This window comes from Hemibagrus wyckioides, linkage group LG03, assembly GCF_019097595.1.
Source record: "Hemibagrus wyckioides isolate EC202008001 linkage group LG03, SWU_Hwy_1.0, whole genome shotgun sequence".
Classification (NCBI taxonomy): domain Eukaryota; kingdom Metazoa; phylum Chordata; class Actinopteri; order Siluriformes; family Bagridae; genus Hemibagrus; species Hemibagrus wyckioides.
This window is the reverse complement of record NC_080712.1, coordinates 9,252,722-9,396,900: the sequence shown is the minus strand read 5'-3', so window position 1 is coordinate 9,396,900 and position 144,179 is coordinate 9,252,722. Positions and strand designations below refer to the sequence as shown.

Sequence of the window (144,179 nt, the reverse complement as noted above, 5' to 3'; positions counted from 1 at the left end):
ACCAGATAATAACACAAATGAGTAGATGGACAATATTTCACCATTCAACCAGGTTATTTTTGTTCCTATACACTCACTGGCCACTAGTAGGAACACCGTCCACCTGCGCATAAATTTATACCATTAAGCAGTCAGGCGGCAGAATACAGTGCATACTGTGCATACAGTCATAGAGATACAGGTCCGATATTAAGGCCAGTGGACTTGCTATAAGCTGCTTGAAGACGATTTCCGCTCCAGACTAGTGACTTTCATCTGGTTTGTTGAACAGCCGAGGAAGCAGCTTGGTAGTGACGCTGTCTTGTGATGTTTTAGCTCTGATCTACAGTAAAATTGATTCATATTGATATATTAGTAATGAGGTTAAAGCCCTCAAAGCAAAAGAAGGAACAGGACTGACCAGTGAAAACGCACAGGTACAAAGGGTTTAGCTCTGGGTTACAGAATAGTTCATATTTTAATAATTTGGTATGCAGATACACGGTACATATTACATCAAAGCAGACTGTCTGCACTTTAGCCTCATAGTCTGGTCCAGTTTAGATCCAGTCTCCTGAAATACACAACAGAAATGTTAGTGTACAAACCCTTGCAGTGCAGCTGATCTACAGAAAAGACTGATTGGAATATTGTTGGAATATTTATGTCTACATTTCCTTATTTCTACTGCTTGTGTTTTGCATATTTTATCCCTAAATACACCCAAATGACTATTTTTATTGTATGTTGGTAATGTTTTAACAAAAAGACCATCCACTTAAGCACACTTAAATTGAGACAGATCAAAGTAATGTGTTAGCGAATGCGTACACACACTCACACACACACACACACACACACTCAAACACACACACACCACCTGCTGTTTTAATTTCCTCTCTCTTCTGTCTCAGAGAAAACGCTGCTAAAGAGACTCTTAACTGATATTGGACGATGATCACACGTCTCTGTCTTCTGGGGAGAAAAAAAATTGTTCTGTTTTGCCCACCAACACAGCACACACTTACAGAAACGCACAAATAAAATTAGCACACTTCTCCAAGGATCCGTACCATTTCCCTGCATTTATAATATCGTTATTGTTGAAGCTTTTCTCTCACATGACCCCACCTGTTCCTCTTTCCTCTTTTGTGCACTTTAATCTGTAACTGCAGTTGTGGAAGTGTGTACTCGAAGCGTGTGTGCACTGACTCTGTGTGTGTTTGTTTGCAGTTACAGCAGCAGCAACAGCAGCAACAGCAACAGCAGCATCTCCCGAGGCAGATGAGTCAAGCACAGAGAAACCCGTATCCTCTCCAACAGTTTCAGGGTAAGAAACAAAGACACACAGTTACACAACTCCATTCGTTTTATTTCATCCATTGTCACTTAACATGCATATATACTCACTTCAGGGTGTTTAGTAGATTAACTCCACAGAGATAAAGAGCAAGCGTATATTAGAATGCTAAAAATCTTTTAAGATATCCAATTCATTGTAAAATGACTTGAAAACACCTTGAATTTGAATTCCTATCATCATTATATTGTATTATACAAACTACAGAAAGTGAAGACTTTCACTTTCAGTCAGTTTTTCAAAGTAATTCGCAAAGAAACGGTGCCATTTTGTCCTGAATTTGAGTGTTTCAGATTTAGCAACATTATTCATTGATTTCATTGACCTAAATTACGTGCACCGTCTTCACTTCCTCACACAGAAAAGCCCATGCTGAGGACAAACTGGTTATCCATGTACCATACTACATGTGCTCACTACACAGGGCATAACAAACAACCTATTTCATTTACTATAAGACCAACAGAATAGTCTACTATTTGAGAAAAGCAGAGAGACTCATGTTAAGTGCCAATTGGAAATGAACTACTTTCATGTAATGCTACTGTTAGTACAGATACTGTTTTAATATTTGGTTTGAACCAAATGCATTTTACTCTGCACCTTTTCACTATATCAGAGAAGGTCATTTCCTTGTGACATACTTGAGTAACATGACGTTGGAATTGGGAAGTTGGTTCTGTGTGTGGCAGAGTTTGCTTATTTCACTCTTCTCACAGCAGATCATTCACTCTTAGACTCCAAATTACTACTTTGTCAAGTGCACCGACTGCTCCTGCCTCCTCCTGAGCTAATGAGAGAGCTCACACACACACTCGCGCACACACACTGGCACTCCTACTCTCTTAACACATAGACGAGCATTCATGCACGCATTCAAGCACACGAGGATTATGTACAGAAGAAAACACATCGGCAAAACTGTATAAAATAAAGTAAAGCACATCCCCACACACACACACAACTTATATACACAAACACACACGCACACTCTGATGGGAAGTGTGTCTATTGATTGTTCTGTCACGTTGCCATGGAAACCATGTTAGATGTAGATCCGATGGGAAATACCCTCTTAGTCAGAGCCATCAGTGGGAATGGGACCTGGGGAGCGTGTGTCTCACATTAGACATGTTCAGGTTTGTTGAACGTGGCACAATGTTCAAGTCAGCTGCAAATGAGCATTTTTTTGTCCAGTCTTCACCATGTAATAAGGGTAGGCTTTAGAGTAAAGTTACACTGACTGCAGTGTCTAAAATCTGGACTAATGTTATTATACACTGCAGGAATAATCAAACCAGAACACGTAATACAGTTTTGGACCACGTTTACACTAGGAGAGTTTTGGGGTGTGTGTATCTATCCTCCTGAGACAAGATGACTGCAGTGCATCTCTGTATGTGATCAATGATCTGATGTATGAAACCAGACCAATGACTTTTGATTATGGTTTGGTGTGATTATTGTGTAAACAGTTCAAAGTGTCCAGTTTAAGGATTGAGAGGCCATGCCTACTTAGCTAGGACTGACAGGCACAGAGGCCATGCCTCCTTCTCTGGCACTGACTGCTACATTACATTTCATTGTATACATTACAGCACAGTGAAATTCTTTCTTCACATATCCCAGCTTTGGGTCACCCATGATACAGTACCCCTGGTGTAGAGTGGGATGAGGGTCTTGTTCAGGGGCCAAACGGTGGCAGAACATTTAGACGTTCCGATCAACAACCCAGAACCTTATACACCACTGGTATGCCTCAGTCACTGGGACTGTTAAGTAAAGACGCCCATCATCCTTCACTGCAACTAACCACATTGACTGAGACTGAGGTTACAGAGGCCACGCTTCTTTCATTTGGACATTAGCCAGTGTGGTCAGGATTGTAAAAGACTAGCCAGTTTGAAAACCATTCATAATGACAGCCCACTGAATATAGTATTTAATACAAGCAAAATCTTAAGTTTTAAGATGTTTGTCTTGTTGATATCATTTTGTCACTCTCTTGAGCTCAATTCACTTAACTCCTTTTAACCTGCTTAGCTCTCAAGACCTAAGTCCTAACATTCCACACCCATGTGACTACATACCCTGGCTGTTTGTACTGTAGTTCCTGAAAAATACTCTTGAAGACAAATAAGTGAATAATAAGCTGGGATTTAACATCACATCACACCTCCATTTAGTAGAATACATCAATAAAACAAACACAAATACACCCATACCTACTGTCTGTCTCTCTCTCTCTCTCTCTCTCCCTCTCCCTCCCTCTCTCCCTCCCCTACAGTGGTGATAGTGGAGCTATCACTAGGCTCAATTCCAGCCGTGTGCTCAATCCCCTCAGCATCCTCTCTTCAAAACATCAGCTGCCTCTGTTTGCTTGTTTGATTGTTTATTTCTTTATATATTTATTGGCAGCACTGAACTTTCTCCCTCACATTGCCTGTTGTCATGGCAACTTGCCCTCCTCCCAAATTTCCCTGCACAATTTCAGTCTGCACTGGAATGGACTATCAGGATTGATGGAGCCTTTCCAAATGAATAGCGAAGCACCATGCATCGCATTACACGGCTGCGCTGCTGATTTGCCATGCATGTGCCTTTGCGTTTCATGCAGAGTTGAATTACCAGTCTTGGTTTTCTGTTTCTTTACTTATTGAGGAATTTTACACATTGCTAAGCATTTATAGTTTTATACAGTTGAGCTTTAATTGGACCCCAGGAGCTTTCAATTCAGAGTTAGTGATATTTGGTTGAAGTATTAATGTAATATTCTTCTAAACATGATCTAATGTTTTTCTGTGCTTGGGTAGGCACACAGCAAGAGATGGCGGCGAGGAACCAGGCACTTCAGAGCATGAGGAACGCTCGCCTCCTACAGCAGCAGCAGCAGAATCAAGGCATGCTACAGATGGCACCAGTTCAGAACCCTGGTCCCATGCCCACTCAGGGCGAGATGGGCATGGCCTATGGAAGCCAGGCAGGTACGCAGGCAGCCATGTACCAGGGCATGAACTCGGGGATGGGTCCAATGCTCCAGCCACAGCATCACCCCAACCAGGCTGGTATGGCCATGACACAGAGACCTGCGGGCACGGGCGGCCAGGGAATGGTGGGAGGCGGAGCAGGAAGCGGATATGGGCAGGGCATGATGATGAACCCTGCCCTCTCTCAACAGCAGATGAAGCAGGCTGGGCAGCCAATGGCCAAAGCCCAAGCTCAGAGACTGCAAAGCATGATGGGAGCCGGAGGTCAGGGATGGCCCCAGCAGCAGCAGCAGAATATGCAGGCCATGAGTGGAAGGACTACAAACGACATGGTGGCATTTAACAGTAACCCTGCGTATGCCATGCAAGGTGGGCAGCCACCAAGGATGCCCAAGCAGCATTTCAGCCAAGGGATGGGTGGCCAGGGTATGGTAGACCCTCGGGCCATAAACCCAGCAAGCATGGGTGGACCCATGATGCCTCACATGGCAGGCCAACCAAGGACCAATCAGCCACGGGGAATGGCAATGTCGGGTATGGGTCAGGCTGTGCCCAACATGGCTGCTTTCGGACAGGGCTCCACGCAGGCCATGGCAGGGGCAGGACCAGGTGGAGCAGCCTATATGACAAGTGGACAGACACAAGGCTACCAACGGACATCAAGTCAAGACTTGGGTTACGGTTATGCTGGCCAATCGGGAACCGGGACTGGGGTCTCGTTTGGCCTGTCAGACAGTGCGGAGCTGGACTCAACGGACGGTTGGATGGAGGAATTTTTCCCCAGCCAATAGCCAATGTGGATTATTGTGTGGGGGAATGGGGACCTTTGAAATGGACCAGAAAAGTGTTTTTTTGTTTTTTCTTTTCCTAAAAGAAAAATGAAAATCATTTCTAGACGGCGTGTTTGTTTTTGGTTTTGTTTTTTAAAATTTTTTGTTTATTGCTTCCATTTAATATAATGGGAAAATGATTACATGTTGTGTATTGTATGTGTGATGTCACTATATTTAAACCAACAATCTCTAAGATCTGATTCTAGCTAGAAGCCAAGTCTCTTTAGACTTCGTCTCGCGCCCTTCGTCATCTTTTCTTCGTCATCTTTTCCAGACTTTTTCTAGGAACGACCGTGTAAAACCTAAATTAATTGTGAAATAGAAAGATTTTTTTGCCCAGTGTTTAGATCAGATGTTGGTTTTTACTCTCAACTCTGTCTGTTTAGTCAATAATGAAATCTGAAATGTGTGAGAGAGAGTTTGTAAAAAAAAAAAAAAAAAAAAACGGGAAAAAAAAAATAACGAAAAAAAAATAAAACAGCACCGTCACATCACCAACCGTTCCCTTTTGCTCTGATAGTTGATTCAAATAGCCAGCAGTTCCACGTCCACTGCGTTCTCTCCGCAAACATCATCGCTAAACACCTCGGTCTTTACTCTCAGCACATGCATCATCAGTGTTTGTGTGCTTTAACTAATCGAAGAGACTTGGCAGCTACAAATTTGTCTCTCCACCTAAAATCTGAGGGCTGGAGAACATTATGTTTTCTCGAAAGTCATATGGCAGCTAGGAACACAAGCATGGCGTCGTCTCCCACATGGGCCAGAAACACACAGTCCTCTAAAGCAACGTGCAGCCAAACACACATTTTAGATCCAACCTTGGAAAGTAACAGCTTCCACCAGTGACTTGTGGCAGTTAGAAAGGCTTTCACATCGCAGTGGGAAAACAGGAATGATCACTTGTCTTGATGGCTTTCTACGTTCTGGAAGAAAAAAAAACAATACACATCAAATCATTTGAAAGATAACACATGGACTTTCTTTCTTTTATTCATTCACCAGACGCTTTTATCCGAAGCATAAAGCTGAGCGTTAAAGAAATAAAGAGCTTGGGTAGTAGAGCTGATCAGCTTGATAAACTGCAATCTGATCTTAGGTATCAGATTAATACATTTCCACAACCTTTGAATGGAATAGTTCGTGTAAAACAAGCTCTTAACGTGTTTCGTTCTGTCGGGTTATGACGCAGCGTCGCCGCCTGCCTTCATTCAGAGCAGAAAGCCATCGGTTACTTTACTGTCAGTACCTTCTTTATGGCCAACCTGCGAAGGGAGAAAAGACTGTTTGGAGATGACATGGTCCATGAAGGCTATATTCATAAAACTTTATAACTGTGCTTATAATGCTTCGTAAATTTGGTAACGATTGTATTTGTAAGTAACTCTAGTAATGTCTGATAACAGCTGTCTGTCATTGCTCTTTGTTGTAAGTTTAGGTTTTGGGACTACTGTAAACTTAAGAATGTCATGGAAATAAAATTTCAATGTAGTTACAGAGCAGGTTAAAGACCAACTATAGATTAAAAGTTAATAACAGTGCGTCTATCGCAAAGACAAATATTTCGCACTAAATGATGACGAGACAACGACGTAATGATTTAAATCGATCCTGAGCTCGGGTTACTGTCTAGGTGGTGCCTTGCATGCAGGTTCCTTTCTGATTCTCGAATACCTCCATCCTCCCAAAAACATAGATCAGCTACTCTAAATTACCCCTAGTGTTTAGACAGACTGGCGTCCCATCCTTGACCCTGACCAGGATTAAATGGTTACTGAAACATGAATTAATGAATCAATACTAATAACTCATTTTCACAGTAATGCCATTTTAAGCCTCGTGTTTTCGCCTTCCACTGCTTGGATAAATAACATTTAAAGGCTAGTGACAATAATTTGAAAAGGAATTGAAAATAAATTCCCCCTGCTAATAACAATGCCACGTTTTCACTATTACAACAGATTATCTAAGCGATCATCAGCGGTCCTGCTCATCACAGATTCATAATTAATATCAATTTAGTAAAACAGTCATTTATTCAGGAAGTGTTGGAGTTAATAACAACGCTTATAAATATTTATCCAATTCCTACCATCATAAGCACAGTTACGATGATTTATGAATATGAATTCCGAGTGTTTGGTTTTGTTTTTTTTTTCTTTACTGATGTTAAAATGTCAGAAATCAAAACGGAAAAAACAAAACACTTATTCAGTGACCTATATTAAGTCTTTCAATCTCTCCTGATTGTTTTAAGTCTCTGAGGAATGTACTATGACGAGTGCGTCTATTTTCGTTACATGTCATTGTTGTTATCTGAAGGAGGAACCTTTCAGGACGGTGAAAGTGTAACAGTATTGCTCTTACTATTGTAATAACCGTGATCAGGGAGGTATGGCTCACTCTCTCCATCCTCTTCCTCCTCCCCCTCATATCTCAACTTCTCCGGGACCAAGTCACACACGCAACGTATCGTTCGTTCTGTCCGTCATTTCCGTCAGTCATCGATGTTGTTGTCTTTTCAGCTTTTATTTTGTACTGGTGCTGATTATATATATATATGTGATTGGAAAAAAAAAAAAGATTCTATATAAATATTATATATATATATATATAAATATATAAATATATGAGAATGGCTATATGTAAATATGTTTCTACTGCTTTAAATACACCAGAAAAAAAATGTGTCTCTACTTTCTGTAAAGATATAACTGTTTAAGATAGAGTATTTTTATTTCTTTTCTTTCTTTTTGTTTTTTTTTTTTCCTTTCCACTTTTAAACTCATCCCGAGCTATACCATTGCACTTCAGACAATGTCTTACTACTAATGGGTAATGTAAACTTTCTCCGATTTTTATTTCGAAGGGATTTTAATTCTCTAGTTGGAGAATTTCGAGCTGTACCTAATGCAGTGCTTCTACTTTCTTCCCTTGTACATAGTTACGAAAAATGTTAACACCAGAGACTTACAAAAAGGAAGAAGTTTTGTTTTGTTTTTTTTGTTTGTTTGTTTGTTTGTTTTTCAGAAAAATACAATAAAGAGAGAGTTTTCTCGCTGATCCTATTAAATGCAATGTGCTCTCCTTGACTTGTTCCTCCTGCAGCCGAAAAGCTTGGGAATATGAATGGAAGGAAAATAAAAAGAAAATAGGGAAAAATGGCGAATGATAAAGAGAGAGAGAGAGAGACGGAGAAAGAGAGAGAGACAGAGTGCGTGAGTGAAAGAGAGAGACGTCTGGCCTGTTTTAAAATGTAAAAAAGCAGACAGATTAGTTTTAAGGTCAAGTAATCTTGATAAATGCCGTTATATTTTAATTATGTAACGCTGCTGATACCAAGCTATGACATTTTAAAATTTGGAGCCATTTAATAACATTTCAGAAAGTCTGAGAAGTTTGAGCTTTTAATATTACTTCTTACTTTCATCTAAAGAAGACGTACCTATTGGTCCAGCAGCAGGATCCCGCTCTCACCTCAGGTTTGCTTCCTGGGCATAGAACCGACCCAGACGATGAGGGGTTAACTCTCAGTGTCAGTCCCAAGCCTGGATAAAATGGGAGGGTTGCATCGAGAAGGGCTTCCTGCGTAAAACTTGTGCCAAAATCGAACAAGCAGCTCGGATACTCGGCTACGGCGACCCTGAACAGGGAGCAGCCGGAAGAACAACAACTTTGATCTAAGACGACCTTATATCCTTCCAAAGGTTCCAGTGCTACGTGATATAAATGATATGTTTCTGAGCTGAATGAATACTATTCATTAAATAAAAAAAGTATTATTATTGGTCAAAAGGTGTTGATTACGGTCAGAGCTGCTGTTATATAACATTAGTGTTGACTGTAATATAAACCGCATGTTTATGTCGAAGTACTCTACTGATTTAGTTCTGTGGAGCGTCTGACATGGCAGTCTCTCGTTACTATTGAAATGAAAATGTGTCATAATTGATGCTCTGAAGCTTATTTAGGATTTATGGATAAATTCTTCAGGACACAGGAAAGACTTCACTTTGTACACGACTTTGTGCTTGGACTTTCCTTGGTTACTTGAGAAACTTCACTTTTTTTTTTTTTGTCTTATTATCTGCACACTCAGTCATGTTTAATCCGGAATGAATACCACAAGGGTATCGGTTAACTAAGTCACAAACACTTTACCCTTTAACTATAATCTAACACTACAATGGATAGTAATCTTTTGTTCTAAACACTTTCCCATGACTGAAAACATACTGAATGTTACAAAGCACTGACACTGGAGACTCATTGCTTAAACGTTAAGCACAAAGCTCTTCAATTCAATTCTTTTAGTGCTTTACAGATATACATGAATATATACACTACCGCTCAAAAGTTTGGGAACACTCAAAATTTGTATTGTTTTCCAAAGGAAACACACACGAAATTAGTCTGAATAGAAAATATAGCAAAAGAACAGGACATGTCAGAGTTAGACATAATGATTTTGATGGAAATGATGAATGGTTTCTTCAAACTTTGCCTTCATTAAAAAAAAAAAAACACCTTTTGCAGCATTTACAGCCTGGGCATTCTAGCTGTCAAGATAATCTGATGAGATTTCACCCCATGCTTCCTGGAGCATCTCCCACAAGATGGATTGGCTTGATGGAGTCTTCCTTCGTAGCTGAAATCAAGCTGAAATATGCAAGTGATCCCAAACTTTTGAGCGGTAGTGTATTTTTATGTATTCAGGATAGCAGTTTATCCCTAATGATGAAGCCAGGGGTGACAATAGCAAGGAAAGACGACATGAGAAAGAAACCGGAAACAACATCCTCATCTGGGTGACAGACAAAGTGGCAAAAAGTCCAATTATATAGATTAATTTTAGTTATAACAACGTCTATGTGAGTTGGCATACAGCTTCACCACATCAACATTTTTTAAATAACTTCTTTTGATTTCCATTTACAGTGAAACCTCAGCATAAGAATGCCCTCCCTTACGAGTTTTCACCTTAAATTTGCTAGAAATTTGTGTTAGCATATGAAGACTTTTCGGCATACGAATAACCCAAACCGAACACCGGCTAAGTCGCGTGTACGTCCGGACGCCGTTCAGAACTTGTCTGCGTCAATGGAAAGCCAACCGAAGCGAGTTTACGAATTTTACGATTTTTTTCCAGTCAGTGAAAGCTGTTTGGAAAGAGTCAACCCATGATTCCAATGTTGCCTTCAACATGCCTTCAAAAGCTATGTGAATTTTCAGGGCGTTTTTTTTGTTGACAGATCGGTGGCGTGGGTGGTCTGTTCTATTTTTAGCCCAAGCTTGGTGGCACGACTTCCTGTGAGGACCCTTGACATGGAATGCTTGGCTTGGGTCAGTTCTTTGTAAGCAGCTGTACAGTTTACATACGCTTCGTATTGATAATATCGGTAGTATTATTGGTTGGCTGGAACGGATTATCTGTATTTACATTATTTCTTATGGGGAAAATTCGTTTCGCAATACAACTTTTCTCCTCCAAAACTAATTAAATTCATATGCTGAGGTTCCACTGTATTATTAACTTCAAACTAAGGGGCTCTAGGTGTCCATGTGAATGAGCTGAAATGATAACTGATTGAAACAAGTGCATTAATATAAATCTGTGATTTGGATTTAATCAACACTACTGACAGCGTTCTTGTGAGGTCTCAGAGGAATAAAACAGCATTTTTAACACTGAAAATCATCAACAATGGGGTCGTAACAGTCATTCAGCTTCGTGCCAGGATTCATCACATGACCTTGTCACTGATTATTTTACTAACACGTCCTAGTAAATCATTCTCCAGAGCAAACACAGCCACCACACAACACAAAGACAGAAATAGTCGTGCTGTTGACCAAAAAATGTTGATTAAGTGATTATTTTTGTAGAACTGAGCATCAGTGTAAGGAGGAGAAAATGGTGAAAGGAAAACAAAACAATTAACTTGTCAGCACAAATAGGAAGAGGAAAGATATTACAACGTGACACGCTGCACAACCCACCCTGTGCTTTATCTGTCACACAAATACAAAATACTTTTATAAAAAATCAAACAAATAAAACACATTCTGCATTTTCCATACAGTTAACTTCTTTAACTTTCCCCTTCAGTGAACTGGATTTCCTGCCAGAGGAACCTGCTTTATTTGAAAAATTACAAAAATATAAATAAATATTTTCTGGTGTCTCCTCATACTGGCATATCAAGGGTCAAGATATGTTTGATCCAACAGAATTATGTAGAATGATGTAAAAATATAAAATTAACCAAGACGTATTGGAAATGTATTTTGCTAGACGACTTTTCCACCATCTATCACGATGCACAGTCACCTCCATAAATATTTGGACAGCCCCCGTTTCCATACCTTCGTCTCTGTACATCACCATAATGGATTTGCAACGAAGCAATAAAGATGTGAATGAAGTGTAGACTTTCAGCTTTAATTCAGTGGGTTTAATAAAAACATTACAGTAACTATATTGAAATTGCAGCATTTTTTTCCCCACAGTTCCTCTATTATAATTGGACCATTGTCTAATAAGGCAGTTTCATTGCCAGGTGTGACCCGTTTCCTCATTATTTCTTGATCATTTAAAGTGATAAAAGTGTTGAAATAGCATTTTGTAGCTGTTCATGGGAACTTTCAGTATGCAGTCCAAAGGTCTGCTGATGTTAGTGAATGAAGCCATCGTTAGGCTGAAACCAAACCAAACCAAACAAAACAAAACAGACCTCTCAGAGAGATAGCTGAAACCAAATCTTGTGAAAACTGTGTATGTTCTTGAAAAGAAGGACTGCACTGATGAGCCCAGCAACACCAAAAGCCCTGGAAGACACCTAAACTCGTTCCTAGTTCCTAGTGAAAAATTTCCTTGGTCATGACATCTAGCCAAGACAAGAAGACTCTGGAGGAGGAAGGGAGGCGTGTCATTGTCCAAGACAGAAGGTTCACCTCAAGAGGCGAACCACCGCCATTTTATTGAAACATTCACTTTACACATTCACTCTTTCAACATTTTGTCATCATGGTGTGATTTTCAGCTTTCTGTGAGTTCTTTGCCTTTTATGGAGATTGTGGGTGTTACGGATTTACGACTGATCTGCATTTATCAATCGTTTATCAACTACAGAAAAAAATCAGCATTACCAAAACGTTTGTAAATCTTGAGTGATTTGGTCTGGACTGTGAAAACACTTACGATATCGATCTTATATATCTGTATTGCTGCACACTACATCAAGCCCAAATCACAGATCCTTACATGATCTTAGAATGTGGTTGCAGTGTACAGAGCACATGAATTAGCATTCAGGCCCTCATAGTAACTAGCAGAAGACAAAAGCTGTGTCCTAAATGCCAACCGACACATTCATTCTGTTAGGGACTGGCAACCCATCCCAGTTCATATCCAGGGATTGTGGGCTAGACTTCAGTAATGTCCTTAATGAAGACGAAAGTATGCAAATGCTGTACGAATCACTTACCCTATGCACTCTGTACTCTGGCGTCTACTGTATGAATTATAGAACGGTTGTGGCCTCTCAAACAGAACGCTAACATTGTCACTAACCGGAAGTATAAGCTGTTTCCCAGTTGATGACACATAGCATCAAATGCGTGCAACATGACGCCACTAGCTTTAGTGCAATACAGTGAATTTTTCAAATGTTTTCACATTCTGACGTCAGTGCCCGGTAGCCCCGCCTCCCCACCATCTACGTGAGCAAAGCTGTGAGCTATGAGAGCATGAAGGGTCCAACATTCCACTCTTCATTTTCCTAGTTGAATAAGTGACTCATCCTGGTACTTGAAATGGAATTGTCACACTATTTATGCTACAAAATGGCACAGAAGAGTGCACAATTTGGGGTGCTACTAAAGTGATAAGGAAATAAGAAATGCTCATTCTGTGAGGGACTGGCAACTCACCCTAGTTCACACCCAGAGTTCTTGGGCTAGACTTCAGAAACACAGTGAAAATGAAAGAATGCTCGTTCACTGCAAATGTGAGTAAGAGAAGACAACATTTTGTGTGTGTGTGTGTGTGTGTGCGTGTGTGTGTGCGCTGTAAGGAGTTAGAACAAGGAGAAGAGCCACTCTCGGTGAGGAGACGTCTCATTAGCATAATTAAGACCACATGCTAAAGAGCAGCGCTTAATTTCGTTCTGCAATCAATCACCCTTCCTTTCCTTTCCTTCCCTTTGTCTGACTTTCTTTCCACCTCTTCTCTCTCTCTCTCTCTCTCTCTCTCTTGCACACATTTTCTCAGTTTTTCTATTCTCTCTCTCCTGATGATGATGAATGGAAAGGTACCTGTGTGACACCATCATTACTCATCTTCAAGGGTGAGACGTTGCAGCGCACAACAGGAGAAAGAAGAGGATGAAGATTGTTTGGGGTCTGTTTTAGAGGGGGTATATATGCGCACACACACACACACACACACACACACACACACACACAAATTCCCCATGGGGGTCCGTGCTAAATGGGGGTCACGTTGTCTCACGGCACCTTCTCCATTAGTGTAATAAAGACGGTTTTAATCTAATAAAAGCCGTCCGTGTGAATAAGCCATCTGGAACTGGACGCTAATCACGAGCTAATTTTACAAGCCTCGATGTCTGTGAGATTTTTGGTGAAATGATAATAAAAATGCAGCTTTTTTCAAAATGGACAATCCCCTTCTAAAGTATCAGCTAAGCGTCAGCATGTGCGCTAGTATTTTGGCTTTATAAATGATATCATGATCCAGTATATGGTAATAAAGATTAGCCTTCTTTTGGTTTAAATGTGAGAGGGCTTTGTAAAGAAAAGAGGCTGAGCCGAGCAGCTGGATCTTCTAGGTGGGGGTGGAGCTCATTTCGGCGCCATAAAAAAAAAAAAAACCTTTAATGAAGAAATTAGCAAGATCTACTGCACTGCAATACTGCAACTGTCAACCTGCTTTAATGCTGTATCTGAAATGCCATTAAAGATCATGTTAAAAAATGACAATCTGCAGCTTTAAGGGATCCACAGAGAGCACACTTCTTTGACGGAAATGTACGACACAATTAGTTCTCAGCCGTGACAGACAGACAGAGAAGCCACTGGTTGGTCAGAACTTCCTGGCCACTAAGCTAGCTCTCTCTCTCTCTCTCTCTCTCTCTCTCTGTGTGTGTGTGTGTGTGGTGTGGTCTGCTTGATGGATGCTCTTGAAACCCAGAATGCAGCAGAGCCACAGAGGTCTAGCAGATAAAGCAGTGTAATGAGAGGAAGCTCTATTACCTTGTTCAGTTTGTGATAAATAACCCTGACACGCACAAACCTCTGTGTGTCCTCACAGATCACTGAGGAGCAGCGGCTTGAAAAATGTTACAATCTGGCGCCCTCTGGTGGCGGACTAAATGGCAGCATGCGAAGCTCGCAGTAAAAGCAAATACTGTTCACACTCCCTTTTCTTAACGCTGCATAAAACACGTTAAACACGCCTTATACTTAACGCTGCACACGTCACTTTCTTACAAACACGTCACACACGCCTCTTAACACTGCAGATGTCACTTTCTCACAAACACGTCACACACGCCTCTTAACACTGTACACGTCACTTTCTTACAAACACGTCACACGCCTCTTAACACTGTACACGTCACTTTCTTACAAACACGTCACACACGCCTCTTAACATTGCAGACGTCACTTTCTTACAAACACGTCACACACGCCTCTTAACGCTGTACACGTCACTTTCTTACAAACACGTCACACACGCCTCTTAACACTGCAGATGTCACTTTCTCACAAACACGTCACACACGCCTCTTAACACTGTACACGTCACTTTCTTACAAACACGTCACACACGCCTCTTAACACTGCACACGTCACTTTCTTACAAACACGTCACACACGCCTCTTAACACTGCAGATGTCACTTTCTTACAAACACGTCACACACGCCTCTTAACACTGCAGATGTCACTTTCTTACAAACACGTCACACGCCTCTTAACACTGCAGATGTCACTTTCTTACAAACACGTCACACACGCCTCTTAACACTGCAGATGTCACTTTCTTACAAACACGTCACACACGCCTCTTAACACTGTACACGTCACTTTCTTACAAACACGTCACACACGCCTCTTAACACTGCAGATGTCACTTTCTTACAAACATGTCACACACGCCTCTTAACACTGCACACGTCACTTTCTTACAAACACGTCACACACGCCTCTTAACACTGCAGATGTCACTTTCTTACAAACATGTCACACACGCCTCTTAACAATGCACACGTCACTTTCTTACAAACACGTCACACACGCCTCTTAACACTGCAGATGTCACTTTCTTACAAACACGTCACACACGCCTCTTAACACTGCAGATGTCACTTTCTCACAAACACGTCACACACGCCTCTTAACACTGTACACGTCACTTTCTCACAAACACGTCACACACGCCTCTTAACACTGCACACGTCACTTTCTTACAAACACGTCACACACGCCTCTTAACACTGCACACGTCACTTTCTTACAAACACGTCACACACGCCTCTTAACACTGCACACGTCACTTTCTTACAAACACGTCACACACGCCTCTTAACACTGTACACGTCACTTTCTTACAAACACGTCACACACGCCTCTTAACACTGCAGACGTCACTTTCTTACAAACACGTCACACACGCCTCTTAACACTGCAGACGTCACTTTCTCACAAACACGTCACACGCCTCTTAACACTGCACTCGTCACTTTCTTACAAACACGTCACACACGCCTCTTAACACTGCAGACGTCACTTTCTTACAAACATGTCACACACGCCTCTTAACACTGCAGACGTCACTTTCTTACAAACACGTCACACACGCCTCTTAACACTGCACACGTCACTTTCTTACAAACACGTCACACACGCCTCTTAACACTGCACACGTCACTTTCTTACAAACACGTCACACACGCCTCTTAACACTGCACACGTCACTTTCTTACAAACACGTCACACACGCCTCTTAACGCTGTACACGTCACTTTCTTACAAACACGTCACACGCCTCTTAACACTGCACACGTCACTTTCTTACAAACACGTCACACACGCCTCTTAACACTGTACACGTCACTTTCGTACAAACACGTCACACACGCCTCTTAACACTGTACACGTCACTTTCGTACAAACACGTCACACACGCCTCTTAACACTGCAGATGTCACTTTCTTACAAACACGTCACACACGCCTCTTAACACTGCACACGTCACTTTCTTACAAACACGTCACACACGCCTCTTAACGCTGCACACGTCACTTTCTTACAAACACGTCACACACGCCTCTTAACACTGCAGATGTCACTTTCTTACAAACACGTCACACACGCCTCTTAACGCTGTACACGTCACTTTCTTACAAACACGTCACACACGCCTCTTAACACTGCAGACGTCACTTTCTTACAAACACGTCACACACGCCTCTCAACACTGTACACGTCACTTTCTTACAAACATGTCACACACGCCTCTTAACACTGCAGATGTCACTTTCTTACAAACACGTCACACACGCCTCTTAACGCTGTACACGTCACTTTCTTACAAACACGTCACACACGCCTCTTAACGCTGTACACGTCACTTTCTTACAAACACGTCACACACGCCTCTTAACATTGCAGACGTCACTTTCTTACAAACACGTCACACACGCCTCTTAACACTGCAGACGTCACTTTCTTACAAACACGTCACACACGCCTCTTAACGCTGTACACGTCACTTTCTTACAAACACGTCACACGCCTCTTAACACTGCACACGTCACTTTCTTACAAACACGTCACACACGCCTCTTAACACTGTACACGTCACTTTCTTACAAACACGTCACACACGCCTCTTAACAATGTACATGTCACTTTCTTACAAACACGTCACACACGCCTCTTAACACTGTACACGTCACTTTCTTACAAACACGTCACACACGCCTCTTAACAATGTACATGTCACTTTCTTACAAACACGTCACACACGCCTCTTAACACTGTACACGTCACTTTCTTACAAACACGTCACACACGCCTCTTAACACTGCAGATGTCACTTTCGTACAAACACGCCACACACGCCTCTTAACACTGTACACGTCACTTTCGTACAAACACGTCACACACGCCTCTTAACACTGTACACGTCACTTTCGTACAAACACGTCACACGCCTCTTAACACTGCAGATGTCACTTTCTTACAAACACGTCACACACGCCTCTTAACACTGCACACGTCACTTTCTTACAAACACGTCACACACGCCTCTTAACGCTGCACACGTCACTTTCTTACAAACACGTCACACACGCCTCTTAACACTGCAGATGTCACTTTCTTACAAACACGTCACACACGCCTCTTAACGCTGTACACGTCACTTTCTTACAAACACGTCACACACGCCTCTTAACGCTGCAGATGTCACTTTCTTACAAACACGTCACACACGCCTCTTAACGCTGTACACGTCACTTTCTTACAAACACGTCACACACGCCTCTTAACGCTGTACACGTCACTTTCTTACAAACACGTCACACACGCCTCTTAACACTGCAGACGTCACTTTCTTACAAACACGTCACACGCGCCTCTTAACACTGCAGATGTCACTTTCTTACAAACACGTCACACGCGCCTCTTAACACTGCAGACGTCACTTTCTCACAAACACGTCACACACGCCTCTTAACACTGTACACGTCACTTTCTCACAAACACGTCACACACGCCTCTTAACACTGTACTCGTCACTTTCTCACAAACACGTGACATGCCTCTTAACGCTGCACACGTCACTTTCTTACAAACATGTCACACACGCCTCTTAACACTGTACACGTCACTTCCTCACAAACACGTCACACGCCTCTTAACACTGTACACATCACTTTCTCATAAACACGTCACACACGCCTCTTAACGCTGTACACGTCACTTTCTCACAAACACGTCACACACGCCTCTTAACACTGTACACGTCACTTTCTCACAAACATGTCACACACGCCTCTTAACGCTGCACACGTCACTTTCTCACAAACATGTCACACACGCCTCTTAACACTGCAGACGTCACTTTCTTACAAACACGTCACACACGCCTCTCAACACTGCAGATGTCACTTTCTTACAAACACGTCACACACGCCTCTTAACGCTGTACTCGTCACTTTCTTACAAACACGTCACACACGCCTCTTAACACTGCAGACGTCACTTTCTTACAAACATGTCACACACGCCTCTTAACACTGCAGACGTCACTTTCTTACAAACACGTCACACACGCCTCTTAACACTGTACACGTCACTTTCGTACAAACACGTCACACACGCCTCTTAACACTGCAGATGTCACTTTCTTACAAACACGTCACACACGCCTCTTAACACTATACACGTCACTTTCTTACAAACATGTCACACACGCCTCTTAACACTGCAGACGTCACTTTCTCACAAACACGTCACACACGCCTCTTAACACTGTACACGTCACTTTCTCACAAACACGTCACACGCCTCTTAACACTGTACTCGTCACTTTCTTACAAACACGTCACACACGCCTCTTAACACTGCAGATGTCACTTTCTTACAAACACGTCACACACGCCTCTTAACACTATACACGTCACTTTCTTACAAACATGTCACACACGCCTCTTAACACTGCAGACGTCACTTTCTCACAAACACGTCACACACGCCTCTTAACACTGCAGACGTCACTTTCTCACAAACACGTCACACACGCCTCTTAACACTGTACACGTCACTTTCTTACAAACACGTCACACACGCCTCTTAACACTGCAGATGTCACTTTCTTACAAACACGTCACACACGCCTCTTAACACTGCAGATGTCACTTTCTTACAAACACGTCACACACGCCTCTTAACACTGCAGATGTCACTTTCTTACAAACACGTCACACACGCCTCTTAACACTGCAGACGTCACTTTCTCACAAACACGTCACACACGCCTCTTAACACTGTACACGTCACTTTCTCACAAACACGTCACACGCCTCTTAACGCTGCACACGTCACTTTCTCACAAACACGTCACACATGCCTCTTAACACTGCAGACGTCACTTTCTTACAAACACGTCACACACGCCTCTTAACACTGTGCACGTCACTTTCTCACAAACACGTGACACGCCTCTTAACGCTGCACACGTCACTTTCTTACAAACATGTCACACACGCCTCTTAACACTGTACACGTCACTTTCTCACAAACACGTCACACGCCTCTTAACACTGTACTCGTCACTTTCTTACAAACACGTCACACACGCCTCTTAACACTGTACACGTCACTTTCTCATAAACACGTCACACACGCCTCTTAACACTGTACACGTCACTTTCTCACAAACACGTCACACACGCCTCTTAACGCTGTACACGTCACTTTCTCACAAACATGTCACACACGCCTCTTAACACTGCAGACGTCACTTTCTCACAAACATGTCACACACGCCTCTTAACGCTGTACACGTCACTTTCTCACAAACACGTCACACACGCCTCTTAACGCTGTACACGTCACTTTCTCACAAACATGTCACACACGCCTCTTAACACTGCAGATGTCACTTTCTTACAAACACGTCACACACACCTCTTAACACTGCAGACGTCACTTTCTTACAAACACGTCACACACGCCTCTTAACACTGCAGATGTCACTTTCTTACAAACACGTCACACATGCCTCTTAACACTGCACACGTCACTTTCTCACAAACACGTCACATGCCTCTTAACGCTGCACACGTCACTTTCTTACAAACGCGTCACACACGCCTCTTAACACTGTACACGTCACTTTCTCACAAACACGTCACATGCCTCTTAACGCTGCACACGTCACTTTCTTACAAACGCGTCACACACGCCTCTTAACACTGTACACGTCACTTTCTCACAAACACGTCACACACGCCTCTTAACACTGTACTCGTCACTTTCTTACAAACACGTCACACACGCCTCTTAACACTGCAGATGTCACTTTCTTACAAACACGTCACACACGCCTCTTAACACTATACACGTCACTTTCTTACAAACACGTCACACACGCCTCTTAACACTGCAGATGTCACTTTCTTACAAACATGTCACACACGCCTCTTAACACTGCAGACGTCACTTTCTCACAAACACGTCACACACGCCTCTTAACACTGCAGACGTCACTTTCTCACAAACACGTCACACACGCCTCTTAACACTGTACACGTCACTTTCTTACAAACACGTCACACACGCCTCTTAACACTGCAGATGTCACTTTCTTACAAACACGTCACACACGCCTCTTAACGCTGCACACGTCACTTTCTCACAAACACGTCACACGCCTCTTAACACTGCAGACGTCACTTTCTTACAAACACGTCACACACGCCTCTTAACACTGCAGACGTCACTTTCTTACAAACACGTCACACACGCCTCTTAACACTGTGCACGTCACTTTCTCACAAACACGTCACACACGCCTCTTAACACTGTACACGTCACTTTCTCACAAACACGTCACACACGCCTCTTAACACTGTACACGTCACTTTCTCACAAACACGTCACACGCCTCTTAACACTGTACTCGTCACTTTCTTACAAACACGTCACACACGCCTCTTAACACTGTACACGTCACTTTCTCACAAACACGTCACACACGCCTCTTAACGCTGTACACGTCACTTTCTCACAAACACGTCACACACGCCTCTTAACGCTGTACACGTCACTTTCTCACAAACATGTCACACACGCCTCTTAACACTGCACACGTCACTTTCTCGCAAACATGTCACACACGCCTCTTAACACTGCAGATGTCACTTTCTTACAAACACGTCACACACGCCTCTTAACACTGCAGATGTCACTTTCTTACAAACACGTCACACACGCCTCTTAACACTGTACACGTCACTTTCTCACAAACACGTCACACACGCCTCTTAACACTGCAGATGTCACTTTCTTACAAACACGTCACACACGCCTCTTAACACTGTACACGTCACTTTCTCACAAACACGTCACACACGCCTCTTAACACTGCACACGTCACTTTCTTACAAACACGTCACACACGCCTCTTAACACTGCAGACGTCACTTTCTTACAAACACGTCACACACGCCTCTTAACACTGCAGATGTCACTTTCTTACAAACACGTCACACACGCCTCTTAACACTGCACACGTCACTTTCTCACAAACACGTCACACGCCTCTTAACGCTGCACACGTCACTTTCTTACAAACACGTCACACACGCCTCTTAACACTGTACACGTCACTTTCTCACAAACATGTCACACACGCCTCTTAACACTGCACACGTCACTTTCTCGCAAACATGTCACACACGCCTCTTAACACTGCAGACGTCACTTTCTTACAAACACGTCACACACGCCTCTTAACACTGCAGATGTCACTTTCTTACAAACACGTCACACACGCCTCTTAACACTGCACACGTCACTTTCTCACAAACACGTCACACGCCTCTTAACGCTGCACACGTCACTTTCTTACAAACACGTCACACACGCCTCTTAACACTGTACACGTCACTTTCTCACAAACACGTCACACGCCTCTTAACGCTGCACACGTCACTTTCTTACAAACACGTCACACACGCCTCTTAACACTGTACACGTCACTTTCTCACAAACACGTCACACGCCTCTTAACGCTGCACACGTCACTTTCTTACAAACACGTCACACACGCCTCTTAACACTGTACACGTCACTTTCTCACAAACACGTCACACACGCCTCTTAACGCTGCACACGTCACTTTCTTACAAACACGTCACACACGCCTCTTAACACTGTACACGTCACTTTCTTACAAACACGTCACACACGCCTCTTAACACTGTACACGTCACTTTCTCACAAACACGTCACACACGCCTCTTAACACTGTACACGTCACTTTCTCACAAACACGTCACACACGCCTCTTAACACTGTACTCGTCACTTTCTTACAAACACGTCACACACGCCTCTTAACACTGCAGATGTCACTTTCTCACAAACACGTCACACACGCCTCTTAACACTATACACGTCACTTTCTTACAAACATGTCACACACGCCTCTTAACACTGCAGACGTCACTTTCTCACAAACACGTCACACACGCCTCTTAACACTGCAGACGTCACTTTCTCACAAACACGTCACACACGCCTCTTAACACTGTACACGTCACTTTCTCACAAACACGTCACACACGCCTCTTAACACTGTACACGTCACTTTCTCACAAACACGTCACACACGCCTCTTAACACTGCAGATGTCACTTTCTTACAAACACGTCACACACGCCTCTTAACACTGCAGACGTCACTTTCTTACAAACACGTCACACATGCCTCTTAACACTGCACACCTCACTTTCTTACAAACACGTCACACACGCCTCTTAACACTGTACACGTCACTTTCTTACAAACACGTCACACACGCCTCTTAACACTGTACACGTCACTTTCTCACAAACACGTCACACGCCTCTTAACGCTGCACACGTCACTTTCTTACAAACACGTCACACACGCCTCTTAACACTGTACACGTCACTTTCTCACAAACACGTCACACGCCTCTTAACGCTGCACACGTCACTTTCTTACAAACACGTCACACACGCCTCTTAACACTGTACACGTCACTTTCTCACAAACACGTCACACGCCTCTTAACGCTGCACACGTCACTTTCTTACAAACACGTCACACACGCCTCTTAACACTGTACACGTCACTTTCTCACAAACACGTCACACGCCTCTTAACACTGTACACGTCACTTTCTTACAAACACGTCACACACGCCTCTTAACACTGCAGATGTCACTTTCTTACAAACACGTCACACACGCCTCTTAACACTATACACGTCACTTTCTTACAAACACGTCACACACGCCTCTTAACACTGCAGACGTCACTTTCTCACAAACACGTCACACACGCCTCTTAACACTGCACACGTCACTTTCTTACAAACACGTCACACACGCCTCTTAACACTGTACACGTCACTTTCTTACAAACACGTCACACACGCCTCTTAACACTGTACACGTCACTTTCTTACAAACATGTCACACACGCCTCTTAACACTGTACACATCACTTTCTTACAAACACGTCACACACGCCTCTTAACACTGTACACGTCACTTTCTTACAAACACGTCACACACGCCTCTTAACACTGTACACGTCACTTTCTCACAAACACGTCACACACGCCTCTTAACACTGCAGACGTCACTTTCTCACAAACACGTCACACACGCCTCTTAACACTGCACACGTCACTTTCTTACAAACACGTCACACACGCCTCTTAACACTGTACACGTCACTTTCTTTCAAACACGTCACACACGCCTCTTAACACTGTACACGTCACTTTCTTACAAACACGTCACACACGCCTCTTAACACTGTACACGTCACTTTCTTACAAACACGTCACACACGCCTCTTAACACTGTACACGTCACTTTCTTACAAACACGTCACACACGCCTCTTAACACTGTACACATCACTTTCTTACAAACACGTCACACACGCCTCTTAACACTGTACACGTCACTTTCTTACAAACACGTCACACACGCCTCTTAACACTGTACACGTCACTTTCTTACAAACACGTCACACACGCCTCTTAACACTGTACACGTCACTTTCTTACAAACACGTCACACACGCCTCTTAACACTGTACACATCACTTTCTTACAAACACGTCACACACGCCTCTTAACACTGTACACGTCACTTTCTTACAAACACGTCACACACGCCTCTTAACACTGTACACGTCACTTTCTTACAAACACGTCACACACGCCTCTTAACACTGTACACGTCACTTTCTTACAAACACGTCACACATGCCTTTCTTGATGCTACACACATGACCTTTTTACAAAACACGTCACACACGCCTCTTATTTAATGCTCCACACGTCATTCTTACAAACTCTTCACACTCACCACTTTCTTAATGCTGCACACGTCACGTCCTTCATGCTGCACTTCACACTTAATACTTTCTTAACAATCCACCTAGAACATACCACACTCTCAACAAAGCACATTGCAGCATAGCACACAGAAGGAGTCAGTGATTTTTCATTTCATTTAGTCTCACAACCCACCATTTATTATATTTCCATATTTATTATTATACTTAATATCTATATTATTAATATTTTTATTATATGTTCTACTAAGGACATAGTTATTAACCTGCATGCCTGGTCACTTGTATTAAATGGGTTTAATCCAAACCTCAAAAACTCAAAAAACGTGCAGGTCTATAAATAATAAATAAATGCCACTTGATGCCTTTCATCTGGGAAGAATGAGCTCTGCGGAATGTATTTTACAGTTAAATGGGTCCTGGGCTACAAAATATTTGAGAACTCCTGCAAAAAAGTACCTTTTTTCAGCATAGACCTTTAAAATTTTGTTGATGTCACAGTGATAATAAAAAATACTTTCCCACCAATATAACCAGTGAAACTGCCAAAAATGGTTAAAGAATCATATCATAATTAAAGGCAGATATACTCTGACATTGCTGTTAAGAACCCTTTCTGATATCTGTAAATAAACTGAATAATAGTCACACATATTTCAAGGATTTTTGTGTGATAATGTTGTATGTCACCAGCCTCGAGTTCTTCATTACACTATTCTCCAGCAGATGGCATAATAGTGTACAAAAATGACATCATTGACAAGCTTGGGAGCTGAGAGAGATAGATACAAATAGATAGATGGATGAATGGATTTAGGGATGACTAGATGGATGAATAGATAGATGGATGGAAGAAGGAAGTCATAGATGGACAGATGGATAAAGAGTGAGAAAGATGGATGGAAGGAGGGGGGGAAGATAGATAGAAAGATAGATGGAGGGAGGGAGAGAGGAAATTATGGATGGATAAATGAACAGACAGACAGACAGACAGACAGATAGATAGATAGATAGATAGATAGATAGATAGATAGATAGATAGATAGATAGATAGATAGATAGATAGACCTGTTGTAGCTAATTATCGAAAAATTTATAATTATAGCTTCAAATGATATGAAAAATATTTCAGAAACAGTTTATGTCAAGAGAAATGGCATTCATGCAAGAGTGTCACATGAGAGAATTTACATCGCCACCACAACTTCCCCTAATGCCACTATTTCCCAGAATGCCCTTGTGTGGTCTCTTCCAGAACCGTGAGCTTCATTGCATAAGGGCAATTACTTGAAGCTCCAACAAACACACAACTGCTTCATTCTGAGGTCATCATCTGATATTTTGCAATACACCAAAAGTTATGCAAGACTTCTAAGGATGATTTCATCATGCCCACCATTGTATCTGTAAATGGCGACATAATAGAAGCAGGTGCAAGACAGCAAATTTCGCAAACTTTTTTTTGGAGACTATGGGGGCATTTTGAACTGCTATTGTGGCAGTCGGTTTTGCGCTCAGGTGAACATTTAAAGACTCAGAAATTATGCTGACCTATAAGCTGCTCAGGAGCTCTTGGTTGCAAAATTCCAGCTGTAGAAAAGGACACAATTTATAATCTCACTCTCCGGTGTCACCCAAATGAGGATGGGTCCCTTCTGAGTCTGGTTCCTCTCAAGACTTTTTGCTCATATCATCTCAGGGAGTTTTTCCTTGCCACCATTGCCTCAGGCTTCCTTATTATGAATAAATATTCAATTTAATTTTAAACCTTGTCATTTTATTCTATATTGTTTGTATTTCTATAAAGCTGCTTTGAGACAATGTCTATTGTTAAAAGTGCTTTCAAATAAAATTGAATTGAATTTATTTCACACATTGTCACTTTGTCTACAACAGTGCAAAGAAAACGGCTGGAAGCCTGGCTAGTTTGTATTAAAGTGGGATGTATGTAACATCTAGGAAGCATTTCGTGTGATAACTATGCGCATACAGTGTGAAAATTTTTTTTTTTTTTATTTTATACAGAGATCAAGAATGATTACTAGGGACTGACCCGTTATATCCCATCCTAATAGTACTAAGTTTATATGACTGATATCAGTGATGTACATCCTTCCCGTTATCATTCAAACACCAAACAAGCAGAACTGATCGCTTTATTAAAAGGAACTCCAATAGCAATGTCTGATACAATATTTGCACTTCTGATTAACTACTGACAGAAACAGATGGTTACAGACCTGATTGAACAAACAGTATTAACCTCATAATACTCTACATACCTGATTAATATCATCAAACACAACAACGTGTTATTAACACTGACAAATGATCGTACTATTTTGGCATCATTTTTAGTTCATTTAGGAACTAAATTCATTTAGGAATTTTAGTTCAAAAATGCTTTCAAAATCACGCGTCTGAATACAAGTAATGACTTGTCGGCCATGACCAACTACAGAAGCAAGGCAGGTTACTCACTTACTTACAATACATCCAGGCCTCGTTTAAGTGCTGTTTCTGAGATGTTGTTTATTTGTTTCATTATTAATCCTTTTGTAATTAACTATAATTACTTGTAGTAATCCATTAGAGGTTCAATTAAAAAATGTAAATGTGTTGTAATGTGATATAAATTCATTTGGTGTACTTTAAAACATAATGCGTCACTCTAACGAAAATGACGTGCTTGTTAGTCGCCCCGATGGACTGATGATGAGCGGATGCATCACAAGGCCCTGTAAAGTTAAAATATGTTTACGTTTAAAACCACAAGTCACAAGTGAAAAGGGCAGTAAAGAAGATTTTCATAAACTCAAAGAACTCTTTTCATGACAAGTGGCCAAAGGTTCTCACGGCGTTGAGGAGTTAAGGCGTTACGGCCTCAACGCCGTGAGAACTCTTTGGCCAAAGACATAAAGACAAAAGACATAAAGAAGACAACCCTAAGAATAAAACGCCCGTTCTAAAGAACCAACCTGTGTCAGTGTTGTCGTGAAGAGAGCTACACCTCGTTTAATTCAGCACACTTTCCATTCAGCAAATAAGCTAGGGTTAGCTTATGTTTTGTGCAGTTTAATTCTTTATACGGTCAAATGTTATATACATTTATGATCAAAAGGCATGACTTTTACTAGCGTTTTGCTGCACTGCAGGACTGATCAAAAAGGAGGCATCCTAATGAATACAATACATGGCTCTCTGCAATATAGAAACTTTACCTTTCCACATTAATACAACAATAATGCAACATTTTATGAAGAATAAGTGTCTAATGTAAAACTTCAATGCATAAGGTATCATAGAAAAGTAAACTGTAACCATGAAGTAGATTTGTTTGGCTTTCAGTGTTTAAAGCGTTACTGAGTATCTGTTAGATTGTGTCATTATCCTTGTGTATATTGAGATAGATGATTGCATTTAGAACTGTGACACATTTCCGGTTCTAGCTTTTCCAGAAGCATGCTTTACGTTAATCAGTGACAATGAAATAGCATCCTGTCTTTTATGTAACTTTAACTATGATTTGTGTACTGCATTTATATAAAAGCAGACATACATAATGTTCATTTTCTTATCACTGTAGTTGTGTATGTTTAAAGCTTTTCTTCAGCTTGCTAGAAGGGTCTTTATAAAATGTTCTTATTCGAAGCATCTGATGAACTTCACTGACTTTCATCTTTCAGGAGCTCTATCAGGCAAATTGTAAAATACCACCGTTGTCAGTGTAATAAAAACAACGGAAATTCTTAACATAAATGCAGACATGCTTATGCAATGAACCAGTTAGCTACAGAGTGGAGTCATGAGGCTGGTGCAAGCAATTCCACTCCTGCTCTTGTATCAGAAAATCATATTTCGACCGTTCCTTGTGGCTGGGTTAAGACCCTTATATTTCTGTACAATTAAGATGAATTGTTCACCTGTATATGTGAATTTTACTGTATCTTTTGTTTTTTAAAGTAAGGTAATTAGACAGTAATTAGAATTTTAAAGAAAACATCCAATACATGCACTTTTCAAGGTTCTAGATACAAAAGGTGTAGTATGCTTGAAGGTATTACTCTAGGTTCCCAGAAGCATTTCAGAGTATCGAATTAAGTCCTTCAAGAAATACTATAACAGAACCAATAAAGATGTTAAAAAACAAGTTTTGCACTTCCCAAAAACACTTTCGTCTCACTTCAGTGCATAAACTCACCCAGAAATAATAGACGGTAGCTGCTGCTGTAATCTAGGTACCTGCAGTCAGGGGAGGCAGGTGAGGCTGGATCGAGCTTGTATAACTGACACGTGACTGTTGCTATCTCTCTCTGTACGTCACCAATATAATGTATGTAGACACTTTTATTACATGTCCTCACATTCCATATTCTAGGTAAAGTATTTCACATATGTTTATAATATATTAAGTCTTGCTGATCTGACATAAAACTGTACTGAAAAAGCACGAGCTGAGGCAACCAGTACCTCTGCTTCACTGAAGGGGGCGCATGTGAGCCAATGGGTTTATGCTTGTTCTGCTATTCTCCACAACTATGGCAAAAGCTGGAATGCTTATAAAAAAATTAAAAAAAAATTGCTGTCCGCTTATTTGTATTTTTTTTTGCTCTTACAGTAAAAATGGAAAAAAGTAAAATTATTTACAACCTCAGTTTCTCCCAATTTTGATGATCTACACACCTTTACATTTATTATCTATAAAAATATACATCTAAAACATTGTAAAAAGGTTTTAATATGAAGCAAGTTTTCACTCTCATCCACATCAGTCTATCTCCTCTCCCCGAGGTAAAAGTCACTCATGGCAGGTAAACACGAGCACCAACGTCCTCCCTTCTTTCCAGTGACCTCTGTTCATATTATCAATGAGAAAATAACTGCCGATTTATTCAGCAGGCCCAAGGCTCTTATCAGGTCAAGAAATATTGTCTACTTGACACTGATGCAACTCAGCAAAACTGATAGACACCAACAGCCGGACAAAGTGAGGCGTACGATTGTTTTACTGAGGCACCTAACACTTCAGAATCTTGGCTAGCAAAGGTTTTAGATTTCTTAAGACCGTCTGTATTCATCACTGGCTTTGTTAAACTGGCTCATTATGCAACATGATTTGTGCAGGCAGGCATGGTTAGAAAAATGCCCTAAATAAAAACAGCATTTATTTTTAGTTAGAAATGTCAAAGTATATTAATAGTAGAGAAAATGTTAAAAGTCAAAAAACTTGTCATTTTTCTGGCTGCATTTAAAAAAAGCTTTAAATAGTTGTCAAAACCAGCCAGTAGAAATAGTCAGGGAAAAAAAAGAAACACATAAATTGAGCAACTAAAACTAATAGCATAAAGCCAATTACAAAAAAAGAGATGACTGGGATTTGAGACAGAAATGTAAAAGTTTCCTTTAGTACACATTCACTGGCAACAAATTCAGTCAAATCATCTGACTTTCTTCACCATTCATTAAACTTCTGGTAGTATAAGGACAAACTATTGTTATACCGTTTGTGCACAGCTCATACACTATAAGGCCGAAAGTTTTGGGACACCCCTCCAAATCATTGAATTCGGGTGTTGTTTTTCAGGGGTTGGGCTCGGCCCCTTAGTTCCAGTGAAATGAACTCCTACTCCTGACCTCAACCCGACAGAACACATTTGGGATGAATTAGTAAGGGGACTGTGAGCGAGATTCTCATCCAACATCAGTGTCTGACCTCAGAAAGGAGCTTCTAGAGGAATGTCAAAAATTCCCATAAACGCTCCCCTTAACCTTGTGGAAAGTCTTCCCAGGATAGTTGAAGCTGTTACAGCTGCAAAGGGCGGGCCAACTCCTTATTATATTCATGTGCATGTAAAGGCAGACATCCCAAAACAAAAAATTATATATATATATATATATATAAAAATGGCAATATAGTGCATGTCCCCACCCACCCCAAAAAAATAAAACAAAACACCCCCACAACCACATGGTAGTTTTTGTATTCTGTAGATCTGTGTTTATTAAACCTGATTTTAATGAGCTGTTTCAAGATACATGGTTTAAAAAAAAAGTTTAAACAATGAACAATGAATTGAATAAGGCATATCTGTTAGAAAATACTATTTCTACAACTCATCTGTCAGGGAATGAAAAGTTCATTACGCAATGCAATGAGTGCTTGATAGAAAAGTCTATGGGATCGGCTGTTGAGTATTTCAGTCAAGTTTATTTATAGTGATATTCAGGCTTCACTTGAGGGATTTCACCAGCTCCTCCAGTTTCGTCTGGTTGGCCCCAGAGAACTCCTCGATCTGCAGCAGAAATAACAAGTCAATTATCACAGTGACGTAGCTACTGTATGGAGGCAGGAAACTTTAGTGAATGGCTCGGCTAAAATGCATCCAGAATGATGGCAGGCTATTCAACGCTTTACTTTTTGTGTGGGTTTTAACATGATATAGAAACTAGCCCACCTTCTTTCCATGCTTGTAAAAGTAGAATGTCGGCATGCATCTGATCTCACAGGACTGTGCCACATCCTAGAGGGAGGAGATAGGAAAAGAAGGAGGAAGAGGAGAAAGAAAAGGAAATGGGGGTATCTTACTCACTTTTCTTTCAGTGCCAAGACTCATAATTCCATGTCCTTTTCACACTCAAACAAAATAGTTTTGATTACAGCGTTTAGTACTTCTATGCACAAGCATATACAACATAGCTTTCATTTATAAAACATCATAATATATTTTTTTCTGGAATTTAAGGTTTAGTATGTCTCTCTCAAACACATGGATTTAAATGCTCGTCTCTGTTCAAGGAAAAATTAAAACATGAAAATGAGTTTCGCTGTAATCAGGCCGGTGCTCCAAAACACTGTAGAAGCTGTAATTTCCTGTTCTTTCATACACACTAGCTAGGATATCTGATATCTCTCCAGTGCTTCAAGGTTTACACGCTGAGAATATAGCAGTGAAGTAATCTCGGAAGCAAGATTTAGACGACAAAGCCAACGAAGCAGGGAGGGCTTTTTATGGTCCATAAAGCTGAATCACAAGAAGAACGGTCTAAATGCAACATCAGATGTTGATGAATGTAGAACTACAGGGATGTAACACGGATACATTATCCAGAACAAATCTGTACTATAAATACAGTTAGACATACACACTAGTCATTATTTGTGTTATTTTTAGGAATTAATAAAAAGGTTCATAGATGTGCCTTAACTAGTACTTTTAGAGCATCCTTACTAACTGCCTGGTCAAGGTTTTGGTGGCTTAAATTTGGTTACTAGTCCTTATATTTTATGAAACAAAGCTAAGTATATTTTTTAGAAAACACCAGAAAGGTAGAAACAAACGTCTTGTGATTATGAAAATGAATCAACACCACGTAATCTCTCTTAGTGAAGCCCAATTGTACTGGGAACCGACAGACAGAATTGACCACATTATTGGTCAAATGACTCAGCCAACACCTACTACAGGTTTATATCTAAATAAACACACGCAGCGCTAAACAACAAACAAAATCACACACACTACAGAACTGGAATGAAAGTCTGGTGTGAGATCAGCTGTGAGTACTAACCTGTGCATCATCCACATCTACCTTGAGGAAGACCACGTTGGCATTATCTGCCGATTCAGATAGTTGCTGAAAAAGAGGAAGAGAAGGTAAAGGATTAGATGTCTGACTAAAAATGAACACGTTGGTAAAGATGCTGATGAATACCATCCCTGCAAACAGTGCAGCAGGTTGAAGAGAAGCTCAGAGTTAATGCTAAGGGAAATACCACATACCCACTGCAAGAAAAAAACAAACCTCCATGCAGCATTAAAGGGATATGGATGAAAGATGATGGACTCCCATGGGTGTTCCGTTGCATTTCATTTTGGTAATTAAAGACCATACCATAAATCACAATTTTCCATTATCGAATATTTTGAGTGCTTATGACCTGTGGATGAAGGAGTCACCCTGGATGAGACCACTACCATCAGAAAAAAAAGCAATACTATGTTTCTTCACAATATAAAGCTAACAAGGCAGAACAACATTCTATCGACTTAGTGACATTTTCATCTATGCGGATAAAACCATAACCACACCCAAAGCTCAAAAAGAGCCGGCTCTGACCACAAACCTCAGCTTAGGTAAGCTGTGGATAATGGTTTCTGCTGCAGGCTATAATTGTAAAAGTCTAATTTGGCACCTGTTGGTGGTAGATGGATGTACCTTGGTGAATCCCAAAGCGACATCTGGGCCCCACAGCAACCAAACCACATACAAACAGATCTAATTACACACACTACTCAAATATTATATGGACAAAAGTATGTGCACACCCATATGTTGGTTCCAAATTATTGCCACAAATTTGGAATTGTACAGGATATCTTTGTATACTGTAAAATTTGTTTCCCTTTACTGGATCTAAGAGGCTTAAAGATATTCCATCATGACAAGGCCACAGTGCATTAAGTACGGTCCATGAAAGCATTGAGGAAGTTGGAGTAGAAGAATTTTATTGTCCTAAACAGAGCCATGACCTAAACCTCAAATGAACATCTTTTTGTACAAACCCCTGCTCACATCCGTGCCTGACCTCACTAATGCTCTTGTGGCTGAATAAAAACAAAATCCCCAGAGCCACGCTCCAACATCTAATGAAAAGCCTACCCAGGAATTGTTAAAACACCAAAGCGGGATTCAGTCTTGAATGGAAAGTTCAACAAGCACACGAGTGTGATGGTCAAGTGTTCACATGTATATTTTGACATACATGTATTCACACAAATTATATAATAATGTAAAATTCCTTGCTCCGATGGTTTATTAACAATCTCTACACACATTGAGTAAAGATTTATTTCTCTCAAAACCAAAGGTATAAACTTCTGCTCTTATTTGGACTTGGAAACCAGACAAAGCACCAGTAGATTTACTGGTGGCATCTTTTCACTTCCATCGATTCCAAGGACTAAGTCTCAAATGTGCGTTACAAAGGTTTGAGACTTCACTGGTGTCGAAGTAATTAGACACTTGCAGAGAACTCGATAAACAGATACATTTCATCAATGTCCTTCTAGAATGTAATCCTTGCAACAATTACTACAGCATTATGGTATTGATATTAGCAAGGCCCACATCATCAATAGTGGGCTTTAGTGCCTCGAAATCTGCATCCTCTTCCATCCATTATATAAAAGTATATGATAGGGATGTGGTACCTCAGTGGTAAGGCATTGGACTACCAAAAGGAAGGTTGCAAGCTTGAACCCCAGGTCCACCAAGTTGTCACTGCTGGGCCCCTGAGCAAGGCCCTTAACCAGCTCAGTTGAATAAAAGGACATAAGTCTGGATGTCTACCAAAATGCTGTCACTGTAAATAGGTGGCCTGTTAGGAGATGCACTGAACAACATTAAAGGCTGGATTTACTCACTTTGTAGAAGGGAGCGATGCCCTGGCAAGGCCCGCACCATGTGGCTGTGAAGTCCACCACAACAAGTTTGCCTCCTGCATCAGCCAGAGCTTTATTAAAGCCTTCCTGCAGAGAGACAAGATTAGAAATAAAGTCAAACAATAGACAGAACATCTTTTTATATATCATATGTGCATATATTATATACACACTCACACTATACATAGATCAGCTATAACATTATGAGCACTGAGAGGTGAAGTGAATAACACTGATGATCTCCTCATCATGGCACCTGTTAGTGGGTGGGATATATTAGGCAGCAAGTGAACATTTTGTCCTCAAAGTTGGTGTGTTAGAAGCAGGAAAAATGGACAAGTGTAAGAGTTTGAGCGAGTTTGACAAGGGACAAATTGGGATGGCTGGACCACTGGATCAGAGCAAAACAGCAGCTCTTGTGGGGGTTTCTCAGTCTCCAGTGGTCAGTATCTATCAAAATTGGTCCAAGGAAGGAACAGTGGTGAAGCGGCAACCAGCCAAGGCTCACTGATGCACATGGGGCTCGAAAGCTGGCCCGTGTTAATGCTGGTTTTGATAAAAAAAAAAAAAAAAAGGTGTCAATACACAGTGCATCAGTTTGTTGTGGCAGCAAAAGGGGGACTAAATCATCATCATTAGGCAGGTGATCATAATGTTATGCCTGATAGATAGATGCACAATATTCCACAATAAAAAAGACAAAAAATATGTTCATGTCAAAGATGCAAATAATGTAGTTGTTGCATCTGGATGATGACAAAAGGCAAGAAATCCAAAACAATAGTAAAATATTAAACACTAGACTGGTGATTAAATGAAAACCCATATTGGTGGTGCTTAATTCCTGTACACTGTAAATTTACAACACACAGTAATTTATGATTCCTGAAGCTTGCCCATGGAAAATTCAGACGTTTGCATATTATTTATTCTAATATTTATTCAGTATTATTTTATTCTAATTTTTTTTTATAAATATTTCAAAGTTTTTCCTGCTTAAAAACCCATTTTTGAAAAATACAAACATGCAGTGTGTTAATGGGCTTGTCATGGGACAAGGGAACGTCTGAAGGCAAACAACCTCCACAATCATTACACCAAGCCCACATCCTCAGATGTTCATATAAATGATTATTATTACCTACTATGGAAATTGTTAGTAAAATCCCCCCCCCCAAAAAAACCCACCCATATCTCCTTGACACCCACGTGCTTGAGCTGCAGCGCGCGCGCGCACTGTGCCGGCTGTTAGCAGTGTCAGCTATTATGGCGTGAATTTGTTCATTTAATGAAGGAGAAAGGTGGAAAGAGACATTTGTTTCTTCAAATTTAGCCTTATTAGTAGACTTAAGCATCAAGTGTGCGTGTTTTTAAACCGAAACGTGTGTAAACTGTGGGTGGGGAAAAAAATGAATTATTTGGGTGTAAACCTAAACAAACAAACAAAAAAAAACTTAAAAGGAGTTGGAGTGAAGTTTATATCTCATGATCATCACAAATCGACCAATATATCTATACAGAAGATGTGCATAACTTGAATAACTGCTTAAACCTTTAAAAAAAAGAAAAGAAGGAAATATCGACGTTTTGTGTTCTTGATGAAAAGGGAGTTAGCTTAGCATAGCTGGTCATCTTGATAAAATAAATAAATAAAATAAAATAAAATAAAAGCTCACAGATTCGGGATACCACTTGAACTAAATGGCCCCACGTGTTAAAGATTAATCGATTACATATCGATATACGATTTATTATCGTTTTTAAAGCAGCACGTTGAGGTTTAGAGCCCATGTTGACCATCAGACTGGAGAACTCAGCTAGCGCCATTTTACATGAGGGCGAACACACACACACACACACACAAACACACACACACCGGTGCTAAAACTATTACTAGGAGAAACAGAAATATATATATTTGTACACAAGCACTATCTAGACCTCATTATAATCCGTCTAATGTTATGTTTAATTCATTTAGATTTGACGAGATGCACATAACTCCTTTAAGTTAAAGCTACGTGAATGTGGCTGGTTTGTTTAGGAAACTAAACCAAAGCTAACACACACACACACACACACACACACACACACACACAGAGAGAGAGAGAGAGACAGAGGAGAACTGCATGAACGTGGGCATGGCTTTAGAAAGACGCATGAAATGTTTTAAAACACAAGGCAACAAACAAAACGATTGCACCGCGCGTGCTTACCTGGTTCTCAATGACGATGATCATGATGCTTGTTTGTTAAAGATTAAAAACAAAGAAGTTAAAACTTCCTCGCGCAACTCCTCAAGCCGCTAGAACTGAAATGCTGGCGCCGCGCGCTGCGCTCTTAACCAGAAGCCCCGCCCCTCATACGAGTAACGGTGTAGAGAGGTTGCCATGTGCGCGGAATAAAAAAAACCTTTACACTATATTGGCAACAGCTTTGGGACGCCCCCTTCAAATCATTGAATTCAGGTATTGTTTTTCAGGGCATGGGGTTGGCCAATGAAATGAACAGCATACTGGAGAATTTCATGCTCCCAACTTTGTGTGAACAGTTTGTGGATGACCCCTTCCTGTTCCAACATGACTGCACACCAGTGCACAAAAGCAAGGTCCATAAAGACATGGATGAGTGAGTTTGGTGTGGAGGAACTGCACAGAGTCCTGACCGCAACCTGATAGAACATCTTTGGGATGAATTAGAGCAGAGACTGTGAGCCAGACCTTCTCGTCTAACAGCAGTGCCTGACCTCACAAATGCGCTTCTAGGAGGAACGGTCAAAAAATTCCCATAAACACACTCCTAAACCTTGTGGAAAGCCTTCCCAGAAGAGTTGAAGATGTTATAGCTGCAAAAGGCGGGCCAACTCCATATTACCTTCATGTGCATGGTTCCTCCACACCAAACTTGCTCATCCATGTCTTTATGGACCCTGCTTTGTGCACTGGTGTGCAGTCATGTTGGAACAGGAAGGAACGTCCCTAAACTGTTCCCACAAAGTTGGGAGCATTAAATTGTCCAAAATGTCTTTGTATGCTAAAGCATTAAGAGTTCCTTTCACTGGGACTAAGGGGCCAAGGCTAACCCCTGAAAAACAACACCTGAATTCAATGATTTGGAGGGGTTTCCCAAAACCTTTGGCAATATAGTATACATCCTCCTACATATCCAAACCTGCGAAAGTCATGAAATATACCAGTAATTCCGGATCCACCGCGACCCTGACCACGTTAAAGTACTTATTAAAGATGAATAAACTGTTATCTCCGACTGAACAAACAGTAAAATATATTTTACTTATTAACTACAGTTGAGTATAGTTACTGTACAATAGTATAGTTACTGTAAAATGTAGAACAATGTCAATCAAGTCTACTATTTGCGCATTAATCGCGGACATGGCAACACCGCCATAAAGTGTGACGTTATGTAATGCTGCATTTCAGGGCAGTGCGCCATCTTGTGACTCACGCCGTTGATTTGTTGCTATGTCATAATAGTTCATTCACACAAATGAGTGGAAATTGGGATATGTGAAGGACATTTGATTATCCTAATTACAATGTTTGCAAAAAAATATTTCACGTTTGTCGGAAAATATGCGGTGTGTTGAGCATTCTAGAAATAAAAAGCTGCAAAGACTGTGGATATAAAGCACTAGGGTGTGTCTCAATCAGCTCCATGGCTCCTTAGGTCGTGATTCAGTACATCATGTGCATAAGCCCTGGGAAAAACCCAGGCTCTCTACATATTACAACAAACATGACTCATTTTCTGGTGACATCTCTGTAAAAACCCCCAACGTAAGATAAAGATTTAGATGTCATTTAAATTTGGTAGCATAATCAAACACCCAGGTTTCCATCATGATACTTCAAGCAGCATTCACTTGGGTTCATAACTGATCTCAGCCTGTTCTACTACGAGGAACGTTCTGGAAAGCTTTCTGTCTAATTCAGGGTCTGTCTAATCTTCCGAATCTAATCGCCGAAAAGGGACGGTGTGGGTGCAGGTTTTCATTTCATCCAAGCAGGATCCACTTGTGACTTCTTGGCTATCTTTTGCAACCGATTCAACAGGTGATTTAATCATCTGATTCAATCAATTGATTAAAACAGCCCTTTGTGGAGAAGTTTGCACACCCCTGATCCAATCTGACAAAGTAAATACAAAAGAACTATCTTTCAAAGGTACAATCGTTCTCAAATCAATTGAAATAGTGGCCAACTTTAGCCTTCTAATAACATTTGACCAGATTTAGTTTTTAGAAACTTTAGATTTAGAAATTGACAATGCCATTTGATGGAAAACATGAGGGATACATGTAACATGTAAAAAAAAGTTTTCAAAAGTCACTCTCTCATAATGGAGACTTTCCATGTTTCCCTTTATCATACATGGTAAAGTACACATTACCTTTTTAGTATAAGAGATTTATACACTTCTTATTTCTAGTAACTAGAGAGTTAGTAAGAGTAGTTAGTAATACTAGTAGGTAGAGTTCAACGAGTCAAAATATTTTGTACAGAAAATCTTAAAGGAGGGCATAATAGAAATTAGTTCAGCTTTATCTACTTCTTTAGAAACTTTAGAAACTTCTCAAGAAGTATTATTTTACTTTAATGTGTTATCAGTTAAATCGGAGCCAGTATTACAATCCAAGAAAGGGATCAGATTTAGTTTCTGGCTTTGTTACATTCCAGAAACTTAAGTTCTACTGTGAAGCTGGGACACAATGCCATGTCATTGTAAAAAAAAAAAAAAACCCAAATAATTTTCCAGTAAGTTCATCTTTTATTAACAAAGAACATTCTTTAAGAAATGATGAAAAACATGCACAATAAACCTACAAGTTAATACTTTGCAGATGAATTGAATGATTTAGAAAACTCAGCAGAGATATATTGCCCCGTGCAACATGTGTGGTCCGTGTGGGCTATTCTATAAATAAAAGCTTTTTCCAGTGAATCTTAGTTCAGTTTGTGCAGAAATATGGTGCAAAAAAAATGGATTTATTTTCGAGCTGTTAGGCTACTGGAGCAAACTACTGACAGGTGGTTCTCTGATGAGAGGTTATATTCGTGTTACTATTATCTTTCATTTGAACCAGCATCAAATGAGCCGGGTTTCCAAGGAGACAAAACCTAAATGAGATTCTAGCACGGGATGTGAAGCGGAAAACATTTCAAATAATCAGAAGTGGACATGAAGCACACTTACACTCATTGACAAACCATTAATACCGTTTGCGTAAAAGACCAAGAGACACACACACACACACGAGAGAGAGAGAGAGCAGATGTGTGTGTGTGTGTGGGGGGGGTCTCTTAATGCTTTTGTTGAAAATTGCAAGAACTCATTTCAAATTCAAGTAAACATTTAAACCAGACTAACATACTTCAATCACAAGAAAACGAGACACTCTAAAATATATTAAAATATATTACAGATCAATTATTATTAAAAAAAAACAGCATAAAATATTAATAATGTCTGGAGTGGATAAAAGTGAAATATTTAAAAAGCTTCACTTATGTGATCTACATAACATTGCTTTAGATCTCTTTTATTGCTTGGGGAAAAAACAGTAAAAATCATTCATGCATTCATGAGGTAGCAGGACAGTGTATGACATCATGAAGATACAGGTCTAAAAGCTCCAGTAAATGTTTACATCAGAAACATCAGAATGAGATCAAATGTGACCTCAGTGAATGTTGGTGCCAGAGTGAAGAGTTAGGTAACAATACCAGGTGATGTTTTTCTAATTTTTTAAAATTTTTTTATTACTGTCCAGTTTGAGTGAGCCAGTGACCAGTATAGCCTCTAATTCCTGATCCTGGCAGACAGGAATGAAACCCAATGTGGTCTTCTGCTCTTGTAGATCATCACCCTCAGAGTTCAGCATGTTGTCCGCTTTGAGATACATTTCTCCTCATCGTGGTTGTAAAATGTATATATTTGAGTTACTGTAGACTTCCCATCAGCCTAGAGTCTTCTCTGACCTCCATAATCAACAGCACAGTTTTTTAACTTTCACTCAACTTCAGATCAAGCTGAGGACCATGTCGCTGTATGATGGCAACACATATACCCAATGAATTTAGAAAACACACAAAGTGACAATGGTTTGTGAGTTGCTCATATTTTATTTTTATATTTTTTATTATAGCTTTGCCAGTGTTGGCTCCATTTAGCATAGCCATGAATGCAGCAGGCATGTTGTCAAAGCCTTCGGTGACGTGTTCCTTGCACTGGAGCTTTCCCTGCGAAAACACAACAAGCAGAAAAGCAGATAAAAAGGTACTGAGAACAATACGGTTTAATATAAAATGGGAAGTAAAAATTGACAGAAAGAGTTTTGACCTTTTTGGGGTCATGAACTCTCACTTATCAAGCTTTATCTCATTCATAATTCCTAATCATTGTCTATACTTGTGTCAAGGTGCAGTTTTGTGCTTTGATTTGATGCTTTGTTCCTTGTTGCATGGTTAATTCAAGATGTCGTCCTTGTCTCTTATTCGATTTTAGTGTTACTGGTTTTGTCCCTGTCTGTATTTAATGTATTTAATTATCTCTTCTGTCTGTCTCGGACATCACAAGATATCAGAACATGTGACTAAAACACCAAATCACGAAACCACAAGAAATTAATCACATGATAAATTGGAGGAAATGAGACCTACATGACTCACATGTTGTGTTTAATGTGACATACAGGAAATCCCAACAAATATTGATCTTAATTTTAATCCTTATGTTATGTGGTGCTCAAAAATGTTGCTCTCCATTCAGCTGCACCCCTCAGGGGTCGCCACAGCATATCGTCAGTCAGCATATTTAATTTGGCACAAGTATTATGCTAGATGCTCTTCCTGATGCAACCCGCCCATTATATCCAAACTTGGACCTGGCACTGTGAGCGCAGTGGCTTGGTTGGTTTCCTGCCTGGCTATCAAACCCATGACCTCCTCACCAGCTGGACCTATCAGGGATCCATGCTGTGATCAAAAATACTAGCTGTAATTTTCTTGCACTAGTTTCTGACACTGTGCTTGGAATAATTTCTCAGTTGAACACGAGAAACCGTAGAAAAATAGTCAGAACATTTAGTTATGTAGATAATTGTGTAAATATAAAACAAAACAGTGATTTTACTTCATTTACTTAATATGTAAAACGTTTGTAGGACTTAATAAAATGTTTACATTAATATTATATTTTGAAAATAAACTACTGTATTTTTTTCTTGACATGACGGTGAGCAGAAGAAAAAATTCAAACAGGTGACAGATTAAAGGAAAAATAGTGGCAAATCAATGCAAATCAATAGAAAGTTCTTTTAACTGATCACCTTTGTTTAATGTTAATGAAATTTCCTCATCCACAGGTCAAGAGGGCTCAATGAATAGTTAGATGAGGATGAAAATGATGTGTTTTGATGTGTTGTGAACTACAGCTGAGGGAATATCATGTGAAGAACAGTGTTCGTTGTTGAAGTATGATTCTATACTTCATATATTTGGTTTTCCTTTTAAATTGTTGCTGTCTATAATGATTATTATGTTAAACAATGATCAAAAATGATCATTCTGAATATCACGCTCTATTTTGCTATACTATATTGATACATAATACTTAGTACAAAGTACTTATATAATATAGTGTATAGTTAATATACACTACAGTACAAACAGTCAATCAGGACCATCCCTGTTTTTAAGAGATCACATTTCACATCTTATTCCCATCTACCACATTTACTTAGTTTCCTGACCCAGTGTCAAGGAAGTATAGGGGGGATTTACTGACTTCTGTATTTTCTGATCAAATCAGGGAAAATAAATAGCAATCAAATACCACAGTGTCTAAAAATGAAACTTCCTAATAAATGTACATGGCACTGTATTTTTGCACAATACATGTTGTCGGGCCGCTATATATATGTTATAAACAATATGTTATTAGTTATATGGTTTTTTCTACAGTTTCTCAAAATTGCACATCATTTTATTTCATTTCATCTCATTTACATTTCACTGCACATGCTCTTTTTCTTTTTTTCGGCACTAAGTGTCCTGTGTTTTTGTGTTGTCTTTTTTGTACTTATTGTTTTTGCACTGTCTTGTCTTTGCTCTGTTTGCACCTAGCTGCACACTTTACACTTTATGTGGCTTGGACAAACGTCTGTCCTAGCTCTGTGTTGTTTTTTTGTGTTTGAACTTACACTATATTGCCAAAAGTATTCGCTCACCCATCCAAATAATCAGAATCAGGTGTTCCAATCACTTCCATGGCCACAGGTGTATAAAATCAAGCACCTAGGCATGCAGACTGTTTTTACAAACATTTGTGAAAGAATGGGTCGCTCTCAGGAGCTCGGTGAATTCCAGCTTGGAACTGTGATAGGATGCCACCTGTGCAACAAATCCAGTCGTGAAATTTCCTCGCTCCTAAATATTCCACAGTCAACTGTCAGCTGTATTATAAGAACGTGGAAGTGTTTGGGAACGACAGCAACTCAGCCACGAAGTGGTAGGCCACGTAAACTGACGGAGCGGGGTCAGCGGATGCTGAGGCGCATAGTGCGAAGAGGTCGCCAACTTTCTGCAGAGTCAATCGCTACAGACCTCCAAACTTCATGTGGCCTTCAGATTAGCTCAAGAACAGTGCGCAGAGAGCTTCATGGAATGGGTTTCCATGGCCGAGCAGCTGCATCCAAGCCATACATCACCAAGTGCAATGCAAAGCGTCGGATGCAGTGGTGTAAAGCACGCCGCCACTGGACTCTAGAGCAGTGGAGACGCGTTCTCTGGAGTGACGAATCGCACTTCTCCATCTGGCAATCTGATGGATGAGTCTGGGTTTGGCGGTTGCCAGGAGAACGGTACTTGTCTGACTGCATTGTGCCAAGTGTAAAGTTTGGTGGAGGGGGGATTATGGTGTGGGGTTGTTTTTCAGGAGCTGGGCTTGACCCCTTAGTTCCAGTGAAAGGAACTCTGAATGCTTCAGCATACCAAGACATTTTGGACAATTCCATGCTCCCCACTTTGTGGGAACAGTTTGGAGCTGGCCCCTTCCTCTTCCAACATGACTGTGCACCAGTGCACAAAGCAAGGTCCATAAAAACATGGATGACAGTCTGGTGTGGATGAACTTGACTGGCCTGCACAGAGTCCTGACCTCAACCCGATAGAACACCTTTGGGATGAATTAGAGCGGAGACTGAGAGCCAGGCCTTCTCGTCCTACATCAGTGTGTGACCTCACAAATGCGCTTCTGGAAGAATGGTCAAAAATTCCCATAAACACACTCCTAAACCTTGTGGACAGCCTTCCCAGAAGAGTTGAAGCTGTTATAGCTGCAAAGGGTGGACCGACGTCATATTGAACCCTATGGATTAGGAATGGGATGTCACTTAAGTTCATATGCGAGTCAAGGCAGGTGAGCGAATACTTTTGGCAATATAGTGTATGTTGTATGTTTATGTAGCACCAGGTCCCGGAGAAACGTTGTTTCATTTCACTATGTACTGCGTCAGCTATATGTGGTTGAAATGACAATAAAGATTCTTGAATCTTGAATCTAAAGGCCAATATTAGTATATATATACAGCCATGAAATGAATACAAAGGATGATTGTAAATAAGACAGATTGCCCACATATGTACAAGCGATTTCATATTTAGAGCCGTGAACCGTCCATTCTGTCCTTTACCGGGTCTCTTTGATTCTCCTCTGTTACACTCATCCTGTTCAGGGCATTTCATTAAGTTCTATTCAATAACATGTTAATCAGCTGCTTTGAAAACTGCTGCAAAATTCATGAGAATGGTGATGAGATGGGTTCTAATGGGCTCTATAACTATAATTAAGCAGCACCCTTTGAAGTCTTTCTGTATTGTGTGGTAGCCAGATGCTACCTTTCGTCCTCTCTCTCTCTCTCTCTCTCTCTCTCTCTCTCTTACCTCTTTTACCCAGTCCAGAAGTCTCTGGAGTGAGTCATGGTCTTTGTGCATCCATCGATTCACCATAAATCCTTCCATACGCAGCTGCCTAATGTTCATAAGAGTGTGAATGTATGGCCCTGTAACACACATCACATGACATCAGGACTAGAAACAGCTTTCATTTTTTGTCACTCACTAAAGTATTTCTATACAATTTATTGTGAAACACTGTAAGATCTAAGGATTGAGAAATGTGCTTTATACTGGGTCTTGTAAATAAACTTGAAATGAATGGTTTTACATGGAGAATTGTATGTAATGCTTATCCTCAGCTTCAAATTGAACACGGTAATTGAACTACTTTATATTCCTGTTTATTTTGTGCTATCCTGGCAGAACTGGTGTGATCAGCAGCCCTGTGTACCTGTTTGTAATTCGGTGTCGTTGTAGGTGGCGATGTTCCCACAGACAGCGATCCTGCCAAACTCCTTCATTTGTGTCAGAGCGACACTGCTGAACTCTCCACCTACCTGCACACAGAGGAATGATCCTGATCCTTAAATAAGTCATAGTTCTTTAAATAAATGCTTTTAACACTTTTTTTTAAGTGACATGTGATGCATTAGTTAACAAGAAGAAAGCTTGAAGCTTTGCATTCACACATTGCAAACAGCATAACAATATTAGCAACAATAATTCAAATAAACACCTGTATTAACCAACATTCATACCATTAATAAGTAAAATGAACACTAGTGTTCAATGCGAATCAACACCATAATGAAGATTTTCAGTAAAGTTGTTAACTGGTGGAACTCTGAATTTAGTTCCAATATTTAGAGCCAGAGTACACTAAGCTATATTTAGTTACATTCTGTAATTTCCATCCATCCATTAAAAAACCGATTATCCTACACAGGATCGCAGGGAACCTGGAATCTATTCCAAGGACTCAGGCAGAGGACACATGGGACAGTGTGCCAATCCATATCACACACACAGTCTATTCACAGAAAATTTAGAGATGCCAATCAGGACTAGGGGAGGAAACCGGATTACCTGGAGGAAACCGGAGGAAACACCCCTCCATAGGGAAAACATGCAAACTCCGTGTACACAGGGCAGAGGTAGGAACCCTTAGAGGTGCAAAGCAGTGCAATGTGCTAACCACTAAGCCACAGTCCCCATCCTTGTTATGTAATTTATGTGGACTTATTTTTAGAACTTTAAACTTGTATTTTAATACCTTTTAAACAAGTGGAAATTAGTATGTGTTTTGGTACTTTTTTAACATTAGTTAACAATGTAAACATTGTACATGGTGTAACTAGTGTGGACAATAATGTAACAAAAGCAGTAATAATCTTAGTTAAGGGAACTTTTATGTAAAACATTACCAATTGTTTAAAATGATGATAGAGTAGATTAGTGCACAAACAATATTTCTAATAGAGAAACATGTAAGTTAAGTTGTCCTTCTTTGTCACATATTCACTACTGCACAGTGAAATTCTTTCTTTGCATATCCCATCCTTAGGGGTTGGTGTCAGAGCACAGGGTCAGCTATGATGCAGTGCCCCTGGAGCAGGTGGGGTTAAGGGCCTTGCTCAAGGACCCAGCGGTGGCAGCTTGGCAGCTTGGAACCTTGATCTTCCAGTCAACGACCCAGAACCTTAACCACTTGAGCTACCATCACCCCAAATATGTACTATGACGTACAGGTGTGACTATTTGCATACTCTTAGGACAACTGATAAAGATAATGAAATTTAATACATTAAAAACATCTTGTTGCTGATAATTGGGTTCTATATGTTCAGATGCATCAGCTCTTACATTCTCAAAGTAGCATTCGTATCCTTGTGCTGCTGCCTCTAGGAGTGTGTCCTTCAGGGAGCTGATGGTCTTGTAGCTGAAGGCATAGTCAAAGCCGAGCTCTTTGAGATAGGAGACCTTCCTGTCTAAGCCCGCACAGCCCACCACTCTGCAACCCTGCAGAATGAAAGAAATGTTAAACATTCAATTACTTTTAATGAATTATTTTTAAAAAAGCTGAATGGGCAGGTCTAATTTGAATAGTCTGGACCCTGAATGTCTAATATTCAGATTTGTGTAATAACCCTAAAGTCATTTTCACTCATCTGAATAAGTTCTTCACACAATATGACCTTGATTTTGGCGATCTGTCCGGCCACAGAGCCCACCGCTCCAGCTGCAGCGTTAACCAGAAGGGTTTCTCCTGGCTTAAGTTTACAGATTTCCTCAAGACCATAGAGAGCAGTCAGTCTGCACAGAGAAATTCAAGAAAAAACACTTTTATCCCTAGCAATATTTATATAATATTCATGATCATGATCATCAGTGTAATTATACCCTGGCATGCCGACAGTCCCAAGAGCCAGAGACATAGGCAGATCCTTTGGCCAGTCAGAGTGAATCATCCTGAGGTCAGAGCCATCAGACAGAGAGTGTGTCCTCCAGCCACAGTTTGCAACTACATAGCTGCCTACAGGATAGTGAGGATTTCTGCTCTGGACTACCCTAAAGAAAGAGAAAGTGTGTGTTGGGTCCATATTCTTTAATCAAGAACAAGTATCCTTCACCACTGTAGGGTTTGGGTGATTAGCACAGATATGAATTTCAACACATTCAACTGGGAATAGATCTAAAAAACCTGCTTACTTAAAATGTACCTAGCGTAGCAGTTAAAGCGTATTTTCTGATTTTGGTCAATAAGTGTTCTTATTCTTAAAAGAGTGGGTTTTGTTCTATCTGTTTAATTGGTTTGTCTGGGCTCCTGTTTAATTCTCAGTCTCTCCAGTACAGCATCAAAATACTTTTAAAAAATTAGTCATTTGTGCCATTTCCAAAGTTACGCGATGATGATCAGAGGTCAGCAATGGGACATTCACTACTTTAACCAGTCCTATCTGTGCACTGCAACAAGGCCTAACTGGGGATGTCGTAACTTAGTGGTTAAGGTGTTGCACTACTGATCAGAAGGTTGTGAGGTCTGCCAAGCTGCTATAGCTAGGCCCTTGAGCAAGACCCTTAACCCTTTATTACTCAGTTGTATAAATTGTAAGTCACTCTGGATCTGCCAAATGCCAGAAATGTAATGTAAATGGACTATAGCATTTTATATATGCAATTCCCATGCATGCATTAGCTTTGCTGTTGAGCTACAGCTTTTCTTGGACCTTGTGAATAAATGGAAGAGGGGGACATATATTGGCCTTAACAGTTCACATAAGTTGAGGTTAGGCGTCTTAATCAGTGGCATGAAAAACACAAGCCTGAAAGATCTAGGTACATAGGTACAGGCCTTTGCTAATATTGCCCTGAAAATGTGTGTGCTTCTACAGTATTTGGGCCAGAGGATTTACATTTTTGCTAGAGGAAGACTGTCTGTTACATTTTCTCAGTATACTCAAGGGAGTAACAGAGATACAGGGCTTTTTTTTTTTTGGTTACATAAGGGATTATCATAGTAGGCAAATATAAATATAAGAGCAGTACAACTACAACAGTAATAGTTTCTTTTCTGTTTCTTAAAGCAGAAGCACCAGTTCTCAGATATAAATCCTTTCCTTAAATTTTCAATTCTGTATTTATTTCACTATTTGTGTGTGTATGTGTGTGTGTGTGTGTGTGTGCAAACATTATACACTGGTATAAATATGTAAATCCTACTTGGACACTTGGGTTCCAATCATTGTGTCTCCTTCCTTCATTCGTGATCGGCTGAATGGCCTGCGAATGTATGACAATAAATTAATAAATTAATAAATAAATAAATTAATTAACGAAAATACTGTAGCATATACTAAACATCAGTGCAAGTAACAGGGTGCTCTACTGACCTCATATATGGATCTACACTTAAGAAAACCACCTCCAGCAGCACCTCTGAAACAATTGCAATACAAAATATCAGCATTGTGCACAGTATGTATGTATGTTTGTTTATTTACTTTTAAAATTATGAGTTTAAGGTAATCCTGTCAGACATAAAACTATTTCATAGTCAATTTACATAAAATCTAAAAATAGAAGCTTTGTGTGTGTGTGTGTGTGTGTGTGTGTGTTTATTAATTAGATTGGAAAGATTGGAAATTGTTGTCACTCATTCTTTTAGCTGGTTTACACCAAAAGTTTCCCTCTGGGATGAATAAAATATTCAATATACTATCCTAGCGTTCCATGTATCTATCTATCTAGCAAGCTAGCAATCTATGTATCTACCTGCCTTCTACCTTCAAAAGATACTTTCAGTATGTACATATTGTATTCATTTTATTAAGAAGGTATATCTCTAATAATCTGTTTGCTGGGTTTTGATCCTTAAGATCTGTGGATCTTGTGGAAATTTTGCACCAAATCAGCAGGGGAGATCCTGAAATGTAGGAAATTTTTAAATGCACAAACAGAGAATCAATTCCTAGGCAACAAAATCAGCACAAATTCCCGGTTCCAAAAACTGCACCAAATCAAGATGATATATATATATATATATATGCATAATGCATGAGACGTATGCCTGTTTTGACATATTTCCTATACGGAACATTAGATACATTAGGATCTCCTGTTAATAAAAGCAGGATGTCACTGAGGGCTGCAGCACTACTGTGTATCTTAACATTTATGATTTGAATTATTCATCTAATTATTCACTAAAATATAAATGACCTTCAGAAAGGAGAGCTGCTTTCGCAGTAGTGCTTCTAAGTATTAACGTGCATCTGCCTGCTTATTGTGAGACTACTGACACCTTGTGGTGTTTCTTTTTCAATACACAGCTGACCATGTCCATGATATCATCATGGTCATCATTTACCTAGCAGACAACATTTTAAAAGAAATCTCGTCTTACTATGAGAAAATTATGTAACAGAGAATGAAAATGTGGTTACTGAAGATGAATGAACGAACGAATTCTCTTTTAGTCAGTACATGATGTTCTCTAGTTCATCATTATAGTTGATTTATTGTGTGCCAGAGACCTCCATCTTGTAGTTCTGGCAGTTTCTCTTCTTTCAGTTCAAAGTCACTGTGCTTGGGAAAACCCACAAAGTGCTGGCGAAGTGTCCAAAACTTTGCCTGAAACATTGTCCTGGATTACAAAGAAAGGACAAATAAAGAGATTGATTATTTATATTTAATCTAACAAATAAAATTTATATAAAAGAGGACTGCTTGTGCTTGAACCTTCAGCAGATTTGAAAGATGAAATCTTTTTGAAGTAAATAATGTTGTATTGTACTTCATGGTGCATATTGTAGTTTTCTGGGTTAAACCTGGAAGCCAAGCCACAGTTACTTTATTAGGAACACTGCTATACCTGCACAGTCATACTGTTATCTAATCAGCCAGTCAAATGGCAGCAGCACAATGGAAAAAATCAGTTAATGAGAAATGGGAAATATGGAATCTATATGACTTTTTGTGGCATGGCTGTTGATTTGAGTATTTCATAACTGCTGATCTCCTGGGAATCTCAAGAATCACACAACCGTCTCTAGAGTTTACACAGAAAATGACAAAGCAGATGTATTGAACGCAAGATATTAGCCTTATGGTATTCTTAGACTATAATATATATATATATATATATATATATATATATATATATATATATATATATATATATATATATATATATATTAATAGAGAATATAAATCACTTCTGTAAGTTGCTCTGGATCAGTGTCTCATACTGTAAAATGCTGTAAAGTGTCGGAGTGTATGAGTGATTCTTTTCCACCGTGTTTTACTTAAAAGCATAAAACTGAAGTCTTACAGTTGTATTGTTTTATATAAAACCATAAATGCCGTGTGTTTAAGAATTCACAGGGATTATTTCACAAGTCTCACATTAGTACTGCTGAATTATTTACATGACGTGACTAAATCTGAACTCTATAATGCCTCAAGGAAGTGGTGAATGCCATCTGCATGCCGGTGCAAGGTTGTGTTAATAAAAGCCAGCTGACCGCTTGAAGCATTTTCACTACAGGAATATACAGCTTCAGGTTGAGCCATTGTAGGAAACTAATCAGTGCTGGGGTGGTATGATATGGCCTGCCATGAAGTTACTGTTACCCCTCAGAAGTTGATTGCTTTGCTCCAGCAATCTATATGATTCTTAAATGGCAAAAAAATGTAATTATTTTAATTTTTAGATAATATAGACTGACACATCAACGTTTTTATAAAATTATGGTTGTTTAATGTTGTATAATAATCAGTCAGCCTTTCACCAGTTTCTTTTTACTCATTCTTGAAGAGTTACTGAGAAACTGGAAAGTCTCTCTTGGGAATTTAATCAAAACTTACCTACTAGTCACAGTCACAAATCCAACAACATTATGGAATAAATCATTTTATACTAAAATCGTTGCACTGCTCAAGTTACACTGTGAAATAAACACATTAAAATGCCAAGTACCCCAATAATAAGCTCTGTGCCACAGTTTCACAGTGAAATAATAGTCGCTGTGTAGTTCAGAGTATCAGGGTATTGTCTTGTATGCTGCAGTGCGATCCTTTAGACTCAACACATCCTCTAACTTTCTGATCTTATCACACAACGCTGCATGCTATCATAATAACATTGCACTTTTACCTAATTAGTTATATCAATATGCATTTTAATGTCACTGAATGATTTATGACATAACAGAAATTTTCTTGCTAAACAATTGTTCTAACCTTCCATAAGTAGTTATCAATATTAGCTAATAATGAGTTTGGTTATGGTTAATGGTTATAACCATTTAAAAAAACCCTCATTATTATCCGCTACTTATTTCTTATCATTTGAAATCTAATAGTGTAGGTGCATGTGCTGTTTATGCTTAACAGGGGGCTGGAGGTCTCCCAAAGTTCACTGCCTTTAATGCAATGCTTCCTTTAGAAATCCTTTTCCAGATATTTATGCACTTACTTTAATTGCAAGAACATTTAACTGACTCTACACAACTGACTTAAGGTTAAAAATGGCTACCCAAAGCAGCATGTTGTAAATCATTTACCTACACAAAGCCTGAGATATGCTGTGTGTGAGAGAGATATACGGATAACACACAAACCTAGAAGAACTGCATTTAATAACAGTGAACAGAAACTAGTTAAGCTAGCAATTTTCACTTACTTCCTGTGCTGGAATATGGGCTCAGAAAATCATAAGCAGGTACAGAGCTTGCTCAGTGTGAACTCAGAGTAGCAGGGTTGCCAGATTGTACTCTCTCTCTATATATACATTATGTGACATAATCAAAATATAATCCCGCCCAATTTCACCATGACTCAGCCAAATAATGCTACGCTTGACAAATTTATTGTTTAATTGAATTGATTTATTGCTATTTGTGGAAAAACATCAAAACAACAACAGGACTATAAAGTGTAAGGTCTTTCTTAAAGTGTAAAATGTGAGAATGGGGTATAACTGTAACATAAGTGCATATTGTTTCAGAGGCATCAGAGTGAAAAAGTGGAACAGGTAAGAATTAAAAGCCACACACACACACACAAACTAATAGCCATGGTCTCTATGACACAGCACAAATGAAATATAAAAAAAACCCATTACTATCAATGACCGTTGCATCATAATTTAATTACAATGCATGATTAAATGGGTGATGTTTCTGTCTGCACTCTCTAAGGGGACGTGGTAGCTTAGTGGTTAAGGTGTTCTACACTGATCAGAAGGTTGAGTTTGAATCCCAGTCCCACCAAGCTGCCACTGTTGGGGCGTTGAGCAAAGGCCCTTATCTCTCAATGGATAAGAGTCAAGAAATGTCCTCTGTATGTCCATCAAGGACACCTGATCTAAGTTTGCAGTGTTCTTTTTGAGTGGTGTTCCAAGTGACCTATACAATGTACCAGTTACAGCTCATTTTAGCTTCAGGAAAACTGTACAGCACTGCACAGCAGATGTTACTGGTAACCTTGCACATGATTATAGAAGGTAAGTAGCCTTTATTCGTTACATATACATTACTAAACAGTGGAATTCTTTCTTCACATATCCCATTCTTGGAGGGTTGGGGTCAGGTGCAGGGTCAGCCATGACGCAGCGCCCCCTGAAGCATGGGGGTTGGGGGCCTTGCTCAAAGGCCCAACATTGGCAGCTTGGCAGTGCTGGGGCTTGAACCCTGATTAACAACCCAGAGCCTTAACCACTAGAGCTACCACTGTGCCCAAAGGTGGCCAAGCCAGAAAGGAGTTGAACCTAGAATCTTCTGATCCGTAGTGTAGAATCCATTATCCATTGTGTCCAAGTTAATGTATACATGATGTAATATGAGATGTATTAAGTCTGTCATTTAAATCATCTTCATTTAAACTCCAAGTCTGGCTGCCATTTTTGTTGCAGAATCATATTTATTGCAGCTGTTTCTTAAATCATACTGTGATCTAATAATACATTGATTAAATATGAAGTAATCTGCAAGATCTGTAACTGATACAATTAATCAGTAGAGAATGCATATAAGTACAAGAATTTTTCCACACACTTAATTCCAATCGAACTACATTCATTTTATTTCAAGTCTGTAATGGTGATGACGCACTCTGTAAAATAGCCACTGCCAAATGGGGCCATCATCACCAGGTATAGTGTAGCCCTCCGTGGTGCCAACATGGCAGAAACCAAGTGACCAGTACAGGCGGTGGGCAGCTGGGGTGTAAGCTGTGGTGCCCAGAATGACTGAAAATGATGAAGTGGACAAGGCAGTGTGTGCAAATTGGCGTGCAAACTCCAGCACTGTGCGACCCAGAGTTGAACCAACTCCACCCTTCCGACAGTGGTGGTCCACAGACATGCGGAGCAGCTCCAGAGAGTCAGTCCCATGTGGCTTCACTGCCACTATACCAACTACACGGCCTTCCAGCACTGCTACCCAGAAACCTGACCCTGATGTGTAGATGAAAATGAGAAAGTAAAGCAATGATTCTGAAGAACACAGTATCCAGTGATGATAAATGTGGTCCCTTCACATATAAATATACACATGCATACACTTACACACACTATATACTGTATGTACACATAGTATACATGCATATTGAGGTATAATGTAACACCATAATTTGTATCTGTTTAATGTTTGTATCTGATTTTGTGCAGGAAGTAGGTGCGAAACCTATTACTCAAAGTTCACATTAGGGAGCTCAGGAGCTCTCACAAGATACAAACATTTTTCTAACTAGATTTTCATAAATACACAATTTCAAGTGCAAATACTCCTACAGATTTTTTAATAAATAAATTAATTTGTATTCTGGCTTGATAAATGAAGGGGTTAATCCAACTGTAGGGGTTAATTCCACTGTATAAAAAGGTAAACATTGGGCTTTTTGCATTTTGTGCAAACTTGCCTGGTGATTTCAGGTAGTACTTTTCAATGTCACTCATGTCTGTGTTTTGTGTACGCTCCAGACACCTGAGGATCACTTGCCGACTGTAGTGGTAGCGTGCCAACAGCACCAGCAGAGGGACACAGCAGGTAAAGATCAAAGACTCAGTCAGCAAGAAAGACAGGACTGGAAAGCATAAATATGTATAAATATGTTTGCAAGACTTGGTGATGGAGTATAGTATACATAACAGTATACAGTCAGTTCCAGAATGATCGGCACACTTTAAAATGTATAAAACTTTTAACAGAAGCTTTATTGTTGCATATGACCACTATATCGCATCCTCCAGAATTGGTACATGAAAGGGAATGTATAAAACAAACATTACACACAATAAGCTCAGGGTATAGTGTTGCATTTTCCATACTGATCAAGGGTTTGATCTTGAGCTCAGGTTACTGTTTGTGAAGATTCTTTGTATGGGCTTTTGGTGTATGCATGGGTTTGCTCCAGGCTCTATCTGATTTCCTCACCAAAGCATGCTGGTCCGTGAACTGGAGACTCCTGTCCCAGCCATCTTGTCCCTGATCTTGGGTTATTGTCTGTATAGCTTTCCTCTACTTCAGGGGGTGTCCAATCTTATCCACAAAGGGCTGGTGTGGGTGCAGATTTTCACACCAAAATCAAGCAGGGGCCACACCTGATTCCACCTGTTTGATCAATTGATCTTGGCTTTCAATACACTCAGGTGTGGCTTCTGCTTGACTTTGGTATGAAAACCTGCACCTACACCAGCCCTTTGTGGATAAAATTGGACACCCTTGATCTACATATTCTCCCTGTGTACATGTGGGTTTTTCCAGTCTCTTCCCACCTCCCAAATACCACACCAGTAGATTGACTGGCCTAGATACATTGCCTGTAGGTGTTTGTGTGTATGTGCATGGTGATGGACTGGTGTGTATCAGAGAATGACTCTGGGTCCTCTGGAGTTACCAAAAATGTGAGTATAGGAGTGACTGTGAGGGACTAGTGCATGTTACATCCATGGTGTATTGCCTGGGTCTGAAGCAGTGTTTTAAAGACTAATAAATGAATACCCCTGATTATTCTTAATAGAGATATCACTAGGTGGTGCATGATGGTCATGGACACTCACTCAGCATGAACAAGTAGAGGAGCAGACTTTCAGGATGGTGTCTGAGCGCGCGGAACGCCGTGTCCGGGATCATCTCCAGCATGCCCTCGCGGAATATCCGCTGCACATCAGCGTTGTCCTCGAACCGGAACTGGCGCACAATGAGCCGCTCATCCGCGAGCGCTTCTCTCACATGTCCTTTCATTCTCCAAGACTATAATAACACTTAATAATAACAGTAATAGCAAGTTAATTTCGTCTGGCCTACAGTGTTTTTTTTTTATCACGAAAGACAATGAGCTTTATCTATGTGAACTTTAACCTTGGAAACTGAAGCGCGTGAGCCTATTGCGTTTCACCACCGAATGTACGCGAGAAATAATAAGAGGGAAATAACGCAAGATCACACGTGCTGTCAGAGGTCTCGCGCGAGACTGTAAAAAAGTTCGCGAGCCAAATGGTCAGTGCCTGAGAACAAGGACTGCATAATTTGAACAAATGAATAAATTTGCAATGTGCTGCTGCGGTTGGTCAAGGAAATATTTCTGTTTAATTCTGTTTGATGTAATTGTAAAGCTTATTTATTCTGTTATAACTATATTTGAGACATTTTCGTCTGATAAAAACCTATAAACTATAATATTGTACTCCAACCGAAGCCTTACTTGCTGATATTGTGGTCTATAACTCCTCCCCGAACTGACCGCTGCCCTGTATCTCGCTCTCTCATTGGCTGTAGGTCATCGACGAGGTATGCATCAGTCAGAGCTCCTTTCACACTGCACGACTTTGAGTCGCCGACAGGTCCAGATATTCAGCATGCCAAATATTTCACGGGAGTCGGCGACTCGGTCAGACCGAGTTTTTGGTCATTCACACTGCGCAATTGATCACTCGCGTGCACGCGCTCCGCTTTGCCTTGATTTTTCTAAACTAGTCGGCGAACGCGGCAAAAGGCTTCACAAAGACCCCGCCCATATTTTTTTTGAGGAAAACAAGGTGTTACGTCTCGCGCCGCCACTCACGTGTCACAGTTGCTCCCCCTCCAACACGTGAAGTTGAGAAGTAGACAAAAAAGTTAAGAAGTACACAAGTTACACAAGGCTGTTCTGTCTTGATTGCATGTTTTTTATAAATACATTATTGGATATACAGCATGAATTATAGTTCTCTCTCTGAAGAAAGAGTAGCACCATCATGATAATTTACTAGATCAGGGACTAAGAGGTTTTTATTTTCAGATTTACCACACACACACAATCTGCAATACAAAAACATTTGTCACAAAATAAACTGTATACATTTCATTACATTTCCAGAGTCAAGAGCTTGTATTTTTACCATTTGTTTATTTTATTATTATATCTATCACATTTATTCTATTTTTCTCTGTTGTTCTTTGTTGCAATGTGAGACAATTAACTAAGAAAAACGTATGTGACAAATAAACAACTGTGAACCCTGAACCTTTCAACCACACCTGGTCCATTTCAGTACTCCAAGTGGTCTTAGACCATGACTCAGCTTGTTTTCTCTTTCTTTTGTGTGTGTGTGTGTGATATGTAAACACAAAAATCAACTCGGACACCTCTAAAGATGTTTTCACTCTCCAGTTCTTAATAAATGAACCATACTCCATCCTGTTAAAGTCTGAAAGCTGTTTATTTTATGGAAACGTTTTAATATGCATAAATATGACATTTACTTTTCATTCTTACTCCTTGTTTCTTTAATAAACGTGTTCACAGGAATCTGCAATACTATTCTGCTGTTTAAAAAAAGTCACAATAAAATGACACATTCATTTATGTAGCATGTAGTACACATTTCTTTCTTTCTCTCTGTGACATGTCTTAATGAGAATACATTTCCTTTGTATTTATATATATTATCTCTATAGTGTAATAGTAATTTAAAAAGGATTTAAATTACAAAATTACATATTAATCTCTGTGGTGTACTTTAATATTATCACATATTTCCTTTCTTCCTCCTTGCAGGGTTTTCTTTCTTTCTTTCTTTCTTTCTTTCTTTCTTTCTTTCTTTCTTTCTTTCTTTCTTTCTTTCTTTCTTTCTTTCTTTCTTTCGTCCCTCCCTTCCTTACTTTCTTTTTTTATTCCCCATTTCCTTTCCTTTCCTTTCCATTCCATTTATTTTCCTTTCCTTCAGTCTTTCTGTCTTTTCTTTCATCACAGCAAAAAGACATTGATCTTTGTGGCTTGTTTTAATAATACATATCCTTTTCTTTCTTTCTTTCTTTCTTTCTTTCTTTCTTTCTTTCTTTCTTTCTTTCTTTTTATTTACCCTTTCCTTTCCTTTCCTTTCCTTTCCATTTACTTTCCTTTCCTTCAGTCTTTCTGCCTTTTCCTTCATCACAGCAAAATGACATTGATCTTTGTGGCTTGTTTTAATAATACATATCCTTTTCTTTCTTTCTTTCTTTCTTTCTTTCTTTCTTTCTTTCTTTCTTTCTTTCTTTTTCTTTCTTTCTTTCTATTTATATTTAATGTCTCAATATTTTAATTGTAATTTAATTGCTATATATTAAATTAAATTACAACATTACACATTCATCTCTGTGGTATATCTTATTATTATTACATTACATTATTTCCTTTCTTCTTTCTATTTTTCAGCCTTCCTTCCTATCTTCTTTCCTCTCTTAATATTCTTAATATTCCGTAAGCCACATTATTATGTGGAAACTGTAAGCTTTAAGAAGATAAAGTAACTAATTAATGCATGGACAGTTTAGTAGTTATGTAGCATTACTGAGATCATTCGAGGTGCTGTTCGGTGTGCGCTCAGTGTGACCCGGCTCCCTCCATCCTCCTAAAGCTTTCTCCAGGTACAGAGCAGTGGCCAAAGAGAGATGATCCTGTAGCTTTCCTGCCACAAGCTGCAGTCCAAGAGGCAAACCCTCCACACTAAGCCCTAAAGGACACTGGGTCACTGGCAGCCCGAGGATATTAAAGATTCCTGCACCCAGAAAGACATTTGTAGAAAAGCATGACAAGAAAAGCGAGTAATAATATGTCTTTATGATTACATGCAAATCCTTTGGCTCTCTAATACAACATGACAAATGAATATATAAAACCTATAAGAGAAGAAGGCAACATTGGTAGACATGGCTGTGTTGCAGTACATTTTTAACAGACTCTCATTGGTTTCTCTTCACTGTTTCTTATGAGAAACACCATCTTAATGCTGCACAGGTGCTTTATTACCCCCTTGAGGCTCGAGTGGTTGAGTCAACAAGAGCAGGAAGCATTTTGATTGAATTCTTCAATAGTTAGAAATAAAGCTAGCACCCATGATGGATATCTGTTTAGAACTTTTTATGAGTCTCAAAAGTGTCTCTAGTGTCCACTGAATGGATTCCATGACTACCCAGGTTACCAGATTTGCTCAAGCTACTTTGTGAGGCTACCCATGCTTGCTGGGTTTATTGGGCATTTTCATATCATTGTGTGTGACATGATTATTAGGTTAGTTCCTCTAGATATAATAAATAATAATAAAGTATTGTTTGGTAAATGGCAACACCAGAGACTAGGCTCATGACAAGGTGGTCTTCAATTTTGGGGCCATCTCAGAAAATTGTATGAGTATACTTTTTATAATGCATATCCAAGACATGGTGGACCTTGTTGAAACTTTAGATATGATTATTCAGGGGGAACTCAAACCAAAAAAGGCCAAGGAAACAGAAAGAGATTCAAACATTACCGAAAGTCAAAGAAGAATCAAGGCTGACCTGTGTAAGAGAAGTTGAAGGGGGTGAACAGAGGCTGGTGGTGTTTCGGTGCCAGTTGAGGGTGTGAAGGATACAACAGCACTCCATCAGTACCCAAAAGTTCCTCCAGATCCTTTTGCAAACTCTCTTTCTGCTGCAGAATGAACTGAGATGGCTGTGAGCTCTGAAACATCTCCACCAGAGCCAGACCTGAGCAACAGAGACAGGGCGCGATTGAAATGAACTCCTGGGTTACAGTTGTGATATCTATCCCCCGTCCTTCTCTTTTATAGACACAATAACAGAAGCATGTACCTATAGCAGCCATGGTGTGAGAGGACAGTCCTAGAAACCATTTGAAAAACTCCCACACAGGCCACACCTTCTTCTCTCCTCCACCCATCAGCTCAGCAAAAGTAGTAGGGGGCTGAAATAAAAACAGTTAGCAGTTAACAGTTAACAGTCCTCAGTTAGCACATATCAATCCAAATATAAAGCTTAAAGATTAATATAAAGGTTTGGAAGTCTTAATACTGATTGACAGAAACATCTTGGTTGACCATTTAAACCCTCATCACCACCACCAAACTATATTCTGTGTGTTTTCTCTTTACAACCATGGTGAGGAGAATTGCATCTGATGAGCAGAAGAACATCAGGTTTCAGTCCTGCCAGCCAAGAACAAGAGTCTGAGGCTATCATGGACACAGACTTACCCAAAGTGGGCAGTTCAAGGTTTGATGTGGTGTGCATGGTGTAATGCTTTTCTGCTCACCGCAGTTGTAGAGTGCTCATTTAAGTTCTGTAGACTTCCTGCAAGTGCAGACCAGGCTGGTCATTCTCCTTTGATCAACAAGGTGTTTCAGCTTGCAGATCCTCCATTTACAGGATGTTTTTACACCATTCTGTGTAAAGTCTAGAGATTGCTGAATGTGAAATTCCCAGCCAGCCTATCTGGTACCGACAACCACACCATGATCAAAGTCACAATGAATATACTTTATCTAATTCTCTGTCTAATATTAGAATATTAAACATTCTAATATTTGATTTAAACATTAACCAAACCCACGTGATTGGATAACGAAGCCTGTTCCTGAAGATGATAATCATATTCACTTGATCTCTTGGTTTTAAGTTTACTAACAAGTGCCACTTTAGCATTGTAATGTCTTGTAAGATACGACAATAGGTAGAATACAGTCGATAACACTTTACATTTCATTTTCAATTAGCTTAATGGACTAATGGGTATTCATATTCTATTTTATTTCTCGTGAATGCTCCTGTCTCTTAAACATGCAAAAAAAGTTTAAATGTTATGTAGGAAAGACAACTTAGAGGAAATACCCTTTAACACAGTCAGTTCTGCTGTTTTCATATATCTGGAAAGAAATGACTTTTTTTTTTATTGAAGTTGTGTTTCTTTTTTCTCGCTTTTATGGACTTTACAAACAACACAATCAAACCTTTCCATCCTTGCCAGGTGAAGACATCATGGCTCCCCAGATCTGAAAGGAATATTTGAACTGAGGAATGCGCAATTCTTGAACTCGGACCCCTAAATCAGCCTCTAACTGTTCAACCACCTGAAACACACAAACGCATTACACTTAGGAAGTTTGTAATGTTTTTGTGTAGCTATTAAAAATGAAGACACACACACACACACCTTCTTCTGTGCCTGAATCAGTTGTGGATCTACAGGAGAGAGAAGAGGTGACCCTCCATCATGAGGAACAGAGAAGAACCGGAGTTTCTTTAGATCCACATTAGTAGAGAGGGATAATCTGTGGGAAGGTAGAGCAGATTTATGGGTTTCATAGGTTTTTAATAGTTTTCTGAGTTTGTATTTCTGATCATAGTGCAGCTCATATAGTAGAGACTATTATAAAGAGCCAGTGGATAAGTCATTAGACTACTGAACAAAAGTTGTGAGTTTAAATCCCAGCACCACAAAACTACCACTGCTGGGCCCTTGAGCAAGATCCTTAGCCCTCAACATGTATAAAGATACAAGTGTAAGTCACTCTGGATAAAGCATCTTGCAAATTGCTTAAATGTACTACTAAGAAGGTGGTATTATTAAATCTAAGATATGTTACTGCGTAAGCTGCCTAAGCTGAACACATTTACTAGTTTGGCTAAAAAATAAGTGGATTCAATCTAAGCATTTATACAGTCCTGAGATTTGATTGCAACCTTCAAAACTCTAGCTTCCATCCTCAGTTTCATTGGTTGGACTTACTTTTCTGCATTGGGTCCTGCCATAATCCTCAGCATGGGCAAAAGATCCTCAGCGTAGCGGCACATGGGGCCTGTACAGAGGAAGCCTGGCTGCTGTCCAGATGCTGGAGGATACTGACCTCCATTATTTACTATACCTGCAGACAAAAGCAAAATGATATTAAACCTCATTACAGTCTACACAAGACTAAGGAACTAAGTGGCATTTATCATGTGGCATTTATCTTACACACATCAATTCTTACCTGCTGTTGGCTTATGTCCAAAGATGCCGTTAAAAAAGCAAGGTATGCGAATGCTTCCACCAACGTCTGATCCCACTCCAATCACAGAAGCACCACTACCTATTATACTTCCCTCTCCCCCTGAAAAAAGATAGAGAGAGAGAGATAGAGAGAGAGGTAGTGAGTGAGAAAATAGATTTGTATTTGATAATTCTGTAGTCTACATGAAGCCAAAGAACCAATTTTGCCAAAACTATTCTAAGGTTCAAGCAGAAAATGTCATCTAATGATTATAAAGAAAAAAATGGTTTGAGTTTTAAAGGGGTGTGTGTGGATGGAACAGGTTTAGATGAATACTTATATATATACTACATATATCCTAACCTGAGCTGCCCCCTGCTATCCTCTTGAGGTCATAAGGGTTTCTGGTAATGCCATAAAGGTGGTTGTGAGACTCCAGCCACATGGCCAGCTCACTGCAATTGGTCACACCAAGTGGAATTGCCCCAGCTCGCTTTAGCAGAGCCACAGGTGGGGCATCCACTCCTGAAACCACCGCCCTCCTGCTCAGCAGTCCTGTAGAATTGGGCATGCCTAAGAGATAGAGAGGGAAAGACAGAGAGATAGAGAAAATACTGCTGGAATTGCATTCTTATTACAGAAGGGTCTGTTGACTTTCCCTATACTGTTGGTGTGTCTTTGGAACGATTTGTGTTTTTGAGTCTCTATTTAATCTCGCAGATACACTCAACAATTTATTCTTAAAAGTACTGATTCCAGTTAACATGCTATATTCAGATATTCTGTCAAATAACCAGTTAGCTAGTATTTGCAGTATAGTTAAACTATCAATCCTATTAGCCTTTCAGTCATATTAATATTCAGTCATATTTTTTAATACAACTTTATCTCAGAAATGATATGAATATAGTATTGCATACATTTGCACTTTATTCACAGTTATATCACAATATTGTATTGTATTCATGTGTTTTATATATATATATATATATATTTTATATATATATATATATATATATATATATATATATATATATATATATATATTTTTTTTTTTTTTTACAGCTAATTCCATTTTATTTCCACTTTATCATCCATCCATCCATTTTCTATACCCACTTTATTTAGGGTCACGGGGGTCTGCTGGAGCCTATCCCAGCACACATTGGGCAAAAGGCAGGGGTACACCCTGGACAGGTCACCAGTCCATCACAGGCCACATATAGACAGACAACCACACACACTCACACCTATGGGCAATTTAGAATTATCAATCCACCTAATGTACATGTTTTTTGGACTGTGGGAGGAAACCAGAGTACCCAGAGTAAACCCATGCAGGCATGGAGAGAACATGCAAACTCAACACAGAAAGGCCCCTGCCTGTTTGAACCCGGGATTTGAACCCAGGACCCTTCTTGCTGTGAGGCAACAGTGCTAACCACTAAGCCACATGTGCACTTTATCATATATTTTTTATTTTTTAAATTCTATTTTTGACTACAGTTGTAAACAGCATTTCACTGCATGTCATACTGTGTAGGAACACTCACATAAGAATTCATAAATAAGAATTAGCGACTCTTTCAGAAATCTTGTGAGGTTGGCTTGTACAGTATATGGAACGTATATAATGTATCATATCCTGCTTTACTGTATTCTGTACAATCATACACATTATATTCCAATATGCTATATATTGTCAGGTATATTGTAACAGTTTGCATTTTTACTAATTATTTCACCTAAAGAATAGATGCCTTATTAAATGAACAGATATGTGGCTTTATAGTTACCTTGCAGGGCGAAGGCTTCTTTCACAGTAAAGGGCACACCGAGGAGAGGAAGTCTGTCCTCCAGTACATCCTCTCCTCCTGTCTCCTCCTCTATCAGTTTATCTACCTGTGCTGCTTCTTGGAGCGCTGCACCAAACCTGATAGAGAGAGAGAGAGAGAGAGAGAGAGAAAGAGAGAGAGAGAGAGAAAGAGAGAGAGTCTATAATAAGAACAGAGTTAAAATCTCCATGACATTTGCAAATGAACACTTAAGGCTTCCTCACCTGTCTTTAACCAAAGCATTGATTAGTGGGTTGACTTCCTGGATACGATCGATGTAAGCCTGAACCACCTGGACACTTGTTACCTATGGTACAAATAAACGAAACTTTAAAAACTTTCAAGCTTAACATTAGATAGATGCCACACTGTCGACAGGGTCATGGGCAGCCAGGGCTCACTAATGCACATGGGAAGCGAAGGCTGGCCCGTGTGATCCAATCCAACAGACGAGCTACTGTTGCTCAGATTGCTGAAGACGTTAATGCTGGTTCTGATAGAAAGGTGTTAGAATACACAGTGCATGACGGGTCAGGGCTGTTTTGGCAGCAAAAGGGGGACCAACACTATATATATATATATATATATATATATATATATATATATATATATATTTATATATATATATATATATATATATATATATATAATGTCATATTAACTATAACTGCAATATAAAACGGTTCAGGACTGAAAAGATTTACATTAAAAAATGTCAGTATTTATCTTTTAGCATATATATGTATATAATATTTGAAAATTAAGATTGTATCCATACATTTTAAATCTGCATAACAGGGCATGCTTATTAGACAAGCTTGATGATGTTTGTACCATTAAATGTAAAAAAGAAAAAGAAAAAGAAAAAAAAAGACTTTCTAATAAACAAATGAAAACATTTATCTTGTTTAGCACTATAGGGAACAAAAATCTACCTTGCATGCTATGTTGCAATTTGGTTTTAAAGAGGAAGAAGAATAAAAACCTCTGGAATTTAATTCCCACATATTTAAAGCCATGTTTGGATTAGGATGTAAGCCTTGAACAATAGGCTGCTCATTGTCTTGACCTTTATACACTCTAAAACGCCCAAGTGCTGTACACAGACTTGAAGACATGCAACTACTAAAATAAATCATCCTTTTTTTAGTTTGAAGAAATGCTGCAGTGTTTCTAATGCAATGATTTGCAAAAAACAGGGGCCCAGGAAGCATAGCCAGGGGATTCATGATGATGATGATTCTACTTCCTCTTCTTCTTATTATTATTTTGCGGGCGATATCCTAACCCTGTGTGTGTGTGTGTGTGTGTGTGTGTGTGTGTGTGTGTGTGGTTAATTGAATTGAAATGATTAAATTCAAGCCTTAATACCCCAAAAACAAGTTGCCTCAGCTCTTATTTCACACACTCATATAATGATCCGAATATTCCTTCAGTTTAATTTATTTTATTTATAAGTCGGGTGTTGTAAGTCCGCCTTTCTTTAAACATATGAAAGAAAAAAGTTGTGTTTAAGCAAGCCAACAAACCAAACTACACTTCCCATAATTCCACCAAAACACTTCACCTTGCATCCCTTCCTGAGATCTGAGCCACAAAAAAAAAGCCTTGTGACAACCGTTTAAAAGGAGGTCGTATTAAATGTCGCACAGTATTATCCTTCGTCAGGATAATAAAACAGGCATTAAAAGTGAATCAGTGAATCGGTGTCTCACTTGTTTGCGGCGGATGTTCCGAGCGAGCTGAACGGCGGAAACGCGCAGCAGCGGCTCGGTGATGGGGGGAAGCCGGTGACCTTCTGCGCTTCCTCGATGCTGAGGTGCGAATAACCTGAATAATGCCAAAAACGTTTTAACGACAAGACGCAACAAACGACCCCAAAACCGCTCCAGTCGGGTCGAGGCCATTGCGAGCGGATGAGGACGCAAGAAGGAGGAACGGACTGCTTTAGCTGTGAAATAAAACCGGATTTTGATCCTTCACTGCCCCCATCATGCAGCGCGGTGCAACTACTGTACACATCAGGTGCATCTTCCCGTACATAAGAAATCATTATTTTGCTCTATAAATTCATTTGAGAAAACAAATATATGCAAGCCAGGAAAATAAATGAACATTTTGAAAGGCATGTTTCTGAGAACTATTAAATCCATTTTTACATACACCGATCAGGCATAATATTGTGTTGGCCCTTCTTTTGACTTCAAAACAGCCCTGACCCATCATGCACTGTGTATTCTGACAGCTTTCTTTCAGAACCAGCAATTTGTGCAACAGTAGCTCGTCCATTTGATCGGATCACACGGGCCAGCCTTCGCTCCTCATGTCCATCATTGAGCCTTGGCCGCCCATGACCCTGTCGCCAGTTCAACATTGTTCCTTTTTTGGACCACTTTTGATAGATACTGACCACTGCAGCCCGGGAACACCCCACAAGAACTGCGGTTTTGGAGATGCTCTGATCCAGTGGTCTAGCCATCACAATTTGGCCTTTGTCAAACTCACTCAAATCCTTACGCTTGCCCATTTTTCCTGCGTCTAACACATCAACTTTAAGGACAAAATGTTCACTTGCTGCCTAATATATCCCACCCACTAACAGGTGCCATGATGAGGAGATAGTCAGTGTTAATCCCTTCATAATATTCAATTTAATATTATGGCTGATTGTTGTACATTAGCAGGCATAATTGTTCACATAAACTGTCCTATAGCTGAAAAAAATCAGAATGGACAAAACAATTTCCAGGGTCTATAATAGCCAAATAAATTTACATTACATGGCAACCCACATCATGCCTGTATCCCATGGGGGGTTTGGTAGCTTACTGGTTAAGACAGTGCTCTATTGATTGGAAGGTTGTGTGTTCAAATCCCAGGTTCACCAATGTGCTGCTGCTGGGCCCCTGAGCAAGGCCCTTATTGCTCAGTTGTATAAAATGAGATTTGTAAGGTGCTCTGGGTAAGGGTGTCTACTCAATGCCAGAAATGTAACTGTCACACCAATGCTTAACCCCTGAACAGGCTACAGTAACTTTCTAATTTAATATGTGCAGTCCCCACTGGTACATTATGAAATTCCAAACTGTTTGCATGTAGTTAAAAAAGTTATGATTTGATGAACATAACTTTAAGGTGACTGAGATGAGTTAATTCAATAAAAATAAAGAAAAATGAGGCAGAACATTCACAGACTCTCAGACAAAAATGCAGAAGATGAGAAAAGAAGGTTCATTCAAGAAGTGTAGACTATTGAAACTGTTCAAGTAGCACAAGATCAAATCTTTTTCTTACTCATTTTTATACTATTGGATGGATGGAGTTTGGACTGCTGGGGGTCAGGTATTTCTTGAGGTATTCCTTCAAAAAAATATGTCAAAAAATACCATGAATATATCATATTATATCATGTATCTAAAGTGTATCTAAAAAAATTATGTGCTTAAACACAATAAAGTGTATTGTGTTCAAGCACAATACACTGGGACACATTGACTGGTCTGCAATCTCATTAGGTTATAAATTATTATTTGAAACACAACAGCCAGTTATACACACACACACACACACACAACTCCAACTGTGAATTTTGTGTAGGAGGCTGCATACTCTCCTGTCTCCTGTGAATCCTATAAAAATAATTTGTACTACCCAAAGTAAATAGGAGTTTGCCCAGTCTGGGCTAGCATGCATTGGTCATACATGAGATTCATTTTGGCCATATCCAAAGGATAGTTGCACAAAGACAACCGCTATTGAACCAGCTTGGGTAAAATAGGTGTTGGTCCAGTATGGGCTAGCTTGCAGTGGTCCCACATGGGATTCATGTAGGCATACCAATAAGAAAACATGTGTTGAGCCAATGGATAGGATATATAGGGGTTAACTCTGGTCAACAAAAAAAAGTAATAACTTCATGGGTGCCTGTCAGAAAAACATCTTGAAAACCCCCGTATAATGACGTGTACTAAGAGGGGAAAATGTTCAGTGTTCATTTCGAAACTGAAAGTCTTCATTCCTTGCAATTTCCCCGTAGTTTATTTGAATAATGCTGGGCACAATGACGAGGGAGGCAGGGTTAACCTTTCAATTTCAAGATAAATGAATCTTTATGTACACAGCTACAACACACTGTGTGAAAAGACTATTAGCCCAACAGAATAAAAAAATGCACTAGCGTATAAAAGACTAGTTTGTAGATTACATGTAGTACACGAACATGTGCAAGTTTTATTTCTATGCGATTCATGCTCAAGTGAACAGGAGCGCAGAGCGCCTCTTCTTAGACTGCGCACGCGCCGCCCTCCGGCGTCCTCTATGTCCCGCCCCTTTACAGGCGCGCCCCGAATCCTGACCAATCAGAGCGCAGGATTAGCGAGCGACTTGGCCGTGGCCGAGACAAGCCGACGGTAATCCGAAGATGGGCCGAGGCGGAAAAACGAGACCAAGGTTGAAAGATTAACGACCGCAGCATCGTCTAATTACGACTTCCTGTATTCCCAGGTGTTTGAAGAGGGAGATATTGTGGAAATAAGGTAAGCATTGTTTTTTTATATATATATCCACGGTTATACGGGTTGATAAAGATTAAACCGGCGAATTGCACACAGTTGAATGCTTTAAGACATATTCTCAGTATAGAGGAAAATGATTTTGACGGTAAATACTGCTCCATGGACATGGATGTTGTTGGTATTGCTTTAAATGTGAAATTACGGATAAATCCGAATAATATTGGTACAGAAATCCGCGCTAGCAGCGTGTGTGAATGAGGCAGATGGATCTCCGCAATGGATCCCTCTCTATAATAATCATCCGAAATGATCACAGGATTCTGGTGAGCCTGATCCCCCCTCTCTCACACACACATATATATTAGAGTCTGCGAAAATCACTGAGATATTGTTTTAGTGCTAGATTTATCTCAAATAAATGAACGGTTTTCATCATTTCATCCATTATATGTACTGGGTTACTGGGGTTGCCAGATTGAAACCCCTTTCCCCCCAAAAAAATTAAACTATATACACAAGCACAAAGCATTTATTATTTCCTACTGGATTAAAATAGACATACTAGTTATTTTCACCCGGTAAGCAAGTTTTTTTGTACAGGTGACTTCTTTTTCCATACTTATTTATAAGGTTAACTATGGGGTTGCCAGATTAGATGCAGATGCAGTGTGTAAAGCTGTCTCAAATGACCACAAACTATGCTCAAACTGTAATTAATTTCTGTATACAAACAAATTTATAGTGTCCTATTAGATTAACATAGACATAGTCAGGTGGGTTCATTTTTACTTAATAAATACTTACTAAAAAATAGGCCTGAATTTATATCCCTATAATTATGACCCTATTATTCCCTACATATGTCCTTATTAACACTATAAATAAGAAAAAATGAACTCAGCTGACTAGGTCTATGTTAATCTAATCTCTCTCTCTCTCTCTCTCTCTCTCTCTCTCTCTCTCTCTCTCTCTCTCTATATATATATATATATATATATATATATATATATATATATATATAAATTCAGGGTTATTTTTAACAAATAAAGCAGACATACACTGAAAAAAATGATTCATTGAATTTACTCAATTTTCTTAAGTTAAGTGGTTGCAATCAATTTATTTTAGCTACATTTAAATAAATAAATTAAGTTCACTGACTTTGAACTCAATTTATTTATTTAAATGTAGCTAAAATAAATTGATTGCAACCACTTAACTTAAGAAAATTGAGTAAATTCAATGAATCATTTTTTTCAGTGTAGGCCTACTAGTAACTAACCCTGACTGACAAGTAGTGTCTTCCAGTTTGTGCAGTAAATTATGCTGTCCTTATTATTAATATTCCATTGTGGTTAAATAACAAAAATGTAAAACTGTTCAGTTGGTGTATACCCTGAATTGACTGTATAATGCAAATCCAAATGATTAAAAATCTACCACAGTCTCAGTATATATGCAAGCACAAGGGAGTTTATCCTATTTTACTGGATCAAAAATGACAGGTAGAAATAGACCATCTGGCTCCCCATTACTGGCTCCCCATTAGACATTAAATCCAATTGATTGTTTATACCATTTCATGCTGTAAAAATCTTTCAGCTCTCATTGTTCGGGGTCGCCAAAGCGGTTCATTTGGTTCGAATGCTTTGATTTGGCACAGGTTTCACACTGGATGCCCTTCCTGATGCAACCCTTTGTGCTTTAATTTTTACAGTGTAAAAATAATTATTGCTAATATACTTTATCTTTTATGTATTGCTTATATACTAGTTACTATTATTAAATATGCATTTTAGTTGAACATTAAATTAGAAGAAAAATGTGAAGTTTATTTTAGGTTTCTCTCTACTACTGGAGATGCCAGTTTGGACAAATCCATCCATTCAATCTATCCTTCCATGCATTATCTTCATTAACCCCTTTACAGTGGCTCATCCATCCCGAAGGAATTTAGTCCTAAACTGTAACTGAATTATCGGTAATGTAAATTAAATCTACCACCACAAGGGAATTTTATCCCATCACAGTTGGATTAAAAAAAAAAACTACCCAGTTAAGCAGGAAATCCACTCAGTCTGGCTATAAGACAAATGCAGCAAAGGCACCACAGAGGTATTCCTTTTCATAAGAATATAATCATTATCAGAGATTTATTGTCATTTCTTATTTCAGCAATTCTGGTGTAGTTGCATTAGAGTCGAGGACAGGGGGAGGAGGGTCAGTTTTGATAATCCTCGAGCCTTGACCAACCCCAGCCAATGACAACATCATTGAACACTTACTGTCTTTTCCTTCCTAGGAGCACACAAACCTATCAAGTTTACAAAGGGAAGTAATCACAGGGTGATCACACATACAAGAGGACCCAAGACCAAAGGCTTTAGATGAAATTAATGCTGATATATCCTGCAAATGAAAAATTTAATAATCTGGATTTTAAAAACTTTGACTACAGTCCTTTAACTTGTGCTTAGTAGAAGAACAATCATCAGTTTTTTCCTCTTCTGGAATACGGACGTGTGTGGACATCACGCAAAGAGTCGAGACGCTGTTTCAACAACAGGGATATTCATATTCACTGGGCCATGGGGCAAGTGTCCAACAGGACTTCATCATAACCTGTATTTGCATCCATCATTATGGATCAGGATGAGACGAGCGCAGAGATTTGGGAGCCGCCTCTGCATGGACTCCATGGGCCAAACCGCATGCGGCCTTCATCTTACCGGGCTCTGCGGAGCGCTGTGTCCAGTTTGGCACGAATCGATGATTTCTTCTGCGAGAAGATCGGCTCTGGCTTCTTCTCTGAAGTTTTCAAGGTGTGTTTTCTTTTTTGTGTCCCAAAAAAAGCAGAATATTTACTTTAAACATTTACTGATATCAGTAAAGTTTGCTTTCACGGTGTGTGACCATGAATTTAATTATAATGCATTTGTATATATGACTACACATATACGTATATGTGTTGGGCCCTTGAGCAAGGCCCTTAACCCTTGTGTCATGGCTGACCCTGCGCTCTGACCCCAACTTCCAAGGATGGGATATGCGAAGAAAGAATTTCACTGTGAAGTAATGTATATGTGACAAATAAAGGTAACTTAATTAATTATTATTCTTTTAACTTTTATTCATATATGATTTGTAAAGCACAGCAGTAAATGTTGAGACACATTTAATGTAACTATAAATGGTTAAAACTAATAATAAATAAATAATCAATTGGCATTTGTAATAATGAATAAATAAAAACTATAATTAGATAATCATTTAATTAAATAAGTTTTAAGAATTAAATACGTTCATGAGAATGTTATAAGTGTTTTGGTGTAAGAAAAATAAAATCATTTCTATATGATTATATTCCAACAACAGTTTGCTAACAATAATAGATTTAAATTCATTAATTAAATGCAGTTTGAGATTTTTTTAACCACTTAATGTTGTGAAATGTCCATAAAGCAAGTGCATTTCTGTAATTTCTTGTGTTATAGCAACTATAAACTGTCATTCTGTCACTAGCCTCAAGTTATTTTAAGAAAGATAGCTGGCCATGTTGTACAGAAACCAGAAAGAACATTACAGAATTTCTTTACAATTTTCTTTTTACAATTTGTACATTCTTAGGTTTACTTTTTGTGGAGCTTTCTCTATAAATTTGTGGCATATCCACAAGTCCCTATGAATAGGTTTCAATGCATATTACTATACATATGATAATACAGAAGGAGCATATTAATATAACATATATTTGCACTGCATATCTGTTGTCACAGCTGCTGGTATAGAAATATAATATATACATTATAATATATAATATAACACCTTCTGACAAATCAGAATAAAAAATTCAGCAGGTAAAAAAAATAACATGTACAAATTTTGAATATCACTGCCAGTTCAAAACAATCGTAATAGTACAACGTCTCTCATTTATCTTATCACAATATTCAAACACGCCACTTTACATTCATGAATGGTTAAAATCAATGACCTCTCCTTCTTCATTCTTCAATAATAATTAACCCACACTTATGGCACTTGTTTGTGGACGTTATAAAGCTCCTGTACAGTGTGAATCTGTAACCTTGAACGCACATTTTCTGTTCCCCGTCACTTCCTTTTGCATTGTTTGAAAATCTCCCGTGTAACGGTGTACAAACACTACCCGACGTCTGTCTTGTTTGCTCTTGCAATGAATTGTGTTGAGTCATTTGTGACGCAGGAGAATACATTTCATTGTGCGTTAGATACAAATCTATATGTATAATCTTATACAGATGTCAGAGGATTTCATCACTATACAGATAAATGGTATTGTGAAGCTTGTTTCATGATTCTTGCTTTTCAGCCTCTATAGTACGCAGACTATAGACCACTTACACTGATGCAACATTGGATTTATTACCAAATGGAAAGCACTTGAAAAATCTAATTGATTGATCAGAATTGCAGTTTGTGTAAACTACAGTGTAACGACTAGTTTATATGATTTTCCATCTCATCTGTACTCTCATGCTAAAGTAATATTGATCAGAAATACAATCAAGGTTGTTCAATCAATCAAGGTAATTCTTTCTTTTTGCATTGATGTTTTGCACAGAAGGAGTGTTAAATCACATTTTACAGCTCTTGAGGTTGGCATCTAATTGGGGTTTGACATTTTGTGTTTGACAGCCACACTGTTTAATGGTGTACGTTCTATCTATCTATCTATCTATCTATCTATCTATCTATCTATCTATCTATCTATCTATCTATCTATCTATCTATCTATCTATCTATCTATCTATCTATCACAGTAAAAACATTCCGTGTATAGGCTCCAGTGTGGTCTGCTCATTAACCGGGGTGTTCTGCTTGGTGTATCACAGCAGTAGTATAAAAGTTCTTGGATGAAACAGTGGTTAGAATCTACAGCAATCATTTCTGAAAATTTGACCTAACGTTTTAGCGCATGCCTTCATTCCGTTGCTGATCACACATTGAGATCTTCTTTAGGCATTTGTGTGAAATTACTGGCCAGAAACATCATAGTAGATGTTTGCACAAGTTGACTGTACAGGCAAAATGAAGAACTCAATAGCAATTCAGACTTCAGTGAAAGATTGAAGCTTGTGGTTAATGAGAAAAGGAGCTCAGAGGGCTTGATGTGTGTATGTCATTGGTATGTGTGTGTTTGTGAATGCGGTTACGGTGTAATTCTCCAAGTGGTGTCACTGTGATAGCAGGCCAGGTGGAATGAACGGAAAGCCAATTAGTGCTGAGCAGCCAGTAATACTTTGTCTCTTCTCTTATCACTTATCGTCACTGTCCCGGAAGCTCATTCTGCATAATGCAGATCTCCTGAACATGCAAATCAGCATACAACTATAGCTGAAACCTAGAAATCTCAGAACAAATCTGTGCTTAGTGCTCTACTTGTTTAAAGACTGAACTCTAAGGACATACACTCTTTCCAGTATTTCCTTTCTGCTTTCTAATTAGTCTCGTGTTGCTCTCATGCATGTATGCTTGCAATGTGGTGCTGTCATGTAATTGTCGTCATAGTGTAAAGTGAATGGTTTGTATCGTAGTTATATCCTGCATAAGCATTTCTCTTCCCACTCACAGGGCTGATATGTAAGGAATATAGTGCATGGGGTCTGTTGTTAAAGGAGGATAATCACTGATGTTGTAGTAGGATGTGGCCTAAATCAAAGCGAAGCTATATACCGATCAGGCATAACATTATGAGCAGTGACAGGTGAAGTGAATAACACTGATTATCTCCTCATCATGGCACCTGTTAGTGGGTGGGATATATAAGACAGCAAGTGAACATTTTATCGTCAAAGTTGATGTGTTAGAAGCAGGAAAAATGGGCAAACGTAAGGATTTGAGTGAGTTTGACAAGGGACAAATTTACAGGACTTAAAGGATCTGCTGCTAACATCTTGGTGCCAGATACCACAGCACAACTTCACGGATCTAGTGGAGTTCATGCCTTGACAGGTCAGGGCCGTTCTGGCAACAAAAGGGGAACCAACTCAATATTAGGCAGGTGGTCATAATGTTATGCCTGATCTGTGTATTTACACTACTTTTACCATGATAAGAATTTCTACACTTGTTAAAGAATGAAAATTTTATATTTCTTTCATCCATTTAGAGCAGAGATGGCATTATAGCTTGTTCTTTTCTGATACAGAAATCAGTGATGCTGTCACTCATGTGATCTAGTTTACTCATGTGAACTCTAAACAAAAGAAAAAATAAACAGTCTCCAAAAATAAAGTTACTTCTTTTCCAATTACTGTTAACATTTTTGCAATTTTTGCAGTAATACTGGGTATTCAGTTGTTGAAATCTCTGGTATATACTTAATGTTTTAGAACATGTTAGGTCCTGTTATCCCTTATGGCCTGTTTTATTTTTAGCATATTGTAGGAGATCATCATACTTAATTGTGATGTTATTGCCCACACAATCCCTCATTTCTGTCCTACTGGTTGACAATCCAACCAATCAAAGAAAACATAAGACTAACGCATGTTTTCTCCATCAATCTGGCCAGCATATTGCAGCACAGTCTGCAGCACACAGATTGTATCCCTAATATGGAGTGTAAATCACACACACACTGCCGAGTGCCAGGTCCAGGACCCATTAGTTTTCACCCTGCTGTTAAATCAGCTATGGAGATTAGATTTCATGCTGAGTATCACATCTGTATTAACAGTCATTGATATCAAACTATACCCAGGTGGGGAGATTTATTTTAAAAATTTTCAGAGATGTTCCTGTTGTAATTTTGGCTTGCTATTGTTCTTTTTATACTGTAACAGTGTTTCTAATTTCTCATTTTCTCATTACTGGTCCATGTACATGTACATGTGAGTGTATAATATCTGTTTCAGCCCTGTTTTGGCTTAGTACTTAGCAGACATGGTGAATCAGTTGCAAGGGAGAAAGTGAAAACACCTAAATGTACACGACAGGGGTATTTCATCTCCGGGTATGAGAAATCACCAGGTTCCATGTATATTATAGGTAGTTCCCCAAAGTAATGTGCTAGAGATGGCAGGATATACACAAAGAAGCTTGTGTACTCTGAGTTTCCTTGCTGAGCTCACGCACTTTCAGTCTCGTTTCAGTTGAACCACCAACTCGTCTACATGGCTGCGTTTTAAGTATTGATACATCCTTGAATTTAATCTGCACATTTATTGCACTGATTTTTGCACCCAGATGAGGATGGGTTCCTTTTTTAGTCTGTTTCCTCTCAAGGTTTCTTCCTAATATCTTCTCAGGCAATTTTTCCTTGCCAGTGTCACCCCTGGCTTGCTCATTAATGATAAATTTATAATGTATAATTTACCATTTAGATCCTGAATTTTCGTATTTCTGTAAAGCAGCTTTAAGACCCATTTCAAAGGGCTATACAAATAAAATTTAATTGATTTTTTTTGCTTTGCTTTAACAATGTAGCCTAAAGAAGACTGTAATTTGTAGCCTATTTTTAAATCAATATTTAACTACACAAGCGCAACTAGCCTCAACAATAAAGATGTCTTGAATCAGTTTACCGCGTTGTTTTGTCGATCATTTTTTAAATTACTTGATCGATTAGTAAAAACAAATAGTTGTGCAACCCTTATGACGTGTATTTAGTGATTTCCGTCTCTTCATACTCATCCTGCTGAAACCACTGTTTTGTAATTTGCTATTATTTATTATTGTTTTATTTTTTTTGGTATTTCTATTTGGTATTATACACCCTGTACATGGTTTGAATTTCTTAGTTTTGACTTGATTTGTCATTACATAAAGGTTCAAAGTGCTTTCATGTGTAATACCAAGAACCCACAGTTTTCAAGTGATGCTTGCTGATTCTTGAAAGCTCCTCTGTGTGTCTCAGGTCCAGCACCGGATCACAGGGCAGGTAATGGCTCTGAAGATGAATACTCTGGCCAGCAATAAAGCCAACATGCTGAGAGAAGTGCAGCTAATGAATCGCCTCTGCCATCCCAACATCCTCAGGTCTAACAACCACATAAACACGCACACTAGCACTAAATTCTCCGGACTCATCTTTGATCATCTAGTCTTGGATGGTCCACTAGTGACCATTTGAATTTTTTATTTTTAACAGGTTTTTGGGTGTGTGCGTCCATGAAGGGCAGCTTCACGCTCTCACTGAGGTGAGACTTTGATTTTTTTAATTTATAACTCCATACACTAAACACAGGATATAAAATTAAAATAAGAAATGGTTGTCTGGTTTGTTTGGTTGTAGTACATCAATGGGGGTAATCTGGAGCAGCTACTGGACAGTGATATATATTTATCCTGGACTGTGAGAATAGGATTGTCCTTGGATATTGCACGAGGACTACAGTACCTTCACAGCAAGGGGATTTTCCACCGCGACCTCACTTCCAAGGTATACACACACACACACACACACACACTAGAAATTATGAGTTTAATTACTAATGAGTAAAACAAGTGGGGTGTGCTTTTCTAGGAAACTAATCAAAGACTTGAAGCATGAAATGTTTTCTTTCTCTTGTTCCTCAGCATTTTGGCAACAAATGTCATTTTTATTCATTACATAATGTCATACATTTTATCTGTGAATTAAGTTAGTGTTATCACTTACATTATAGCAGAACTAACTATGGCATTTTCTCAGTTTTCTCTGTCCTGAATACTTCGCTGTGGTGGAAAACATAAAGTTACAGAAGACTCCTTCATTCTAGTTTTTACTTCTTATATATTGAGCAGACAGAAACTCCTCACCCTGTTGTATGTTGCAGAACTGTTTAGTGCGCTGTGAGAATGGCGTTTTCACGGCTGTGGTTGGAGACTTTGGTCTGGCAGAGAAAATCCCCGATTACAGGTCAGTGTGCTTTTCCATTCTTTACATTTTCTCTGTGATATGGCTGCACATAATAGTGTATTAATCATATTCCCAGTTGCATGTAAAGTCACAAGCTTTCTGGAAGCATCCTGTGGTGTATTAAACATTTCTTTATACAAGTCCAATTATATTTACACCTATACTCTATTAAAATATGTATGTAAGTGACTCGATCCCAATTTTGTCCCAATTTTTCCCAAAGTCTTATTTCACAGCACAGGTTTATGCATGCAAAGCAAAAATGTGAAAAACCAGCCAATGATAGATATCATCTGATAAAAGCAATTATTCAGACATCGGCCGAATGTTTAAAAACAGACGTTAATCAGGGCTGATTATAATCCTCTCATATAAAAGTGGGCAGAAAAACATGTCGGAAACTCAGCCAGCAACTGGTGCTGTGAGTGAAGAAAATGTCTCTTGTGTGGAATTCTTTCCAATCGCACCAGAACTGCAATATGTTAGCTCCACACTATAGAATTTTGTGAGATGGAAGTGCTGCTAAAACTGTTACCACTAATCTGATTAGACACCTTAAAGCTCAACACGATACGGAATGATGAATTCATTAAAGCTAAAGCTTCAGCTCAAAAAGGGAGACGTTTCATCCAAACCGAAGGCAAAATTACTCTATCTATATCGCAAGCATTCGACAGCTCAAGAACAATTAAACTGCACAGCACAAAAGCTCGAGACATTACTCACAGAGAGTAATGGAGGTTATCGTGCTGGAAGATCGACCATTCTCTGTATTGGAGGACACAGGCTTTCATCTCGAGGCTTACTACACAATACCGAGTCGGCGTTATTTCACAGATCCCTGAAGAATGAATGTTAATGTGAGTTAATGTGGTTTCTGTTTGCAGCTGAGTTACTCTGAAACATGGAAAACATGTAGGTGCAGAGAGAATAAAGTTATTATTAACATTTCATTCAGCTGTGTAATTATTTAGTCATGGTATACACAAGGTATCAAGAAAAAAACAAACAAATTATCGGTATCAATATCTGCAGATTTTCATTCTTAAATAATCAGATATTGGTATCGGTGCACAAATTTTGTGTCAGTGACTTCCTTATAATTATAATTGTCATTTTCAGCATTATTGTGCAGTCATTATTATTGTACATGTGTTATGACTTAATACACAGTAATGCAATGTAATTCAACCAATATAATGAAGTGCCATAAGATGCACCCTAATTTTACCTCTGTGTCTCATACTCAGAGGTGATTTGTAGTCTGATTTTTCTGCATTGATTTTAAAACCTCAATCTGAACACTTTACTTAAATATTCCTAAAATAACTACTTTTTTGCTGATGCGGCATAAATATTATGTTTGCCGGCATGTAAGTATGGCTCCAAAGTTTCCTGTATCAGATAACGACCGTGGCTTTACATTTCCGGGAATTTTATCGAGTGCACTTCTTTGGAAAATTTACCAGCTTGCAAGTTTTCCTAGCATGTAAGTGCTCTATATAAATGCCGGTCTTTCTTTTTACTGTATATCCACTGTGATGTGACTGCATTAACCGGTAATGTGTTGCAAGTGGCATCATGCCCAGTTTAATCAGTATTCATTTAATATATATCATTTTTTCAGCAGATCAACCTTCAATCATGGCAGTAAACATGTACGCGGTGTGGCTGGAGACTAGACAGCTGATATTTTTTTGCATACTGCTTCCTGTTCTTGACAGGATATCCAAATGACTTTCCCCTTATATAGTCTGAGCAGAAATATTATTCTCAATCACACTTACATCTATTTCTATCTTAACTATAGACCACTTAAAATGCTCTTTTTAAAATATCTGGATGATCTCACACAGACATCCATCTATATTGATCATTTTTCATCTTATCCAATACCTGCTATAAATTATTCAGGGAAGTAGTTCAATATGAAAGGTCAATAGTTGTTAGACTGTGCAATGTAAGTCTGGACATCAGAGATGGAGAGGTAAATATGTTCTTCACCAGTCCATGTAAAATCTGCCAATGTCTTGCAGTGACGGAGTAGAGAAGCAGCCTCTAGCCGTGGTCGGCTCCCCTTACTGGATGGCTCCGGAAGTGCTGAGAGGAGAGCTTTACGATGAGAAGGTATTTACATTTACATTTATGGAATTTGGCAGACGCCCTTATTGAGCGACTTACAGAAGTGCTTTGAAGTCTCTATCAATACTGTTTACTGCTGTTTACTCTCTCATACTAGTTTACCAGGTCAAGGATTAAGAGAACCATTAGCCTAAATAACCCAGGTTAATAAATGCTTTTCAACTGTCATAAAAAGTAGAATAAAAATAACAAAAGTCCTGTATGTAACAAAAAATAGGGCTCCAGCATTATATATTCCAGAAATAAGTTTAGTTATTTCCAATTACATTTATAAAAAAGCAAACAACTTGCAAACACAATTACACACAGCTTATTACATTTATACAACCAATATGATGAAGAGCCATAAGATGATAAGATTTTAGAGCCTTGATTGGAACACTTTACCTACACGATCGTACAATAACAAATTTGACATTTTTTGCTGATGCAGCATCGCTGTAGAATATATATACACTCTGTGAAGTTCCTCCACACCAAACTCGCTCATCCATGATGTTATGGACTTTATTGCTTTGTGCACTGGTGTGCAGTCATGTTTGAACAGGAAACGGCAATCCCCAAACTGTTCCCACAAAGTTATCTGGGTATGCTGAAGCATTAAGAATTTCTTTCACTGGAACTAAGGGGCCAAGCCCAACACTTTTGGCAATGTAGTGTATATATTTGTATTCTATTCTCTATTTTAACTTGAGTGGTTTAATTTAACCATCACACCCTTTTGGGTAATCTGCATCATCATCCTTGAGGTCCTTCTCATACACAAGGGAAGTTTGTTAGAAATGGACAACATTAGAGACTTCAGGAACAGAAAGTCCTCAGAAGGCACTGCAGTATAATTCAGTTTTCATTTTAGAATTACAGATAAGGCTGTAAGTGCAAGCAGGAGCAATAAAACCTTTTTTTCGCCAGCTGCAATCTTGGAAAATGAGAATGTGTTAAAAAGCATTATACACAACATTATATCTGTTGTGTTCTTGAATACTCATTCTAATACGTTCACTGGGAAAATCCACATAATCTGAGACAAATTATAAGCAGATTCAAAGTGGTTACAGTGGGTAAAATAAGTACTGAACACGTCACCATTTTTCTCAGTAAATATATTTATAAAGGTGCTGTTGACATGAATTTTTCACCAGATGTTGGAAATCAACATCACCATAGATGTCCATGAATGACATGGGTTGTTCAATACTTATTTTACCCTCTGTATGTTATTTAACAAGAAACTGTATAATTGTTATTACGAAGATTTTTGCATCAGGAGACATTTAACAATTACAGAAGAAGTCTCCAGTGTCAGCTCTCTGTAATGGAGTCAGAGGATTTATTGTCTGCATTAACTTCAAGAGAAAAGGAAAAAGGAGACTAGAGAAGATAAAAATAACTGAATTATTACATTTAGACGTCTAGAACACCCTGGAACATGTACATAGCAATAATAATGACAAAAATAATCAACTTTGATAACATTAATTTCATGTCAAGTTGCGTCACATCATCTCATATTTGATTATTTTTCTTTGAACCCTTTTCCACAATTATTTTCTTATAACACAGATCATGTGTCATGTTTACATAGAATTTGTAGAGAATTAAATAAAAAAAAGACAAATCAAATGTCATGACTATGTGTCTTTCTGGCTGATTGCCATCATCATAAGAAAGGAGACATTTGCTTATTTTCCAGCTTAGGGATTTAATGCTCCATCATGTTCTCCCAACAGGTGGATGTTTTTGCGTATGGCATCATTCTGTGTGAGATCATTGCTCGGATCGAGGCCGACCCAGACGTCCTACCTCGAACCGAGGTAAAACATTACCATAAGTGTGTTAAGAGTCATAACCTGCACATTTGTGCTGAATTCTTCATATGATATTAATATCTATGCAAAGGGATCTAAATAGTTAGACCTATTAACTGCAGCAGTAGAGAATTGTTCATGACTTCCTTTTGTGGACTAACATGCAAATCAATTCAAATCCCATTCTAGCACAGCAGCCTTACAGATCTCAGATATTCTGTTAGAAAGGACAGAGAAGGTTCATAATATAAAATATTTACCCCAATGAACATGAACACCACCCTACCCTTCCTTGTTTGATTGATTATGCTTTTACTGTAAAGCAAGATGTGTTTAATAATATTTACTATGTGATAGTCACATACATCACTGCTTCTGTGTCTGTGTAGGATTTTGGACTGGATGTGGAAACTTTTGAGCAAATGGTTGGAGACTGCCCACCTGCTTTCCTTAGCCTGGCTGTTAACTGCTGCAACGTAAGGGACACACACACACACACAGAGTGTATTAGTACTATGGCTGTCAGAACGAACAGGACTCTTTTTCCAAAAAGTGCAAAAAAATCCACATTGGCCTAATTTAAATATCCCATGTTGAGTTTTTGGAGTCTTGTGAAAGTCTTGTTGAAGAACTAGCTAAAAGAATCATTCATGGAAGTTGCTGTCATTGTCGTACTGAATTTTCACATAATTTGAGGATAAGGAATAAAACACAACAAGGTATGCTTTTATATATAAAGAAAATCAGTACATAATGGTGTGATGTGGAGTGTAGTCAAATAACAGCATATCTTGAAGTTTTATTACGCTTGTGCCACAGCTATTTGCTATCAATTACAAAAATAAATCCAGTTACATTTAACATCCGAGAGACTAGTTATCCTATTATAACAGTCGCTCCTTCATTAGTCTCTTTTATACCTTAAAGTTAATAAGTCATAGTGTAGAGAAACCACAAAAACACAAAACCATTCATTCTGAATACTTTCCTATGGTGAAAAAGTACAGTAATCCCCTGCTATATCGCGGTTCATATATCGCGGTCCCGGTATATCGCAGATTTTTATTTTATATCGCGGTATCGGTTATGGTAGGTTTAGGATAGTAGAGGATTGTTAATATTTAAATGCACTCAAGTACTAAACCTATAATTAATTCGATATTTTATTAGTAATCTTTTACATTTGACATTTTTCATTTTTCCCAGCTTTATTTTTACTTTCAGATTCTTAATTTGCTGCATGCAGATTTGTCTTCCATGTTAAAGTGTGTGTTTCTGCCCTCTTCTGGTAGATGTGTGCAGAGAATCGTCCTTCCTTCGCTGACATTGTTGTGACCTTGGAGAGGTTAGAGAGGGAGAGGGAGAAGACCGAGGCACCCGTTATTCTAGGTGAGAACAGTTTTATTTTTAATTTTTGGAAGCTGTAAGTATACTGTTAAATTAGTATATTGAGACCCAACTGCCAAACTCATCAAAAGAATCATTGCACAGTATTTAATTGTATTAAAAAATAAAAATGAATAAAGTCACAAAAATAGAAGCTACAAAATATTGTGAGGAATGCTTATGTTCACTATTTTATGTTTTTGTTTTTTTTACCATCGGTATTCAATACATAAACAGAATAAAACATAAACAGCGGTTCTTCAAAAATATTTTTCAGAAGATAATAAGAGAAATTGAAAATGTTTACTATTGATTCTCTTGAGTGAAACTGTTAAGAGGGGATTTACATGTCCCCATGCTTTGAGGGTTTCCTCCATGTACTCCGGTTTCCTCCCCCAGTCCCCAGACATGTGTTGTTGGCTGACAGGCATATCAAAATTGTCTTTAGTGTGTGAATGTGTGTTTGAGTGTGTGTGTGTGTGTGTGTGTGATTTGTTCTGCAATGGTTTCGGACTCCATCCTTGTGGCCCGAGTTCCCTGGTATAGGCTTCAGGTTCTATGTGTAGGATGAGTGGTACAGAAATTGGATGATTGAATGGATGAATATTTTGAAGCTGATTGTAAAGAGATGTTTATTTAACATTTCTGGAAGGATTCTCCAGTATCAGTGATTTTTCAACAGGTCTCTACCATGTCTTTAGGTGTGTTTCAGTTTCCAGGCGACAAGGTTATTTTTTTTGTCTTATTAACTTTACATGAGGGGAAAAAGAGAGACTGATGATGGGGTTACAGAAACTACAGTGTTTCACTAAATTTCTAAACTATGAAAGGATATCAATTATGCAATGGCATTTTTAATTAATACAAAAAATGCATGTGATGTTACAGGCTCACAGTCAACACTGGGATGTTGTAAAGCAGCCCAGAGTTGATTATTTTCCTATAACAGCACATTCTGAAGCATTTTATTTTTCACATATTATCACCCTAATCTGCAATAATATATAGTTATAGATGTATATTTTATTCCTTTGTGTCACACAAGTGCTTTTTGGTTTCCTTAGAACCTGTTGCTGCCGATGAGAGCCCGTACAGGAGGCGGAGTTCACCCTGCCAACTGGGCACCCAGCGCCTGGCACGGAGTCAGTCAGCCTTGTTGCCACCTGCCACGAGTCCGTGTGTGGGTACACCGGTGCGTCTCAACCCCTTCTCCTTACGCCATGACCTCAACGGCGGCCGAATCAAACTCTTTGACACACCCAGTAAGTCACTTATCTCCCTGACCTTCACTTTGCCCCCGCCCCCTGAGCCTTCCTCATCCCCACCACTGTGTGGAACTTCAAAGCTTCGAGGCCCACCTCGCCGGTGCCAGTCCTTACCCTGCACTCCTGATCTGGGTCGACCTTTGACCTCATTCCTTGAAACTGAAAGTGTTGCAGAGAGGGATGGAGAAAAAGAAGAGACAGGAAAGGAGATGACTGGTTTAGATGATCCTGGGCAGGACTCTGGTTTGGTGCTGGATCTGGAGATGGTGTCTTTGGAGAGGGTGGACGAAGAGGAGGAAGAAGAAGAGGATGAAAAAGAAGGAGAGATGGAGGGACTCTGCCGGGTTGAACCCATGGACTGCAAAGGCTCCCCTGATGCAGCCGAGGGTGCTCTGAGATCAACAGCAAAACCTCTTCTGCACGGTTCTTATTCATCATCCTCTTCCTTCAGCACTCAGTCTAATGGCTGGACAGTCCCCATTTCAAATGGACCTCCATCCCTTCCACCTCTGCCCCGCTTGAACAATAACAACAGCATGCTGGGAGTTGGCCGAGTGCCTTGGGTGCGGCTCAGTGGCTATCGCGGTCATCGTGCTCCTAGTCGCCTGGCACCTCCTCCCGAACAGGATGACATCATTTCCTGTCCAGGGTGTTGTTTGGTGGGCTTTAGCTTTCCATCATTGTGCCTGCGTGGAGCGCCACCTCCTCGCCGAACCACACCCCTTCGCCCGTACAGGAATCTTAATGGGGGAGAAGCAGCAGCTGGCAGCTCAAGCAATGGACTGATGTGTCGAGGGGCAAAGGGTCTGGCTCCACCCACAATGACACGAGAACCGGGTTTGCCACTTCCAGAGGCACAGACGTAGTTAGAGCGGCACCCTCTAGAGCACTAACACCACACAGTGAACATGTGCTAGCCTTGCTGCTGTGGCTGTGCCAATAACCACTATGGTTAAACTATAACTGCTAATGTGTAGTGAGGATGTAAGAGGTGATCTTAGGTGCTGTGTGTGTGTGTGTGTGTGTGTGTGAGAGAGAGAGAGAGAGTAAAGGTAAAGTGTTATAGAAAAACAAAACACATATACAGTATGGAAGGTCTAGCTGTGGTACATTAGGATACAAACAAAAAATTTTTGTGATGAAATTGGAGAAGGTGCTATTTTAGCCACATTAGACCTTTATCTTCATAAGCCACTGTGGTAAAAATTGCCCTACAGCAGATTTTGTTTGTGTGTGTGTGTGTGTATGTGTGTGTGTGTGAGAGAGTGAGTGTGTCTTTTGTGATGAATTTGGAGAAGGTGCTATTTTAGTCACATTAGACCTTTCACTTCATATGCCACTGTTGTAAACTTGCTTGAAAACAGACTGAATGTGTGTGTGTGTGAGAGAGAGAGAGAGAGAGATGTATAAATGTGATGGCAATTCAATCTTATTTATTTATTAAAAACACTTATTCAAAAAAACGTAAAAGATATACTAGTGAGAGATTGTGTGTGTGTGTGTGTGTGTGTGTGAGTGTGTGAGAGAGAATGTGTGTGTGTGGGAAGGGGTGGGGGTTAAAAATTTAAAAGTTGTTTATATGTCTAGAAGCAATGTGTGCAATAAGTCAACATTGATTAGCAAAGCTGTACATACTGTCTCATTCTTTTTTAAATGGAGAATGCACCATTTTTAATCTGATGGAAACATTTGCTTGTCTTGTAAAGTCTGTCATTTTTACTGTCACCCTCTAGTGACACACTGAATCCTTGCTGGTCAGGTTTTTTGCTGCTTGTTAAAGTACTACTGTGTACGTGTATTTACACATTGAAAACCAAATCACACAGGATGGACGATTCTCGCTTCAAAATGTTTTTGGGGAAAAAAAACAACAGAAAAAGATTTTTCTATTGAGTCATAATTAAACCGATGAAGGTTTTGTCATCTTTACAAGATGAAAATTCTATTAAAATTGTAGAGATCTTGAAAAAGACACATGTCCTGTGTGTTCTGGTTCACTCCCCATCTGATGTAACAGCATGATTTTGAACCTAACCTCATGAGTCCATCCAAACAGTTCACTCAAGCTTGCATAATTCCACCTGCCTATAATGTGAGTGCTGAAAGCCTGTGCATGCAGACTGTACAAAACACTACACAATAACCTAAAGCTCTGCATAGTGCTTTTTTAGGCTAAGGGTTTGCCTAAAGAGGTTCTGTTTTCTTTTCTCATATCTAACAGAAAGCCTTGTTTGAACATGAATGAATGAGTGCTGTTCCCAAAACAACTGAATGTGCAAATGCAAGATGAAATTTAATCTCAAGATAAAGTTAAAACTAAAACCTGTGCCGGTCGGTCAAAAGTTCATTTGACAAATCTATTTTGTATAGAAAGTGTTAATCTGATCACAACCTACTACTGAGGCTACAGTTTGTACAGTTTAGTTTCTAATTTCCATCTCTTAGATAATAATGGAAGCTTGTAATTGACACGATGGATGTAAAGGCTGAATTACATTTGATTCCTAAGTGTGTATTTACTGTGTAAAGGTTAGCTTCTTCCCCGTAAAAAGCACTTAGCACAATGATTATCGTCATCAGTTCTGGGGAAAATTAGCTTTAATAAATGTAATGATTTCTGTTATTTATTAAACTGTTTTCAACATTAAAATATTGACTGTAACTGTCAAAGTGTCTGCTTGCTTTATAACAGCACATACAAAACTGGCTATGTGTAGCATGAAAGAAACGTGAGGTAGTAATGTTGCATTGAATTTTCTGGTGTGTAGGATTGCAACTTAAAATCTGCCACCTGACTATAGTCGCCTGTTTGATCCTGAACCCTGACCAGGAAAAACTACAGCTACTGAAGATAAATGAATGACTAAATGAACTCAAGCCGCCTTGTATACAGGGGTTTTAATTTATCACCTGCTTACATCACCCCTTTAAAACAAGCATATTTCCTTAAGCCAGTAATTGTGGGATTTAAAAATAAACACTGATAAAGCAAACAATACTGTATGTTTGCTGATAATTACAAAACATTTAAGTATAAAAACAGGAGGCAAAAACCACACTAGTCTAAGTTTTAGATTAGTTTACTTAAATAGAAAAAATAGCAACCGCCTGTCATTAGATGGCGCTATATTAACAATAATAATCTTGTGATTATTCTATAAGATATACAGACGTAAGCTAAGTAATGAACAAACAGCTTTAAAGAGCAGGCAGGTTAAAATATCAGGATGAACAATGCAAAACTATTATCTTGATAAATGACAAGACACAAGCAGACTAGGAAAAGAAACTAAAGAGGTATTTAAAGGTGTGCACAAAGGTGTGTGTTTGACTGGGAACAAGTGAGTGCAATCAGGTTGAGGGGAAAGGGGGCTTACATTTATGAAATATTTTTGTGGTAAATCTCCAGTTTGTAATCATTCATTATTTTTGATGCTCTGCCTCTAGTCTGTTTTGGTCATTATATGACATGCGCGGACGCCCCTGCCCCGGGCCTCTGTGGTGGTGCGCGCGCCTGCATGCCATGGAGTAAGACCCAAGTGCGGGATTCAAAGAAGCACTGCTTTATTTACACAAACACAAGACATGGGGCAGACTAACCTAAACCTAGACAAAACATGGCAAAGAAACTAAAACAAAACCAAAACCTAAAACTATAACTTGGCCGAGAACCTGGCCAGATTCTTTGACCAGGGTTTGGGTTGTCAAGGCCCCCGCCCATAACTGCTACCCAAACCACATTGCACCACCCCCTTATACTCCTTCCTGTGGGTGGTGGGCCTACGGGTAGGCGGGCCTACGTCACTCCTTCGGGCTATGCCCGGCCGGGTCCCACGGGCAAAGACTCGGCCACCAGGCACTTGCCTGTGCGCTACCCAACCTCAGGCCTGGCTTTAGGGTGGGGCCCCGGTAACGGCAATCCAGGCAACGTCACGGTCCTTGATTTTCTTCTATTCACAAGGGGATTTAAACCGCTCTTAGGAGAGCTCTCTGCATCAGCTGTATGCTTCACCATCAAGTGATATTTTAAACTCGACGTGCTGCGGTGATAACTTAATTCACATCCACAATAAATGCAGACTTTTGTCTTGTCGACAGAACCATCAGACATGGTTTTTAAAAGAAGACGTTTTTCTTTCTCAATTTCGGCTTGCTGCTGCATCTCCCATTTCCCAAACTACGGGCAAGGCCAAAGGTCAAACAGAAAATGCGCGCTGCGTTAATCGCGCGTTAATAAAATTAGTGCCGTTAAAATGAATTTGCGTTAACGCATTAATTTTGACAGCCCTAGTGTAAACATGAACAAAACATTAAACAACAAAACCCACGGATCAGATTACAATGACTGACAACGGACAGGTACGCAAGGATCCCTATTTATAGGGCTAGGCATTAAGGTAAATGAGGAACAGGTGATACAAGAGGAAGGAGAACAATGGGACAGGCATAGCACAAAATACACAAGAAGAAGCAGGCTTCCAAGATTCGGAACTGTCCAGCTGTTCCTGACATTATGTGATTAGTTCTAGATCTTTTCTGTTTGTTATTCTTTCCAAACTGACATCACATCATCACAATAATATTTCTCAATCAGTGTCTGGTTTGATCATTTTTTTCTATCCCTACTCTTTTTTTCTTCAGTATCTAACTCCATATTTATTATGACTAAATCTGGGGCACCGCATCACGTGTTGGTGTTAAGTTACCCATCTTGTCATTATTAGTCCTACAGTAGTTGGTCCATGTGTATCTCTGTTTCTGTTCTCTTGAATTATAGATGTTTCTGTCTGCATCTGTACCACTTGTTTCCTGTTTCCTGCTTCATCTCTATTGAATAAAGCTGATTCACATTTATGCAGTCATATTGTTGGATCCACCAGTTCAAACTGTGTCCACGTTACACATCACGTGAAATAATGTAACATTTAAATGAAGCATTTTATTTTCGTGACAGGTAGAACAGGACTTACTACAAAATACAACATCCTGTCTCTATTAGTCTATCATTTTTAGAGATCATTGAAAGACATGCAGCCACAGAATAATAAAATATTATCTATATTTGTGTATTTTATATTTGTCAGCAAGTTAAAAAGGGCATATGTATAAATGTCTTCTGTTATCTACTCTAATGTCTAGTATGTTCACATACATTAATTTCACATGAGAAAAATGCAGCCACCCTATTAAATAATTACACAGATAAATTCTGCCTAATTATTTTCCTGCATTTTGTAATCGCTTTGTGAGGAAATTCTCAAGGAGAGTCCACAAAACCTGTGTGATTATGATAATATACTTGTTGCTCTTTTCAGCTTGCTCTCTGGCCTCTCTCTCCTGCTTCTCCTGAAGCTCATTGTAAGCTTCAGACAGAGCTTCCAGCTTCAGAGCCTCAAACTGCCTGCGTCTTTGCTCCTCACTTTCCTTCAGAATCCGCTGTTTCTCTTCCTCAATCGCTCGTTCGGCCATCAGCAGCATTTCATTTGTATAATAATTTCCTCCATTTTCTGACACCGTTTTGTCAATCTTTTCTAGTAGTTGATCCACCTGTGTGGGATCCTTCACCTCGTTGTTGAACACATGGTGTCTCTGGTTACACATTCTGAAGAATTTAGCAAGATCTGGGTTTCGACTAACAAACTCTTGCATGTTTCTATCACCTAGCTTGTCTCCCTGGGTGAACAGGATGATGGTGTGTTTAATAGCATCTTCCCCAAACAGTTTCAGGAAGATCTCCACTGTTTTCTTGTCTTCCTGAGTAAATCTACTTGGGTGAACCACAAACATGAAGACATGTGGACCAGGAGCAGAGAGAGGGATGCAGAGCTTGATTCTAATGACTGTCTCCTCTAGATTAAAACTAGAGTCAAATAGACCTGGTGTATCAATTACTGAAATTTTCCTTCCATTTACTTGCTTGATGTCCTTCCAGCATTCCTTGGTCACAGATGATGCTGATATGTCACATCTGAAGGCTTCTTCACCCAGAATGGTGTTTCCAACAGAACTTTTTCCAACCCCAGTCTTCCCCAAAAGAACAATCCGGAGATCTTCATGAGGTTTCTGCTGGTCATGCACTGTTTAAAGAAAACAGATTGTTGCAACTGTCAGCCTAATCTTATTCATCAAATCTCAATTAAAAAATTGGACAATATGTCAGATATTGCTCACTTTTGAACGCACGTTGTGGTTTTGATAATTTGACATATGAGCAATTCACAAAACACATTTTCAAACACAACTTTATTTTACCAAGATAAACACATATTATAGCAATTTAAGTGTAAAGTTTAATTCAATCATATTTTAAGCCCCTGATTATGAGAATGATCTTCCTATGGACCTTAGAATAACCAATTTAAAGAGAAACTTAGCACATTGAAGTGAAATATAATACCCTTCCATTCTAAGTGTGATTAAAGATAATTATAAGTATATATTAATTAGAAAATGTACATAATCATTTAAAGATTTAATCACTTATTGATTTTCTCATCAGTTTAAGATTTTAAATAATTCCATTGCAGCAGTTATTTCCGTAGTTTCTTTAGGATCCACCAGCCTGCCCCTAACCCTATAGCTATAGGAATCAGCTCTTTCCAGTTGAAATCTATCCTGTGAAGCATTTGCCATAATCGTTCTCTGGGTTCCAAAATATCTTCAGGTTGGTCAGGAACCAGAGACTCCACCTCATTACATATAACCTCCTTTACTGATGATGATTGTGATAGTGACTCTACTGACATGGGCTTCTTGGAAAACATCATCCTAATTGCTAAAAATGCAACAACAGGCAAGGCAATCCAGATGATTTTTGCCAATGGATATTGCACATGTGTTGCACCCTTTACATAAAATGGCTGTTTTTTCTTTCTCTTGATCATGGTGTCTATTTTCTCCAAGAGCTCTCTGACCTGAGCTTTATTTTCTGTGTCAGCATTATTGAACACCTGGTACTGTCCCCCACATTTTTTAATGAGTTTCATCAAATTTGTGTCCTGTTTCACAAACTGGTCTATGGTTTTGTTCTTCAGTTTGTCTCCATAAGTAAACAGCACCATGCTGTATTGATTAACATTCAAACCCAACACTTCAGTCAGCTCTTCCATCACACTCCTCTCTTGCTCTGTGAAGCGTCCCAGCTGGATGATGATGAGAAAGGCATGGGGTCCTGGATGGCAGAGGGTCACAGCTTTCTCCATTTCCTGATTCATCTCTGTATCTGAAAGTGTGCTGTTGAAGAGACCTGGAGTGTCCACTACCATCACACTCCTCCCACATACCAGACCTTCCTTGCTTTCAGTCTGCAGTGTCAGAGGGCTGGAGCTGATGTCTGAAAGAAATTCTTCACTGCCCAGGATGGTGTTTCCTGTCGCACTCTTCCCCACACCCTGAAGGCCGACCAGCACCAGCCGCAGATGTTCTTTTTCTCCTGGAAAAAATGGCCTTTAATAGCTCAAATAGTTTCTTTGAAAACAACTAACATGAATTAAATGTAACTTGCATTCACAAACAATTGCCACTTTAAGGATGTGTGTTCAAACCATAGAAAGAAAAAACAGACTACAAAGTTTTACTTTATGTTAATGTTTTATTGTTTTTGACAAATATAACACGGAAAATATACACTCTTGTTCCATTACATTAGAGTTGTTACACTGAATAGAGAAAATGAAGATATCTAATATTGATATTGTTTATAAAAATTACTACCAGCCTCACCATAAATGTCGTTGATTATTTTTGATTACGGATTATAGAATTCACAAAGGAAGCTGCCTTAACCTCCATGTCAGAAACATTTCAATTATACTGTAGATAATCCTCTATTACTGGATTAAAGCCTTCATAAACTAGATGTCCTTATATGTTAAAGTCAATAAATTTTGTCCGGTCTAATTCACGTCAGATGAGATCAATAAGCTACTGTATTATGCAGTGTCCTCTGAGTGCTGCAGCAGCAGTGAGACCTGCAACTGCAGTAGCTATCCCAATGCCAGCAGCAGTTTTCATGTACTTATTGTTTCTTTCTGCTTTCTCTCTTGCTTGCTCAGCATCCATCTGAGTTTCTCTTTGAATTCTTAACTGCTCCTCCTGAATTGCTCTTTCAGCCAGCTGAAGTGTTTCATTTGTATAGTGATTTCCACCATTTCTTGTAACAAGCTGCTCTATATGTTCAAGCAGCATGTTAACCTGCATCAGGTCCTTAACAGTGTTGTCAAATATATGATAACATCCACTAGTGGTCTGGATAAAATGAGTCAGAGCAGGATTTCCTCCAACAAATTCATGAATAGTCTTTTTACTTCCTGCTAGCCTGTCTCCATGTGTAAAGAGCACCATGATGTATTGTAAGGAACCTTCTCCAAAGATATCTTTGATTATCTCCAATGTTTCCTTCTCTTCTTTTGTAATTCTTCCCAGCTGGATAACCACCAGAAACACATGAGGGCCTGGTGCACACAGAAATATGCATGTCTTTATCCTTTCTGCAATTTCATCATTTGAAATATCTGTGTCAAACAGGCCTGGAGTGTCTATTACTGCAACATTTCTGCCATTAACATTTCCTTTTGCTTTATCACAGTCTGAGCTCACAGATGTACTAGACAAGTCAGATAAGAATGCTTCTTTTCCCAGGATAGTGTTTCCTACAGCACTCTTCCCCACTCCAGTCTTTCCCACCAGCACAATCCTCAGCTCTCTAGCATTCTTCTGCTCCTTCTGCTCTGTTAAAGGACAAGTATACAATTACTCCTAAATTTATTTTGCATACATTGAGCATAAGACATAAAAATGCTCTAGTTTTAATAGCTATTGTCTGTCGATATTCATGTTAATTTCCACTAACAAAAAAAGATTGATGTGCTTTATACTCTGCTGTAATTCTATAAACACCTCAGCATTAAAAGAATTTACTTTATTTAGTTTCACAGTTGAATGTTGTTTATCAGCACTGTATTCCTTACATTAGATATTCGTTACAAGTGCTTATTAAGGATTAAAAACTGTTGTGCACATTGATATTCAGACCTCAGATGTAACTAAGTATTATTCAGATGTTAAGCAGTGGTTGCGTCTGAAGGGTGGAGTTTGTGCAAAACAGAGGTGTGTCTCAGCTATGTGCAATTATGACCTTGTCCATTTTTTTCATCTGATAAATCACCTCAATAGAAGAGCATTCCAGCGCCACTATCTGACAGATTGATATAATCACATGTCACTTTTAAAATTGACAAAATGCAAAAAAAAAAATGTAATTATTAAACCATAGAATGCATTGTAATACCAATATTGAATACATAAATATGACAATAATCATTAATAGGACTACTAATATTTTTTTTGTTCACATGGAAGAAATTGAAGACATAGGATGTGAAAACATCAGGGGCTGAGCCCAAAACATCCGGGGCTAATTGAGGAGAGGGGGTAAGCAAGAATAACACGTTTTGTAAGGGCATTTTTATGTAATATTGTTTAATAATAAACACAAATTAACACAAACAGTATGCAACTTTAGAAAATTTAATTCAATCTTTTTTCTGACTCCTCCCATCATTTCAGAGTATTGCTACTGTAGTGGTACAAGCCATTTCATGTATGTATATATATATATATATATATATATATATATATATATATATATATGTACGTGTGTTTGTTTATTTATTTTTTTGTTATTATTATTAATGTACCTATCGTTTGTGAAGTGCACTGATACATAGGTCAACATCACTTTAACCTGTAATACCGGCAGGTGGTGCTAGGAGGAGGGGGGGCGATAGTGAGCAGCAGGAGAGCCTCACCTGTAGATGAAGAAGTCACACCCTGCCAAGTCATTACAACGCACGGAAAAACTCATTTGTTTCTTGTGTGTTTTATTGTTGTTTCAGGTGAGCAAGTGATGTCATCGCACCTTATGTTTACAGAATGATTATTGAATGTTTATTTAATAACTCGCTAGGTTAGTTTTAATACACTTTTGGTATTAAACCGTTCATAGAAGTGAATACATCGGCGCACATGTGGTGGGAATGTAGCCGAATTGGCTAGGCTAGCGGAAACCACGCGGGTTGCGGCGACAGAATAATGGTAGCAAATTAAGATGTGTTCGAGATGCTTTGTTGGGATAGCGCAATGGTAGTTTGTTAAGACGTTTGTATTTTGCTAGGTTGGTTATCAGTATGTTGATAAGATACCAGTATTATGTTGATATGAGGAAGTTATATGTAGTTAAATGCTTATACGTTTGTATAACTGTTTGCACATTTATACATGCCTAAGATTACAGAGAATTATTGTATAACCTGGTACACTTTCTGTATGCGTGTTTGTTTGAGGATTATTGTTTAATTATTATGGTATTATTGTAAAGAGGTTAGTGTTTTTGTTATAAGTAAAAGCTACTTTTCCTTGAGTGTCGTGTCTACACCTGTAGATGAAGAAGTCACACCCTGCCAAGTCATTACAACGCACGGAAAAACTCATTTGTTTCTTGTGTGTTTTATTGTTGTTTCAGTTTCAGAGTGTGACCACAATAAACATAACCAATGTGCCACCGGAAAAGCCTGTTAATTCTGTGTGTGCAACACTACTAAAAAAGGAGTTCATTAAATTCATTACATTTTCTCTCACACAGGTATACCATGCAATATTATCTCTTTTACAGCTTGTGTGTGAAGCAGTGCCGTGCAGATCCTTTATTATTACTATTATTTTACAATAATCTATATTATACATGCACCTATTATTTCATTCCTGATTTATGCTGTCACCTACTGTATGAATTATTCTTTGTTTATTTTTTTACAGCTTCTCTTCTCTTATCGTTCTCTCATCTCTCATTCTCTCAGCTATCTTACTGCTTGTATCTTGTCTACTTCATGCTCTTGATGACTTTTCTATACTATTTTTTTGAGGGTGGACTCATCAGAAAGTATCTCCGAGCTTTGAGCAAAACGGTCAATTATCATTCTAGTATTTCTAGTACTGAGAATTCCTTTATCAATTGACAGAACAGCCGTATGATGGAGTCTGTTCTGGTCCATTGTTCGCCTAAGTCATGTCTGTATTTTAACTTAAATACTGCATTAGTTGTATAATAGAAAGTCATGATGTTCAGACTGTAATGTCTTAGTGCTTTAACAGTTTAGATTTTATTTAGATCTATCTTTAGGTTGATTTAATTTAAGGCTTTTGTTTGTCTTGGGTATGGAATAATAGTCTAAAGGGGTTATATATTAAGGGGTTAAATATTCTAATATGTCAGGGGTTTTCAGAATCAGAGACAGTGGGCCTCCTTTTTCACACAACATACATTTGTTAGCCGACTTTAATCAACTGTGTTAACATTAAATATTAGAAGTTAGACTTTTATCTGAATAATAAGATTGTTGTGTTTTCTGACATTTTGACTGCTGTCCCGTTTAAGGGCTGTAAGGTATTTAAGTCACGTGGTGTGAAGCCCGACAGGTGTAGGACATTAAAGTATCGCGAGAGCAGTTCTAGAGCATATTCGAGCGCACACTCTCGCGGTATTGTGGCGAGAGGGTGTGTGCGCGCGTGCGGAGAGTGATGTCAGTCAAAATCGTGTACAGTAAACTGCAACAGTGCTCTAATAAAACGATCAACATTTCATTAATTCCTCTACACTCCTGTGGAAAATTCGGGATAAAACATTCGGGGCTAGATTGAAAACATCCGGGGCTCGAGCCCCGAACGAATAGCCCTAGCAAAAAACAGCACAAAACAAAACACTATTTCAAGTAAAGTATTCTCAGTGTACATGTTGTGTACCTGATTATTTACAGCAGGGGTGTCCAATCCTATCCGCAAAGGGCCGGTGTGGGTGCAGGTTTTCATTCCAACCGAGCAGAAGCCATACCTGAGTCTACTGAAAGCCAAGATCTACTGATTAGCCAGTTGGAATCAGGTATAGCTTCTGCCTGGTTGGAATGAAAACCTGCACCCACACCGGCCCTTTCTGGATAAGACTGGACACCCCTGATTTATATTAATGTCGCAGTAATCTTTACAATTTAACTTCTTAAAATACAGCAAAATAATTATTTCCTTTTTTTCCACTTTATTGTTAGGTAGTCATAGTCACTGAGCCCAAATGAATAAATAATTTTATATAAATGAATTTACACTATGTTAAAAATTATAAAATGTTATAAATTACAGAATGAATAAATTTGTCTCAATTGGGCTTAAACACAATGCATATTTCTTTTTACTTTTTCCTAAAATATAGTAAAGTAATATTTCAAGTAAGTAATACAAGGAAGCTGAAATAGTCAATTCTGACACAATACAGCTGAATATAGGATTTTTGTATCTTTTTATAAATCTACTTCTACTACTACTACTAATAATAATAATAGTATAATTTGCAGTAACAATTATTTAAGTGTAGAGCACTGTTTATTTGAGGCAATTCTTTTTTTGCTACAAATAAAAGTACAAGGTAAAAGAAGTACAAGGCAGACCTAAAAAAGGACAGTAATGCAAATAAACAGCTCGTAAAAAATCTTAAATGGCATACTGTTGGTAAAAAATTAATTCATCTTAATCTTAAAACCTTTTTAGACAAAATGACCTTCTATTAAAAGTAAAAGACTTACCTTTATCAGATTCCATTGCACTCATTTTAATACCAAGAGAAAGTGTTGCTCTATGCTCAAGTCTTTAGCTGGTGATGTTGTGGAACTTGCTGTAGCAGCTAGTGTTTATATGCTCTGATCATGACACACGCCCTTATTTTGCTGAGTTACAGAAGTTGCTATATGTTATATATATACACTCAGGTTCTCAAAAGAAGCTTAACTTGTTTGTTGGCCCAAACTGGAATGGCAGCTTATTTTAATTAAGTATCTACCTCTGATTTAGCCTGTGTATATAAGACTTCTAAGTTGTTTGTTTTATTCTATTTTATTAAAAAAAAAGAATGTTTTCAGTGGCAGAGGCTAATAAAAGTCATGGTGAACTGGTTCAGCCCTCTAAACTCAGTGCAGGGTCAGAGATGTGTGTGAGAGAGACAGAGAGTTTTGTACAGTTCAGTTCTCTTTAGTCTTGTACAGTTCTGGGTGTATGTATGTGTGTTTGAGAGAGGGAGAGAGTTTTTGTGCAATTCAGTCCTGAGTGTTCAGGAAAGAAACTGTTACACAGTCTGGTTGTGAGGGCCCGAATGCTCTGGTACCTCTTTCCAGATGGCAGGAGGGTGAAGTGTGTGTGTGAGGGGTGTGTGGGGTCATCCACAATGCTGTTAGCTTTGTGTATGCAGCGTGCGGTGTAAATGTCTGTGATAGAGGGAAGAGAGACTCCGATGATCTTTTCAGCTGTCCTCACTATCCGCTGAAGGGTCTTGCGATCTGAGACGGTGCAGTTCCCAAACCAGGCAGTGATGCAGCTGCTCAGGATGCTCTCGATGGTCCCTCTGTAGAACACAGTCAGGATGGGGGAAGGGAGATGGGCTTTCCTCAGCCTCCTCAGGAAGTAAAGACGCTGCTGGGCTTTCTTGGTGATGGAGCTGGTGTTGAGTGACCAGGTGAAGTTCTCTGCCAGATGAACACCAAGGAATTTGGTGCTCTTGACGATCTCCACAGAGGATCCATCGATGAACAACGGGGAATGGTCATTCTGTGCTCTCCTGAAGTCAACAACCACCTCTTCGTTCAGGGAGGTTCCTCCTCCTCAGGGTGTGGGGGTTCAGGGTAGCGATAAGTACTCAAGTGGGTGTGGGTGGTACTGAAGCCTCTGGTGGTGCTGGCGTTGGAGATTGTCAAGGCGGATGGCTGTGGAAATATAACTAGACAATGTGACGTTCGTATCACGGCATGCCATTTCTGCTTGGAGTGTAGGACATAGTCCTTCACGGAATACGGCTTAGAGTGCAGCATCGTTTCAACCGCTCTAAGCGGCTAGCGTGCAAAATTTTACTGTGTAGTCAGTGGCTGGTTTGGTAATATACAAATAAAGAGAGCTAAAACTAGGGCATGCTATGAATTTACAATTATTTATGATAATTGTATAATAATATAGATATACATATAGATATAATATAATATATAGATATAATACAGTACATAGTGTAGAGTATACATATATATATATATATAGAGAGAGAGAGAGAGAGAATCTAGGGAATGCTATAAATTTTCAATCATATTCAATATAATTATGCAGTACAGGGTGGGGAGGAAAAAGCATGAGTGGGAGTTGACAGAATAGAATAATATATATTTGTGTGAAAGGCAACAAGTCAAGAAATAATAAGACAGAAATTCTAAGGCAAAATTCGTTCAAGAGATGCATGACAAGAACTTGGGAACATGGAAAACAGAAGATTTAACTGCACCAACTAATAAATCAAAATGAGAGGTGCACAGGTGAGTGCAATCAGGCAAAATAAAATAATGATGACAAAGGATAATGATAACAACAAAGAAAACATATAACAATAAGAACTAAGATAAATGATTGGCTTTTAAACAGATCTCTGACACTGTCTGACAGTCTTAATCTCTCTTAAAACAGTCTAAATCTCACTTAACTGAGTTCACTTAAGCTCCCTTGTCTCACACCATGACAAACTCTAAATAAATGTCATTCCATATTTTGGGAGTGGCATTAATGTCATTTAACAATAAAGGACTGTGCCAGTACTAAATGATGAATACCGTAAATGTTGACAAGAAAGACAGGTTCATTCTTCTGTATGTAAACAGGAATGGACTTTTCTGAAACACCTACAGAAATGAAATACAATAAAATAATAATTATGGCTCTGTAGGGACGTTTAGCTTGCAGTAATTTAGGTCCAGTTTATGAAAACACTCCATAACTCAGACAGATCCTGCAGAGTGGTGTGTCTAGGTTAGTACATCTCTGGGTCTCTTTATTATTCTATTTCTTATTGTTTCTTATTTTTAATTTACTTATTTTTATGCACAATCTGGGAGTAGTTCAAGTTTTCATTAAACTCCAAGCAGTATACTGTATATAATAAGTATCAGATGAACAGAGGTGGGTTGCATGGACACAAGTACAGGAAAGCATTAATTAAACCAAAAATCCAAAAAGTGAGGCTAAAAAACAGGTAAAAACAGGCTGTGGTTGACTGATGGGCGAACAAAAGGAGTAGGACTAGACAGAGACAAAAAAACAAAAACAAGGCAAAAATCTAAATCCAGGAGGTCTCAGGGAAAAAAAGAACAAACGGCTTATGAATATCAGGGACAGAACTGAACAGAGTGTATACTTTGTGATCAGCACTTCACATAAGACATGGTAATGTGACATCAACACTTCACACGAAACACACATGACAACGTAAATGAAGCAATGGAAACAAGGAACAAAAGAAAGAGTTGGCACGTAGGGCTGCTATGCATGCTATGCAGCTCTGTGTGCATGGCAGGTTTCCTGACAGTATGTGACAAAAAGATGGATGGATGGATGGATGGGTGGATTGATGGATGGATACTTTATTCATGCCAAAGGGAAATTTACCAAAATCTTGGCTCTTTTTGAATCAACTTTTCAGCTCTTTGCCTTTACATAAGAGAAAAGCTATTAACAAAATGCTTGAGTAAACAAATAGGTTTCCAGTATATTTATCATTAATATTTATAGACAGCAGTTACACAGTAGGACATGCCATTTTTGTGAAACAGAAAACAATGAAAAGAGTCAAAAATAATAAGATAGAAAACAAAACCTGCTAAAAATGTATGACAAGAAATATGGAAAGGGAAATACAGAAAGTCTAAAGTCACCAATTAATAATTCAAAATGATACACAGATGAACACAATCTGACAGAAGAAACTAATGATAACAAAAAAGGTTAATGATAAAATGTGTGGCTTTTGTGACAGGATCCATGTGTGCTGTTTCTCAAAGCTTCAAACCATCAGAGCCTTGCCCGCAGTTATTTTGTGTTGTTGCAATGAGAGACTGCCAGTGGGCCCTAGAAAACAATAGTGTTATGTGCAAGTACATTGCTGTGGAGATCTCTCTAGTCATGCTTACAATGCTTTGGCCACAAGGATAGCCATTTCTGTGCCATTACCTGCGTCATTCATGCCTTGCCCAGGCGAACCGCCTATTCCTACTTGGTTAAAAATGTTCAACAACTACATACTGGTTATCAATGCTACTGGAAACAGCTGGCCCAAGAAGGACATACGCAGATCTTCTTTGTGTATTTGGCACTGAGGGACATAGACTGTTTTACATGTTACCAGATACAGGTACTACTTATGCTTCTGCTGTGGACGCACTAAAAAAATACTTGGCTCTCAAAGGTAATGTGATTGTAAAATGTCACAAATTTCGCCAGAGAGCACAGAAATCTGGTGAGATGATTAATCAGTTTCTGGCCACATTACGTGGGCTGACATCAGCCTGTCAGTTTGGTAATATGGAGGAGCAAATGCTTCATGATCAACTGATAGAGAGTGTTGCCAATACACACATACATGATAAGAGCTGACTCTGGCTAAATCTACTCAACTGGCTTTGCAGATTGAGGACGGACTACAGCATGCTAATGTTTTCTCTGATGTGTCTACTGCTGCTTCTGCTTTTGTGAGAGCCATAAACAAACAGCCAAGGAAGACTTGCCATGGGGAAACAAGGACACTGGCTTTGACCATGGCACCCGCTACCTTCCAAACTACTGAGATTTGTTGCTCCTATCAGTGTGGATCACCACTTAGCTAAAGCCACTTGCAGCTCATGCGTTAAAGTAGGACATTTTTCCAAAGTTTGTCGATGTGGTCAAAAGCATGTATGTGAAGTGGTAATAAATGAACTGACATGCTTCACATGACTGATGCAGTGCAGGATAAAATCCACTGTACTGTACAATAGACTGCAAATGGACATGATACAAATGTCATGATGTTCAGTTAATAGTAGATACAGGCTGATCTGTTTTTTTTTTTTGTTCCAGAGCATTTACCAGACCTTCTTTCCTACATGTGTACACTCGTTGAGCATACAGTGAATCTGTTTACATATTCAATAGAGAAAATACCCCTTAGAAGGTGTATGCATGCACACAGAGTTTACTGTTACCAGCCTGAACAACTCACCGTCTGTGAAGAGGGCACCTACATTGCCAAGTACATCACTGTACTAGAGATCAATGTACAGGAGATTGGGTGTGCCAAAGGGTTTGTGCACAAAATACAGATCAATCCAGATGCCATGTCAGTACAATATTTGTGACAGGAAACAGGAAAAAGGCATAGAACATAATAATGCATCTCCATGGGTCTCTCCCGTAGTTGTAACCCAGAGAAAGGAGGGAGGAAAGCCACAAATGTGTGTTGATCTTAGAGAACCAAACGAGACAATTGTCAGAGATGTCACATGGATGAGCTGTACATGGACCTGCAAAGAGCCACACTTTTCTCTACCATTGACCTAGCTTCTGCATATCACCAGATGCTACTACATCAAGATAACAGTGACTTAAAAGCATTTATCACTTATGATGGCCTTTTCTGTTTCTGTTGAGTTCCATTTGGCCTTGCTTCAGCTCCAGCTCCAGCAGCTTTTCAAAAAACTATGTCAATTATACTAGCAGGTCTATCAGGAGTACCGACATACCTCAATAATATGTTATTTCACCACCCAGCAGTATCATGATGTCATCCCAACGAGTGTTGCATGCCCTAAAGGACTTTAGCTGAACAATCAAAAGTGTAAGTTCAACCAGACCTCACTGTGTCACAATCCTGGGCCACACTATATCCAGTGAGGATAATCAAGGACAATCAAGATCGACCAAAGCAGTGACCAGTGCATCTGCCCTACATGACACTTCTTCCTTACAATCCTTTCTAGGCCTCATATCATTGTACAGTAAGTTCATTTCTGACTGTGGTTGAATCGCTTCATGCAACACTCAGGGAATCTATGGAACTCAAGTTCAAATGGACTGCTCAGACTGATTACAGTTTTACCAATATTAAGAGACTGATAACAGAGAGCTTGACCATAGCACTATATGATCCCAGGTTACCTACTTATGTGACTACTGACGCCTCTGACTATGGCCTTACTTAACTCCATCCAGACAACACAGAGAGGATTGGGATATTTGTATCTCAGACACTTTCTCCTGCTGAAAGAAAATATTCTACTGTCAAACATGAAGCACTTGCATTTGTTTGGGAAGTTGAAGTCTGTGAGGACATCACTTTGTGCTATGTACAGTTTACCAAAACACTTACAACTCTGCTTAGATCCAAGGCTACTGGTTGTGCAGAAATGTGAACTGCCAGATGGCCAGCACAACTACTATACTTTACATATGACATTGCCTTCCATCATGGAAAACAAAATGTGATGGCCGAATGCCTGTCCAGGCTTCCACTGTTCAACAGTAAATGACTGTAAATTAAATTATCATGCTTTTCCACATGCAGCAACAGGAGCTGTTTGAGGAATTGAAAATTGTGCACAAAGTTAATTGTCCTTCCGGTCTCACACAACAAAAATGCACAAGCAAGTGAGAGAGACTGTGAATAACAAGCAACAGACAAGCAAGGAGTACACTGATACAAAGACAGGGTGGTCAAAAATACTCACCTTCCAAATGAATGACACTGTATGTGACCGAGACATGAGCATGATCATAAAGGATTCACAGAAACTGACAGTTGTTAAGAAAGTGGGCCCAAGTTCTTATCTGCTCAGTGATGATCGGAAGTGTAATGCATCAAATGTAATACAAATTTCATTTGTAAATGAAATCTTCAAGGACTTCATTCTTCACTCTATTTCAGGATCCACAGTTTCTCTACTTCTATCGCTATCTCAACCTCCTGAAGCATCTCTGTTGTGTAATGTTCTCCACCAATTTCAACTGTTTACAATGACCATCTTATCAATCTGATCCAGGAGCTGGATGACTTGTTCTCAATTCTGATCTTGATTATTGAACATATGGTGTCTGCCACTGCATTTCATGATAAAGCTGAAACGGTTTATATTATTGTGAACAAACTGATTTTTCCTTTTTAATGGATCTCCATGAGTGAAGAGATAGAATAGAATAGAATAGAATAGAATAGAATAGAATAGAATAGAATAGAATGGAATAGAATAGACTTTATTGTCATTGCACGAGAAGTACAACGAAACTGTGGTTACTCTTCTCAAAACCAGTGCATTGAATAAAATACCATGAAAAGCATGGATAAGATGTAAATAAATAGTTAAACTAATAAACAATTAAAAAGAGCATACAAGAAAAAAAGGAACACTTAAACTGTACAGGTGAAAGTGCTGTTCCTGTTTAAAGTGCACAGTGAAATTGCACATTTTATGAGGTAGAGTGTGTAAAATGTGTGTGTGTGTGTGAGTGTTCAGTGATTATTTGCAGTCCGGATGGCCCAGGGAAAGAAGCTGTTTGTTAGTCTGGTGGTGTGAGACTTTGACCTGAAACGCTGTGTCGACGGCAACAGGTCAAACAGGTGATGAGCAGGATGTGAGGAGTCCCCTGCGATGACCTTGATTTTTTTATCTTCATCTAGGGAGGGCAGAGGGCAGCCGATGATTTTTTGAGCTGTGTTTATCACCCTCTGCACAGTTTTCCTGTCTTCCGCTGTGGAGCCTGCATACCACACACCCAGACAGTATGTCAGTGTGCTCTCCACGGAGGCATGATAGAAAGCCATCAGCAGCTTTTTGTCCACGTTGTCCTTCCTGAGGACCCGCAGGAAATGCACCCGCTGCTGAGCTTTCTTCACCAACGCCTTGATGTTGAGTGTCAGCTGAGATGTGGGTGCCCAGGAATCTGATGGTGGAGACAGTTTCCACATGTTCTCCATTCATGAGGAGGGGGGCGTGGTCCTGTCTGTTTTTCCTGAAGTCCATAATTAGTTCTTTAGTTTTATGTACATTCAGTGTCAGATTATTCCGTGAGCACCAGGTGGACAGGTTCTCTACTTTAGCCCTGTATGCCGTCTCATCCCCTCCGGAGATGAGCCCAACCACGGTGGTATCATCCGCAAACTCCATAGTGCACCTGGAGGACTTTCCTCCAAAAATTGGTTTGAAATAATTTGACTGTTTTTCTTCTTTATCTGTAAATCTACTGATTTGTATGACAATTAAAAAGACATGAGGTCCTGGAGCAGAGAATGGAATGCACAGCTTAATCCAACTGACCACCTCGTCTTCAGATAACTGAGTGTCAAACAGGCCTGGAGAGTCAATAACAAAGACTTTTCTGCCGTGCACACTTCCATGGACTTTCTCACACTGTGTTGTTACAGATGAAGAAGACATATCAGTTTTAAAAGCCTATCTTACAAGAATGGTGTTTCCTGTTGCACTTTTGCCCACACCCTTCTTTCTGTTCAGAAGGATCCAAAGCTCATCACTAAATTCTTGAACTGACAGAACATAACATTAATTTCTTGTCTGGTTGCATTTTTAAAATATTTTTGCTATTGTTATTGTACAGAACACACCTTGTTTACCTGAAGAGCTGCTCTGTAGCTACAAAATCTGTGTGGGGAAAAGACAATTAACAATTTGTTCAAATATATGTACAAATTTATACAGTTGTACATAACAATACAAAAATGATCTAAGTGACCTCCTAGGTGGCATTTAGGAGCATTAAGAAATAATTATATATATATATATATATATATTGGTGTATATATATATTGGTATATATATATATATATATATATATATATATATATATATATATATATATATATATATATATATATATATATATATATATATATATATATATAATTATTTCTTAATGCTCCTAAATGCCACCTAGGAGGTCACTTAGATCATTTTTGTATTGTTATGTTATGTAGTGTCAATATATATATATATATTTCTCTAGAAATAGTAATTAGTAATCAGTAAGCAGTCCAAGAACATTAATTAGCTATAATTAGCTATAATTAACTATAATGAAATTCTTCTCTGTTATAGCTTATATAAGGTCAATGATGGAGAAAGTATGCAGTCACTTTCTTAATGAAAAATCAATAAATAAAGCATTAAGCATTCTTTCACTAGAGTCATCCTAGGCTACAATAGTAAACAATAATACAAAAATACAAAATATTTTCTTGTATATAATCTAACATTACATTTAACAAGATAAGCATTATTTAACTAGAAAAAAATTCAAATGCACAAATAAAATATCTCAAAATATGGGAATAAATAAAAACATGACTTAAAAACATTATTTTTTAAAAATGAATGTTAAAACACCAGTGGGTTACATTAAACATTTGCTAGAATTGTAAAACTGATATTTGGAAAAACATTTTAAACCTGCCATCTTTCTTGTCAATATTGCAGTCTCACTGATCTGAGTCTGGATCTCACTGTCTCTCAATTCAATTGAAAGTGTAGCTTTCAAATTTTCAGGTTTTCATGATTTTTTTAGATGTGTGAATTACAATTATACTGTTGCTTTCTCATTAAACCAGAGAATAAATGAGTCTTTCTGCACCTCAGTCTCCATTTCCCATAACACACCACAACATATAAACATGGACACAATAAACAGTCACTGGACTTTTGTTTAAACTCACCTGTTTCACACTACATAATGAGTTGCTGTTTATAGCAGCTGTTTAGTTGCAGCTGCGTTGTGAAGTAACAGACAACACCAAGCCTGTAGGTAATGGTATTTTGGTAAACTGTTTTTGAACCTGTTTTTCTCATTATTCTTGTGCTCTGCCTTTGCCTTTGACCTCTTTGTTGATTGCCTGACCATTGCTTGTTTACCCTTTTTGAGATTGCTTTATGCTTTAGGTTTTATTGCCCTAATAGTTATTAGAAGCTACAAATCTGGACATGCATCTTAGTGTCGACTATATACAGTGTGTATATAGCAGTAAAATTTTCAACATCATGAAAAGTTCAACACTGTAAATGTTAAATCAAATTGTAAATCTAATATTACTGAAACAATAATCTTCTATACCAACCAGCTTCTTATGCTGAAGAGGAAGCAACATTTGTGGTGTAAATGCTAAACATTATTTATAATACCAATTGGTTCTAATGAAGACAAGATCAATATTCCTTCTTAGCAAACTATATGAATTTATTTGTTCGAGTCATTGGAAAACGGATTAAGGACAAGGAGTCGTGTTACATAAAGTGGTGTGGAGTTACAAAAATAAAGATCATAAAAGAGACAGAAGTGAATCACAAAGCTGAGTAAAATTCGAACATTCTAGCAAGTAAGTTCATTAAGTAAATATTTAAAACTGTCTGACTGTCACAAGGGGGAGGCAAGAGAGAGAGATTACTTGAAGTTGAGGAAAATGTAAGTAACTTAAAGATAATAAACAGCTCTATGACAGAAGAAACAAAACGAAGCAAGTCAGGAACACAGAAGAGATTTTTAGAAAGTGAGGAATAAGAACATAAATGTAACTTCACATAAAGACATTCAGAAACCTTTAAAATTAAATAGCCAGGGAAAAAGTACTTAAAAAAAAGTCCTATAGAAGCATTTATAAACGAGTCAGGTTGAAGATAGTTTCAAGTCTGTCCATTACAGAATGTACATCAAAAGTAGCCGAGTGTGATTGTGAGTTTCACTGCAAAGCCCTGCAGAGAGCGGTTCATCCAGGCAAGTGCTAAATCACCACAGTTACCCTCTTGCTCTCATAAAAAATCCTAAATGTAGACCGAGTCTATTCTTTCCAAATTGATAGTTATTAAACTCTTGGGTCATGGTGCATCGAGATGGAAAAAGGCACAAATTACCTACCAGGTATAAAAAAAAACAAAAAAACTAAGGACCTGGATCAAATTATGAGGGAGAAAGTTAGCACTCGTGAAATAGACTACTTAAAATTTAGAGCATAAGTAGAGCCAAACAATGAACCGCCTGTGTTACTGTGTAAGATCCTTCTATTCATTGTTGAGATTTGCCTTAAAATCATTCATAATTACTGATTTTTTTTCATGAAAATATTTCTTTCATCATGGAAATCTAGAAGAATAATTAATTAAACATACAGTAATTTGGAGTCTTATCACACAATCTGTTCCAGTATTATTTTAAAAAACAATATTTGACACTTGGTCACAGTGAAACTAAGACTATATTATTACTTTAATAGTAAATCTGATCTTACATGTTGTTAATTTAAAATATTACTGTGAAAACTCTCTTTAAAAAATTGCCTAACATTTCAAACAGTGAAGGGCTTCTCTCAGCTGCCATTCTTGCGGCTCTTATATGTCCCTCGTTAAGTCGCTTTTGTGCTTCCTCCAATGCTTTCCCTTCAAGAGTCTTCTCCAGCTCTTCCATCTCTTTCATTCTCTGTGCTTCATTCTCTTTCAGGATCCGCTGTTTCTCTGCTTCTATCGCTCTCTCGGCCTCCTGAAGCATCTCTGTAGTGTAATATTCTCCACCATTTACAGTGACCATCTTATCAATCTGGTCCAGGAGCTGGATGACTTGTTCTGGATTCTGATCTTCATTATCGAACACATGATATGCTCCATTGCATTTCCTGGTAAAATTTAAAAGCTTTGTATTGTTGCGAACAAATTGATGAATATTCTTTCCCTTTAGTTGATCTCCATGAGTGAAGAGAGCCATCGTGTACCTGGAGGATTTTTCTCCAAAGATTGATTGAAATAGCTTAACTGTTTTTTCTTCTTCATCTGTAAATCTACTTATTTGTATCACAACTAAAAAGACATGAGGTCCTGGAGCAGAGAATGGAATACACAGCTTAATCCGACTGACCACCTCGTCTTCAGATAACTGAGTGTCAAACAGGCCTGGAGAGTCAATAACAAAGACTTTTCTGCCATGTACAGTTCCACTGGCTTTCTCACACTGTGTTGTTACAGATGAAGAAGACATATCAGATTTAAATGCCTTTGTACCAAGGATGGTGTTTCCTGTTGCACTTTTGCCCACACCTGTCTTTCCGATCATCAGGATCCGAAGTTCATCACTAAATTCTGGAACTGGTAGAATATAACATTAATTTCTTGTCTTGTTGAATATTTCAAATGTTTTTTGTTAATGTTAATGTACAGTACATACCTTGTTCACTCACAGAGCTGTTCTGTAGCTTCCAAACCTTTGGGGAAAATAATAATTAGACTTGTCTATTTTCAATGTGTTAATATTAATACAATGTACAAAAATGATCTAATAAGTGACCTCCTGTGAACTTTGAGTTTTATTTATACTATTATAGCTATAATGAAACACCTCTTTTCTATTATAACTTGGATACAATTGATGTTGGAGAAAGTATGCACTCACTTTCTTCATTTAAAATCGATATTTGAAGTGTTCAGCATTTTTTGTATGTTATTTAATTTTATGATTTCTCTACCTTCGCTTTTCTAAACCACAATAGCAAACAGTAATACAAAACTACAAAGCTCTGTCTTGCATATTAATGTAACATAAGTTTATTATGTATTATTACATTTGTGAAATTTTAGCCTACCTGAATCCCTAAACCTGCCACAAGAACAAAACATGTGAGCAGCCGCAATTTAGAAGAAAGAAGCCAGGCCATGTACTGATTCAGCTGTCCTGAGAAATAAACACACAAATAAAATAGCTTAAAATACGACAATAAACACAAATGTGACTGTAAAAAACTGAAATTAAAATTAATGTTTAAACACAACTAGGTTACTTTAAATATTGGCTGTAATCATGAAACTGAGATATAAAAACAAATATAGTCATTTTATCTCACCTGCCATCTTGCTGTTAAAGTTGGAGTCTCACAGATTGGAGCTCACTGTGTCTCAGAGACTGAGTTTTGTTTTCCTCTAAAAGATCAGTTTCACTTTCATTTCCTTTTCTGCAGCAACAGTCAAACAAAACAGGATCCTTTGCTTTGGCACTTGACCAGCCCATGAACTAAGCTTAACCCTTTAATGTTCGGTGCAACCGTTTGGTAGAGTCACTATATTTCATTAATAATTTTTTTTTTAACTTAACCCAAGCTGATTGGGCAACCGTTAGGCCTGGTAGAGGCCTATATTTAAATAATTATGCGGTCTGTTAAAAAAAGTTATAGATTTTTGTTATTATTGACCGAATTAAATAAAAAATGCAAAGTAAGAATTTTTCCATTGCTTTGGACATTAAAGGGTTAAGCAAATGATAAACCCTTAAGGTTATGGTTAGAAGAAGCTAAGGCAGCCTTTTAGTGCAACTTTTATATGTTAAAACATTATTATTTAGAAATTACAATTAATAGAGACACTCTAATTGCAGCAGTTGACCAAGTGCAGCGTTCATGTTTTAATAATTGCTTTATGCCTTTTTACTTTTCATTACTTTTATGAAATTTACATAACATAAAATATGTTAATTTAAAAATACTGGGGAACACATTGTATCATGCTTACTTCCTACATGGTTAGTGCTATTTGAGCATTTTTTTGGATGTGAGAATTATTCTGTAGCTTTCTCATTAAATCAGGAAAGAAATTTGTCATGTACACACAGCATGACATATAAACATGGCCGCAGTGGACTCCACTACCTACAACATACCGGCACTTCCACATTCACTGTAACTGGACTTCTGATTTAATCTTAAATAAACGTGAAACAAGAACCTAAATGCTACTTCATATAAAGACCTTCAGAAGCCTTTAAGATTAAAAGGCCAAAGAAAAAAAACACCTAAAAAAGGTTCAAGGTAGATTCAAGTCTGTCCATTACAACATGTAGATAGAGAACCAGATAAGTAAGGTTGTAAGTTCAAATCCCAGCACAAGCTAGAGAAAAGGAGGCGCTTAGTGCTCATCTGCCCAGCTGTACAACTTATATACTCCATTATACTTCATTATAGCTTAAACAACTGTGCAGAAACAGGTATTTAGCAGTGGCGGACCTTCAGGGCCAGCAAGGCCTTCTCTGCTGGCCTAAACAGCAGTGATCTGAATCACTGACTTGCATGTTAATATATTTAATATATTGTTCCATGAATGTGTATTAAATTATTCCCAATAGTCTATTCTCTACATTTCAAAGCTTTTCTCTCGGTTGTGCTGCTTCCAGTAATGTATATTTATGATAAGAGTATTTATCCAATCATATTTCAGCCAGTGGCTGACATCATGTGTTGCCCGGCCCTAAGGCCTTCAGAATCTATAGTGCAGGCGCCCGTAGCTTAAAATAAGTGGCAATGAAACTGTTACCTTAACCAATCAGATTTCTAGTTGGCGTCACTGGGGCCATCTAGCAGGCATATGATTACGTCAGCGATTTCCCATCCTTTGACTGGATAATTGGAGTAGTCAAAAGTAGCGACCCGCCCATATACATTGTTTCTATATTCGCTGCATCTCATTTCGTACGTTGCGTCCTCCGGAGATTTGATGATCAAATGATGACCAGTTTGCTGCATACGGCATCAAGAATGTCTTTTTTGAGAAAAGTAACCGTAATAAAATTGACTGTTCCTTGTGAGGTGTGAAATACTGTAGACTAATTTCTTTAATACTTTGTTATTGACGGTTAACGGTTGATTAGTGTCTATTGCCGTGGCGTCCACGGGGGGGCTCAGCCCCAAATGAGGGTATAATAGTAATAAATAAATAAATAAAGTAAAGATGTGACTAACAAGGTAGGATGGTAAACTTATTGCAGCTTTCCACTGTTTTGCATAGATGTGTATAACATTTGAGTACTGAACAAGCCAAATACGAGTCTTCCTGATCACAAACACACACACACACACACACACACTTGTCCTCTGATCCTCGCTCTGCGAAATTTTAAGGGGACTGGGGCGATCACAAATTTGTCTTCAGTTTATGGAGAATCGCAGAATTTAGGAGGGCTGAGTAGAAAATGGACAAGCGACACCCATGGTGGCGTCATAATGATGGTATAGAGGTGGATTAATTCAGGAAGGACACCAGTGAAGGCCTAGGTGTGAAGGCCTGCCGCTGGTATTTAGACTGGACTTTGCTAAAAGTACAGATGTACAAATAATAATACAATGTACAGAAATGATCTAATGTGACCTCCTGTAAACTTAACATGATTTAATTATATTATTATAAATATAATGAAATTGTTCTTCTCTATTATAACATGGACAAGGTTGATGCTAGAGAAAGTATGCTCACTTGTTCTCTCATAGAGCTGCTCTGTAGCTTCAAATTCTTTGGGAAAAATAACAATTAACGCACAAATATAATAACTCAAAGTATGTCAGTAAACACAAATGTACCAGTATTCTTGAAAACTATAATTAAAATTAATGTTTAAACACAACTGGGTTACTTAAATATTTGCTATAATCATAAAACTGAGATATGAAAACAAATATTGTCACTGTTTGTCCTAAGTGCAACGTGTGCAAGACGAGACAGTGTAGAAACAGAAAATACAAAAAAAACAAAACAACACAAGACAGTACAGGACACATAGCGCTGAAAAACATGTGCAACAGAATAGAATGTGCAAACTAAAGGAAATGTAAAACCAGTGGTATCTAATAACATATATGTTTGTAAACATATATATAGCAGCATTGACAGTATGATGTGTGCAAAAATGGCAGTAGCAGTATTATTATTTATACTGTGAGTGTGTGTGTGTATGTGTGTATGTGTGTGAGGTCAGTACACTTCAGTTCTGGATGTTGAAGAGCCTGATAGAATTTAGGAAAGAAACTGTTACACAGTCTGGTTGTGAGGGCCCGAATACTTCGGTACCTCTTTCCAGATGGCAGGAGGGTGAAGAGTGTGTGTGAGGGGTGTGTGGGGTCATCCACAATGCTGCTGGCTTTGCGGATGCAGCGTGTGTTGTAAATGTCTGTGATAGAGGGTAGAGAGACTCCAATGAGCTTCTTGGCTGTCCTCACTATGTGCTGCAGCGTCTTGTGATCCGAGATGGTGCAATTCCCAAACCAGGCACTGATGCAGCTGCTCAGGATGCTCTCCATGGTCCCTCTGTAGAAAATAGTCAGTATGGCGGGAGGGTTATGGGGTTTCCTTAGCCTCTGCAAGAAGTAGAGACCCTGCTGGGCTTTCTTGGTGACGGAGCTGGTGTTGAGTGACCAGGTGAAGTTCTCTGCCAGATGAACACCAAGGAATTTGGTGCTCTTGACGATCTCCACAGAGGATCCGTCATTGTACTGAACTTGATCTTGTTTGTGAATGTTGGAGTCTCACAGATCTGAGTATGTAGCTCATTGTCTCTCACAGGCTGAGTTTTGTTTTCTCCTGAAAGATCAGCTTCGCTTTTATTGCCTTTGTTGCAGCGAAACAGGATGCTTTGACCAACCCATAAGACTAAACTTGAGCTTAAGCTGCATTTGTTGTATTTGCATTTGTGAGAACAAAAGATTAACTCTGAAGGTTAAGGTTGTGTGAGAAGCTAAGGCAGCCTTTTATTGTTTTTTTTAATTATATGTTAAAACATTTTTCTCATATAACAAGTGAATAAATTGGTCATTTACAGAATATATGGATGTCAGGTCTTCCTCCGACTTCATTTCCCATAACACACCACGACATATAAACATGGCTGCAGTGGACTCCACTACACCCAGCACCAGACTTTTGATTATGTTCACCTGTTTCCCAAAGTTAAGCCACATTGTTCTGTGTTCTGACGACACCAAGCCTTTAGCTCACGGTAATTATCTGGTTTTGATCCTGTTTTCCTCATCTGTTTGTGCTTTGCCTGTTTCTTTGATAACCTGTTTGCTGATTGTCTGTTTGCCTGTTTAGATTGCCTTGCATTTTGGATTTTAATAATAATAATAATAATAATAAAAAAATAATAATAATAATAATTACCTGAATTATTATTAAGAAACCACTAAACTGTACTTGTGTCCATTTTAGTGCCTTTGTTGTGACACTACCTGTATAAATATAAGCTCTGTGTGTATAAAGCAGAAAAATTTTAAACATCATGAAGAGTTAAATATCGGAATTGCTCTAATATCACTGTGGCATTTATCCTCCATAACCACTGACATCTTATGCTGAAGAGGAAGCAACATTCATGGTTTAAGTGCTAACTATTTATAATGATCTGGAATTGGTTGTAATGAAAACAAGGTCAATGTCCCATAATATTGAGGTATATTAATTTATTTATTTTAAGTTATGGAAAATTGATTAAGGGCAAGGTGCCATGTCACAAAAAGTGGTGTAGAATTACATCAACAAATCAAAAAAGATACAGAAATCAATCACAAGTCTAAGTTAAATTCTAACAATTGCACCAAAAAAGAAAGAGATACTTAAAGTTGTAAATGTAAGTAACATTATACACAAGACACAAGAACTCCATGATAGAAGAAACAAAACTAAGGAAGTCACCAAAATATTGTAATCTCAAATAAAGTGTGGAACAAAAACAAAAATGCTACAAAGATTTTACAAAAAGACCTTCAGAAACCTTCAAGATTAAATGGGCAGGAAAAAGACACGTCCCTGAATGAGGCAGGTTCTAGGTAGTTTCATATCTGTCCATTACAGCAGGTAGATAGAGAGGTAGGAGAGTGAGGTTGTGAGTTTAAATCCTTGATTCTCATCTGCTCAGTTCTATCCCATGTCATTTGTCAGTTGCTTTGGATTAAGCCTAATGAGTAAAACAGTATATTTTTCATATATAATGAAATTCATGAAACAGACCCCTTTAATTAAATCCTGGATATACTCGCTGAATCACATTCAATGGATTTTGTATTAAAGGACTAGTTTTAAAACAGTTCATTTGTTATACTTACTCTATTGTTCTGTCTCTGTTATGCTGCTTATATACCAAAGCTTATTGTTAAGTTATACTTCTAACATTCTTATACTTTGTGTAATGAGAGGAATGACTGTATTGTCTGGCTGACTTGATCACATTACATTTCTCCAACACAAACCCTCTAGGGGCTGATTGCTTTAAATACACTTAATGTATAAAGAGCGTAGAGTATGAAAAAGTCATAATAAAGTAGTAAAAGTAGTTAATTACTATTCAGTATTTTATGCACAGAATGGTCAAAAGTTCTTGATCAATAAAACCATGGAAAAAGTGATAGCATGTTTTCATGTTGAATATTCATTACTACATTCCTCTGATTATTGATATTCCTCTGACAAAATGTGACTATTATGAATGTTACAAAATAAAACATTTACTATTACACTAAACACGTATGATGTTTAGTTTCATCATCAAACACAGTTTGATGATGACATCATTCTGTTGGAACATTACTGATTCTGGAGTCACTTTAAAATCATTACAAACATTTGTGGGTAATTATTTATAATTGCTCTGGAAATTATTAAAGTTGACATTTGAAAAGTGGCCTGGTGTTGTGATTCCAAAATATCGTAGTATAATTTCAAATAAGAGCTGAATAAACTTTTCAAAATAAGGGTAACCCTTTTCAGCCTTTTCTCTTGCTTCCTCTTCATGCTGCTTAGTTTTCTTCTTTTCTTCTCTCTTAAGCTCTTCTCCTTCAAACTTCTTCCTCAGTTCTTCCATGTCTTTCTTTCTCTGTGCTTCATTCTCTTTCAGGATCCGCTGTTTCTCTGCTTCTATCGCTCTCTCGGCCTCCTGAAGCATCTCTGTAGTGTAATATTCTCCACCATTTACAGTGACCATCTTATCAATCTGGTCCAGGAGCTGGATGACTTGTTCTGGATTCTGATCTTCATTATCGAACACATGGTATCCTCCATTGCATTTCCTGGTAAAATTCAAAAGCTTTGTATTGTTGCGTACATATTGATGAATATTCTTTCCCTTTATTTGATCTCCATGAGTGAAGAGAGCCATCATGTACCAGGAGGACTTTTCCCCAAAAATGGCTTGAAATATTTCAACTGTTTTTTCTTCTTGCTCTGTGAATCTACCTATTTGAATCACAACTAAAAAGACATGAGGTCCTGGAGCTGAGAATGGAATGCACAGCTTAATCCGACTGACCACCTCGTCTACAGATAACTGAGTGTCAAACAGGCCTGGAGAGTCAATAACAAAGACTTTTCTGCCATTTACAGTTCCACTGGCTTTCTCACACTGTGTTGTTACAGATGAAGAAGACACATCAGATTTAAAAGCCTTTCTTCCAAGGATGGTGTTTCCTGTTGCACTTTTGCCTGCACCTGTCTTTCCAATCAGCAGGATCCGAAGCTCATCACTGGATTCTTGAACTGTTACAATATGAGATTAGTTTTTTGCCTTGTTGGATTTTTAGCACATTTCCGTATATATTATTTTTACCTTACCTTCTGCATTTGAGGAGTTGCTGGGATGCATCTGTGGGAAAACAGCATTTTGAGTGGTCTACTTTAGATGTTCTTTATAAACACTAACACTGTAAGTACAGAAGTGATACAACATGCTTGTAAAAGCAGAATCCAGATATTTAATGCACACTTGCAATAGCAGCAGAAGCTAAATTCTATATTAAAATAGTTTATTTTCATATACAGATGTGGCTATGGAGAATGCATATCAAAGGAAAAGCGATTTCACACCAGATTATGTGCATGCTGCAGAAGCAGTTAGAAATTGCTTAAGGCTTAAAACGTTTTCATGTCATTTGGTAAAATATATTTAATGCAATGTTCAGCCCAAAGAATTTAGCCATAGTGGCATCTGAGGTGTTTTCCAATTAGTATTCAAGAAGAAGGTTTCTTCCTCATGCTCCCTCAGGGACTTCTTTCTTGCCATTATTGCTTCTGGCTCGCTCCTTGGGGAAAAATATTTTAAAAACTCATATCCAGAATTTATTTATTTCTGTAAGGCTGCTTTGTGATAATGTCCATTGTTAAAAGAAGTATACAAATGAAACGGAATTGAACTGAATAAGATGGAGTATTCAGTAACTGCTATCCACCATTTAATGCTAAACTGCAGCTCCATTTCTTACACATAATGTAACTTTAGAAGTATTACTGGGGGGATGTGGTAGCTTAGTGGTTAAGTGAGCAAGGCCCTTAAGAATCAATTACTCACTTGTGTACAAAATTAGATAAAATGTAAGTCATGCTGGATAAGGGTGTTTGCCAAATGCCAGAAATGAAATGAAGTATTATGTCAGTCATGACATTTCAGCCTACCAGTATCCCAAGAGGTACAACAAGCAAACATCCCAAACATCCAGCCACTTTAAAAAAAGGCGACCAGGTCTTCTTCTTCTGTTTTGTGTTCTGTGAAGGCTTCTTCTCGGGGAGCTCATTTTCGGAAACTGCATAAGAGTGAAAGAAATCATGTGTTCAGGCCCAAATAAAACTAAATGTTACTATTAATATATATTATTAATTATATACTTTTTAATTAATTAATTATATACTATTAATATATATACTATTAATTAATATGCTAATAGCAATAACCATATGGCAAATTTTCATTCAGTTAAAATCAGTGTTTAGACTTTAGGACTTTTCACACTTGAAATATTTAACTCTGGGTCATTGTAAACCCCGGCTAAACAGAAGCCACTGCTCATACTTTACCCGTGATTAACAGTTAATACTTTTCATTATTCATAATCCGGCGTTTTACATGAAGAACGGTTCTTTACTTCTTCTTCTTCTTTTGAGTGTCTCGTATTTCCCCCTCGCTTGGGCGCGCGGTTCCGTGATGTTCAGTGTTTTGCCGTTTTTACGCTACCGACCACCGAGCCTGGTTTTCACGTGAGACCGGCGTTCATTTCTGGATGAGTTTTCTTTGATAAGCATTTAACCGTAACGTGATAAAATCTTGCTTAACGTGGTTTCACACTGAACACGTTTGGCACTGGTGTGTAAAACATTCCTCTACGCGTAAAAGTAAAGTTTAGGACGATAATAACCAGAACTAACGGCAGTGTGAAAAGAACTCTTGTTATTATTATTATTATTATTATTATTATTATTATTATTATTATTATTATATTATGATAACATTTCTAGAAGTTGAATTCTCACCTGCCATTGTACTTGTTGATCTCGGAGTTCTGTGTGCTGTGTGAAGCACTCTGTCTCTCAGAGGCTAAGTTTCGTAAACCAGTATCATGATTACTTTCACTTTCGTTTCCCCTTTCAGAGCAGTATTTACACAAACAAGGATACTAAAACACAGGTGAACATCAAAAGGGGTGGAACATGCAGGGGTGTAGCCCCAATTCTTGGGCCCTATGCAAAGACAGTGTATGGGGGGGGCCCCTTTCCCATCATCTCATGATCCATGCTATTCATCACTTTTTTTAAAATAATAATATAAAAGTATACACACTTTACTCACTGATACAGTAATTGTTGTCAAATCAGTGATGTAAAATTGAAAAGAACATTATTAAAAAATTCTAATACCATGTATAGTATTAAAAAATTCTTTGCATTGCATGCATGTTAATGCAGCACAGAAACAATTCTGTGTATAAATTGTGCTATACCAAGATAGGTAATGCCGGTCCTGGAAGGCCACTGTCCTACAGAGTTTAGCTCCAACCTTAATCAAGCACACCTGAACAAGCTAATCAAGGTCTTCAGGAATACTATAGACAGTTATGTTTTGTTTTTTCTTCTTCATCTTAGGGTTGAAGCTAAAATCTACAGGACAGTGGATCTCCAGGATTGACTTTGCCTACCCCTGTGACTTTATACTATAAATCAGGGGTGTCCAATCTTACCCAGAAAGGGCCGGTGTGGTTTGACAACTTTTTTTTTATTTGAATTGTGTTTCAAAGAGACATTGTGCTCATTGTCCAGAACATTATTATTCTTTTAATCAGTAATATAAATAAATAAACACAATATAACTCAAATCACCACTTTGCCTTCTTTCAATGCATGTCTGTCTAATTCAAAATAAATAAAATAATCAAATAATCAAAAGTGAAAAAGACTGAAAAACTAGCAGTAGAACCTTGTTGTGATGGACCCACGGCTGCACTCTCTGAGACAGGGCCGGTGAACAGAGGGTTTCTCATTTTAATATTTTGACCATGAAATCTGTAACGTACTGTACAGTACACACATAGATTTCATATTATTCTTCATATTTTATCTCTTAAAAATTGCCCCACATTCAATTTTGCTCGGCGCTCGCTTAGTTCTGACTGCTGAATCCGTGCTCCGGTGCTCCCTCACACCCAATTATCATTTGGATTTGTTCTTGAATGACCAATTAAATCATTCAAATTTGTGTGCACCCTGTTCTTATATGAGGTGCCCATACAAACATGTGGGTGGGCACTGTACACTCAATTTCACAATAATAATATTACTATTTGAGGATCTTTGAGGGCAGGGCGGACAGGGCCCCTCACATGCCACTGATGCCAGGGCCCTATGCACTCAGTCACCCCCCCCACACACTTATGATGCCCCTGTGTGCGGTAAACCTTGCAATTCCTGTTTTTAATGTTTCAGCACTTCTCCATGATGTAATGGCCCAACAACAAATTCTTATGGAGCAGCAAAGAAACATTCTAAGGATGGTGCAAGATCTAAAAGCACACAGTGTTCATGAGATCACAGAGGTTGACCATTTCAGTCCAAAAAGATTTCCCATTGAAGACTTAAGGTCATTAACATCTTTAGAAGTGACCTTCGATCCTGTCCAGAACCTAGATGAAAAGTGGTAAGTAACAATGTCAGTTATGGATAACTACCTAATGGTAGAACTTCCAGGTCTGGTTTTAATTACTGTTATAATTAAATGGTGCGTGCGATCAGTCCAAAACATCTAAAATGAATCTTAAAAAGCTATTAGAATTGATCTAATTTGATAAGTCTAATTTCAGTATTAGATACAAAAGCCTGTTGGTGTACTAAGTTAATGGTGACCACATGTTTTAAAACTATTACTTGAACTAGGATTTCTGTGTGGAGTGGATGTAAAGGACACAGTCTGGAGAATTATGAGGCAGGCCATTAAAAATGACTTGGCCAAAGCGGTGAACTGGAGAGGTGTATATGGGAAAACACTGTTCCAGACTTTGGAGCTAAAAAAAAAAATGTTAAGTGCATTTTTATTGAAAGTCTCTATTTACTGTTCATTTTATTTAAATGTATTTTTGTATGCTCCTATTCTAGAGGCTATAAGAAGAAATCCAGTGTGTGCACAGATAACCGAGCTGGAGGTGGAGAAATTTATTTAAAGGTGGTTTCATCTGGCTGGTGACCGTGAGGGTGGCAGAAAAAGAAGAACACCTTTAACATTATAACTTATTGCTTGGTTTCTACAGTATTTGTTATTTTTGTATTTCTTTTTATTTTTTTCTTCCACTGTTTATTTTTCATGTTCAGATTTTTTCCCCTTTCTGCATCAATAAAACATTCTGCTTTGAATTTCTGTAGTTTCATTCTTTTATTATACCTTGCATCATAAATATTATACAGGTAATTTCTGGTTCAGTTTTGGGGATTCTGGCACAATATTGGTTCAGTTCTGGCTGTTTTGTGGACCTTCTGGATAAGTTGTGGCTGAGTTCTGGTGTAAAGGTGGTGGCATTTTGGCTCTTGTCTGGCTGACACGTGTGGATTCTGGCACTGTTGTGGGTCAGTTATGGCTGATTTCTGGTGACATTGTAGAGTTGTGGCTGAGTTTTGGTCTGTTTCTGGTATTGGTCTGGTTGACTTTTGGCAAACCGCATTTGGGCCAGCTTTGGGCTGTAATTCCATGTGGTATCCATGTGGCCAAACTTAAAGCCGAAACTCAGCCAGACTCGGCCCAGATCCAGTTTGCTAATTACACGTTTTATAAGGGCATTTTTATGTAATATTGTTTAATAATAAACACAAATGAACACAAACAGTATGCAACTTTAGAAAATTTCATTCAATCTTTTTTCTGACTCCTCCCATCATTTCTTGCTACTAAAAAAGGAGTTCATTAAATTCATGACATTTTCTCTCACACAGGTATGCCATGCATTATTATCTCTTTTATAGCTTGTGTGTGAAGCAGTGTCGTGTAGATCCTTTATTATTATTATTATTATTTTACAATAATCTGTATTATACTTGGACCTCTTATTTCATTCCTCATTTATACTGGAACTACTGTATGTATTGTTCTTTGTTTATTTTATTTTTTTACAGCCTCTCTTCTCTTCTCTTATTGTTCTCTCATCTCTCATTCTCTCATCTGTCTTGCTGCTTGTCTGTATCTTGTCTACTTCATGCTCTTGGTGACTTTTCGATCCTATTTCTTTGAGGGTGGAATCATCAGAGAGTATCTCCAAGACTGGACTTGAGCAAAACGGTCAATCACCATACTAGTATTTCTAGTGCTGAGAATTCCTTTATCAACTGACAGAACAGCCGAATGATGGAGTCTGTTCTTTTCCATTGTTCACCTAAGTCATGTCCGTATTTTAACTTAAATCCTGCATTAGTTAAATAAGAGAAAGTCATGATGTTCAGACTGTAATGTCTTAGTGCTTTAACAGTTTATATTTTATTTAGATTTAAATTAAGGCTTATTTAATTTAAGGCTTTTGTACATACTGGGTATGGAATAATATTCTAAAGGGTCCTATATGTCAGGGGTTTTCAGAATCAGAGACAGTGGGCCTCCTTTTTGACACGACATACATTTGTTAGCCGACTTTTATCAACTGTGTTAACATTAAATATTAAAAGTTAGACTATTATCTGAATAATAAGATGTTGTAATAAGAAAATGTTGTGTTTCCTGACCGCTTTATTTTTATTGCTGTTGCGGTCAAGGGCTGTAAGGTGTTTTAGTCAAGTGGTGTGAAAGCGGCGCTGTGCAGACCGATAGGTGTAGGACATTAAAGTATCGCGAGAGCGGTTCTAGAGCATATTCCAGCGCACTCTCGCGGTATTTTGGCCTCTGTGTGTGTGTGTGGGTGTGGAGAGAGATGTCAGTCAAAATCGCGTACAGTAAACGGCAACAGTGCTCAAATAAACCGATTAACATTTACTTAATTCCTCTACACTCCGGGGGCAAAATTCGTATCGTACTTGTAAACAAAAATATTGTACTCGTAAAATAAAATATCGTACTTGTAAAAAAAATCGTACTTGTAAAATAAAATATCATGCTCATAAAAATAAATAAAACACGTGAATCACAAGGGTGCTAGTTTGTTCTTTCCAGCATGCTAGTGTTTGTTATTCAAAAATCACACGCAGAATTTTATGCAGATTAGGGGGCGGGATAAAAGTCCCCATTGCTTCTTAACCTACTGCCCTTCTCTAGACAATCAGTAAAGTGACTTCACTGACGCGCGACTCTGACGGTTAGTGTTTGAACCTGTCTTAAGTGACACAGATTTGTCTTCCTAGCATTTTCCTTTCTATTCTAGCTTTTACACTTTAGTTCTCCCTTCAAAATCATTTGCTACATGGTGACATCAGGGACTCGTTTTCCTCCTGATATGAATGACGGTTCCATGTTTCTTTGAAATCTGTGACCTAAAGCCATACCTGAGAATGAAAAATAACCCACAGTGTTATCTGTCCTTCTGTTCTGGCCGTTAATTAAATGTGAATGTCAGCGGTGGAAACGCCGAACTCTCATTCTCACATCCCACACTGTTTGATCTGGTGGTGTGTGTTCAACCTGCAAAGTGTGTATCATAATCACAGCTGTACTGTGTTTTACTGAAATGTCAGCATGTCAACAAATATACCGGAATAGAATAAATAAAACATTTAATGATGTCTTGATTATTTATTTAATATTACTGTTTTATGTTTAGCAGTGCCACAACTGGAGTGTATATTTTCTTGTGGTGTTAAAAAGAAGAGAAAACCACTTTGTCCTAATGTTAGGTATTAATTTTATCCATTTCTAGCTACATTTTAATACTGTGTAACATCCATGAATCAGCTTATTTCCTGTTTTCACTTGTGTTATAGAAGATCGAAATAGTCATCATCTCACTAGCTTTCTGAGAAACCATAGAGCCTCCTGAGGATGTCAGAATATAAAATATAAAAAATATATATAAAAATATAATTTACTAAAATAAACAATTCTTTTCCATCTGCAGAACTGGAGTTTTTTCTTTCTCACACCATTCTGAGTAAACTCTACAGACAGGCGTTAGTGGGCGTGGCCTAAAGTGTGATATAGATGTGAATGTTGCTCCTTTGATGTGATTTAGATATTCTAATTGTGTGATGTCACTGTGTGTGTTTCTGAATAAGTATAAATAAATAAATAAATAAATAAATAAATAAATAAATAAATAAATAATGTTTTCCTTAGGATTAAGGGAGGTAAAAAACAAACAAACAAAACAAAACAAATATGTATTAATTAATTAATTAATTAATTAATTAATAAAAAGGCATTTCCTTAGGATTATGGGAAGCAAAAAACAAACAAACAAACAAACAAAACAAACAAGTATAAATAAACAAACAAACAAATAAATAAGGATTATGGGAGATAAAAAACAAATAAACAAAACAAATAAGAATAAATTAATGAATTTTATTTATTTATTTTTATTTATTTTTTTATTATTATTTATTTATTTTATTTATTAAAAGACTTCTCCTTAGGATTATGTGAAGTAAAAAACAGTTTACTTTACAGTGTGAAACAGTTCTGGTTTGCAACAAACCACTGAAATAATAGCTAATAAAACAGCAGGCAGCGATTGTCGGGGTCCAAGCACCACTTTGTGTGTATTTTGCAGTTCCTTATTTTTATTACTAGACACTTTTCCAGAATGATTTAAGTAAACAAGAATTTAATACCAGATGACTCACTTATTTGCACAATTTGTGGTGATTTCTACAGCATTTTTTCCCCTTAAAGTTTACGCTCTTCCAATGAAGGAACGGAAAGAAAATTAATTAATTAATTAATTAATTAATTAATTAATTAATTAATTAATTTTAATAAAATAAAATAAAATAACATAAAAAATAAATGGGTACATAATTTAAGTTTTAAATCTCATCAAATTCAAACTCAAACATCGGATGAATAAAGGAAGCAAGTTTAAAGCTCCTTTTTGCAAACACTTGAGGATTGACTCATCTCATTTCTGACATGTTTTTGACACAATTTTATATTCATAATACAAACTAAGTGCTTGGACCCCTAAAACAAGCAAACAAACACGGGGAACATATGGAACACAGCTTGAACTTCACTTAAAAATGAAATAAAAAATTCAAAACCAAAATCCCTGAATAGAAAGCAGCGTCATAAATCCATTGTACAGTGTGCTGTCTGAAACTCACCACATGTTGAAGCTTGTTGTTTTTTTTTAGTTCTAATGAGTGTTAGTTCTAATGTTAAGTTTTCTATGTTTTATACGTTTTCTTATGTGCTAATAAACATCTTGTTAATTTTATCTGAGCAGGTGTAACAGTTCACTGTGAGAAATGGCTTTAAGCAGCAAAGAGATTCAAACATGCCGCATTTCAGTGATTGTGTAGGAATAAATTGCACTGCAGCATTTAGCTAGATGTGAGATTAGTGTCAGGTTGTAGCTACGCGTGCCACTAATTAGCTGATTTACTGTTACACAGTAGCTAGTACTATAGTCTAACATCACGACGGATCATTCCTGATTAATGATTGATGCAGTTTTGTATTTAAACGGCTGTTTCTACATAATAAATATATCTAAATAAAAGGGATGTAATTATGTTGTGGATCTCAACACTCAGACAGACAAAAGTACCACAGTTTAGCACTAAAGCAATAAAACCAGAAGAGAAATAAAAACTATAAAAGTACTGCAGAAGATCATCACTTCCTCCTCCTCCTCCTCCTCCTTCTCCAAGGATACGAGAAATTTCCAGATAAGATCTGTTTCATGATCTGGAATTAATACAATCAAAAATCCAAACTGAAAAAAAAAAAAAAACAGACCGCAATGATGTCCTTTAGCTGCGATCCTGATTCCATCTGACGTGATGGAGATGGTAAAATACTGATAAATGCGTTCTCATGCCTCTGAACACAAACCGCAAGCATGAAGACCAGCCTAGCTTCACGTCCATTTCCCAAGATTGTGGACTTGTGTCTTTGTCCATGACGGGACTGTAATACTGTCTCTACATGTATATGATGATGAGATGAGTGTGTGTGTGTGTGTTCAGAAGGGATTGAGGCGTATCCCCATCCCCAGTGGAGAGAACGGATTCACCTTGGCCCACATCAATGCATCGTTGAGCGAAATGGACGACTTGCCGTCGTCCAGGAAGAACACGGGATCATATCGATCACAGAGAGCAGCCATGTTACTGCATCAAGCTTATTTTAAATTTAGCAATTTGACAAATATTATATATTTTATTTATTAATAAGCAGGTAAACATGAACAGGTGGGGTCATTTTCTACCCTCAACGTTCTGCTCACGTCAGCTGTAATAACTGTGTTCGGATTGAATTTCCAGTTACATGAAAGAGAAATCAGTCAAATGTACACAAGAGAATGAAATTAGTGCCATATGCCAACCCAGGAACAGGATTTAACTCCTAGCTCTGTAATTTAGCATGTAGCAGACATTAGAGAGGTCAAACATGGCGCTAGAGTTTTGCTGTAATGTATGATATTCATTTTTAAATGTAAACAGACAAACAGAGAGCAGTTCTGAAGAAAGAGTTACAAGCAATATTTAATTGAAATATCCGTTAATAGCAGTGAATAAAAATGCCAGTCGTTTTGTTTGAGCTTGTCTTCCTCCATTACAGGAAAACATCATTATTATCAACGATTACATGCCTTTTTGTATAAAGTTTGGTGGATTGTTAGATGGTTTTGTATTGTCGTTATTCCTCTGATGAGTTTATAGGTTGTGTGTCACAAGAGGACACTGTTTATTTCTAGCACAGCCAGGGGTGTTTAAGAAACATTACATGTTAGGAATAAGTGTCAGGTTTCACTGTTTGCTCCTAAAAGCCAACTTTTTATCATCCACCTTTTATTCAGTGACATCATTCATGATCATATTTATAACAAATTCAGATAAAAAAAAAAAAAACTTTATACATCTATGTTTGACTTCATGGTGCAAAATCACATCCTCCACATTCAGAAATATATTTCATATATATATAATTATATAACTGAATATATAATTGATATTCTGATATTTTCTCCCGAAAAGCAATATCTCATATTTCTGTGAGACTGTGGTTATCCATTACCATGGTAACAATAATACAGCTGCATAGATTTGTCCTAAAAGCTTCATATTATTTATTTTTATTCCATAAAAAAAATTTTTTTTACAGGTATGATACTCATGGTGCATCATAATCACCTGATAAATGGCTATTTACAGTCCTGCATTACTACCAGTTTGATTTTCAAGTTTGTTCATATATATATATATATATTGTTCATGCAAAAAGCAGCGAACATCCAATCACTATCGTGATTATTCACAATCATTATCGTCCTTTTGTCACGGAGTTTCTTCCTAATACTAATTTAGCTAACATTAGCTAGTTCAGGCTAGCTACACACGAACTAGTAGCAGAGACTGCGCCTACAGCAGCTGTGCTCAGGTCATGTGACTGACGTCATGTGACAACAGAATCGGAATCAGAATCAGAACAGTGACGTGGGACTGCTGAAGAGTTGATCATTTCTACTTTGGAGACGGTTCACACTTTCAGACTGAGGTAAGAGAGATTTTTTTGTGTCTTCAAACTGACAAGTGTGTAAAACTCTAATTTAATGATCTAAATGAAAACATTATCCATTTAGTCAAAGTAGCTCTTAAAGGAAAACAGGTTGGAGAGCGCTGCTCTATAAAGTTCTGCTGTTGTTGTGTAGATTTGTAGAAGTTCAGTGAAGATGATGGTAACGAAGGTGATGAGAAAACACGTTAAGGTTTTTGTTCTAGTTCTCCTTTTTTATTATCGTCCTTTTATCACGTAGGTTCTTCCTAATACTAATTTAGCTAACATTAGCTAGTTCAGGCTAGCTACACACGAGCTAGTAGCAGAGACTGCGCCTTGTGCACTAGAAATGTACAGATTTCTGCTTCCTGAAGATACTGTGACAGACACTAATGTTAGTGGATCGGTCCCTGATTCTCGTCCGGCACCAAGACCGTGCTTCTGCTCCCCATGTAGGGTTTTAGTCCTGCATATGCCATGAGAAAGACGGTGTATTTGTGACAGAGGGGTCACTGACCGGACAGCGGCACGAGCACGAGACCGTGACTGCAAAATCACGTGCCGTGTCCGGTGTGCACATGCATGACATTTAGAAAGAGTTTGTCCAAAAAAGCCGCAGATTAATGATCTGATCAAATTTATTAGTTCAGAAAGCTCCTGCATTGATTGGGTGTACTTCTGTCATGTTGTTATAGTTTGTACATTTAAACTTCACAACCTTTAGTTCTGATCAGTTTTAATAGCAGCGATTATTAGTTAATAATTAGTTAATTGATTATTAGTGTCTAGTTAGGGGTTTATTCACTGCTATTCAGGTGTTATTTACCAGGTGTGACTGACGTCATGTGACTGAGGGCGTGTTAGGGCATGTGACTGAGGGCGTGTTAGGGCATGTGACTGAGGGCGTGTTAGGGCATGTGACTGAGGACATGTTAGGGCATGTGACTGAGGGCGTGTTAGGGCATGTGACTGAGGGCGTGTTAGGACATGTGACTGAGGGCGTGTTAGGACATGTGACTGAGGGCGTGTTAGGGCATGTGACTGAGGGCGTGTTAGGGCATGTGACTGAGGGCGTGTTAGGACATGTGACTGAGGGCGTGTTAGGGCATGTGACTGAGGGCGTGTTAGGGCATGTGACTGAGGGCGTGTTAGGGCATGTGACTGAGGGCGTGTTAGGGCATGTGACTGAGGGTGTGTTAGGGCATGTGACTGAGGGTGTGTTAGGGCATGTGACTGAGGGTGTGTTAGGGCATGTGACTGAGGGTGTGTTAGGACATGTGACTGAGGGCGTGTTAGGGCATGTGACTGAGGGTGTGTTAGGGCATGTGACTGAGGGCGTGTTAGGACATGTGACTGAGGGCGTGTTAGGACATGTGACTGAGGGCGTGTTAGGACATGTGACTGAGGGTGTGTTAGGGCATGTGACTGAGGGTGTGTTAGGGCATGTGACTGAGGGTGTGTTAGGACATGTGACTGAGGGCGTGTTAGGGCATGTGACTGAGGGTGTGTTAGGGCATGTGACTGAGGGTGTGTTAGGACATGTGACTGAGGGCGTGTTAGGACATGTGACTGAGGGCGTGTTAGGACATGTGACTGAGGGTGTGTTAGGGCATGTGACTGAGGGTGTGTTAGGACATGTGACTGAGGGCGTGTTAGGGCATGTGACTGAGGGTGTGTTAGGGCGTGTTTCTACTTTGGAGACGGTTCACACTTTCAGACTGAGGTAAGAGAGATTTTTTGTGTCTTCTAACTGACAAGTGTGTAAAACTGTAATTTAATGATCTAAATGAAAACAACATCCATTTGGTCAAAGTAGCTCTTAATGGAAAACAGGTTGGAGAGCGCTGCTCTATAAAGTTCTGCTGTTGTGTAGATTTGTAGAAGTTCAGTGAAGATTATTGCAATGAAGGTGATGAGAAAACACGTTGAGTTTTTTGTGCCTCATACTGTAGAAGAAGAAGATGAACGTTATTCATGCAGTGAAGCTAAAACACACTGAACATCCTGAGCTCCACAACCTCAATGTCCTTTTAACTCCTTCCATCCATGATCACAACATATCTTCCTCTTCTCTTCCCTCTCTTTGACTCCAGGGGAAGTCAAATAAACGAATGAATGATGATTCTCCAGTGGCCTGTGGTTCTGTCCTGGTGAATCTGATGGTCAACCCTCCAGATGATGATTCATCAATGTCCAGTGGCATTGGTTCTGTCCTGGGGAACCTGATGGTCTGTCCTCCAGATGTTGAATCACCATTGGCCTGTGGTTCTGTCCTGGTGAGCGTGATGGTCTGCTCTCCAGATGTAGACGGATGAAGTTCATCACTCAGGCAAAACCAAAGCCCATTACTCTCCTCATCACCTGTACAGACTGTTCATTTAGATTTTATCTGAGGAGATTTTGTGATATTTGAGTTTCAGTATAGTTTGTAAACTCTCCTCATCACCTTTACATTTAGATTTTATTTGATAAGATTTTGTTATCAGTGCTATAGTTATTAGTGCAGTCATAAATGTTAAGGTTTTTTTTTTTTACTATAAAACATCACTGGCAAGTACACAGACTAAACATTATGTATTATGAAAAGTGATGTCTATAATATTTACATTATTATTACACCTGACATCACATGTATATAGATGCACATTGGATATTGAGTTCTTTGAACTGAGAAGTGAAGTTCAGATCAAAATTGTTGAGAATAATCAAAACAATTCTAATATGTAAGTTTATTCCTACCGTTCCTATCCTATCACGCCTCAGCTAGCGTACTTCACATCACTTATTCTGCCTCACCTTACCTGCATCACCCGGCCTGCATCACCCAGCCTGCCCCACTCAGCCCAGCTCACACAGCTTGCCCCATATGGCTAACCCCCCCCTGACCTGCCCTGCTCTGCCTGTCCACGTAGCCTGCCCTGGCCCTGCCTGGCCCGTCCGGCCCGCCCCGCCTGCCTACCTAGCCCGGCGGCCCTGCTCACCGCTCACCAGACCTTTGCATGCTAGTTATCCCTGCTAGGGAGATATTTGTATAGGTGGGTTGTAGATAGGTAGATATTTGTGTAGGTTGGGTGTAGGTAGGTAGATATTTGTGTAGGTTGGGTGTAAGTAGGTAGATATTTGTGTAGGTTGGGTGTAGATAGGTAGATATTTGTGTAGGTTGGGTGTAGATAGGTAGATATTTGTGTAGGTTGGGTGTAGGTAGGTAGATATTTGTATAGGTGGGTTGTAGATAGGTAGATATTTGTGTAGGTTGGGTGTAGGTAGGTAGATATTTGTATAGGTGGGTTGTAGATAGGTAGATATTTGTGTAGGTGGGGTGTAGATAGGTAGATATTTGTGTAGGTTGGGTGTAGATAGGTAGATATTTGTGTAGGTGGGGTGTAGATAGGTAGATATTTGTGTAGGTGGGGTGTAGATAGGTAGATATTTGTGTAGGTGGGGTGTAGATAGGTAGATATTTGTGTAGGTGGGGTGTAGATAGGTAGATATTTGTGTAGGTGGGGTGTAGATAGGTACATATTTGTGTAGGTGGGGTATAGGTAGGTAGATATCCATGTATATGTGGTGTGTAGGTGGGTGCGTGCATACACAACTGTGTAGGCATGATTAGGTGGGGTGTAGATAGTTAGATATTTGTGTAGGTTGGGTGTAGATAGGTAGATATTTGTGTAGATGGGGTATTTGTGTATATATGAGCAGGTGTTTAGGTGTGTGTAGATGAGCAGGTGTGTAGGTTAGTATGTGTGTGTAAGTGGTCTGTTAGTGAGCAGGTAGGTGGACAGTTGTGCAGGTCAGTAGGTGTGTGTAGGTGGTCTGTCAGTGAGCAGGTAGGTGGACAGTTGTGCAGGTCAATAGGTGTGTGTAGGTGGTCTGTCTGAGCAGGTAGGTGGACAGTTGTGCAGGTCAGTAGGTGTGTGTAGGTGGTCTGTCTGAGCAGGTAGGTGGACAGTTGTGCAGGTCAGTAGGTGTGTGTAGGTGGTCTGTCAGTGAGCAGGTTGGTGGACAGTTGTGTAGGTTAGTAGGTGTGTGTAGGTGGTCTGTCAGTGAGCAGGTAGGTGGACAGTTGTTCAGGTCAGTAGGTGTGTGTAGGTGGTCTGTCAGTGAGCAGGTTGGTGGACAGTTGTGTAGGTCAGTAGGTGTGTGTAGGTGGTCTGTCAGTGAGCAGGTAGGTGGACAGTTGTGTAGGTCAGTAGGTGTGTGTAGGTGGTCTGTCAGTGAGCAGGTAGGTGGACAGTTGTGCAGGTCAATAGGTGTGTGTAGGTGGTCTGTCAGTGAGCAGGTAGGTGGACAGTTGTTCAGGTTAGTAGGTGTGTGTAGGTGGTCTGTCAGTGAGCAGGTAGGTGGACAGTTGTGCAGGTTAGTAGGTGTGTGTAGGTGGTCTGTCAGTGAGCAGGTAGGTGGACAGTTGTGTAGGTTAGTAGGTGTGTGTAGGTGGTCTGTCAGTGAGCAGGTAGGTGGACAGTTGTTCAGGTCAGTAGGTGTGTGTAGGTGGTCTGTCAGTGAGCAGGTAGGTGGACAGTTGTGCAGGTCAATAGGTGTGTGTAGGTGGTCTGTCTGAGCAGGTTGGTGGACAGTTGTGTAGGTTAGTAGGTGTGTGTAGGTGGTCTGTCAGTGAGCAGGTAGGTGGACAGTTGTGTAGGTTAGTAGGTGTGTGTAGGTGGTCTGTCAGTGAGCAGGTTGGTGGACAGTTGTGTAGGTTAGTAGGTGTGTGTAGGTGGTCTGTCAGTGAGCAGGTAGGTGGACAGTTGTGTAGGTTAGTAGGTGTGTGTAGGTGGTCTGTCAGTGAGCAGGTTGGTGGACAGTTGTGTAGGTTAGTAGGTGTGTGTAGGTGGTCTGTCAGTGAGCAGGTTGGTGGACAGTTGTGTAGGTTAGTAGGTGTGTGTAGGTGGTCTGTCAGTGAGCAGGTTGGTGGACAGTTGTGTAGGTTAGTAGGTGTGTGTAGGTGGTCTGTCAGTGAGCAGGTAGGTGGACAGTTGTGTAGGTTAGTAGGTGTGTGTAGGTGGTCTGTCAGTGAGCAGGTAGGTGGACAGTTGTGCAGGTCAGTAGGTTGAGTTTCAGGTGTTTAGGTGTGAAGTAGAGCTGCACGATTCTGGACCAAATGAGAAATACGTCGTAATTTTCAAAAATATGTTTATGAATAAATAAAACGTTTTTTTTAGAATATAAATCACGCTTTTCTATTTCTTTGAAGTTTAGTGGTTTAGAAACCCTGCACCTTAAATTACCAAACAAAATAGAAAAAATACTCTTGGCTTTAATTAAGTTTAAACAAATATAAACAAATGACTACCAGGTTTTTCATGAGAAATAAATAAAAATCACAATTTTGTCATAAAAATATTCTTATAAAATAGAAGAAGCCCTCAAAATGTAATATAAAGAGGCGCAGCTTATTTCACTTTTGTAGTAATGAATAGAATTTATTAAAAAAAACACAAATAATTAATATTAATGAATTTATTTTAATTATTTAAATAGAATTTATTACTTATAAAAAGTAAAATCATCTTAATAATCTATAATTAGAATAATAAAATCTTATTTTTATCTCATTAGTTTTAATCATTTTATGTTTATTATATTATTTTATCTCATTTTTAAGCCTTGTAGTAAATTAAATTAGACATTATTTTAATCAAAATAGATTTTAAATCATAATTTTTACTCACATGTGAAAGACAGTGTGAAGGTGTTTGTAACAACATCGGTTTAGTGTCATTCAGTTAGTCATTTATTGACGCTCCCCTGTGCTGAATAACGTCGCTTTTATTAATGTTAGTGTGGTCTGTAATGTTTCAGGTGATTAAACAGGTTGGTGGTGTTACCCTTTGGTGTAGATTGCTTGTAATGCAGCATAATCTAGTTTAAAACCGAAAAAATAGACGATACTTGGGAACGCTCTTCTCTCCTCGTTACACTTCTCTCATTTCCATGAAAATAGATTTAGCTGAACTGTAGTAAAGTAGGATTAAGATGGTGTGGAATCGTGATGGCCATTTTTTAAGGAGTAATCGTGCAGCTCTAGTTCCTAGTTAGGTGTGTGTTCAGGTTGGTGGATTCAGCGGGTTGAGAGGGTGCAGTAGACTGGGCGGGACTGGGGTAGGCCGAGAGGGGGTGGTCATGTTTAGGTAGGTGGAGGGGCAGGGAACGTAGTGTGCGTGACAGGCGGGGCCCACCGGAGGGCGGGCACGCTTGATAGGTCTGGAGGGGGTGGGGCGGTGGTGTCGTACGGTGGCCGGGAGGCAGGCGATGGAGTGGGCTGTGTCGGAGCGGGTGGGGTAGGGCTGGGCTGCGTGGTACAGGCTGACGGGGTGGGCGGGAGGGGGAGCCTATTGGGGTAGCTGTGTGGGCTGAGCTGACTGGGGCAGGTGGGTGTGTGAGGCCTGGTGGTGCAGGTGGGTATGGCAGAATATGGTGGTCAGTATGCAGTTAGGTGGGTAAGAAGGAAGGTAGGTAGTTTTGATGAACCTCCTTTCAACCACGAAAGGCACCAAATTGTTTAAAAAGAAACAGATACAGCTCTTTTTCACAGTCCATTCTGTGAAGAGCGGTCAATCCCACCATGGGTCAGACACCCAGGTCTAAAGTGGGACAACCTTTAACCTTTATGGGACTTGCCAGTTTTGTTTAAGTTAATGTTTTATTCATTTATTATTATTATTATTATCATTACTACAGTGGAACCTCATACAAATTTAATTCAGAAATAATGTAAATGTAGATAATCCGTTCCAGCCTCCCAAAAATCTACAACTTAGCCGGCGTTCGGTTCGTTCGTATGTTGAAAATGCTTCATATGCCGATGCTAATTTCTTCCTAAATTTCAATTCTTAAGGAGAAAATTTGAAGACAGGGGATTTGCATGTTGAGGTTCCACTGTATTATTATTATTATTATTATTTTATCATCATTTGTTTTTTAAACATAATATCTGCTCTATGGCCATCCATAAGGACTATGGAGCCTTGCTCCTGTTGTTTTTTTGTTTTTGTTTTTTATTCCAAGATGTAAATGTTATATTAAATTACGGTCACGTATACCTTGGCTAGGTATTGTTCTAGGTGATATCACCCAAATGGTCGGGCGATACTAAACAGTAATCACGGTCACGTATGCCCTTTGTTCAGGGACGGTTCTTGATGTCTTGCTGCCGCTCCCAGACTAGTAATTGATTGGATTAAGTGTTCTAAATGTTTGGTTCTTAAGAAGAAACATTATGGTAAGTTTGCCTAGTGGAATGGAGCCATAACCAGTGTGCATGAGGTGAAGTTTCGATGACGGGTAAGATTCTCTGAGGGCCGAAGGAGGACAACCCACTGCAGGGCTTCACCGCCACTGGGCACCTGCCTGAAATGGGAGGTGTAATCTGTGTAAAGGAAGTGTTGTGATGCTTCAGGGCCAAAAGCATCAAAGGGGGGACTGTAAGAAACTACAGACTGCCTCAACCCAGATTCACTCCACAGTACACATCCGAAAGAGCTCAAATCCCAAAAAGGCTTACATATCATATAGAAATATCTTTAATTCAAATCAGTTTATCTATTTGGTATCTTTACATTGGCTTAAAGCAGCGTTACCAAACATTTAGAACACTTAATCCAATCAATTATTAGTCTGGGAGCGGCAGCAAGACATCAAGAACAGTCCCTGAACACAGGGTATATGTGACCGTGATTACTATTTAGTATCGCCCGACCATTTGGGTGATAACACTTAGAACAATACCTAGCCAAGGTATACGTGACCATGATGACCATTTAAGGACATCCGGCTAGACGACAGTATCATCCAGCCATTTGGGGGATACTCAGTTCTAATTTACATTTAAAGTGAAACTCATTTAAATTACACACGGGAAACACTGTATAAAAGGTTTGAGCAGGATTTGTCCTGCGTTCTTTTTGACTCCGATGAACCCAAAGTACTTTATGTATTTTGTCACTGCGACGCTGCAATAAACTTCTACATTAAGATCTTCAATGCCCTCATAGTTTTATTTTTCTTACACCACTTAGGGGTGTACTCACTTTTGTTGCCAATAGTTTAGACATTAATGGCTGTGTGTTGAGTTATTTTAAGGAGACAGCAAATTTACACTGTTATACAGACTGTACACTCACTACTTTACACTGTAGCAGAGTGGCATTTCTTCAGTGTTGTCACATGAAAAGATATAATAAAATATTTACAACAATGTCAGGGGTGTACTGTGAGATACTCTCTCTCTCTCTCTCTCTCTCTCTCATATATATATATATATATATATATATATATATATATATATATATATATATATAAGATCTAATGAGTGCCTTAAATTTAAGTATTATTATTATTATTATTATTACAGTGGAACCTCGGCATACAAATTTAATTCAAAAATAATGTAAATGTAGATAATCCGTTCCAGCCTCCCAAAAATCTACGATATATATATATATACACACACAGCTCTGGAAAAAAAATGAGACCATCTCCATATGTGAACCCTATTGAAGACCTCTGGAATGTCATGAAGAGGAAAATGGATGGTCACAAACCATCAAGTAAAGCTGAGCTGTTTGCGAGTGGTATAAAGTTCCCCAACAGCAATGTGAGAAACTGGTGGAGAGCATGGACCCAAAACACATGCAGATCGGGGTTATTCCACCAAATACTGATTTCTTAATGTTATTTAGCCAAAGCATTAACACAATTTGTTTACATATGTTTTGAATTTTGTTTTATTTGAGTTATTAATACTGCATGATCTCTGGTTATTTTGATGTGTTGTCATTTCCTTTAAATATACACTGTAAATAACAATAGTTATATTTTGAATTTAGGAGAAATATTGTCAGCAGTTCACAAAAAATGAAACAAAACTCTTCATCTCACCAATACATGAACCTGGAAGAAAAAACATAAGAAACTGATTATTTTGCAGTGGTCTCTTATTTAGTTCCAGAGCTGTATATATATAGACATGGATGGATAGATGGATATGTTTTTTAATTATTATTATTATATTTTTTAATAAATAGTACAATTACACTACATGCACATTTTTGTAACTTTCTATATTTTTCTCTTTTCATATTCATTCCATTCGACCCACATGACTGTACTGTATACAGATCTAATGAGTGCCTTCAGATTTTCTCTGTTTATTTTCTGATGCAGTTTTAAGGCATTGCACTACATCTCCTACTGTGTACCATTGTGGATCATGTAGATCACTGGCTAACATTGGAAATAAAAATCTCAACATTTTTCCACTTGTTTGTCTGGACTTGCTGTTCTTCTTTCAAATTCCACAAGACACACACACACACACACACACACCACAAGTACACACACAAGGTTAGGCAGTAACTTTTAGACTAAAATCCCTCAGTTTCATATAGAATTTTCTGAGTTTATTGATTGGGATAGAATATAAATTAAAAAAAGGGAAATGGTTAAAGTGATCAATATAAAATCATAGAGCTAGAGTTAGGGCTCTTTAATACAAGTCAGTTTTGGTCTGTAAAAAGGTAGTGTATTTAAATGCAAATGACTATAAATAAACAGATAAATCTATGAATGAGTTTCTATTTCCACAGACAGGCAGATCCACAGCTTGTATAATCCAGTGAGATTTCTCTGATTTTCTCAGTAGCACAGACGATACAGTCTGCTTTGGAGAAAACGTCCCACAATCCATTTCTGATCACTTTTAAATAGATTAATCTGCTATTGTAATTTCTTTAGAAAATGGATTAATACATATCTCTAGAAAATTCTAATACCATATCTATCTTTTTCAGCTTTATTTCCAAATTTTCACCTTACAACATCAAACTACTGAAAGGTAACAGTTCTGAAAATGAATAAAAAACTGAAAAAGTAGAATACCAGAGATGGAAAAGTCATCAGACTCCTGATTTAATACTTCATAGAGCCACCTTTTGCTTGAATTACAGCCATTGATCTTTTTGGATTAGTCTGTTTTAGCTTTGCACACCTAGATTAGGGAAAATTAGCCCATTCATCCTCACAGAATTGCTCAAGTTCAGTCAAATTCCATGGTGAGTGACGATGAACTGCTCTTCATCTCTCAAACAGATCGGATTTAAGTCAGGGCTCTGACTCGGCCACTCAAGTACATTCACCTTCCTACCCTTAAGCCACTGCGTTGTTCTTTTGGCGTTATGTTTAGGGTCATTGTCGTGTTGGAAGGTGAATGATCTGCCCATCTTCAGCTGTCTAGCAGAGGGACGCAGGTTTTCCTCAACAATTTGGATGTACTTGGCAGCATCCATTTTCTCTTCAATCCTGAACAATCACTCAGTCCTCACTGAAGAGAAACACGTCCACAACATAATGCTGAATTTCTATAGGCACTGTACATATAATATAGTATAAAAGAGTATAATGTAGTAACATAGAAACAGTGAGAGAGAATTAGTTACAAATATGTCAAGACGTACATATTAGTCTGATACGATGGAGTAAATATTTAAAGAATATTTCTGTTTAGTTTTGGACTTTTACACAGAGTTACGATGCTAATAGGAGAGGAATCAGCTTCATGGGTCACCTTAAGGCATCACACCAACTCAGTAACACACCCAGGTCTGTTATAGCACATAGCAGGAGGCCTGGGTTCCATAAACAGGGTAATACAGAGCCTTGCAAAGGTATTTGGTGTGTTTCCTCTTTTATTTAGATTTTATGTAAAGGATCTAGTCCAGATTGTTGATGTGGAATGAAACAAATAAGATTAAAACTGCTAACTCGGCTAGTAAGAAAACACACTTCCTAGTTTTTCCAGCATGAACGACCGCAAACATTCAGTCCAGTTCAGTCTCTCTCTCTTTCTCACAATCACACAACCTGAAGTTTTCAATAAGTGTTCCAATAAATGTGAAAAATGTGTAACTATTTTCATATTCCCATTGTGTACTCCTTATTCATTCTGTATATGAATTTCTGCTCATTTTTTCATGAAGGGTGCCATTACTTCTGTTATCTACACAGGACATGTGCAGAGACACAAATATTCCTACAAAGGGAAAAATCCAAAGTTTAAAGAGGAAAGCAAGTATTTACACAGAGCCCACATTTCTCTTCAGTGCCATGTCTCAGTGATTCAGATTCACCCACAGAGTCGATCAAAGAAATGTGAATCATTTAACAATTATATTTAAGTTCATATTTTTAATATATAAAAATGATACTGTGTAAGGGATTGTTCACACGTTTGTTTGTTTTCCTCAAACACTACTCCACACACAGCGATAGAACGTTTGATTCAATTTACTGAGTCGGTTCAATGAATCGAACGTCGATAAGATTCAACCGATTCATTTTTGTTCGTCCGAATTTTTTTATTGTCATTTCAGCCACATATAGCTGACGCAGTACATAGTGAAATGAGACAACGTTTCTCCAGGACCCTGGTGCTTCAGAAACATACAACATATAATTACAAACACAGAAACAACAACACAGAGCTAGGGGCAGAAGTTTGTCCTAGCCACATAAAATGCAACCAGGCTCAAACAGGGCAAAGACTGGACAGTGCAGAAACAGTGAGTACAAAAATCAACACAAGACAGGACACATAGAGCCGAAAAAGAACATGTGAAATTAAATGAAACTGTAAAAACCAGGTATCTAATAACATATATGATATTCTGATGTGTTCTAAACCTTGTGAGCAAACAACAACTGTGCTACCACTTACCCCTAAAGGGGTGTTCAGTTTTATCCACAAAGGCCCCGTGTGGGTGCAGGTTTTCATTCCAATCCAGCAGGAGCCACAGCTGATTCCACCTGCTTGATCAGATGATCTTGGCTTTCTGCTGGGTTGGAATGAAACCTGCACCCACCCCGGCCCTTTGGGGATAAGATTAGACACCTCTGCCCTAAACTAAGAGCTCGCTGAGGACATCCTTTATCTGCTTGGATAATTCCATTGGTGCAAAACACTTATTGACACTTCAGGCCGTGGACTGTTTAGCTAAAATTTTAATGGTAGTGCTAAACCACTACGGCTGCGGTATATTTTCGGCCGCCGACCCTCTACTGGCGCTCTTCTGTGTTTTTGCTCTCGTCTGCGCATGCGCGCAATGTTGGCCCCTTGTCCAGTTCATTCAGCAGTGTCCACTCCTCGGTCACAGGTATGTTACTTTACAGGTTTGTTACTGTACTTTAAAATGACATTAGCGTGTGTTTGTTTTTGTTTACAGTTAATGCTCATATTAGCTTCTCTGCATGGCTGTATCAGACATTGTTCGTGAATGATTAATGTAAACGCTAAACTATGCACGAGCTTGACTTAAATATGAGTTTTGTGTTAAAACATATCGATTATGATTTTTTCCCTTCCGTGTATGTTCTGTCTCGTTATTTATCTGTTTATCGTCTTTATCGTACTTTCTCGTCTTTATTGTCTGCTGAATGAATGAACGGTGTTGTATTTACTTGTGTAATGTTTGTTTTTTGTGTTTGTTCTTGTTTGTTTATTGTGATATTGTGAAACATGTACGCGATGCTAAACGAGAGAGTTTGTTTATGTCTGTTTAATGCTTAATAATAAATCCAACAAAGGTTTATTAATTAATTAATTAATTATTGTAGTGTTTATCAGTTTACATCTATTACAGTATGTTTAAATGACGTTAGTTTTGTCCTATTGGGAGTGTTTGCTCTGAGTATTAATGATAACCTTATTTGTGCTTTTATGTATTTAATGACTGTAAAAAAAAAACAGTTTTCAAGATTCAAGAAGCTTTACTGTCATTTCAACCACATATAGCTGACGCAGTACATAGTGAAATGAAACAACGTTTCTCCGGGACCTGGTGCTACATAAACATACAACAACAAAGAGTTCAACACAAAAAACACCACCACAGAGCTAGGACAGAAGTTTGTCTTAGCCACGTAAAGTGCACAGTGTGCAGCTAGGTGCAAACAGAGCATAGACAAGACAAAAGACAACACAAAAAACACAAGACACTTAGCGCCGAAAAAGAAAGAAAAGAACATGTGTAATGGAATGTAAGTGAAATAAAATAAGATAAAATGAAATGATGTAAAAAAAAATATTGTGCAAAAATACAACAGCAGCGGTTGAGGTAGTGTAAATAGAAATAAACATAAATACAACTCTAGCAGCAGATGACAGGTTGAGGTAGTGCAATAAGTAATGAACAATATAAATTGTGTGTGCGTGTGTGTGCATCCACACAGTCGAGAGAGAGAGAGTGTGTGTGTGTGTATGTATATGTGTGTGAGAGAAACAGAGAGTTGTATACAGTTCAGTCCTGAGTGTGTGTGTGTGTGTGTATATGTGTGTGAGAGAAACAGAGAGTTGTATACAGTTCAGTCCTGAGTGTGTGTGTGTGTGTGTATATGTGTGTGAGAGAAACAGAGAGTTGTATACAGTTCAGTCCTGAGTGTGTGTGTGTGTGTGTATATGTGTGTGAGAGAAACAGAGAGTTGTATACAGTTCAGTCCTGAGTGTGTGTGTGTGTGTATATGTGTGTGAGAGAAACAGAGAGTTGTATACAGTTCAGTCCTGAGTGTGTGTGTGTGTGTGTGTGAGAGAGAGTGTAGAACAGTTCAGTCCTGTGTGTTGAGGAGCCTGATGGCTTGAGGAAAGAAACTGTTACACAGTCTGGTTGTGAGGGCCCGAATGCTCTGGTACCTCTTTCCAGATGGCAGGAGGGTCAAGTGTGTGTGTGAGGGGTGTGTGGGGTCATCCACAATGCTGTTAGCTTTGCGGATGCAGCGTGCGGTGTAAATGTCTGTGATAGAGGGAAGAGAGACTCCGATGATCTTTTCAGCTGTCCTCACTATCCGCTGAAGGGTCTTGCGATCCAAGACGGTGCAGTTCCCAAACCAGGCACTGATGCAGCTGCTCAGGATGCTCTCGATGGTCCCTCTGTAGAACACAGTCAGGATGGGGGAATGGAGATGGGCTTTCCTCAGCCTCCTCAGGAAGTAGAAGCGCTGCTGGGCTTTCTTGGTGATGGAGCTGGTGTTGAGTGACCAGGTGAAGTTCTCCTCCAGATGGACACCAAGGAATTTGGTGCTCTTGACGATCTCCACCGAGGATCCGTCAATGAACAGCGGAGAATGGTCACCCTGTGCTCTCCTGAAGTCAACAACCATCTCTTTAGTCTTGTCGACATTCAGGGAGAGGTTGTTGGCTCTGCACAGGCTTTTATGTTTCATGTTACATTGAGTGTCTAATCTAGCCATGGAGTCACAGTCCAGTAACTTCTGTGCCGGTCCCAAGCCCGGATAAATAGAGAGGGTTGCGTCAGGAAGGGCATCCGGCATAAAACGTTGCCAAATTTAACCATGCGAATCGTCAGTACTCTGAATTTCATACCGGACCGGTCGAGGCCCGGGTTAACAACGACCGCCATCGGCACCGTTGATCTACAGGGCGCTGGTGGAAATTGGGCTACTGTTGGTCGAAGAAGTAGAGGAGGGAGGAGAGTGTGCAGACAGAGAGAGAAGAGGAAAGGTAAGAGTGTAGGACTGAGAAGAGGAACTCTGAATGTTGGTACTATGACAGGGAAAGGTAGAGAGCTGGCTGATATGATGGAGAGAAGGAAGGTGGATATACTGTGTGTACAGGAGACCAGGTGGAAGGGTAGCAAGGCTCGAAGTATAGGAGCAGGATTCAAGCTGTTTTATTATGGTGTGGATAGTAAGAGAAATGGGGTAGGTGTGATCCTGAAGGAGGAGTTTGTGAGGAATGTTCTGGAGGTGAAGAGAGTTATCAATTCATGATATTCCTCTTCTCGTAATTTTAATACTTTAATTTACATTGTTGTTAAATATAGTTTACTAAATAATGATATATGATAAGGCTTGAAATAGACCCTCTAATCGGTATCGGTATTGGTCGATACAGCTTCTAGCGATCGGAGATCGGCCACAAAAATCCTGATCGGAGCACCCCTAATAGAGACTATTCCCACGGGTGACAGAGTGGTGATAGGAGCAGATTTTAATGGACATGTTGGTGAGGGGAACACAGGTGATGAGGAGGTGATGGGCAAGTTTGGAGTTAAGCAGAGGAACCTTGAAGGACAGATGGTAGTGGACTTTGCTAAGAGGATGGACATGGCTGTAGTTAACACTTATTTTCAGAAGAGGGAGGAGACTTTCAAGAGTGGAGGTAGGAGCACACAGGTAGACTACATCCTTATGTAGAAGAGGCAATCTGAAAGAGATTAGTGACTGTAAAGTGGTAGTGGGAGAGAGTGTAGCCAGACAGCATAGGATGGTGGTGTGTAGGATGACTTTGATGGTCTGTAAGAAGAGGTCAAAGATAGAGATAGAGAAGAAAACCAAGTGGTGGAAGCTGGAAAAGGAGGAATGTTGTGAGGAATGTAGACAGAAGTTGAGGCAGGCTCTGGGTGGTCAGGTAGTGCTGCCAGATGACTGGGAAACTACAGCAGAAGTGATCAGGGAGACAGGAAGAAAGGTGCTGGGTGTGTCATTTGGAAGGAGGAAGATAAGGAGACCTGGTGGTGGAATGAGGAAGTTCAGGATAGTATTCAGAAGAAGAGGTTAGCCAAGAAGAAGTGGGATGTGGACAGGACTGAAGAGAATAGACAGGAATACAAGGAGTTACAGCACAGAGTGAAGAGGGAGGTGTCTACGGCCAAGCAGAAGGCGTATGACGAGTTGTACACTAGGTTAGACACTAGAGATGGAGAGAAGGACTTGTACAGGTTAGCTAGGCAGAGGATTCGAGATGGGGAGCATGTGCAGCAAGTTAGAGTTATTAAGGATAGAGATGGAAAGGTGTACAGAGGAGATGGAAGGAGTACTTTGAAGAGCTGATGAATAAGGAAAATGAGAGGGGAAAAAAGAGTAGAAGGGGTGAACTCTGTGGAACAGAAAGTAGATAAGATTAGAAAGGATGAAGTCAGGAATGCTTTGAAGAGGATGAAAAGTGGAAAGGCAGTCGGTCCTGACGACATCCTGGTGGAGGTCTGGAAGTGTCTAGGAGAGGCGGCAGTGGAATTTTTAACTAGTCTGTTTAACAGGGTTTTAGAGAGTGAGAAGATGCCTGAGGAATGGAGAAGAAGTGTATTAGTGCCGATCTTTAAGAATAAGGGTGACGTGCAGAGTTGCAGCAACTATAGGGGGATAAAGTTGATGAGCCATACAATGAAGCTATGGGAAAGAATAGTGGAAGCGAGGTCAAGGAATGTAGTGGAAATTTGTGAGCAGCAGTATGGCTTCATGCCCAGAAAGAGCACAACAGATACCAATTTTTGCTCTGAGAATGTTGATGGAGAAGTATAGGGATGGTCAGAGAGAGTTGCACTGTGTGTTTATAGACTTGGAGAAAGCGTTTGACAGGGTGCCAAGAGAAGAGCTGTGGTACTGTATGAGGAAGTCAGGAGTAGCAGAGAAGTATGTCAGAGTGGTGCAGGACATGTATGAGAGGAGCAGGACAGTGGTGAGGTGTGCTGTAGGGCAGACAGAGGAGTTCAAAGTGGAGGTGGGACTGCATCAGGGATCGGCTCTGAGCCCCTTCCTGTTTGCTATGGTGATGGACCAGTTATCAGAGGAGGTCAGATGGGAGTCTCCTTGGACAATGATGTTTGCAGATGACATTTTGATCTGTAGTGAGAGCAGGGAGCAGGTGGAGGTTTGCGCTGGAGAGAAGAGGAATGAAACTCGGTCATAGTAAGAGTACATGTATGTGAATGACAGAGAGGGAAGTGGAACGGTAAGATTACGGGTTGAAGAGGTGAAGAAGGTACAGGAGTTTAAGTACTTGGGGTCAACAGTCCAGAGTAATGGAGAGTGTGGGAAAGAGGTAAAGAAGCGAGTGCAGGCATGTTGGAATGGGTGGAGAAAGGTGTCGGGAGTTCTGTGTGATAGAAAAATTTCAGCAAGAATCAAGGGGAAGGTGTACAAGACAGTGGTGAGACCGGCCATGCTGTATGGTTTAGAGGCAGTGTCACTGAGGAAGAGACAGGAGTCAGAGCTGGAGGTAGCAGAGCTGAAGATGTTGAGGTTCTCTTTGGGAGGGACAAGGTTGGACAGGATTAGGAATGAGTACATCAGAGGGTCAGCTCATGTTGGACATTTGGGGGACAAAGTTAGGGAGGACAGATTAAGATGGTTTGGACATGTTCAGAGGAGGGAGAGTGAGTATATTGGTAGGAGAATGTTGTACATGGAGCTGCCAGGAAGGAGGCAAAGAGGAGGTATATGGATGTAATAAATAAGGATATGAAGCTAGTGGGTGCAAGTGTTGAGGATGCAGAAGATAGGGATAGGTGGAGAGAGATGATTGGTTGTGGCGACCCCTGAAGGGAAAAGCCGAGAGAGGAAGAAGTTACATTGAGTGTCTGAAACTCTTTGTCTGAGATGGTTCTGATGGCCCACTGCCCTTCACACTTTAATCAATCAGTCACTCTTAGGTGATAAACCACTAGGTGTGAAGGACTGGTCTGAGAACAGGTGTTAATGCCTGATGATTAAACCATACGATTGTTAAGCTTGGGCCGGGGTGGTTAGGGTGCATAAATAAAATCCTAGTGTTTTTTATAATGGTCATTGTAAGATTTTGTTTTAAAACAGACATACTAACTAACAGTCACTACGTTTTCTGTCTTACAGATCACCATGCACAAAAAAGGGATCCGTAAGGGACCACTAGGATATCTCCTTCAGGAGCCAGCAGAGGAGGCCAGGCTGATCAAAGACGACCCGTCTCTGCAGGAAAGTCGGCACCGAAGAAGGAGGGACTTGTCTTGCTGTGGTCCGTCAGAGAGGGGGTGACGCCTCTGACAAAAGAGAAGTCTTTGGTGAATACGGTTATGCTTCCTTTATAATGAGGGTGACCTGTGTCCCAGGGACACAGATGTACAAACTGCAGCACTCCAACGCCAGATGCAGTCAGACCGTCCGCCCGTGCCTGCCTCTAGTTCACCGTCCAAGCCAATGGGTCAGTTGTTTATTTTTTGCTTGTATGAAGGAATTGTTTGCCATTGTGTCTGGTAGTATGAATAACAACGTAGCTTGTTTTACATGTACACTATGCTTCAATTAACACAGAGATATATTTTAAGAAATCCAAGTACAGTGAAGACGCAGATTGCTAATTCTTGTCTTTCAACGACGACGAATTAGACAGTGCAATGTGATATAAGCTGTCATCATAATACACACAAATAACCTGTCATCATAATACACACAAATAACCTGTCATCATAATACACACAAATAACCTGTCATCATAATACACACAAATAACCTGTCATCATAATACACACAAATAACCTGTCATCATAATACACACAAATAACCTGTCATCATAATACACACAAATAACCTGTCATCATAATACACACAAATAATCTTATCTTATCTTATCTGTTGTGCATTAATTACTAAAGTTAACAGTAAAAGGTAATGTAAGAATGGAGTATTTAAAACCTTTTATATTCTTATACACAAATGCCTGACAAGATTTTGTATCTTGCAGTACCTTCTGCTGCCCTCTCCATACCACCTGAGTTCTTTCAGAGAGAACATGCATCCACCAAGCAACAGGTGGAGGAGAACAGACAGCAGAAATGCAAGAGGCCTGAAGCTCACCATCAGCAGAGAAGATCATTGGAGTCTCTCTTCCCTCTATTATGGACATGTACTCCACACGCTGCATCCATAAAGCAAACAGCATTGTGGACGACCCCACACACCCCTCACACACACTCTTCACCCTTCTGCCATCCGGAAAGAGGTACTGAAGCATTCAGACCCTCACAACCAGACTGTTGAACAACACACACACATACACACACACACATATTTCTTGTTTACATGTACACGTCACTTTAATATTTGTATCTCTTTGCACTCACGGTCAAACTCTATTCTTTTGCGTCAGCGTTATGTGTCTTGTTTGTCTGCACTGTCTTGTCTTGTCATCCTGTACACTTATGTTGTATGTTTAGTTTCTAAAGAATGCACCTTGTAGTATAGTTTAGCTCTGTGTGTGTCTGCGTCACCTGTCCTTTGTTTTTGTTCTGTGTAGCACCTCTGGTCCAGGAGGAACGTTGTTTCATTTCACCGTGTACTGCATCAGCTATATATGGTAATAAAGCTTCTTTGACTTTTGACCATGTCGGACGCCCGTGTAGGTTTTGTAAGATGGAACTAATCAGGGTCCGAACAGTCCACATATACACTACCAGTCAAAAGTTTGGACACATCTTCTAATTCCATGGTCTTTCCTGATGTTTATTTCTTTCTACATTGTAAAACAGTGCTGAAGGCGGCCGAAATACACAATAATGTCCTTTGAACAGTTGAAATTTGAGATATGTCTGCTACTGATGCTCTGGCTCATAATGGCTCTAATCTGAGGTGCTGTTAATTGGTGATTTCTGAGGCTGGTAACTCTAAATGAACTTCTCCTCTGCAGCAGAGGTAAGTTTTGGTCTTGCTTTACTGGGATGGTCTTCATGTGAGCCAGTTTCATCATGGGGCTTGATGGGTTTTGCAGATGCACTTGACAACACTGTTCTTGCAAGAACTATTCCAGATCACCTGACCTTCGTGTCTTAAAATAACAACTGACTGTTGTTTTTTGTCGTTACATGTGGATTACTTAAGTCCATGTGTGTTATTTCATAGTTTTGAAATCTCCAGTATTGTTCTAGAATGTAGAAAATAAATCCCTAAACAAAAAACATTGAATTAAAAGGTGTGTCCAAACTTTTGACTGGTAGTGTACACACAGACTTTTCTATATATTTTCAGATAGAATTTGTATTTATTTTTAGATATATTTTGTATATATTTTGTCTTTATTTTAATGTGTATTAAGTTAATTAGTGTTTAAAGTTTGCAATAATATGTATACAGTATGTGTGTGTGCAGTCTCTGGTGTGTGTTTATTCACAATTTTTGTGTCGATTGCTCTTTAGTGTTAAAAATGTCAAATAAATAAATTGATTGATAAACACTGATTTCTTTGTTGTTGTGTGTCTCTATTTACAGAATTCATTATATATTATTCATGAATGTGTGTTTACATAAACTCTTTCATGAACTGCACGCTGTCTTTGTGCTTATAGTTCACAAAGCCGTATGCAGCATTTTTTTGTAGTATTGCAGCAATTTTCACTCAGTTAAAAAATTTCATTCATTTGCACTGAGTGGGATTCGAACCCCGTTCCTGACAAACGTTTTAATAAATTTAAATTGGCTGTGACATGAATTTAGCACCTGGGACAGCAGCAGAAACGCTTCAATT

The 144,179-nt window shown here is 38.9% G+C and overlaps 7 protein-coding genes across 8 annotated transcripts in view; 2 read left to right on the top strand and 5 right to left on the bottom strand.

Annotated features, from left to right (window-relative positions):
- Positions 1–8,232, top strand: part of maml3 (mastermind-like transcriptional coactivator 3) — a 169,223-nt gene extending 160,991 nt beyond the window's left edge. Inside the window, exons 4-5 of the mRNA XM_058385368.1 lie at positions 1,213–1,309; positions 4,153–8,232. Of these exons, the coding sequence (XP_058241351.1) occupies positions 1,213–1,309; positions 4,153–5,117 (1,062 nt within the window). The 3' untranslated portion in view covers positions 5,118–8,232. The remainder of the gene's footprint in view (positions 1–1,212; positions 1,310–4,152) is intronic.
- Positions 8,233–30,286: 22,054 nt separating this feature from the next.
- Positions 30,287–36,131, bottom strand: LOC131345235 (thioredoxin-like). The gene is made up of 5 exons (XM_058378043.1): positions 35,974–36,131; positions 33,740–33,844; positions 31,884–31,949; positions 30,770–30,835; positions 30,287–30,607 (listed from the first exon to the last, which is right to left on the bottom strand). The coding sequence occupies exons 1-5, from the start codon at positions 35,995–35,997 to the stop codon at positions 30,545–30,547; spliced, it is 324 nt and encodes a 107-aa protein (XP_058234026.1). The 5' UTR covers positions 35,998–36,131; the 3' UTR covers positions 30,287–30,544.
- A 3,652-nt stretch (positions 36,132–39,783) lies between these two features.
- LOC131347422 (prostaglandin reductase 1-like) lies at positions 39,784–48,816 on the bottom strand. Its single transcript, XM_058381454.1, has 9 exons — positions 48,711–48,816; positions 47,568–47,613; positions 47,398–47,457; positions 46,078–46,245; positions 45,873–45,990; positions 45,541–45,696; positions 44,129–44,234; positions 43,723–43,841; positions 39,784–40,020 (listed from the first exon to the last, which is right to left on the bottom strand). The coding sequence occupies exons 1-9, from the start codon at positions 48,814–48,816 to the stop codon at positions 39,784–39,786; spliced, it is 1,116 nt and encodes a 371-aa protein (XP_058237437.1).
- Positions 48,817–50,918: 2,102 nt separating this feature from the next.
- LOC131351229 (N-acetylaspartate synthetase-like) lies at positions 50,919–55,308 on the bottom strand. 2 transcript variants are annotated; one of them, XM_058386543.1, is made up of 4 exons: positions 54,540–54,872; positions 54,239–54,442; positions 53,098–53,262; positions 50,919–52,633 (listed from the first exon to the last, which is right to left on the bottom strand). In XM_058386543.1, exons 2-4 carry the CDS (start codon positions 54,420–54,422, stop codon positions 52,254–52,256), a joined length of 729 nt encoding a protein of 242 aa, XP_058242526.1. In that variant the 5' UTR covers positions 54,423–54,442; positions 54,540–54,872; the 3' UTR covers positions 50,919–52,253. The 2 variants fall into 2 exon arrangements, with proteins under 2 accessions (XP_058242526.1, XP_058242525.1); XM_058386542.1 differs by lacking the exon at positions 54,540–54,872 and adding an exon at positions 54,883–55,308 and having other exon boundaries at positions 50,920–52,633.
- Positions 55,309–55,860: 552 nt separating this feature from the next.
- On the bottom strand, positions 55,861–64,266 carry faah2a (fatty acid amide hydrolase 2a). Its single transcript, XM_058386541.1, has 11 exons — positions 63,999–64,266; positions 62,508–62,590; positions 62,245–62,381; positions 60,812–61,021; positions 60,449–60,568; positions 60,205–60,340; positions 59,629–59,746; positions 59,426–59,545; positions 58,272–58,383; positions 57,978–58,166; positions 55,861–57,196 (listed from the first exon to the last, which is right to left on the bottom strand). Exons 1-11 carry the CDS (start codon positions 64,188–64,190, stop codon positions 56,976–56,978), a joined length of 1,638 nt encoding a protein of 545 aa, XP_058242524.1. The 5' UTR covers positions 64,191–64,266; the 3' UTR covers positions 55,861–56,975.
- A 2,375-nt stretch (positions 64,267–66,641) lies between these two features.
- tesk1a (testis associated actin remodelling kinase 1a) lies at positions 66,642–84,340 on the top strand. Its single transcript, XM_058378660.1, has 11 exons — positions 66,642–66,818; positions 69,100–69,619; positions 74,698–74,819; positions 74,932–74,980; positions 75,076–75,222; positions 75,599–75,681; positions 77,718–77,808; positions 79,554–79,637; positions 80,021–80,107; positions 80,924–81,020; positions 82,082–84,340. The coding sequence occupies exons 2-11, from the start codon at positions 69,440–69,442 to the stop codon at positions 83,146–83,148; spliced, it is 2,007 nt and encodes a 668-aa protein (XP_058234643.1). The 5' UTR covers positions 66,642–66,818; positions 69,100–69,439; the 3' UTR covers positions 83,149–84,340.
- A 5,528-nt stretch (positions 84,341–89,868) lies between these two features.
- Positions 89,869–115,344, bottom strand: LOC131347415 (GTPase IMAP family member 8-like). Its single transcript, XM_058381442.1, has 11 exons — positions 115,252–115,344; positions 114,400–114,527; positions 113,563–113,593; positions 112,590–113,487; positions 107,046–107,056; positions 106,788–106,876; positions 106,373–106,409; positions 105,464–106,293; positions 102,205–102,567; positions 101,933–102,077; positions 89,869–91,011 (listed from the first exon to the last, which is right to left on the bottom strand). Exons 1-11 carry the CDS (start codon positions 115,256–115,258, stop codon positions 90,206–90,208), a joined length of 3,345 nt encoding a protein of 1,114 aa, XP_058237425.1. The 5' UTR covers positions 115,259–115,344; the 3' UTR covers positions 89,869–90,205.
- Positions 115,345–144,179: the final 28,835 nt, after the last annotated feature.

Excerpts from the sequence above, each read along its gene's own strand:
- LOC131345235 (XM_058378043.1), bottom strand. The coding sequence starts at position 35,997 with ATGATCATCGTCATTGAGAACCAG. Across the intron at positions 31,950-33,739 it reads GCATCGCTCCCTTCTACAAA|CAACTATCTGAATCGGCAGA; the intron begins GTGAGTAAATCC and ends CCTCTTTTTCAG. Across the intron at positions 30,608-30,769 it reads TTTACAAGCATGGAAAGAAG|ATCGAGGAGTTCTCTGGGGC; the intron begins GTGGGCTAGTTT and ends TTTCTGCTGCAG.
- LOC131347422 (XM_058381454.1), bottom strand. The coding sequence starts at position 48,816 with ATGTTTCAGGCAAAGTTTTGGACACTTCGCCAGCACTTTGTGGGTTTT. Across the intron at positions 46,246-47,397 it reads ATTGGAACCCAAGTGTCCAA|GGTAGTCCAGAGCAGAAATC; the intron begins GTAGGATTTACA and ends CTCTTTCTTTAG. Across the intron at positions 44,235-45,540 it reads ACGAATGCTACTTTGAGAAT|GTAGGTGGAGAGTTCAGCAG; the intron begins GTAAGAGCTGAT and ends CTCTGTGTGCAG.
- LOC131351229 (XM_058386542.1), bottom strand. The coding sequence starts at position 54,422 with ATGAAAGGACATGTGAGAGAAGCGCTCGCGGATGAGCGGCTCATTGTG. Across the intron at positions 53,263-54,238 it reads CCTCTACTTGTTCATGCTGA|TCCTGTCTTTCTTGCTGACT; the intron begins GTGAGTGTCCAT and ends TATGCTTTCCAG. Across the intron at positions 52,634-53,097 it reads GTACTACCTGAAATCACCAG|GGTCAGGTTTCTGGGTAGCA; the intron begins GCAAGTTTGCAC and ends TCTACACATCAG.
- faah2a (XM_058386541.1), bottom strand. The coding sequence starts at position 64,190 with ATGGCCTCGACCCGACTGGAGCGGTTTTGGGGTCGTTTGTTGCGTCTT. Across the intron at positions 60,569-60,811 it reads GATAGCAGGGGGCAGCTCAG|GGGGAGAGGGAAGTATAATA; the intron begins GTTAGGATATAT and ends ATCTTTTTTCAG. Across the intron at positions 59,546-59,628 it reads TGATTCAGGCACAGAAGAAG|GTGGTTGAACAGTTAGAGGC; the intron begins GTGTGTGTGTGT and ends TGTGTGTTTCAG.
- tesk1a (XM_058378660.1), top strand. The coding sequence starts at position 69,440 with ATGGATCAGGATGAGACGAGCGCAGAGATTTGGGAGCCGCCTCTGCAT. Across the intron at positions 69,620-74,697 it reads TCTTCTCTGAAGTTTTCAAG|GTCCAGCACCGGATCACAGG; the intron begins GTGTGTTTTCTT and ends TGTGTGTCTCAG. Across the intron at positions 81,021-82,081 it reads CGAGGCACCCGTTATTCTAG|AACCTGTTGCTGCCGATGAG; the intron begins GTGAGAACAGTT and ends TGGTTTCCTTAG.
- LOC131347415 (XM_058381442.1), bottom strand. Across the intron at positions 102,568-105,463 it reads AGAGAGTTTTCACAGTAATA|TGTGAGAAAGTCCATGGAAG; the intron begins TTTTAAATTAAC and ends GTAACAACACAG. Across the intron at positions 102,078-102,204 it reads GGAATAATCTGACACTGAAT|CTGACACTCAACATCAAGGC; the intron begins GTACATAAAACT and ends CCCACATCTCAG.